The sequence below is a fragment of the Perissodus microlepis genome, chromosome 18, assembly GCF_051167445.1.
Source record: "Perissodus microlepis isolate ML-2025 ecotype Zambia chromosome 18, ASM5116744v1, whole genome shotgun sequence".
NCBI classification, from domain to species: domain Eukaryota; kingdom Metazoa; phylum Chordata; class Actinopteri; order Cichliformes; family Cichlidae; genus Perissodus; species Perissodus microlepis.
Genome location: NC_140478.1, coordinates 7,841,565 through 7,963,460, shown reverse-complemented (window position 1 = coordinate 7,963,460; position 121,896 = coordinate 7,841,565). Strand labels below are relative to the sequence as shown.

The 121,896-nt window shown below is 40.8% G+C and overlaps 10 protein-coding genes across 16 annotated transcripts in view; 4 read left to right on the top strand and 6 right to left on the bottom strand.

Moving 5' to 3' along the window:
• Positions 1–1,197: 1,197 nt before the first annotated feature.
• On the bottom strand, positions 1,198–10,813 carry slc22a13a (solute carrier family 22 member 13a). The gene is made up of 10 exons (XM_084912521.1): positions 7,689–10,813; positions 7,504–7,607; positions 7,195–7,349; positions 5,000–5,168; positions 4,795–4,915; positions 4,379–4,473; positions 4,062–4,276; positions 3,094–3,202; positions 2,792–2,998; positions 1,198–2,710 (listed from the first exon to the last, which is right to left on the bottom strand). Exons 1-10 carry the CDS (start codon positions 8,061–8,063, stop codon positions 2,641–2,643), a joined length of 1,620 nt encoding a protein of 539 aa, XP_084768647.1. The 5' UTR covers positions 8,064–10,813; the 3' UTR covers positions 1,198–2,640.
• Positions 10,814–10,911: 98 nt separating this feature from the next.
• On the bottom strand, positions 10,912–21,728 carry LOC146367151 (serine/threonine-protein kinase OSR1-like). Its single transcript, XM_084912520.1, has 17 exons — positions 21,507–21,728; positions 20,518–20,630; positions 19,428–19,536; positions 18,419–18,560; positions 17,631–17,686; positions 17,419–17,528; positions 17,192–17,293; positions 16,869–17,002; positions 16,684–16,732; positions 16,514–16,579; positions 16,203–16,325; positions 15,659–15,694; positions 15,368–15,517; positions 14,929–15,031; positions 14,764–14,832; positions 14,041–14,105; positions 10,912–13,880 (listed from the first exon to the last, which is right to left on the bottom strand). The coding sequence occupies exons 1-17, from the start codon at positions 21,574–21,576 to the stop codon at positions 13,806–13,808; spliced, it is 1,572 nt and encodes a 523-aa protein (XP_084768646.1). The 5' UTR covers positions 21,577–21,728; the 3' UTR covers positions 10,912–13,805.
• A 3,140-nt stretch (positions 21,729–24,868) lies between these two features.
• Positions 24,869–35,692, top strand: LOC146367150 (1-phosphatidylinositol 4,5-bisphosphate phosphodiesterase delta-1-like). 2 transcript variants are annotated; one of them, XM_084911712.1, is made up of 15 exons: positions 24,869–25,492; positions 27,219–27,377; positions 27,931–28,159; positions 28,812–28,941; positions 29,206–29,434; positions 30,839–31,040; positions 31,906–32,050; positions 32,157–32,309; positions 32,430–32,573; positions 32,654–32,807; positions 32,898–33,014; positions 33,108–33,286; positions 33,378–33,510; positions 33,591–33,740; positions 33,972–35,692. In XM_084911712.1, the coding sequence occupies exons 1-15, from the start codon at positions 25,459–25,461 to the stop codon at positions 34,061–34,063; spliced, it is 2,250 nt and encodes a 749-aa protein (XP_084767838.1). In that variant the 5' UTR covers positions 24,869–25,458; the 3' UTR covers positions 34,064–35,692. The 2 variants fall into 2 exon arrangements, with proteins under 2 accessions (XP_084767838.1, XP_084767837.1); XM_084911711.1 differs by lacking the exon at positions 24,869–25,492 and adding an exon at positions 26,832–27,004.
• On the bottom strand, positions 35,308–50,541 carry ctdsplb (CTD (carboxy-terminal domain, RNA polymerase II, polypeptide A) small phosphatase-like b). 4 transcript variants are annotated; one of them, XM_084911716.1, is made up of 9 exons: positions 49,626–50,541; positions 43,832–43,989; positions 43,588–43,620; positions 41,800–41,901; positions 41,082–41,138; positions 40,525–40,617; positions 39,836–40,021; positions 38,518–38,639; positions 35,308–38,434 (listed from the first exon to the last, which is right to left on the bottom strand). In XM_084911716.1, exons 1-9 carry the CDS (start codon positions 49,699–49,701, stop codon positions 38,410–38,412), a joined length of 852 nt encoding a protein of 283 aa, XP_084767842.1. In that variant the 5' UTR covers positions 49,702–50,541; the 3' UTR covers positions 35,308–38,409. The 4 variants fall into 4 exon arrangements, with proteins under 4 accessions (XP_084767842.1, XP_084767845.1, XP_084767843.1 ...); XM_084911719.1 differs by lacking the exon at positions 43,588–43,620 and having other exon boundaries at positions 49,626–50,379; XM_084911717.1 differs by having other exon boundaries at positions 35,308–38,639; positions 49,626–50,376.
• A 689-nt stretch (positions 50,542–51,230) lies between these two features.
• On the top strand, positions 51,231–59,829 carry hhatla (hedgehog acyltransferase like, a). Of its 3 annotated transcripts, XM_084911713.1 has the most exons (13): positions 51,231–51,444; positions 52,438–52,565; positions 54,012–54,079; positions 54,178–54,291; positions 54,730–54,750; positions 54,989–55,183; positions 56,036–56,245; positions 56,702–56,873; positions 57,169–57,313; positions 57,415–57,450; positions 57,542–57,743; positions 58,231–58,372; positions 58,631–59,829. In XM_084911713.1, the coding sequence occupies exons 2-13, from the start codon at positions 52,460–52,462 to the stop codon at positions 58,771–58,773; spliced, it is 1,554 nt and encodes a 517-aa protein (XP_084767839.1). In that variant the 5' UTR covers positions 51,231–51,444; positions 52,438–52,459; the 3' UTR covers positions 58,774–59,829. The 3 variants fall into 3 exon arrangements, with proteins under 3 accessions (XP_084767839.1, XP_084767840.1, XP_084767841.1); XM_084911714.1 differs by lacking the exon at positions 54,730–54,750; XM_084911715.1 differs by lacking the exons at positions 51,231–51,444; positions 52,438–52,565; positions 54,012–54,079; positions 54,178–54,291 and having other exon boundaries at positions 54,330–54,745.
• A 2,622-nt stretch (positions 59,830–62,451) lies between these two features.
• On the top strand, positions 62,452–67,548 carry klhl40a (kelch-like family member 40a). The gene is made up of 6 exons (XM_084912643.1): positions 62,452–63,674; positions 63,821–63,981; positions 64,275–64,382; positions 64,807–64,992; positions 65,243–65,392; positions 67,048–67,548. Exons 1-6 carry the CDS (start codon positions 62,553–62,555, stop codon positions 67,157–67,159), a joined length of 1,839 nt encoding a protein of 612 aa, XP_084768769.1. The 5' UTR covers positions 62,452–62,552; the 3' UTR covers positions 67,160–67,548.
• LOC146367146 (vasoactive intestinal polypeptide receptor-like) lies at positions 67,542–88,325 on the bottom strand. Its single transcript, XM_084912644.1, has 13 exons — positions 88,110–88,325; positions 86,742–86,835; positions 85,658–85,771; positions 78,246–78,352; positions 78,073–78,170; positions 76,818–76,944; positions 72,951–73,104; positions 71,709–71,769; positions 71,174–71,240; positions 71,001–71,092; positions 70,650–70,779; positions 70,053–70,094; positions 67,542–69,936 (listed from the first exon to the last, which is right to left on the bottom strand). The coding sequence occupies exons 1-13, from the start codon at positions 88,167–88,169 to the stop codon at positions 69,745–69,747; spliced, it is 1,338 nt and encodes a 445-aa protein (XP_084768770.1). The 5' UTR covers positions 88,170–88,325; the 3' UTR covers positions 67,542–69,744.
• Positions 88,326–99,391: 11,066 nt separating this feature from the next.
• mul3 (mitochondrial E3 ubiquitin protein ligase 3) lies at positions 99,392–102,093 on the top strand. Its single transcript, XM_084912694.1, has 5 exons — positions 99,392–99,482; positions 99,893–100,017; positions 100,093–100,180; positions 100,268–100,388; positions 100,466–102,093. The coding sequence occupies exons 2-5, from the start codon at positions 99,901–99,903 to the stop codon at positions 100,956–100,958; spliced, it is 819 nt and encodes a 272-aa protein (XP_084768820.1). The 5' UTR covers positions 99,392–99,482; positions 99,893–99,900; the 3' UTR covers positions 100,959–102,093.
• On the bottom strand, positions 102,092–116,506 carry eif2b5 (eukaryotic translation initiation factor 2B, subunit 5 epsilon). The gene is made up of 16 exons (XM_084912692.1): positions 116,285–116,506; positions 115,936–116,060; positions 115,667–115,852; positions 115,402–115,579; positions 115,234–115,314; positions 115,072–115,149; positions 114,668–114,980; positions 114,422–114,567; positions 113,562–113,703; positions 113,385–113,486; positions 113,195–113,296; positions 104,185–104,275; positions 103,963–104,086; positions 103,724–103,849; positions 103,487–103,597; positions 102,092–102,346 (listed from the first exon to the last, which is right to left on the bottom strand). The coding sequence occupies exons 1-16, from the start codon at positions 116,441–116,443 to the stop codon at positions 102,284–102,286; spliced, it is 2,127 nt and encodes a 708-aa protein (XP_084768818.1). The 5' UTR covers positions 116,444–116,506; the 3' UTR covers positions 102,092–102,283.
• A 3,262-nt stretch (positions 116,507–119,768) lies between these two features.
• LOC146367143 (crystallin J1A-like) overlaps positions 119,769–121,896 on the bottom strand; it is a 4,304-nt gene continuing 2,176 nt past the window's right edge. The window contains exons 4-10 of the mRNA XM_084913393.1: positions 121,698–121,796; positions 121,532–121,624; positions 121,295–121,451; positions 120,994–121,109; positions 120,697–120,774; positions 120,409–120,548; positions 119,769–120,325 (exon numbers count right to left, since the gene is read on the bottom strand). Coding sequence (XP_084769519.1) covers positions 120,224–120,325; positions 120,409–120,548; positions 120,697–120,774; positions 120,994–121,109; positions 121,295–121,451; positions 121,532–121,624; positions 121,698–121,796 — 785 coding nt within the window. The 3' untranslated portion in view covers positions 119,769–120,223. The remainder of the gene's footprint in view (positions 120,326–120,408; positions 120,549–120,696; positions 120,775–120,993; positions 121,110–121,294; positions 121,452–121,531; positions 121,625–121,697; positions 121,797–121,896) is intronic.

Here is a 121,896-nt window from a genome sequence, read left to right as displayed (position 1 = left end):
TCTGTCTGTAGTACTCACCCTTGTATGTGAAATATGTGGAATGAACACAGTTCCAAGAGCAAACAAACTTGGTCAGTGCTGAGAGTGGTCCTGTTGCTGAGGTTGGGGTCATCCTGTAATCTCTTACGAACTACCGGCCTAGTCTATCCCAACCCCACCCTGTGACCACCTGGACCACTTTGAACTTAAAATGCTGGTGAGCCAGATACCACCGCGTGATCCCAGCGTTGGCATCCATGCGGTTGAGCCATTGCAGCAAGGCATGATCCGAAAAGAGGATGAAAGGGCAAGAGGTAATAACAAAGATAGTTGACTGACAGTGGATGGCCAGGCCTTCCTTCTCTACAGTGCTGTACCTGCCCCCCGGCTCTGACAGGTTTCATGCTGATGTGCACCACTGGAACAAAACGCCCCCCAGCCCTGTGTTTGGGGCATCAGTCTGAAGAATAAAAAAAGAGGGATAAGTTAGGCATCTGGGTTACCCACAGAGACCCTCCTTCCCCTGCGCAAACGCCACCTGGCACTACTTCGTCCACTGGGGCACCCTTCCAGGTGAGGTCGGTTAAGGGGCCGGTCAGCTCCACAAAGCCTTTATGGTGAAATAATGTTCGTTCCACTTCAGGATTATGGCTCCAACAGTGCAAATTCTTCTGTAACCTATGCCATCAGTATATTTTGCAGCAATAAGGTTGCAAATATCTTGAGGGACCTTATTGGTTTTACGCATCAAGAGACATCTTGGTAATGAGACACCTTTTTATATCAGTTGGGACTGAACCAGCTGATATAAATGTGCACTAAGTGGCAGGGTTACTTTCTAATTTCTAATAGATTTCAGCTGGTGTCATGCCTTTTCCCATCTCCCTTTCTTTGTGTGTTCAATACTTTTTTCCCGTGTGATTTCTCATTATTAAACATAACTTAGTTTATGGATATCTGTGGTTTGATTTCTTTACTTGTGTGGATTGGATGGGTCTTACCAACATCTGGTGAGAATGTCATGTCAATGGCACCTTAAGAAATATGTTTACTTAAAAAAATTGTGGCATGTTCAATACTTATTTTACCCACTGTATCTTTTGATAACAGCTTGCACCAATGACCCAATCACTCTTCATTACTATTCAGAATTAACCTCAAACATCACTCTGAAAAGTTTGAATGAATATACATTTATTTGTATATCTCTTTGTCTCTTTATTTAATCAACTTGTTACTATTCAACATAAAAGCATTTGAGAATGAAATAAACAATTCAGTCTAAAGTAGAAGATATAAAGTTATTGCTTAATTGCTTATTCAATTAATAATTAAGTAAAAACATAGGACATCTGAACAAACCACAAAGCTTCTAAAACAATGTCCTTTGGACAGGTGAGACCAAAGTGGAGATGTTTGACTGTAATGCTCAGCACCATGTTTTGTGAAAATCAAACACAGCATATCAGCACTGTGACGGAGTTACACCGTCCCGGGCCGCAGACAGCTGATCTGGGCGCATACACGCACCACCACCATTAGTTTCTACAATTACCGTGGCTGCGCGTCTTTTCGTTCGACCGGGCAGATAAACAAAAAGGGGTGAGAGGTATACTTTGAGCAGCGCAGAGGGTGGCCAACATATTTTCCCACTTACCTTTAATAAAGCCGGTCGCGGAGACTCGCTGTGATCGCCGATTATACGGGGGTTATGCAAAGCCGATGGTATGGTGTTCCGGGGTTTAAATAATGGGTTCGCGCGCGCTTGAAAGGTCACGTGAACTGCATTATTTTTTGGTTTGTTTGTTGTTATTGTGAAACACTGTAGGCTGCCTGGAATTGACCATAAATGTCTGTATATACATATATGTATTGTAGGAATACAGCTGGAAATAAGCTGAGGGGGAAAGATTGTTTGGTAAAAGAAATAATAAAAAGATGACTATTACGCCTAGTGGGAGGGGCTATGGGGTATAAAAGAAGGCGGTCAGGGCCTACCTGGCTTCTTTTTCCCAGTGAGATGTTACAGAGAGGGTAACATGCAGACTGTGTTTTGTATATAGATGTTTGTTTTGTGTTGACTTAAGTTAGTTTCCTATTTTCTTTGTAAATAATCTTTTGTGCACCTGGGAGGCCGGCAGAATAAATTTTCCACACTGAATGCTTTCTGACTACGCCTGCATTTGTTCGGGAGAAGTTTAGGAGAGGACCCCGCGACAAGCACAAATACCTCATACCAGTTTTCAGCCATGTTGGTGGAGGGGTGATGATTTGGGCTTGATTTGCAAATTTGTAGGAACTTGCCTTGAGTCTCTTCTATACTAAAATATTCTAGAGTCAAATGTGAGGCCGTCTGTCTGACAGCAAAACCTTGTCTAAAGTTGGGTCTCACAATCAAGTCAAAGTTTAAACTTGAACTTGACAGAAATGCTGTTCTGGCCTATGAAGCAATGATGTTAAGAAGAGTGGGCATACATAATAAAACCATACAGAAAATGATTACTTCAAGTTATTGCTGCTAAGGTATATGAGAAAAACAGTAACACTATCAAGAGAGACTAAAACTTTACCCTTTTAAAATCAAGTTTTCAATCAAGTGTTTGCCAGCTTGTGTGTTTGTTGTGTGCTGCAACAAAACAGGAAGCAACTGGAATATTCAGATTACAGCTTAGTTGATTTGCTTTGTGGAGGTAAGTTTGATCCACTTTGGTTCCTCTCCATAGTCTTCGTCCTGCAGGGAAAAGGAAAACAGAGAGGTTAAAACTATAGAAATTGTTCGACGATTTTGCCGCCTCGCTTGCAGCTTAATTACCCATTGGCTTCAGCTTCATTGGTTGAGTCTGGAAGCTCTTTTCTTCTGGTCTCAGGAAGCAAGAAGGCAAGAGCTCCACTGATGAGTGTAAGGCTGCTGTAGACTATGATTGGTATGGACCAGTGGTAGACGGCCAACATGTTGACTGGTGGAGATATCAGACCACCAGTTCGATACACAATGGAGCCCAAACCAGAAGCTGTTTGTCTGAAACAAGAATGTATATTTTAAGGACTAGAGAGTTTGAGAGCCACACTAACATTATGGCTGCAATGACATGGAGAGAGAGAGACTCAGCTCACCGAAAAGATGTTGGAAACAGTTCCTGAACATACACATTGCATACGGAGCCTGCCCAGTTAGTGAGAAAACGTCCACAGGTTGCTAACGCAGTAACAGCAACAGCATAACCTGAAACAGACTGACAGATTAAGTTTACTGCTTTCAGAAGAAGCTAATTCATATTTCCTTCATCATTCACATAATAATTTTAGAGAAATTTAAGAACCCACAGGTCTGTCTGTAAATCAGCAAAAAGGGTCCAGGCCCATTTCTTGGAATCTGTGACTTAGAAATTCACTTGTCCCCCATCTCTTTCACAGTTTTGTAACTGTATTGGGTTTCCACAGCTGTAAGTTTGTACTCAATGATCTTCCAAAGATTTCAGGATGGAGCTCATGATAGCTGCTTCATTATTTCCATTTTATCAGGTCTGTGTGTTGCTGCAGGAGTTTCACCCCCCTCAGCAGATTTTAGTTTAGGCTTTACTACAGAGACCCACTTATGGTTTAACAGATGACTTTTGTTACTTGCAAAATTACACCTGTATTTTGTCATGACGGTTAGAAGCCCTTTAGTGTTTAGTATCGTGAGATGACTGAATGGCACTGCCATCTAAAAACAGACAATATCAGAGGAAAACAAATAAACAAATACATATAGCTTGGACCATGTATTGATGGGCCAGCATTATTAGCTATGAGCCAATTTATAGATATCAGCATTTATAACAGCCAGTGAGTGAAAATTAAACAAGTAAAGAAGAGACACAAGAAACACCCTTCTGCCATGTTGTGGTTTAGAGGTATTTGCGGGGAATATTGACATTTCATAGACTGTCCACCAGAGAGCAACCTGCAACTTCCTTTTTGGCAACACAGGTGCTTTGTAAGCAACTAACACAACAACCAGCTGATCTGAGCAGAGTCGGGACAGACCAAACAAACCAACAAAACAACAGTCCTGAGTGAATACATCTGAGGAGCTCTACCTTGAGGAACCGCTAGCATTAAGAGACACAACAATCCTCCAATTAGAAGTGTTGCCATGAGAGATGGTTTTCTTCCCACTGCTTCCAGCAGCCAGATGCTCAGAATATGAGCTGGTATTTCAGACAGGCCAAATATTGCCTGAGTCACGAAAATGTTCAAGCCAAGTTTTCCCACACTGAATGAAAGGCAGACGTAGGCAACATTCAGCGAGAACCTGGGGAAAGACAGAGATGGATTTCAAATACAAATTGCACAACTTGATCTTACACTTAAAGGCTCAGTAGAGCAGATAGGTGTATTGTAAAATACAACTTACCATGCCAATGTTATGGTAAAGAAATATTTCCTAAGCACAGCTGATTGGATAAGAGTTTTTATGCCTCCCTTTTTCTCAGGGTCTTTCACAATAATCTGTAATGCACAGGGGTGAGCACAACATCATGCTAACATTGCTCATGTTAGCAATCATTTAATCCTACAGCCTTACAAATGTAAGTCTGACTTACTGCATCACAGTCCATTAAATTATTATCCTTCTAATGCAACTTTGGCCTCAGAAGTTGACATGGTGTCCTTGTGGTTCTAGTAGGCTTACTTTATTAGAGTCCATCATTACCCATCATTTGCTCATTATACTGCTAATATTTTATTACATAGCAGCTTTTATTATTGCTGCATGTAATATTCCTTTCAAGCCTGGATACAAAGGGAAGTGAATGTTGTGAAGGGTACCTGGTCCAGCAGATAGTTTGGAACTGTGCGCTTGTTGATGGCTGCAGCTTTTTTGATTAGCTGTTTAGCCTCCATTGTCCTTCCAGTGCCCAGCAACCACCTGGCTGACTCCGGGATAAACCTGTCCAAAACAGGCCAGTGGCACTTAATAAATTCAAATGTACCAGTCATAAGGGCTGGCATAATAGAGAGAGTTAATGCACACCATATGTAAATAGCAACCAATGCAAGTGGAGCTGCCGTGATCAGCTGAGCCAGTCTCCAGTTTCGTACAAAGTAGATCATTCCAGCGAGGAGGCACTGTCCAACTGCACCACATAGCTGAGTCACACATGCCCCCCATGAACGATTGGACACCCCGATCCATTCAGTGGCTATAACATTTTTTTATTTTATTTTTTTTAAAAAAGGTCAAAAGACAATGTTGACAGGAATTACAGAGCCCTGAGTGTAGACAAAAGGTAAAATGCTGTCAAATAATGTTTTAAAAAATCATTAATTGAAAAAATAATGAATTACAAATTATTACCAGTACTATAGAACTCAAGTCAGAAAACAACTTTCAAACCGATAAAAAGGGACCATATAAGAAACATACACTGATTGTGTAAGCCTTAAAATCATTTGCTTGATGTTTAAATGCTATAGATAATAGACGACACTACTCCATCCGAAGGTTAAGGGCTATACTAAAACTTTGATATTTTATGCTGATGTTAGCATTGGTGAGATGGAAATCTACTGCAGTTGTCATGGTACTTGGTCTTTGACCCTGTTTTTGAGTTTTCTTATAGATGTATTTATTTCTTTAAAAGTATAAGATAATTAGGTTGTAATTCCTACCTATGTTATTTTCCAATGCCTCTCAGTTTGTTATTTATAGTTCTGTTCTTGTTTGCCCTTTGTTTTGCTATCCTTCCTGTCTGGTCTGTCTGGTTTCTATGTGTTCCGTCTCCATAGCTGGCTGTGTTCCCTGTAATGTGTAGTTATACAATTGTAGCCTTATGTTCCTTATGTTTTCTCTCTTCCTTTGCCTTTGTCTCCCCAGTCTGTCATGTCTGTTCATCTCCAGTCCTAATGTCAAGTTCACGTCTTAGTCTGAATCTAGCTGTGTGTCTAGGTCTCACTTCCTGTTTTATTATGATAGTCTCCCATCTCATGTGTGTTATACTCAGTTTTGCTTCCCCTGTCTCGTCAGTCAGATTTTGTTCAGCTGTGTTACCCAGGCGTGTCCAATCTGCATATATATATATATATATATATATATATATATACATATATATACATATATATAAAAGTAAAAGTAAAAGTAAGTCATGTAATGTTGTATTGGAAAAAAATGTTTTAAAGGGCTAAAAAAAGTACTTATCAAGATTCAAGATTTACCTATTGTCATTTAGCACTACCTCAAAGATGCAATGCAGAACAAAATTACGTTGCAAGCTCACATAAAGATGTATAAAAAACATCAGTACAGTTTAAAAAGAGGGAAGTCTAATATATTAATAAATATAAAGTCAGTGATACATTTTTTTAAACAATAAAAACCATTAAATTATTGCACAAGAGAAATGTTGACTGCACTTATGTTCCCCAATGACTAATATATTACTTGAAAGTTTGGAGATGATCAAATGGAAGCTGAAGCTTTTTCCTAATGTGTATGACCCTGACCTTTGACCTATGACCTTGAAGCATTACATACTAAAATGGTGTATTTTATTATCTTCATCAGTTATATAGAGCCAATTCACAACAATAGTCACTTCAAGGTGCTGTATCATTAGGAGAAGAACTGACTGAAACATATGGTTTCTACAGGCTGTAAAAACTTGAGATTTTAATACATATTCCTGCAGTATGGGATTTTTGTAAACTGGCATCATTGTGACGTTGTTGGGTGCTATATTGAAAAAATAAAAAGAGTGGTGTACAACTCTCTCTATGCCCTTTCATATCATCTATTACTCAATATGGTTTATTTTATTTTCTTTCAAGGTCAACTTTCACCGTGCGCAGTAACAATGAAGACCTCCCCAAAATTAATCAGAAGTCAGCAAATTTTCTGTTTCAATTTTTAGCGAGGAAAAATGTTTTTTATCTGTTATCGTATACTACTTTTATAATACGCACCGATAACAACGTTTAATTTAGACATATTTAAGACAATTACAAATGCAAATTGCTTCCAAACCTGGTGCTTTGCAACCAGGGAGCTTCTCAACTACCTGTTATGACATAACCTTTTCATACTGAATATAAGTATTATAAATATTTTTTTTCTTAAACATGTATTGCTATCAAACAACAGCTAAGATATAAGTCTGTGAGTTTCAATATAAATTCAGACTTATATACCTGTTTGACACAAAGTACGATAAGAAAGGGATAATACTTTACCCAGGATAACGCCATTAAGTCGATATCCCCCATAGCAAACTCCCGCCATGAACTGGGATGCCAGATAAAAGTAGAAGTTAGGAGATAATCCAGTTGTGACAGTAAATATCACCATTACAACAGCTGGGATTTGACATGCTCTTTTTCGACCAAACCTGGAACAGATAAGATCCCTTAAGTCACTTTGTCTCCTCTGGACAAATTAAATATTTAGTTGATGTTTCACATTAAGTGACAAAAATATAACAAATGCACCAAAATAAAAAAAATAAAAAAATCCAAATGTTAACACTACAAGTATTTACTTACGACTCTGCAAAAGGTCCAAATAAGAGACAGCCAACAAGGATGCCAGCCATTAGGACAGTTTGTGCTGTCTCCAACAAACTAGCCCAGTCACAGACTAGATCAAACTGGGGAGAAAAATAACCCATATTACTGACATTCATTCATAAAAGTTCACATTATTTACATTAAAAAAGACCAAGACCTACATCAGTGACTATGGTGGCTTCATACAGCATGTTCCCATACACCCATCCACTCTGGCACCTTGTAGTCTCATTGAGCCCATACTCCCTGATGGCACCGATGTCCCAGTCCACTGGGACGAACATCCAACATCTGCTGAAGGTCCCATCGTCTTCCCGAGGCACGGTCAGGTTAAGCTGCTCCTCTGTGGTCAGGTTAGGAGCAGCATTGAGTATCCAGTCTGTGTTGCAGCGTCTGTCTGGATCTGACTGGATAAAAAGTACACTGGCAAAGTGGAAAGGCAGAATAACATTAGGGAAGCTGAGAGCAAAAAGGGTGATCTTCTGAAATAACCCAAACTCCCCGATACTCCGCAGAATCTCCCCGAAATCAGCCATTTTCAGGGCGCCTTCTTTCACTTTAGAGATGCTGGCCGACAACGACCTTTAAACAGTGCCTATTAATGTTTAAACCCCGGATCATGTATTTCAGGAAGGATGAGACAGCATTTCACCAGACATTTCATTTTATAGAGAAAACTCCTCTCACTGATCGAGATGATAGTTTAACCTGACATGAGCCTTTTGTTCATTTCACTTTGTTTAATTAGTTTCCTCTGAGTGTGGTCACCAAAAACCTTCAGCAATTACAAGAGCTTTGGCAATGTTTCAATAACAGACCCAATCCCGACGCCTTAATTCAGTTTAATTTGCTATTTCCAACAATCCAATTCAATTCCATTCAAATTTATTTATATAGAGCCAATTCACAACAATAGTCACTTCAAGGTGCTGTATGTTGTAGGGAAAGACCCTGCGAGTTAGAAACATAAGTGACAGTGCAGTATATAACTTACAGTAAGACACCTTGTAGACAGCTTAATAGATCATCCGCTAAGTTTTATAATATTCCTTCTTATAAAATCTGACCCAGTGCTCTTACATAACAAAACAAGCAGATGTGTTATGTAAGGTGGAGATGCTGTAAAAGTTATTGTACACTCGATAATAAAATGGTCTTATCATGCCGTGGTCTGCAGAAACATTCAAAAGATCACATTGAACAATAAAAGTTTCTATATGCTTCCCTTTCTTCTTTTTAAAATGCATTTTTTGTCTTTTTCAGTCTCATCTCCATCTCTTTTGGCTGTCCTTCCTTTTAATTTGATGTAGAAAACAACGGAAGAAGCTAAAGATACAGAAACAGATCCAGTCTAAACATGGGTCAAGGTATACCAAGGCACACAACACAGACGTAAAAGATAAAAGACCAGTCATATAGATAACAGATCAATGCATGCATGACTACAGTATATATATGTGACTGTCTGGTTTTTATTGAGGGATACATACACGTACGGTAAATCAAAAACCTGCCATTTTTATGTGAACCTGTAAAAAATCAATCTTTTTAAATCTAAAACTATTTAAAAAGTTATGACATGTACAAAAAGGAGGACCTTGCAGTGTTGTTGGCAATTAAATGCAAACATATTTAGGGGCACTAATCTATACAACAGATCACACTTCCTTTGAAGTGCTGTTTGAGGAACACACAGATGGATCAGTTCAAATAAATCAAACTTCAGCCATTGTTCCAAACCCTGGGAAGAATCTAGGACACACTTCCTTTATAGAAAGGATAACGCTGGCTGTTAGCTAGCTCTTCCACAGGAAAAAAAATATGCATCTAACTGCACATTTAAAACACAGAGATAACTGCTGAATATAAAACTCAGCAGACTACATCAGTCCACATGTAAATGTGTAACTTCCATGGTAAATATAGCAGTGACAGCCCATTCAAAGTATTATTGGCTTGTTTACCACCTGATAAGAAGCTGTCAAAGGGCTCCTGGAGGTAACAACTCACATTTCTAAAACTGAAAATATTTTCAGTAGGAAAACTCATTAAATGCAGACATTGTTGATGATTTTTAAAGGAACATTTGTTCTACACTTGCTTTGGGTATCACACTTTTGCATAAAGAAATGAACGGATAAAGAAAAGTTGGGATAACACCTACTGAACACATTTATCTGTCTTTGACTGGCATCCCTCTGAGCCACTTATCTACCAACACTCATTTTTTACTATTAGGAAATGGACAGGACAGCAGCACACTGGTACTGATTGTAGTTTCTCTGGGTAATGTATGATGTTTATTCGTTTCTTCACGAGACCAGTTTCTAGAAACACCTGCAGTCAGGAAACAATTACTCAAAGAATCATTTATGAAACTCTTAAGTGTTCAAATTTTTCTAGTTCCAAGTTAGAAACGACAAAAACACCTAAAAACAAAAACAACAACAAAACAGCATTTTAACGAGTTTGGGTTTTTTTTGTTTTCAGTCATACTCCTGTGACAAATATGTAATGATAATAATAATAATCATTATTATCACTAATGGTCTCTTTATATGATTAAAACATGGGAATCAGAAAAACACACTAAATTCATTGTTTTGTTATTAATTTTTTTTTAATGTGGATCACCTAATAATTACTTTCTACATATATTTTTTTAATTTAGCAGTGTTTAATATTTTTGTTTCATTTCTATTTATCGTGTCTAAAGGTTTTGAACTGTGACAAGCTGCTGCATGAAGGAAATGCACCAAAGAGATAATAAAATATGAAAACGACAGAACACCTGCTGAAGGTCCCATCCTCACATCGAGCTGCTCCTCTGTGGTCAGGTTACGACCCGCACTCAGGATCCAGTCTGTGCTGCAGTGACTCTGGATCTGAAAACTACAATACAAAACTTCATGTAACCAAAAAGAGTAAGCGTTTGAAAGAAACCAGCTTTCACATTTAAAAAATTGAAGAAAACAAAACAAAAAGCTGGAAAGAAAATTTCATTTTACTTGAAAAAAATAAAAATAAAAAAAATAAATAAAAAATGCTGGGAGCTTTTCCAATCAGAATTAGGTGTCTGATGGCACGATTGTGCCAATCTCATTTTGCTTTTCCAAGACATGCTCTATACATCTCTATAGGCTCTTGTTCATGTGTTTATCTGTTTATTTAATCATTCCTATTAGTGTTGTTTCAGTCATTACATTATATGAAACATAGTATAACATGGCAATGTCTAAGTTGGTGTGTGAAACAGGGGTGTAGGAACTCATCCCCTCCCCCCACTCATTGTTAACAGTTCTATTTTGGTGGGTGTGAGTGTATGAAAACCCAGTGCTACTAAAAGACAGGACACTTTAAATAAAAGCATCAACACTCATTGAATACCATCATGTAACTTTATTCAACAACTAAAATTAAAAAAAACAAAAAACAATCAGCTTGCATGTGCTGAAATTTACTGACAATGTATCAAACTGGTAAATCACCATTGCATCTCATCACAAATACTCTTCAAACTAAGCATGGGTGGATGTACACATTTTATGATTAAGCGTATATTTTTTTAAAAATATAGGTACTGATCTGTAAAACAAAGTTCATACATACTTGCCAATCAATTGATTAAAAATAATACTAATCACTGAGTGCCCTCATAGGAGGCAGAATGACTTTTTAAAAGTAAACGATAAGGAAGATGTTTAGAAAGTCTTTGATAAGCAACCATTTAATGACCAAATCACACATACACACAGAGGGTAGGGTAACCTGTGCCACTCATCGTCTAGTTAAAATTATCTATCAATCAGCCTGTAACTGGCTTCCGTGAGGAAACACTACATATCATGACATCAAAGCAGAGTGTGACTTCAAGCCCAATGTAATTAAAAAAAAATCTGCATGTTAACATATGAACCAACTGAATAATCCACACGATTAGTGATGCTCCGGCAAAGGCCAACAGTGGAAAACACTACAAAACAAACTGAATTCTGCGTGCTGAACATGAGTCTCAATCTGTTTGCCTTTAATCAATATTTACAAGTAATGTGTTCCTAATCTGACATGTACACTTCAACAGTCAATGCAATGACATCATTACATACAAACCTCATGTTTGTGCGACAGTGCGTGGAGTTGCCATCATATGTACAGTTACAACATGTTAACATACACCATTTACATCAGTCCTTGAACTAAGAGCTGTGTCACAGCCCTCTGCACATGGTACAAAACCACCACAGAGCTACACTGGGAGTGATGAGTGACTTGGTGTTCATAAAGCAAAGACACTACAGTACTGAAACAACTTGCCCAGTGACGACAAAAGCTTCCAATGATTTTTAAAAGGTTGCTAGCTTTAAAGAAATTTGTGGGGGGAAAAAAACAAAACAAAAACAAACCAAGATAATGCTGTCATTGATTTATTGTGTTTTGGCAAATGAGTAAGACTCAAAATACGAGTGTAGGGAAGTAGAAAGAATCTGCAAAATAACTGAGCAAAGCTGCAATTATTTACATCACAAGTGTGTATTATTAAAACATTTTTAACATCGTCATTACCAGGATTATGGTGACACCTTTACCGCACATTCTAACATGTTTTTAACAAGTGTATCGACCATGCTCACCTTCTCAGTGTGTTTGTGATGAGTGTTCGTGTTAAAACATTAAGTACCAGACAAACTGAAAGTTGGACCAGATAGTGAAACAAGAGGAAAAGACTGGGAGCAAAGCGGACAAGGAGTCCTTAATACCTGTGCCAAATTTAGTGACAATCCAATGTATAGTGGTCTGAGATCATTTAAACAAAACAAGAATGCCAAGCAGCTGCTTTGTAAACTCTCGTGCCAATCGAGGTGATGCCAAAACATTTGACCAAGAAAATAAAAACTTTGAGGACCACGAGTGTGCACAGAATATATAAGTATATACATGTAGTAAATTTCATGCCAGCCACTGATGAAGCAGCAATGCCATCAATCAGTGCTTGAAAGCAGAATCCCATTCATCTCCATTGTACTGGGGTGGAGGCAAATAAGCCAATAGCTATCTGCATAGCTAGCTGTCTTCTCCTTCTAAGCTTCATATGAGTATGCGCACCTTTACAGAAGTTCATCAGCACTCAAAACCAGCATCTGGGAATTGTAAGAGCTGTTAAATCAGCTATTGCGAGATTCGATGACAACTTAAAGGGGAATAATAAAAAAAAAAAAGAAGCAGTCATTACCCGTGTCTGTGGATATGAATGTTAAATCTTACAATGGGCTCTTAGCGATGTCAGTTTGGCTGGTTGACTCGTTATGAACTCCTTATGAGGTACGAAAAAAAGAAAGAAAATGTATCCAACACAAAGGAAATGATTAGTAACCAGTGACCACATGCTGTGAAAAGAAAACAGCTATTGCATAGTACAAGAAGATCAGGCATTCCCTCAACCTGTGAAAATAATGTGTCTTTAATACCTTGGGATAAATGCCAACTGACCAAGTGTGGCACTGTGAGTGTTGGTGTGGGACAGAGGGGCTACAGTTGATTTAAGCAGTGCAGTTAGAGCTTAAAATCCTTGGTTATGTTTTGACAAAGCCACCACAGATACTGCGGAGGAGAGAACTGATCACACTGCCTCGGGCTGGATCCTTTTTGACATAATAGGTAAAAGTTCATCGGAATTTATGGACTTTCATAAAAAACAAAAACAAAAAACCTATGCTACGACATATCTGTATCGATATTACGGGGATTTTCTTAGGCGTACATGTGAAATACACAGAGTACACAAACTACCACCAGTTACACTGGTAAAGTCTAAAGTAACTAAGGCTGAACTTGCTTTTTAATTTCAATGTATCATAAAGTGCCACACAAAGGTGGCACGACACTTCAGAGTTTTGTGGCACAGTTAATTGTTTGCTTTTTTTATAAAACAATAAAAGGCAATCGTTTCCAGTACTGGCAGGAGACGGCTTGGATTGTGCTTGTGTATGAAGACAAAGAATGGAAACCGAAAGAAAATAGGAACTGATATCTGATTGCATCTCTTCCCCCTCGTATAAGCGCACTGTAAACTTTTCAAGAGTGACTCCTGTGATGAACTGAACCCCCTCAATGTGGTCCTCGTGCATGCTGCAGTAGTGTTACACTCCTACCAGGCTTATGCCTCCTTCTCTTCATCATTTCCTCCTCCTCCCTTTGGCAGAAGTGGTTTTTGGAATTGACTACAATGCAGCTGTGCCATACCATTTATTTCTGTCCTTTGTATCTGGCTCTGGTTGGACTTAACTGATACTGAGCTGCGCAAATCCAATGAGTTTAATATCATCGGGAATTTCAGACTCTTCCACTCCAGACGCCTGGAAAAAGAAAAAAAAAAAATCCCTAACTGTTGTTACTAAATATTTGAGAAGAAATACTGACCCATACATACAAACTGTGATAATCAATGAATATGCGACATATCTGTACCAGAAAGTCACAGCATTACTTCATAAATAACTCGGTTTGTGTGCTCACCAGTTTAAAGGTCACATTTTTGTTACTGTGTGGATCGTCAACAATCTTTTGCAAATTGGCAGCAACTGTAAAGACAGGAAAGTTAGAAAGCTGTGAGCAGACTAAGGCTACATTCACACTGCAGACCTCAGTGCTCAATTCTGATTTATTGCTCAGCTCAGATTTTCCTTAAGGATGTGGCTAATGTCCTTTACCCACGTGTGCAAAGGAACAGCAAAGACATCATACAGATCATTCTGCTGCATCGAAGGAAACACACGTGGGTCGCCGGAAGCAGCTTTCACAATTTAATTTGGATGTGTAATAGAAGCCTATGAAGTTGTGAGAAGATGACAACGATGACGAGCATAAAGACAGACACCCTACAAATGTTAACGGCGTTTGTGATTAATGGAAGTAGTTAGATTGTTTCCTAAATGCTGATTTTATTGAAAAGACCCAAAAGGATGCGAGCAACCGATCTGGAACAATATGAAAAAACTCAACAGATTTGCATTCTGCACTGTGAACTTTGCATCCAGCTGCTGTGATGCACTAAACCTAACCTGAGAACTCTGATCACTGAGGCTGCAAGAAGATGAGCATTAAAACGCTTTCGGTTAATTGCAAGATTTGATACAATGTTTAAAGAAAGAATTGAAAGCAAAACAATCAGAAATATTGACATATTATCTTAGCAATAGCAATAATATCACAACATGCAGGGCTCTCTGTCGTACTCACCGATGACTAAGTCCCTTCCATCAACCAGACCAGCTGACACCAACTCCTGAGAAACTCCATCAGCAGAGTCTGAGGACACGAGTGAAAAAATAAACCACAAACAGAGTTAAGAGACTGGAGTGGAAGAGCATGAGAGAGAAGAAAGAGCTTTGGGAATATTTCTACCTCTGCCAGGCATGAACTCAAATCTGATGTCATTGAGCTCCTTCTTGGAATTCCTCAATCTCAGGACGAGACTGATGGGAACGCTGGATGAGGCAGCTGGATCCTATCGAAGGAAAATAGTAAAGGACTTATGTTTGGGAACACGTGTCTTTGTTCTCGAGTTATCGCATTCACAAGCTTGGGTGTCCACATCGCTCGCACAGCAGGGTGACTACAATTCCCCATCCCAAAACAAGATACCAGTGAAAATATCAAAAACAGCAGGGGTGAGTTGGGGGAAACAAAACAACCTATGCTTCTAACAGGGAACTTATTCTTGAGAATTTAAGTGTAATTACTTCATGAACGAGTACTGTTGTGGATGCCTTCCCCACAAATACGCCACCAAAAATTAATTTGTCCCAAAAGCTCTGTGTGTAACTTTTTAGGTAACTGTTACCTGAACAGCAGGCCCGTGTGAAGGGCTCGCTGTCTGAGCGGGAGCCTGTGGTGCCACGTCTTCTCCTGTTGGACCTGCATTCGCAGATCTCTCATGTGCCACGCCAGGTGGCTGCAGATGTGCACTGGAGCCATCTGCTGGTGGGAAAAGCTACGAGATACCAATTTCAAAATTAATTATTATCAGTAGTCAGTTTTACATAAATGCAAATCAAATGGGGGGGGCATAAGACAGTCATGCAGATTGCTCTATAAAATCTTTGCAGGTCATGTCCACTACAAGAGGACTTACCTCCATATTCTGGGGCCCGTCCTTCACTCTTGGTGACTGCAGAATGGACATGACAGATTATCAGGATTAAACACATGCAATTCTCCAAAAATGCCCCATGGACACATGCCATTTAGCATGAATTGTGATATGCGAATTATAATTCCAGCTCCTTTTATTTTTATTTTTTTTAATTTGTCATTTTGGGGGGTAAAAATCAGAATCAGTAATTAGATTTAAAAAAAAACAAAAAACAACACAAACTACAGTTCTACACACTAATTGCATCTTTACTTGCTGAAAGTTGGAACACTATGGACTAAGAAACCCCCGCTATTCTTAGGTCGAATCAAGTTCTGAAATCTGGAGTTTCTGAGCTCTAATCTCAACATGAATTAAATAAGCAGAGGAGCTCACTAGTACTGCATTCCTGCTTGGCTAAACATATGCTCAAACTAACAGTACAGCAGCACCATCTGCTGGCCAAAGGACGCTGTGCACTGAGAAATAGCAGCCGTATAAAATAACCTGGACTATCAGATGGCGCAGGCATGCAGGGCCTTACCCGCAGAGCTGCTACAGCAGCTTTGCCCTCCTCGCTCTCCTCATCCAGCTCGTCATCACTCCACTCCCAGCCACCATCCTCCGTTTTGTGGAGACGGCCGCTTGAGCCAGGTACACGACGCACCTACACAGCGCAGTGAAGAGAAGCAACAGTGACTCATTCGTCCTCTCTAGGAATTTCCCAGCAATCATTAGGCAGAGCGTTAGGAAAACTGGGACACGCCCTGGACGAGACAGCACACCTTGTCTTGATAAGAGCAATGCACAGAAATACTGGTGAGCGTGGATTCAGTGCATGAGTAAATTATGTACCTTTTTAGATCGCTCTGTTATTGTTGGACCCTTATACAGGAGCTTCTCATGTAGGAACTCATTGTTCTGGAACACAAAGGCAACCATTTCTTACAGGATCTATAAATACTCTCTTTGAAACCTACAACAATATTTTCAGCTTATTTTTATATCCGTGATGCATGGCTCACCTTGGCTTTCGTGAAGAATTTGTGCTTCAGCAACTCGGCAGCAGTTGGCCTAAATAGGAAAGAAACACAAGGCTTTTCATTATATTTGTTCAGCAACTGGGGAATCTAATAAGCAGAAAAATTTGCACAAATTGGGTCTGGAAGTTTGCTCAAAAAAAAGAAAGAAAAAGGTTTTGCAGAATAACCTTTTTTCAGGATCTTTCTGTAAACACAGACACAGCATCTTCCTGAACGATTTTCCGTACTTCTTCACCATTTCCTTATCTGTAATACCCGTCTCCAGGCAGGGAGGGTCGTTTTGCAAGGTCAGCATCAACACCTACAGACAGGCAGAGATCAGCCTGAGCTGGTGAACAGACTAAAAAGTGAAGATATCCTTACAATGGTGATGTTAAATGCAGTTTACACAGAATCAAACCTCCCCACACTATAAATGGTCTGAGCTTTGAGCTTTTTACCGTGGAACAAAGAAGCTGTTTGGATCACTTTAAACTCTGCACATATTTACCTTCATTGGTGGGTATTTGTGATATGGTGCTGCCCCAGTGGCCAGTTCAATAGCAGTTATCCCAAAACTCCAGATGTCAGCTTTGAAGTCATAGCCACGGACCTGCAGATTGAAAACAGAGCCAAGTGAACAAAGCGCTCGAGTTGTCCTTTTATATCCAAGCTTGAAGCACTGCAGAGAAACTGGAGAGAGGGAAAGAAGATGGATAAAGCAAGCGAGGCTTATACCTGCTCCATGACTTCTGGGGCCATCCAGCACGGCGTCCCCACAAACGTCTTCCGAACCTTGTTCCTCGTCATGTCTCCACCTGTTGCTAGAAAGGCACTCACACCAAAGTCTGGTGTTTTGAATGCATGAAACACAACAAATAGGAGATGATGAAAAACTGCCTCAAGTGCCACAAACCACAGTAAATGCAGACAAAGCAGAAACACTTTACCAGCTATCTGCACAGAGCCATCATCCCCGAGAAGAATATTTCCAGCCTTTAGATCACTGTGCATGAAGCAAAGGAGGATTAAACCACAGACTACAATTAGAAGGCCACAAAGAGTGGCTGTGCTCCGACACAGATGTGGCTCGGCTCCAGAAATGAACAACACTCCGAATATTTTACTATTCCACAGAAACACGATAAAGCTTCACCTTTGATCAGTTTCATTTTAATCCACCTGTTTTCTGTTTGTATGCTTTACACCGAGTGGAAATATGCGCAAACAACTTGAATGGGTCACCTGAGCCCAGCCTCTCCGCTGCCATTCTTTTGTCTACTCACAGAAATCATTAATGACTGAATAATCATTCACTCTTAAAATATCAGAAAATCTCTCATGATTATTATTATTAGATTTATCTAATTAAATACATAATAGATTGCTGGAAATGCTCCTTTGACATTATTTTTTTTGTGAATGGGACTGTTAATTTACAACAAGTACAGTTGTCACACAACCAGGATATAGAGGCCTTTCTTTCCACTGGTGGTCCACAGTGTTCCTGGGAGGAACTTTTATGTAAAACAAACCTCCTCAATTATGCAGCTTCACTGTATTAAATATTGAAGGAGTGAGGTCTAGTTCAAACCGCACACTCATATGCAGAGAATTAAGGCCCAGAGCCTGACTGAGTTGAGATGGCAGTGTACGATGGGACATGTGAGCTACTGAGAGTGCAAACACTGTGTACAGTAATCACTAAGCTGCTGCGCGATAAATCAGCACAACCTACCGATGAATCTGCCCGTTTTTGTGGAGGTACTCGAGCCCCTCCAAGACTTCTTTCAGAATGGTGGCAATGCAGGCCTCATCCAACACACCGGTCTTATGCTCACCGCGAGAGATGATGTGCTTGATGATGTCCAGCACCGAGCCTGAGAAAGAGCGAGTGAGCAAGCGAGGAAGAGGGAAAGACAGGCAGAGGCTTGTCACAAGACATGCTCGCAGCACATGGAGAGAGTTTCCAAGATGGCAGTTGGTTAAAAGAACATCAAGTGGAATTCAACCGAGGCTTATACTGTAAACAAACCCCGCAGCTGTGCCCTGTTCCCAAACTAAACAAAATACAACCTGCCAGAACCCTGCAGAGTACAGCAGCAACATGCACAACCACCAGTGGAATAAAGTAGTGGCAAATTTGTTGCCACTTGGTGGAATAGATGTGCAAACATTTACATATGCAAAAGACAACAGTGGCAAAAACTGTAGACAGTAAATTCCCTGACAACATAGTGCAATATGAAATTATGAACTTGTACAAAAGAGGGCGTAACCTCGATGGGTAAACCATCAATCAGTCGGTTAAAGCTGGTTTTAGACTCCACACAGAAGCACATATTTTAGCAAAAATATGAGCAAAATAAGACCGACAGCCGGTCTGCACACAGACTTACTCACCATTACTATCAACACAGTGTGGTATAACATTGCTACAATCTCCCTCTCTATGCTAAATGATGGAGCATGTGTTCTGCAGAAAAGATGCAGAACACATTAAGGTTTAAACAGAGAGTGTTAAATCAGTAAAATCAGTAGTGGATATATCACATAAGTGTGATCTCACAGAAATGATCGTGAAATTAAAGAAGCCCATAAAATAAATTTCAAGAACTGGTTTTGTGGGAAGTTAATCTCAATATTCATTCCAAGTTCAAACTTGAGCTTAATAGTAATACAAGAAGACAGGTTAGCCAAGAGCAGGTCAAATTAGGAACAGGTTTCATCAATGTAACAACACTTACCACCACTGAGCAGTTTCATCACCAGCCACAGCTCATCCTTCACCACAAAGGAGGTATAATAAGACACAATGTTTGGATGGTGGCACTGGCTCATGGCCTGAATCTCTTTCTGCACACAGAAGAAAAATGTGGGATAAAAGGTCACCCAGGAAGCATCAACTGTGGCCTATCAAGCCAAGCACAAACTGAATCTTTATGTTAAACTTAAAAAGACAAACTCGATCTCAGTCACAGGATTTGATCTTTTTGAATATTTAATAAGAGCTGGCTCGAGTGAGATGGAAATGCAACAGCTTAATGTGTGCTCTTCCTCAAAGACAAAATCTCCCCTATTAAAAAAAAGGAAAACCTGAAAACTTCAGCTTCAACATTATTACAAAACCACCAAGCAAAGACATTTTTAACCCAGCATTTAGAGATAAGAGGATTCAGGAGCTTGACATTATATAAGAACTGAGTAGGAAGATAGTGAAATCAAATCAAATATTTACAGCAGACAGCATACACTGCTATGATGGTCCTTAAGAAGAAATAATCAACTGGGGATAAAAATGAAAAGACTGCGGCAGAGCCAAGTAATCTCTGGTGTTTTACTCCAACATCTCATGATTATGATCTTTAAGTTCAACAAAATAAATGCTCTAAAATACTTTAAAGTGGTTGACAAAGGTCCTAAGATGTATAATGTGTGACAGATCCAGCTGATAAAATGTTGAGAGTCTATTTAAGATCCTGGATGAATTCTTACTTTCAGGTAAGTGATTAATCCAACAAGCAAACCTGTTACATGGCACTAACAGCTTTTACTGGAGTTTGCACTACTGCTATTGATTCAGTAAATATAAATCAATAGCAATAGTGAGGTATTGACTTATGATGTATTAAACTAAAGCTAACTTTCACTGATTATTTTTGTCTATTATTCCTCCTCTCAAAGGAATGTTATTATATACATCTACATATTATTACCTTTTTTCCAAATTTTTCTCAGCTAACTGCTTAATCAATCTCTTGTGCGGATTGTATGGAAAACATTCTCAGCAAAACACAAACATGAATTTCTGCACCACCTTCCGCTGTAGTTTCTTACCAGAAGCTCATCCATGCTAGTTTGACACTTTTCCAGGTTGATTCGTTTGATGGCCACCTTCTCCTTTCTCGGCTTGCAGTAAGCTGCCTGGACAACTGCAGTGGCTCCACTTCCTGAAGAGACCAATAAAAAATAGTCCAGCTATCCCACTGTGGAGCGGTCTCTGATACTCAGTCAGCATATGACCGCTGTACTGGGTCTTACAAGTACAGAGTAAAGACATGTTTCTCACACTGGAGACTAGTCTCTCTCTGTAGACTGTAGTCCTTGTTGCTCTTTAAAAAAAGTAATGGACATAAGAAAGCTACATTCAGTGCACACGTTTTTGGAAACTTTTAATAATTTTCTTAGTTATACTTAATTCTCACTGTAAATATGTTTCTTCATCTTTGTTTTTTTGTTTTTTTTTGCATATATTGATCTTTGTGTTCTTATTCATGTTCTTAACCGGGACCTGAGTGCAAATTTAGTTTCACCTCATGTGAATACATGCCAATAAAAGCCTTGAATAAAGTCATTAACTGTAAGAAGCAGGATCAAGCCAAATTCAACAGCGTTGTGAAAATGACCCTAACTCTCTAACTCTTCTGATCAAAGTCATGTTCCAGTTATTTGAACTTGTGTAAAGTATGACTGGTTCACTACATGCCATATCACACCTTGGGCAAAAGAGCACCACCCATTCTAACAACGGACGAATCTGGACGTACTTAAAGCTAAACTGCTTTAGCTAACCGTTTAGCTTCGTGCCGGATAGCAGGAATACAACCTTACTTTATGTCTCCTGCTAGCAGAGACAGTTAATCAGTTTGCCCTTCTACGGGAAAACTTCTGAGCTGTTAGCGTTACTGCAGTGTAGCTATGGGTCGTAATTGTACTTCTGCTAGCTGCAGACATAAAATGCTACTTGGCTAATAGCAGCTGACAGCCGACGACAGTGTAAGCCAGGGAAGGCTACAATGCTAACATTAGCAAGCTAAGCTTCTCACCTATCACCTCATTGAGTTCATAGTCATCCTTGTCGATGGACCAGGGCTGAGAGGACTGGTCATCTGCCATGGTCGTGGTCTAAATGGTATAAACAGCGCTTCTGAATTTAAAAAGAGACGCCTGTTTGATGTTAGCTTTGTGATTACTCCATTCGATGAAGCTTGCTACTGCTCCGCTGACAACTCCTGCTGCCGCTCCTGTCAACACAACTTTACGCGCGACTGACGAATGGCGTGACGTATGAAGCGAGAGGAGGGATGAAGAAGGCGCCATCTTGAGTGGGGCAAACTATAAAACTTTAAGGACGTTTAGTTAAACAAAGGCAAAGGGTATAGTTTTCTTTAATAGCTTTTAAGTAAAAATGGGTTTAGTATGCTTACGGATATTATAGTTCTTTCATTCAATTTTACCCGCACGTTCAGAATAGTTTTCAGTTATGGGCGGCAGGGGGTGCTAATGAGGGGAATGTGACTCACTCCCATTGTCGTGATGAAGTCGCGATAAATAGCAGAACGTAGGGTGTGTTTTTGTTTTGTTTTGTTTTTTAGGTTACTTGAGTAACTTATGTTACTTCAGTGAAATACGGTGCAGTAAAAAGTGTTTTTTTACTTTAAAAAGTTGTATCAAGTTGTTCCACCAAACTGTGCTAATAACTCCTAAAGAAATGACCGTGTTTTTTCCTAAAACGCTGAACTGACTCTGCAAAAAGCCATTAAATAAACCCGCCAAAACACAATAACATCACAAATGACTCAAATAAATTTAAGCTGTTACTTGTGGAACGACTTTACATATCTTCTTTAAGTAAATTAAAAAGAATTTAGCATGCCACTGAACCTTGGTGAGAAGATAATCCCATCTCATAATTTATACAAAAGCACCATTCTGTTAATGACAACAGTATGTGCTGTTTCCATTTCTATAACTTGCCTTATTTTGAATTTTCAATAACAGCTCACAGTTAAAGTATTACACAACTGGAAAGGGAAAAAATTATTTATATAAGCCGTGTAAATTCAGATTATTATTGTATTAACTTTTTACAAATGTCTATTTGTGTATTGCCAACCTAGGATTATAATGCCTTTTTTAACTTCAGTTCACAGAAATCCTAAACAGGGAGGAGACAATGAGTTCCTCTGGCTCATCTCTCTAGCAGTAAATTAATACTAATATGATTTATTCCATTTTATTGGCTACATCTTTGTTTTTAATTTGACCTGCATCGAACAACACAGTAAGAGCACACTGGGTTGAAGTAAGACGCACATTTTGTAGTCCATTGTCTCGATATTGTAGTCTAAACAAAGCACACATTCAAGTCAAGTTAAGTCAGCTTTATTTGTATAGCACGTTTACAGAGGCACAATGTAATCAAATAAAAGAAAAATTAAGATAAATGAGGTAAAAAAAAAAAAAAAAAAACATTACAAAACATCCATATGTATACACACAAGCAAACTCTTATATACACATGTCTATACAAGTATATATGTATATACATATACATGCATATATGTATATGCAAACACACACACACAGGACATGAATACATGTATACATATACACATCATCAAATGAGATAAAAGACCAAAATAACTAAGACCGAATAAACGCGGTTTCAAAGAGATCCAAAGGCCTTTGAAAATAGGTTGGTCTTCAAATTTGATTTGAAGGTTTCCAAAGAAGAAGAGAATTTTATAAATGAGGGAAGACTGTTTGACATTCAGAGTTAGATTTTCTCTTACAGAGGTCTCCTTTCCTAAGTCCTTATTAATTCCCCTTCAAACCCTTCCTTGACCTTGTGATGTTTTCAACCAAGCTCAAGTCAAAGTGATTAAAAAAAGGATGCAGGCATTTTAGATACTTTATCACGTGTTGGGTTTCAGTGACATTCCACAGTCATGTTTTTGTAAATGCCACAAGTAAATAATGATGTAGTGAGTGGCCAGGTGGCATTAATTTAAAGTGATTTGCAAAAAGCAGGGTTGTTCAGTTGACATCAATGGGTTATCTTTGTAAACTCCTACATGTTAAATGTTGATTAAAAAATGTATAATTTTGGTCTAAAACCTTCTTGGAATAAAGTTGAAGTAAAATACTTTAAATTAATTACAGTTCTTATGTAGCTGTATAATCTAATGGCCAATACCGAACCCCAAAAATACCATAGACTGGGTTTAAAAGACAACCTGTTTGAGGTATTTAGCAGTTTATAACATTCATATGTTGAAACACTGCAGCGATAATGAGAACCAGGTGTACTGTGTGCTGTGCCGTGGAAGTGTAAACAGATAAAGGTGACTTTTAAACTATGCACTGCAGGTAAAACATTAGACAAACATCTCTTTCTGTAGTTCTGTCATTCTTTCTTTCATACAAAATGTTTCCTGTCTGGATTCCTGCTGCTGACTATGTCCTCTGGTAACACCAGGCATTGCATGGTCTGTGAGTAAAGCAGCACCCGTACTGCACAGGGGGTGTTTTGGGGAAAAGCAAAACTATGGATGGTATCAATGGTATGTAAGGAAACAGCTGGGCCTGTTCCTGCTTGTTTTGCATGCACAGACACTAAGCAGAGACAGCTTGTACCACTGAAAGAAGCCTCATGATATCTGCTTCGTTTGTTTTCGCTGGGTTTTGTTTTTTGTTGATTTTCATTATCTGGTTAAAGTGATTTTCTTGGAAAGTTTCACTTTGCTTGGTTTCACACTTGGTACTTTATCGCCCACCTTTGATGCAATGACTTAAGTTAAATATTAAAGTAAATGCTAAAGAACTCACTGTCTTGTCTTTTACAGTAATAGCAGTGTGGAGTTCATTAGTAACCATAAATCTGGACCTCTGCAAATCTAGTCACGGTTATTTATTTAATTTTTATTTTTAATCTTGTCTCCCCTCCCCACACCGCCTGTTTTCCCGACCCCCGCTCCCTGCGTAGATTTCGGAGGTGTCATCCCCTCCCCTTGTGATGGTGCATGAAAGCTCACTCATCCTAATGCTGACAGTGCGTTGAGTCTAAGCCAGGCCTGAAAGGGAAGTGCTGAGAGCCACAAGAGCCCCAGCACACCAGTGATTGCAGGGCTTTTATCTCTCCAAAGGAAAGCTGTGCATGAACAGAAAAGGGCGAAAACTTTATCTGCCCCATTCAGTGCAACGAATATGCTCAAAGTCACAGTTAAAAAAAAAAAAGGAAAAGAAAGAAAAGAAAACTAGGCTATGCGTAGTGGCAGTTAGCCAAATTTGCTATTCAGCCCCTTGGTGGAGTTTCAAAAGAGGAACAGGTGTCCATAAAAAAGAAAGAAAAAAAACACTGCCAAGGGCTTTAGCAGAAGTTGATTGTATTTCCACGGGTTATCTAAGCTTGCATGCTTCTCAAATGAACCACCCCTCCCTGTTTATTCACATGCAGAATTACCTTTTGGTGAGGAATAGACTCCGAGGCTCAGGGAGTGGTAGCTTAAGTCTTGTGTACATACAACAGAATTAGAAAAGGTATGCGGGATTGTTTCCCCCAATTTTTGGCTGCAGGTGCGCGGAAACCTTTCAGCTAATAACGACGTAAGCTCTGCATGCTGGCTACAAGGTCACGCTAACCAGTCCCATCGATGCAGGATGGCAGAAGCTCACCTAAAGGTCTAACCTGCTGTGACATCAGCACCGCGGCTTGAATGGCAGGCTCGTCAAACCGGTGTTGAAGCCCGCGGGAGTCACTGACACCGTTCAGACTGCAAGGAGAACCCCACGCGTGTGCCCGCGTTCGCTCGCCTTGTACCCAAACTTGGCGGAAGCCTCCTTATAAAAAACAAAAACAAACCAACAGCAGCAACAAAAACAAAAACAGGTTTCCGTTCAGTGTATATGGAAGAAAGAAGCGGCAACTTTTCACGAGAAGCTGCATGAAGTGAGTGGAATATTGGGCTGCGTAAAGTGGAGTGAACTCAAGACGGGATGGAAACGAACGGGCTCGAAAATAAACTTAAAGGTAGGATGCATTTTGGATTAAGTCACCATGTTAAAATATACTGTGCCTTTCTTGGATTTGGCCAACTTCCACTGTTTTCCAAATCCGATAACCCCTAAGACAAAGATTACATGTCAGCAAAGGGTTTTTTTATACCTTACATTTAAAAAATCTAATTTTCTGCGTTGAAATATATCGGTCCTATGTATATTTATTTTTACTCTTATTGTTATTTGTTTTTTGCCGCTTAATCTAGTGAAAAATTCCAAGACAATCAACTGTGTGCATTTAAACACTCAAAAAGGTGTGGCACCTTTCATTCAGCTCGGTTTCACCTTGCTGCAAGCTCAAGGAAATGTTACCAAACTAAGGCGGTGGACGTACTGCTTGTAGAGTCAAATCAGCCTTTCACATCCCACTATAGAGGCTAGGCACGAGGAAATATTACAGGAAAACTGCTTGTTGTCCTGTAATCGCACGCCTGTTTGCTTGTTTTATTTTATTTTTAATAATGAGAAGTTTAGTAATGTGGCGTTAAATCACGGCGCTTAGCAGTACCGCCCTGTCACCACTAGATGGAGCCCATAAGATAACTAATGCAGAAGTCAACACTAGGCAGGCTCCAGTGCAGGTATCAAACCTGTGTTTGTAGTAATGATAATGATGATGTTATATTCTAGGACTCTGATATTACAAGCCTCCTATTAGTTCAGCTTAAAATAAATAAATAAATAAATAAATAAATAAAAATCTCAGCCTATTTACAGCTTCCCAGCAGCAAGCCACTGACCACCTCAGGGAGAAGCAATAATAGCGCTGCAATTTCACAAGAAATATGCATCACATACAGTCCCATTTGAGCCTCGGGTGGTTCTGACCAACACCAAACAAAATTTTCCTTTTAATTGTATGGAAGTACTTCAACCCCTCCAACAGCACCATAAAATGAAAGGTGGTGTGTATTATTGAAAAACACCAGTCATTAATGATGTCACTGCAGTTGTCACATTTTGCAAAGCCATCACGGTGGCCGGATTGAGGGCCGGAGCCGCATGTTTGACACCACTCCTCTGCTCAAAGTCAAATCTTTTGTAAACTAACGTATGCGAGGCATTTGACGCTAATTATGCCCTGTGGCTGCTTTTATTTGCTAGCAGGTAATTTACGCTAATTAAAACGTCTGAAGTTAACAGTGAGTATGGGAATGCTGATCAAATCCTGAAAAATGAACACAGGAGCAATATTCAAACAGACGAGTATGGAGTCGCTTCCTTTTCCGTGGTAGTGTTCCTGCACGAGCAAGCTGTCAGCTGACTGTAAACTCAAGGGGACGTGACGGAGCTGAGTGAACTTTGAGTGGGAATGGTACACGCCCTTCTCCTCCACACAGCGTCTTGTGAACACAGACAGTGTTGGCAGCTCCGGGCGGCACCATGTCGTGCATACGAAAAGAACCCGAGAAAAGCAGGTCTGAGGAGTTACTCCAGTATGCCAGGGGCCAGAAGGTGATACAAATGAACGTAAAGCTCCTAGGTAGGCTGCGCTGCCAAGCGGACGAAACCAAACTGTTATCCAGGGTCAGGCTGCTGCTACGTTGTTGTCACAGCGTAAAACCTTTTGTGTGCGCGTGTGTTTGCAAAGCCATGAACTTTTATGACTCTCTAATGATGGCCTGCTTGTGATTTCTGAGCGTTTGCACTTTTCCTGCAGTTTCTCTAAAGTGGTCTTCTGTTCCCTGCTTCCTCAGGTTTGGAGGGTGATCCCGACCTCCAGTTTCTCCTGAAGGGGGGAGACCTCCTGAAGGTCCTCTCCCCAAGCTGGAAGAAGACTCGTTACTTCAGGCTCCAGGAGGACTGCAAGACAATGTGGCGCGAATCCAAGAAGACCTTCAAGAAAAATGATACCTGTGAGTGCTGCCCTGTCTTCCCAGCAGAATATGTGTGACGAAAACCCACACATGTGCAAACCCCTGGCACACATCTGTCTAATCTCACACTGTCTCTTTACTTTACACTTTTTATTACTTTGCATTAGCAAACACTTTTGGAGTTGCACTCCCGCCTTTGTGGATTATAAAAGGATCGGATTGATCACAAAGCTACACAAAGTCCTTGGTATTATCATACACATCTGGGTTGCTCCTGGTAGCGGTGTGGGTGTGTTTGTAGAGATAGTGATTTATTTTATAGTGTGTTGTGGAGTGGGAGTGGTTAGAAATAACTCTTATTGTATTTTCTGCTTGGATGACACCCAGAAACTGCTGTCACATAGTCATGTACATCCAACGTCTCCGCTCATTACTGACTTCAGTGGGAGGCAGGGGAAATTGCAAACATCAGGCTTGTACGTGTGCTTGAAAATAAAGTGTTGCTTTTCAGCAGTGTGCTACATGTTTGAATGACAGGAAGTGGATTTTTAAAAAATAAATGAATGTTGAATAAAATTCGTTCTGTCTTCAGTTTCGCTTGATGACATCTCGGTGGTGCAAATGGGCCGTCAGTCAGAGGGCTTGAAGAAGAACACGGAGGAGCAGGTGGAGGACCGCTGCTTCTCCATCATTTTCAAGAGCCGCCGCAAGAACCTGGACCTCATCTCCAGCTCGGAGGAGGAGGGAAAGCAGTGGGTTAAAAGCCTGCAGAAAGTGGTCTCCAACCTAAACAACCTGAGTCGAAAGCAGAAGACAGAGCAGTATCCTTTTACACGACAGTGGAAGCTGTACTGTGAGCAAGCTGAAGCTGAGCTCAAACAGGTGGCTGTTTGTTAATAACCTGTTATTAAGACTTCATTGGTCATCACCTATCGCATAAGATGTTCCTGCACCTTATTTTCACCTTTTGGCTCCACTAGAATGACTTTGCCTTATTGATAGTTTAATTTATTTATTATTTATTTATTTTGTGCTGGGCCGTGGTGCGTGTAAGTTTGAAGCCGTTTTAGCGCCGCTCCCTTTAAGGCCACCTTCCATGTTTGCCGTCTTTTTTCTTCTTGTTTGGCTGTCCAACAGAGCCATGGGAAAACAAATTTTCAGAAACTGAGTGTTTAGAGTGCTCAGAGATTATTTCACATATATATATATATATATATATATATATATATATATATATATATATATTCGTACATATTCATTATTTTAAACTGTGACCATGTGTAATATGAGCATCTCATCCACCACTATAACAGTATATATGACAGAAAAAAGGACAAAAGCACTCCAGGTCCTCTTTAATCTATCCTGAGCTTAGCTAAGCAAAGGTGGTATAAGTAAATAAGTCACATTCAGTTGGACAGCGCTGAGTGACAGGTACCTGTTTATCTCCACCTTGAATCACAAACCTTCCAGCTGGATCTTCAGCTGCTTGAGGAAAGCAGACAAGAACAAAGATGATAACCTGAGCCCGTCAGAGGTCAAGAGTTTCATGCATCTGATCAACATCGAAGTGGATGATGAATACGTGGAAATGCTTTTCAAGGTTGTTTCCTCAGAGCTTCTTAATGTTTTCTAATGGCAGAAGCTGTTTTAATGCATATTCTTGGAGCCTTCCTAGCTAAGCTCTAGTAATCCATTGAAACTCTAATGAAATGCTCCGAGAGGAAATCAGTGCTAACTTGATATTTTAGCCCACATATTTTTTTTCTTTATTGTTAATAGCAAATCCAGCTTTTAATAGTTTTATAGTGCATTATTTTCAACTTAAAATGTTGACTAATCTTTGTGTTACTTTCCCCCAATGCAGAAATGTGATAGGTCCCAGTCTGGAACCCTGGCAGGAGAGGAGATCAAACACTTTTATGATCTGTTGACCCAACGGGATGAAATTGATGTTATCTATGGGGAGTACGCCAAAACCACTGGCTTTATGAGCGCTCAGAACCTGGTGGATTTCCTGCTGAAAGAACAGAGGGAGAAAGCAACGCTGGCTGATGCGCACAGAATCATCGAGACGTATGAGCCAGATGAAAACGGTCAGTACACAGCCCTCTTTCAGGTCTTCTCAGGACCGCAGCTCTGCTGGTTTTCGTCCTTTAAAAATCAGTGAGCTGTATCCGTGAATGTTCTAACTGCATGTGGTTACCAGGGTTAAAAACCACTGTTTTCAAGCTCGTGGTTTCCAGCTGTGTATTATTTTGCATTCTGATCCTCTGGAATTGCAGTCTATGGCAGCCCGAGTCTAAGGCTCCAACACACTGCGACCTTTTGGTAATCTTGTAAGTTCATTCATGTCAGGTCCATGTGGCTTCCAATCTAATAAACTTGGAATATGCACAAACTTTGATGTACAAAGACTGAACATGGATAGTGGCTGTTGAAAGAGATGCTACGATGTATGTTCCTCTGCTTCTCTCAAAGCTTTGTCTTCCTTGGTATGTTCCCCACAGCTGGAGGACTAGAATTTCTTCTTTGTTGGAATTTCAAACATTTCATTTTTGCTATCTGGGTTTGTTTTGTCTTTTTCATGAGTGTCAGTGTATCACTGCTTCGTACCTTCATATCTGCATTCCCAGTAGATGTAGATGTAGCTGCAATCATGCTGTGAGATGGCAATCATAAATTTCAGACTTTGGTCACATGACTACTACTACGTAGTAATTGTACAGATTTTGGATTTCCAGAGGTTTTCTTCTGCAAAGCTGGTTTAGGAACAGGAAGTGTGAATATGCATCTAAGCAACAGTTTCATGTAATGTCAAACCTGGATTGTAGCCACAATATAAGCAGAAGTAACCTTCATTCAGTTGATTAGTCTGTATTCTTCTCAATAAGGTAGTCTTACCTTCGACCTCAGTATGAAATATTAACAAGGGAAATATAATTTTCTTAAGCTGGTCTCACACCTGCAGGAACATCCTGAAACAAGTGTGCCAAACATAAGGTCCGGGAGCCTGAATTGGCCCAGTAAAGACACCATTCCAGCCCAGTGGATGGCTTTGGAAAATGTGAACTGTATTTTGTTGTTAGTATAGTTTCTCCTAATGATAAAGACCTCAACCAGTCATGCTGTAGTAAATTAATTAACCAATCCACAAACAATGAAGCAACAGAAATCTTGTCGTTTTTTGACTCCACTGTGGAACAGTCTGGCCGATGTGCTACCAGAACTTATTTTTTGATTTTACGGTTATTTCTTACAGTTAAAGAGTCCTGCTGACAAATGTGTTTCTTTTTTTTTACAACAGCATTTCTTTATCATGTAGAAAAACTCAGATCTATTATTGAAATTGCGCTTCTTTCTGTCCAAGATGTCTCTGGGATTAAGAGTCTCATGGAGTTTGTCCACAGATAAATTACTGACCTCTTGTTGTTGTTGTTTTTTTAAATGCACTGTAGACTGATCTGCTGCATTTGGTGTGTGTATGTGTGTCTTTTCAGCCAAGGAGAAGAAGCTGCTGTCCAAAGATGGCTTCCTCATGTACCTGAATCACCCAGATGCCATGATTCTGAATCCAGACCACAAGGATGTATACCAGGATATGAGCCAGCCCCTCAACCACTACTTCATCTCCTCCTCTCACAACACCTACCTAATGGAGGATCAGCTCAAAGGCCCCAGCAGCACAGAGGCGTACATTAGGTAACACTTTCCATCCTGAGATTCAGTAATTTGTCCTTGATGAAAGTTTTTGGCTAGTTATTTATCCAAACTTGATCTTTAGTCATCTTCCTATCGGTGTGCAAAGGAACCACAGAGATGTAATCTCATTTTTCAACCCCAGATCAGCTAAAAATAACTGTTGGAAGCACTCAGCTGCACCATCAAAACAAACAACCCAAAACAACTCACAGTGCAGTCACTAACATGAAATAGGCATGAAAAGACAGCAGCACTGTTTTTGTCAGTAGGAAGTCCATCACTTTTACTGACTTTAAATAGGACCTTTCATACTTGTTCTCGTTTTTTTAGTTCTATAGTTGTTATTACAATGATGGAAGCTCAGCATTAAACATGGCCAACACTTAAAATAACGAGAACAAAGGTCAGACATCAGATTTCTCTGATCTGTTGATATATATCTGTCTTAGAGAAGGGGTCTTCCAAATACCCCACCCATCTGTTCAAATCCTGCATTTGTGAGGGGCAGCCAATCAGAATAAATTTACCTTAAACGGAAGGGAACTAAAATGGCTTGTTTCATTTATGACAAAAAAAGCTCATTTTGAACTGCAAGTCATGCGAAGTTAGTCTACTAGAGTCAAAGACTAAAAATGATGATGTCCTTTAACGTCTTGGTTAATTGTGCTAAGCAGGCAGTGAGGGTAGTATGTGTTTATGTGTCATATAATCTGTCAGTTCTTGAATCACTGAGACCAATTCATTACAACTTGGATTTTTAAATAGTTTCTTGTAACCATCTCTCGCCACGTTGCGCCGTTTCACTGATTGAACTGTTAGTTTAAACAGCATATTTGGTCACTAATGCTCACTCCAACACTCTCAGGGCTCTGCAGAAAGGCTGCCGCTGTGTGGAGCTGGACTGCTGGGATGGATCGGATAATGAGCCCGTGATCTACCACGGCTACACTCTCACCTCCAAGATCCTCTTTAAAGATGTGATCAAAGCCATCAGTGAGCATGCCTTCAAGGTATGTTTAGCATCTGTTGGTATCCAGCATGTCTTCACTCAACATCCAGCAACACACTTATTTATATATGTGTTTGTTTTTGGGGGGGTTGCCTGCTTTTCCTCAGACATCCCAATATCCAGTGATTCTCTCCTTGGAGAACCACTGCAGCGTGGAACAGCAGGAAGTCATGGCCCGCCACATGAGCTCCATCCTTGGCAGTGCACTCATCACCTCTCCTCTGGGTGATGGCATGCCCACAAATTTCCCATCTCCTGAGGTTAGCATCCGTTTCACTAGTTTCATCAGGAGTATTATCAAGGCTGAACCGATCATAGGAGATAAATGGTATGTGTGTGTGTGTGTGTGTGTGTGTGTGTGTGCTTGTACTGTCCCTCAGGAGCTAAAGGGGAAGTTCCTGATCAAAGGGAAACGTTTAAACAAACTGGAAGACACTTTTGCTGAGGCAGCTGCAGATGACAACGATGTGACGGAGGAGGAAGAGTCGAATGATGAGGATGCGCAAAAGGAGAAGAATACAAAGGTAGTTGAGCCCATGAAAATAAGCACATTACCACACATGTGATGTTTACGCACCCTTAAATTCTGCGCAATATTTCAAAGAAAAAGCTGAAGCTAGCGAAGGAGCTGTCCGACATGGTCATCTACTTTAAGAGCGTCCACTTCCACGGCTTCGAAGATGCCCAAAAAAACCTGAGCTTTTATGAAATGGCATCCTTCAAGGAGGGGAAGGCCATGAAGCTGGCAGAGGAGTCGGGTAAAGGAAGAGAAACCATGAGGAACTCACAAACTTTGATTAAGCACTGTCAATAAATCTTGTGTCCTCCCCCCCCCCCCCCCCCCACAGCAAACGCCTACGTGCGCCATAATGTGGAAAAGTTTAGTCGCATCTATCCAGCTGGCTCCAGGACCGACTCCTCAAACTACAACCCAGTGCCTCTGTGGAACGCTGGCTGCCAAATTGGTAATGGCTAACAGAGGAATAACAAACACTGATAATTATACAGCAATGGCCAAGAGCTCATGTTCACTTTATTCTCTTTTTGTTATTTTTAAGTGGCCTTAAACTTCCAGACTCCCTGTACAGACATGGATATGAACCAGAGCAGATTCCTGGTTAATGGCAAAAGCGGCTACATCCTGAAACCAGCCTTCATGAGGGACGTAGCCACAGAGTTTGACCCCATCACCCTGACCCGAGGAGACTGGCTGAAGCACCAGACCCTGCATGTCATGGTGAGGTCTTCATTGTGCAGACACACACTGGAGTTATTTGATTTCCTTTGAGTCCCGTTTAAAGTTGAGATCATTCTTCACCTGCCAATAGGTCATATCAGCCCAGCAGCTTCCCAAAGTGAACCAGAAGAAGTCCTCCATAGTAGACCCGCTGGTTAAAGTGGAAATCTATGGAGTGCCAGCTGATGTCGCAGAGAAAGAGACCAAACCTTTTGATAACAATGGTACCTCACATTCACATCCTTTGTTTTATTTTAATGTGTCCGCGATGAATCAAGACAATACAAAATTTTCTGTTTTGAAGGCTTTAACCCTTCCTGGAATGAGAACTTCCAGTTTGACGTGTATGTGCCGGAACTAGCATTGGTCCGCTTCAGCATCGAAGACTATGACTCCAGTTCTGATAATGACTTTGTCGGGCAGTACACGCTTCCCTTCAACAGCTTGAAAATGGGTGAGTTTTGCTGTATTTGTCAAGTCCTTTTTTTTTCTCCTTACTATAATCCAGTGATGTGAAACCACTGATAGTCAGTCAGTTTTTCATTTATGAAGTGTGAAAACAGAGATGGGGAAGTGTCCCTTCTCTGTGGTGTGACATAGAGAACCCAATTCATCCGCTCCACAAGGAGCACTTCATGTTGTCCTGTGCCATCACTGACCGCAGCCCCTTTGTGCTCCCACACAGGATACAGACATGTGCCGCTGTTCAATAAGAACGGAGACCTACTCCCGTCAGCCGGACTTTTTGTACACATTATGGTCCTGGATGCCGAATAAGAAGTCTCCAACTCTAGGACCTCCTTTCTACAGCCATGTTTTAAAATTTTATCTTTCGTTTTGGCTTCACAGTTTTAGCTCATGATTAACTTATTGCTTTAATTCTAGTCAAAGTCGAATTGCGACTTTTCTCTCTTCAGTCTAGAGATTCTGATTTGCAGCTGGATGTTTGTTGTATTGGGAGGTGGGTACACACGCACACACTAGGGCTCCCTAGACTTTATAACACTCCATGTATATATGACACTTCACTTTTACAAATTGGGTTAATTTGTACAAGCAGCACTCACTACATACTAATTTCAGTTTGCATTAGGATGAAACTTTTTAAACTGCTTTTGTCCCTTATTTTTAGTCTGTTCAATGTCCTTTTTTTTTTTTTTTTTTTTTTTTTTTAACCTTTTCATCCAAATGACAATTTTGACTTTTAGAGAAGCACAGGCCAATGTGAAAGCTATGGTCTTTGTTTTCATCAGTAATTTTAGTCATCCATTATGATTATTTCTCATGTAACATCTTGACTTTGCCTCTTTTTGTAAATCAATATGAACACATAAAAATGTTAAACACAATCATCATCAAGCACTGTATTCATCCATGACTTAACGGTCCTCATCCAGTGGAGCCACAGTGAATGATGCAGCATTATAGTGCTTATAAACCTCCCCAATCTCCCGACTCTGTGATAGCGACGATACCTGTCTCCAGCTGAAATATCTTCATGAACTATTTAATTTTATGCAAACAATACTATAAACCAGTTTGCAGTGAGCCACATCTGCCTTTCCCTAGAAGGAAATTACCTTGTGAACTTTGGATACACCCTATGTAAACAGTCACAGCAACGATGTACACAAACAGAGAGCTGTTGAATGAAAACCTTTAGGAGTTATTTTACATCTTAATTATGTAAAGTTGCTCAAAAATAGTTTGTACAAAAATGCATCGCAGGACTTCTTCCAACAGACAGCTATCCTTTCCACCGTCATCAGCTTCACAAGAGCGTTTGGTTGTTGCCAGACTGGCAGTTTTGTTAGTCAAAGCTCTAAATATCCACCGTACACTACCAAACAAACAGAGTTAACCATGTAGTACCTAAACAAGGTTAGCAGAGCCCAAAGGTTAATCACGCCATTGCCATTTTTCAGCTTGTTATAAGAAAACATGAACCCACCGCTGCCAGCTCACTAAGACAAAACAGAAACAGATGGTGTTAGTCTGATGACAGAAGACAGGCAACAATCCTCCAAAAATGTGCTTTTATTGTGACATGTCTGAAAGGAACGGTAAAAATAAATCAGGTCGACTGTAAAAGACAGAAAACGGTGACATTCTCTCTCAACTTTGAGTAAACATACCATATGAGGTACATCAGAGACGGTGGAAACCGCAGTCACGCCAGACTGAAGTGAGGATCTTTGGCCTTAATTCATGAACCATATCAGATGTGTGACGGTGGGCAGAGGAAGAAAGGAAAAAAAAAAAAAGACATGACAAAATTGTTTCAATGAAGCCATTTATTAAAGAAAATAAAGAGGGAGAAGGTGATGCTCAGAATGACATGCTGCCAAAGTAGGAAAAAAAACAAAACAAAGTGAGGAAATTGATTTTAAAAAAAAATAAAATAAACTCAAGTGTTTTAGAACTTTGGTGTTAACTTAATACAAAATGAAGAATGTGTGATTATGAGTGAAGTGACAAAAGGAAAAGTGAAAGGCAGCACACATGAACGAACATACACACACATGCTCACAATTGTCCCGATAGGTGGGACGAGACCTGACTTATTTTTCTTACCAAAGGCAAGAGAGCAGGACAATACCGATCTGAAAGGATATAGGAACAAAAAGCTGGATATAATGGGTAATATGCAACTTTTCAAACCCAAATACTGACAACATGTAGGTAGAAAAATATATCACAATGATACAAACAACATTTTCAGAGAAAGGTCATCATTGAGAGGTTGAGAAGACCAAACGCTCCTTATTTTAAAACAAAAACATTGCACTGAAACCATCGTGAGCTGCACACTCGCAACACAAATGCTTATGCGAAGAGAATGAAAATGTCTGAAGGAGCAGCAGCCTTTTAACTGGGGGCGTAAAGTTGGAAATTATTAGTGTCTCTTAAATATAAACCCCATGACCCACAAACCAAGCAGTAAAGGTTTGTTGGAGGCAAACAATCCCTAGATGGCACCATAGAGCTTTTCACATGCTCCATTTTACTGTTACACAACCCACCAGAGCCAAATATGCTCTACATATATGGCTGATCACTTTTCGCACTCCATAAGAAAATACTAGAGAGATGATGCTAAAACATGGAGGTGCAACCTTGGAAATAATGAAGAAACATTGCTTTGTGCCTCCACAGGCAGTAAGGCATTAATGCCATGATGAGGTTGTTCACAGTCCGAAGCAGTGCCCCAGTAGTGTTTCATTTAGAGCTGGACCCAAACATTGTTTTTGGAGGAGGGGGCTGTCTGGATGGGCCCGGACTGAGCACCCATCTGCAGGCTTGGAAGGCGTCCTTTTGCTCCACAACAGGGGTTTCTTACTATAGAGACACAGGTAACCACATGTTTGGCTACTGTTTCTGAGATAAACCAATCAAAATTCAAGTTGTTTCAGCACTGCAACACTTACATGTCACCAGACCAAAAAACAAATTAGTAGATCTAAATATTATATGGATGTCCGGTTTCTGGATCCACTCATGTGGACAGTGAATGTTACAGTGGTATTACTTTAACAAACCCTCACTGGTTAATTTATTCAAGTGCTCTAACCCAAGTGCCCAAACCACCCTCCCCCTCCAAAATAAAAGCAGTTATTGCCATGGAAGCTAATGTTGCAGCATTCGGTTTGCTGGGCTACTCTCATATGTAGGCACTGAGGTGAAGAGCAGTTTAAAAAGGGAAGGGGAAAAAAGGAGTCTGGGAAAATAAACGCCACAGGTGGCATTTCCATTAGATTTTTTTTAAATTACGAGGGCTGGACAAGGGCAGGCCACCACTGTACATCAGGGGAATGGTGTGATTTAAACACTGTCCAGACTCTGACACTCAACTCTATTCTGTAAAGACACTGATGACATGGAAAAACTGAAAACATGGCACTCGACCTATTTGCTGTAAGATCCTGGACCAGTTTAAAAACACTAAAGAACACCTTTGCAAATGTGTACAATTTCAGAGGAAGTTCTGCCCTCTAAGGGTGAAGCTGCACCACTTGTGTGCATGCACACACACAAAAATTGTTTTTGTTTTTTTTAAAGTGATTAAAAGCTAGCCATCTGATCTTGTAATATTAAAACAAACAAATTTGACATCTATTTGTCAAAATAATAAAACCTATCATGTTATTCTTACAACTAACAGACTAACAGTTGTAGCTCAACCCTGGTACGGATATGAAGCCTGTTTAAAAAAAAAAGAAAAAAGAAAAGAAAGAAAAGTTCCTTATTTGGCAAATTATTAAAAAAAAAAAAAAAAAAAAAAAAAAGACAAGGAAATGGCACATTTTTAGCCGAGCTTTCAGAAGAAATTATCAAGCGCAAAGAACTACTGGACTTGCTGCAGGTGGGGCGTGAATGTCGCAACTGCATACATCCTCCGTTTCCTAAAACAAAATCAACCATTTCTACTTATAATGAAAGCTGAAAGAAACAAAGTCACATCTATATAATGGCACAAGCTTACTGGGAAAACAGAAGAACACTATGAGACAACTGCCCAGCGTTTGATGACCAAAAAAACAAAATAGTGAATTCAAACTTTCATATAAAGATATTTGTGTGTCCACTTTAAAGCATATCTGTATGTGAAAAGACCAGAGTACTCTGGAAATATGCCATGTAGAAAATATCTCCCCATATAAACAACAGTCACACAAGGCACTTCATTAAGTATGAAAAGAGAATCACAGTCCTTTCTACTACCAGAAATTGCCTGCATAGCAACAATATGAGGACAAAATCTTTTCAGACTTTTGTGTGGTACCACAAAAGAAGTCTCAGACAAAAAGTTGTTTTTGTTGTCGTTTTTTTTTTTTTCTTTTTTCCTTGCGTTTAAAATAAGCACTTCACCAAATAGTAAAACTTGGTTGATTTGAAAATAAAGATTAAAGTTCGTTCCTCTTAGTATTTTGTCCCCGATATTATCAGCTTAGGACACTACATACTTTCTGGTGTGGTTTTTATTATTTTTGTGAGACACAGTGCTCCTGGGATTTTGAATGTTTTTGTTTTTCTGATGGCACTCAGAAGGCAGCCGGTCGCCAGGAGATGAGATCAGAGACAGGGTTATGATGTTTTCCACAGTGAGACTCCAAGGCGTCCCCTTAGCGTGGGAGGATCTGCCCAAGTCTGAGAGATACGGTCGTAGAAAGGAACAGAGATCAATACAGGAGACTGGTGGGCACAGGCGGTAGTGTGGGCTGTCCTGCTACCTGCTCCTTAGATTCTGCAGGACTCCGTAAACCTCTTCTTCTTTGCTGAGTCCCTCAAAGAAAGGCAGCAGGTCCAGGAGTTCTGTGTCATTCATATCGTCAAACCAGGACTGAACTGGGACCTGAGGAGAGGCACAAACCACTGAAAGTTAGCCTTAAGATGTAGAGCTGAATGACTACTGTGCTCAAACATGACATCAGATCAACAGGAAAAGTTAGAATAGATCTTAGACTAGTAAACTAAACTCAAAAACTACAATTACAGCATAAAAATGCAGACACGTTAAGCAAATTAGGAAAAGTACACTACTGGAGAAAATGAATTCTAGTGCTCTTAATAAATTATTCTGATCCTGATTGATAAATACCACAAGAAACCAAAGAAATTATGTAACCGCTCAATAACATGATTATTTTAAAGACGAGAAGCAAGTACTTTAAAACAGAAACTAATCACTGACACACAAGTCAGAAACACAAAACTAAGTTGTATAATAAAAAACAAAACAAAAACAAAGTATGAACATTGTTATAAAATGATCTATGAGCACAAGAACTTTCTTAGTGTCCGCCCTGCCTCACAGCCAGGGGAAATGTGATGGTGAGACAAAGCTGGAAAATGGTGTGGAAGATCAGTGACCAACTCAGCATGAGTCCAAAACACAGCTGCTGCAGAAATCAGGAGGAACACAAAGACTCATAGTGCTGTTAAGAAAGGCTGCAGAGGCCATCCTCCTAAAATGATGCCACAGGCAGTGAAATACCTACAGATACAGGTATTTTGCATAATGTCACACTCTATGGAAGGGCTTCGGGAAGAAAATAAAACCAAAAGGCTTAGGACTGTCACGTCTGGCTCAGTGAAATCTGAGTGTAAAAATGGCCAGGATCACCAGAGACAGTGAAAACCAGAGGTGGGAGTGTGATGATGTGAAGCAGCATGAGAGCAAAAGGTGTTGGGCAGACAAAGACACAAATGACATTTAATAGGCGGCACTGTGAATGCCTGAGGCTACACCAAAATACTAACTGCAGATGTTTGACAAAAGAGAGGATTATTCCAGCCAGGTGACGTTTCAAAGCACACTGCTAAAATTACACGAGATTCTAAAGAGAAAAAAAAAAAGAAAAAAACTTTGTCCTGTACAAGTATGAGGCTTATTTAAATCCAAAAGATCACTGCTGGGATATTTTCAAGAACCCCAGAGCAACTCAGCTTCTGCAGCAAAGAGCAGCTGAAGGAACCTGCCTTTTTCCCCCCGAGTCTAACAGATGTAGTGCTGAATGTAACAAATATATTGGAGGATTGGGAACTTACAGCATTTTCTGGATGGAAAATATAAGAAGCAGGTGAATTATCAACAATGATAACATTGCGGAGCTCTCGCCCCAGCCGGCTGAGATCTTTGACATAGTTGCCTCGGTGAAAAACACAGGATTCTCTGAAGAGCCGCGCTTGAAACACGCCCCACTGGTCTAGCAGGTCTGCCACAGGGTCTGCATACTGTCCAAGCAAAACAAACAGAGGAAAAGCAAACTGTTTTTAAAACAAGGAATATAATAAGACTAATATGACTTGTGAATGTTGGGACGATATACATCACATCTTTATGATCACATGTTTCAACTAGAAACAAAAACAACTCACAAAAGCTAAATGCTACACTAGGTTTCCAAAAGGAAGCAAAGCATGGTGTCCCTTATAACAGCACTTGATTAACAGGGAAGGTGCCACTATGCCATAACACAGAAAAGCGCATTCTAGCTTTTAAGGAATATCTGTTTCTAGAGAGGAATTATTCCCACAGCACAGTTTCTTTTGCCTCATTCATTACACTTACCCATGCATTACTGGCTAACATGACGGAGTGACAGATGCAGAGCATAATAACGGAGATGTAAAATTCAGAAAGCAGAAAATTAACGATGTTCACAGTTCCACAGGTACCACTGGCTTGTAACCAAAACACACGTCAAAACAGAAAACATGTCCACATTTGAACATACCTTGGCAAGACTGGCTGTGAAGAGCACACATTCAAATAGTTCTCCCATCTTTTGAAGAAACTCATCCACGTGTGGTCTTTTCAGCACATACACCTGCAAGATAGATCATCGCTTTTAAGACCAGGTTTAAAAACAAAAACAACAACAACAACAAAACAAACCGTGGTGTGACAGGAGTGTCAAACACTACAAATACATTATCTGTACTGAGGACACTTTAGGTGAACAGTGTCATTTATAAGACAATATATGAGAAAACTTCAGGATTGGTACAAAATAATTCCTGTTACTCATTTCTGTAATTATTCAAAATGATCAGACTGTTTACCATGTCACATAACTTTAGATGCCCCCCACATCCCCTTCGCACAGTGGCTGCCACCCAGTACAAGTAATCACGAATAGGCCATCCAGGATACACACAGCCTATCCTGGATTACTTGAACTGGATAACAGCCTTTTCTTCAGGATCTTCACATCAGAACCAAATGGAATCCCCCCTATTAAAGAGACAAACTTCAATACAATTTATTAGTTTTTAAAGAAATCTACAATACCTGATGAACTGTACCATCGATCTCTACTGGGACAATGAAATCAGCATTGCTGATAGGCTGTGGGAAGAAAATACAATTACTTTTGTTGTACTACCCCAACTGACCCCCAGAGGTCGTACTATTAACACAAACTCAATTTGCAGACTGTCTAATCTCTGAGGGCAAAAAAAACAGTATGTTTTGCTAAAACAACCTTTATCATCACTGCCCTCCTTTAACGTCTGTAGTAATTTAAGACAGCAGACAGAGCATTTGACCTCAGGCAGAAGTGGACAGCTTGAAGATTAAATAAAAAAAAAAAAAAAAAAAAAAAAAGAGAATAAGGTGCACAGAAATTATTCTTCAGTGCACAAAAAAAAAAAAAAAATGTTGTATCGAATGGAGATGATTGCCAACACAACCTGGTTGTCTGCATTTTCCTGTTACAATCATGTACCCATTAGAAGCCACAATCAGTACTGTAATATTACGCTCGCTCACATCCTCTGCCACCTGCTCATCTCGTTCTTTTGTGTACACAGTGATGTTATGGATTCAGACAGCTTCAACTTCCTGTGTATCATTAGCGGAACTTTGGAAATAATGACAATGTATAGACATAAACTAAACAATGGTTTGCAGAAATATAGGCAAACCTAATATTGGCTTTTAGTTACACCTGGTAGTAAAAGTGCTCATGCTGTGCAGAATTTCAACAGTAGTTTTAGCCCCTTCTTACCTTAAATGAACTGTGGACAAGCGTTTCATCCAAGTCAATCACCACACACTTTTTGCCATAGTCAGATATTTTCATCTCTGGTAGGAGGTATTTGGCTGGCGGCTATAGGGAGGACAAGTCAGATAATGTCAGAGAGCAGTACATGAGAGAGAAGGACAGGCAGAGCCAAAGAGAGAACATGAATGCTGTACACTTTGCATTAAGTAAGGTTTAAGCCAACAAAAAGCCAAAACCATGTTAGAGGAGATAGTTTTTTGAAAAACCAACTGAGTTCAGTGACACTACAGAATTCAAGCCAAAACAAACAAACAAAAAACCCTTTCATCTCTTTACATCTTTATTAGGTCAAGTTAGATTTCACAAATCTGTATCATGCATAAAGCTGTCTGCTGCTGTTAAGCCATCCTAATTTTGCTGGGATCAATCAAACTTAACTGTGTTAAGTTTGGAAATGCCAGTACACTATATGAGAGTGTGAAGTGAAGTGAGAACTATGGCTCAGTGCTGGAATTGACTGGATGCTCTTTTAGAATGAAATTATATCAAATCACTGTTGGTTATTCTCACCAACTTTTCCTTGGATGGGTCGCAGATCACCGAATAACATCTCAGTCCTTCCTCGAGTGTAGGGCTGTGCGATATGACCCAAATCTCATATCCCGATATAAGAATTCTATCATCCCGATAACGATATAAATCACAAAAATGTAACATTTTCTGTAAATTCTGTGAATCTCGGGCAGCTCGACTTGCGGGAAGTGTTTCCAGCTGCACGTCATGTAGCTGGAGTCGAGTGTTTTAACCGATGCATGAAACGATACATTTTTAGACATAAGTTGTAACGGCCGCCGTTTTCTTTGTGAGTATTTATTACACAGCGTGCTGCGGGGAAAAGCCTGTTCTAACGTTTGAGTCTAAGGTTTATTTTTTAGCACCTGGCGGCTCTTTTTTACCTCTCATCCGTAAATAATCTGCTCTTTCACGTGATTCCGTTTATTTTGAAAAGTCTCAACAGGATCTTGAGCTTTATTGTGAAAGGTTTATGTGGAACATAAACAAGCGGACACGCGATGGTGTTACCGTCATTGTTGCTAACCACAATGCATAAAAACAGGCGCTTGTCCGTCCGTGGTGTGGTTATATAAAATATAAGAGAAAGAGAGAACTTTAAGAAATTAATATAGCCACTACAGTGACCATCAAAATGATGAAAAAATATTGCCGTAAACAGTTTATTTTGCGACACCACGAAACAAACAATAGCGTAAAATGAAACGATAGGCGTTTTTATATCGTCATCCGATATATATATCATTATATCGAACAGCCCTACTTGAGTGACAGGATTAATTACTCTAAGTCTGTAGCTGAGTAGCCAAACTGAAAGACTAGGAGCTAATGTTAATTCTCACTCTCAAAATTACTAAACTGCATAGATAAGTGGTTAATGCCTAAATAAATGGTTTAATGAATGCGTAGAAGCTCCGGAGGCAATTAACAGAAACAGGTTTGCACTTAAAAATGTTAGCTGGTTAGTGTTACAGTGTTTCTGAGAGCATACAAACCACAAAATGTCACTAATGCAGATGAAGCACTGAGACATTAAAACCCAAAGGTGCTCGTACACCTTCTACACAGCCAGACAGTGCTACGATCGGCTGAGAGTGAACTGCGGTACGGTAGCAGAGCTAGAGCTCTCTGAGGAGCAGTGGAGCCCACACAGACAGGATGTGCCACCAGCCCACTCACCCTGCATGCAAAGGAAAAGAAAAAAAAGGCAATACATACACTAGGGACAGGGATGACCTCGACCTGGTCACACTACAACACATACAAAAACAGGGTGAGGGGTAGGAAGTAAAACAAAGGAGAATCCCCCAAAAAACAATGACACATTGACAGAGATAGCACAAAGAGAAAATACTACTCACAAAAACAGACAGTTTACAACAGATGGAAAAGACTTGCAAACTGATATTTCTAGAGTCCTCAGCAGGACAACAAGCAACAGTTTAGTGGTGGAACAGCTCACCTTGGGAGGCGATCCGTTCTCCTCAACTGGTGGAGGCGGGGAGCTGGCGTTGGTGTTGGTGGCTGGAGAGTCCACATTGTAGTTGCGGAAGCAGCAGAAAAACGTGCTGAAGATGCCTCGGCTCCTCTGCTTCTTTAGGCTGCTGCTTGACTGGGACGCTGGCAAAAATAACAGGAAGGGGGTGGAAGAATAGAGGATGAACAAGCGGATATGCAAACTGACGTTCTACGATAAAAACGCAGCAGGATGAAACTGTGCACCCTTTACATCTGAATATTTGCATGCCAGGGTGTAGATCCTGTTTTAATAAAACGGCCATGTGTTAGCCACAAATTTTCCTAAGTGGCCACAGTGGTGTGAGCCATGCTGAATGACAACAATAGGTGAGACCTTTACAGTCTGATTAAATGGCATTAGGTTTTGTTTTGTGCGCTCGCCCTGGCTGAACCACTAATCAGAAAATAACTTAGCTGGCCGGGTGACCTCATCAGTCACACTCAGTGACAGTTCAGAGCATGCTCTGCTCCGATTCCAAATCGCCTCTCATTCCTGAACCACGAAGCGGGGCCTAAATGAGACACTGAGCTTTTATTAATAGTGACAACTCGGAGGGTGTACACACTTCATTCTTTTGTTCTCTCTCTCCTTTATTTTTTCGTATTTGCTTTTGTGGCTACCACCATTTTGAAAACTTGACTTGATTCCCTCCAACATTTCAACTGGCAGGTGAGTGACTGAAGCAGCCCGATCATGCACAAGAGAAGCAGAGAAGGAGGAGGTGAAAGGTGGGAGGCCCTCAGACCCCTCAGAGCCTATACAAGGCTGCATTCCTCTCCACCCATTCCCCCTGCCCAGCCCACCAGAATGCTTTTGCAACTGAAGACTGTGAAGAGTGAATAGCATTATGTCATGTCTTTTGGTATCTTGATATTGTGCCACTTTGTACTACGGACCTTAAACAAATGTGTAAATGTCTAAAAAAAAAACAACAACAAAAAAAACAACACACAACAACACATTCGGAGCAAAATATTTCTGCAACTTGCCATCTCTGTTTAGTGCTTTATTATAAAACAGTTTTGTGCATCACAGGATCTTGAGGCCACAAAAGCAACAACAATCTCTTAACATGTTAGGATGTGGAGCAAGCACATAATGCATTTCAACAGATTAATAGCTCGCTCTTACAGTAAAGCTATCAGAAGCTGACTGACTAACAGCATGTCACAGCTACATTAAACACTTTCGGCACTCCCGAGCTTCTCTGTCATTTCCCTCTGTCACTGTCTTCCAGTAATGTTAATTACAGCCTTCCAAGCAAGAGCATGTTTTACTGGGTATCTAAGTTGTATCTTATCAGTGCCATAAGCTCTTCCAAGTCGAGTGGACTATAATCTGCAGCCATCGACAAGAAACAACAACAACAACAGATTTATTGCGTCTTCTAAGAAAGCCGAAGCATGTGGATATCTTGCTACTACCCAATGTTTCAATCCAGAGAGACCCAAACCAGCAAAAACAACATTGTAACAACCACGAAATACCAAGGCAGCAAACACATTTAGAAATTTGTTTGGAAAATTACCAGCTTGAAAATGAAGAATGTTTTCTTCAGAAGTTTTCAAATTACTCTGAATCAACATTGCCCACATTGTTCTCTGTGTTTTACAGGCTTAAGTTAAAAATACTCAAAGTGGCTACACTGAGCTCAGTTTTTATCTGGCCATAATCAGCAGCACAAAACTGTTTTGTTTTGTTTTTGCTTAAACAGGGCTTTATGTTTTCATTTCAGCTCTGTAAAAGTGGGACAGAGAGGCAGTTGTCAGCTCCCTGTGACTCATCACTACAACCAGCCGTGGTACTGATTCCTGCACAAAGACCCTTAGCAAATTCACAGGACTACTGAGTCAGGCACAGAGCACAACTGTGTCTCAAATATATCACTCACCTGGCATAAAAGCAGAGCTGTAGTTCACTAATGAGGTGGTGAACTTCACAAGCACAAGTACCTTTACTCACAACACATTCCAGAAAAACATGCATGGGTGCATGTATACAACATTCAAGAGACAGCACCACGCACTGAATGCTCCAAATTATTAACTGCATTATTCCCCACACTGACACAATGTGACATCACATGGACATTATACTAGGGGGCTGCAGGTTAAATACTGCCTAATGTCCCATCTGACTAATGTGGTAATTTTCTTCCATACATGCATCTCAGCTGAGTGATGAAAAAAAAGGTCAGCCATCCAGCGCACATGTGACAAAATCTACCGACTCCTGGGTGGGTTTGTGACTGTTGACACAGTCTACAGATTTGACTAAGGATTAGTCAAAGAGAAGCTTAACCAATTCCACACCACCTCCTGTAAGCAGTGCAATCTCCAAGTTTCCACGGCAAGAGACGTTTTTCTAAACAACACCTTTCAACTCTTTCAGTACTGAGTAGCGTGGATACCTTTTTTTCTGCTCCGTTTCTGTGTTTTTAGACTGTTTTTAGATACAAGTAATAAAACTGTTGCATTGACTGTGAAAACCTATGCAGAACTGTTTTTTGGCCAGGCAGAAAACTGATCAGTAACCCATGAGAGAACCGATAGTCAGACTTCTGACCAGAACTGATAGTGCCATTAAGACTTTATTGATAGCCAACCCCAGTCCTGTGCTGTTTTTTGTTGTTGTTGCTTTTTTTTTCCTTTATTGAACTTTTCTTAGCGCGGAAAGGGGTCTTCTTTTAGTAGATTCCCTAAATGAAGTCTTTTAGTAGCTTAAGTGAGGATATGTGGATACTCCACTGCCGTGAGTTTGCTATCACTCTTTTGTAATGTGCAGCCCACTTTAAAGCAAACAAAAAGATCCTGGCATTGGCAACTGATAAGCTTGTAGGCTTATAAATCCCATGGATTGGAAAATGTGGAACTGGCTGAGAACTAAATGGGACCAAAAGAATTAAGACAGTATTTTAAACTACAACTAAAAAATATATTCCTGCAATTTTTCCACTAAATTTTGATTCCATTAGTAACCACAGAAAAACAAAAACTTATTAAAAGTTGAATACATAGTACAAAATATAAGTAATTTCCAATAGATACATATATTTTGGTGCTTTTCTAAAATATTAATATTAATCTTGACAAGTTTAATGCTTGGGAAATATTTCTATCCTATTTTGCTAATCGAGGACTTAATTAAAGCTAAATCTGTAGCATATTTGAATGTATTTAGTGCTTCCTTCTTTTTATTTAAATTCAATGTGTTCATGAGGTTAAACAAATATAGACAGGAAACCCCAGAACGTAATAGCAGAAGAGGCTAGAAGAGGGCTCAGTCAAGGTCACCCTATATGAATCAATCTTCTTAGACATCTTCCAACACTATTAGCAAGGAATTTATCATAACAGTAAATGGATCATGTGTAACACTCCATCCATCTCACAGACGTATTAAATAATAAGATCTCATTGCAACAATCTCAGCAGAGTGGCAAGTTTAAATTGTTGAAATCAACAAGACCCACAGAAATCACTGCTCTGATGGCCTCTGTTTGGAAATGAAGAGCTGTTTTGTTTTTTCCCCCTTTCAAAGTATGTCTGTGACAACACAGAAAATGATCACTGTCATCTTACAAGTAGTTACACTTGGCTCTGGGGTTAGTGCCCTTCCCAGCAAGACTGTAGGTCTATATATAGGCTGCTGCTGCTTGGGAGCCAAACCAGTGTGAGAGGCAGGCACATGTTGTAAGACAGCCAGCAGAGGAACATTAAGAGCAAAGGTGGTCAGTTTTTGCCCAGACAGTTTGGCGCCTGTTCAGGCTATTGGAAGACTACCTATTTAATTCCTTTAAGACAGATGGCCGCATGGGCTACATGTTAGGTGATCTCCAATAGACAGATGACAATCTGACTTTGTATTTACATCAGAAAATGTGTATAGAAATAATGCTGTTAAATATTTATAGACTTTAAATTATGTAATTATAAACTTCCACCAAGTGCCAAATGTGGACAGTTTTGTTTGGCAAAATAAATCTCTGAATTCTATTCACAAAACTGGCTGCTAATTAGGAAAGAAAAAAGAAGAGAGACTGAAATAAAAACAAAAAAACAAGTGCTGTTACCACATGTTTGTTGTAATTTATATGCACAGTCCTTCTGTCCTGCCATCTGTTTTGCCCCACCTGTATCTTGTGAAGACCCACCTGCACCCTGCACATCTGACATTTTTTTTTGGCAGATTCTGAAATTGAATTGCCATTTTTTTCCAGATTAAGAACAAAGGGAAGAAAGGACAAAGACTTATACAATCTTTATACTGATTATATTATTTGTTGTGAGAAGCGAGCATCCACGTCACTGCTCCATTTCATCCTGTAATTCAACTGTGTCTTGTTACACGCACACTCTCGCACCTAGTCTTATGTTATTTCATGCAGCAACCCAACACGCAAACAATGAATTCTAGCAGAGTGAATGCTTGTACTCGACCGCCTCTGTTGGCAAACACACTGAAATCATACTAAAATACTACCTGGGTGCAGTAAAGTGCATGTCTTCAGAAGCAGACCAACTATCTGTAACAGGCTTGCTAAACATGGTATATGCTTACCGATCTAGCAAGCTGTCTTAACACTCTTATATCACCATAGTGGCATATGATTAGTTTAATTGCCATATAACTCCACCTTAAGTGTTAAACTCCAGCACACATGCAAGAATAACCTCCCAAGACACCCACGTATATTCAAGTGACACTGAATCCACAGCAGTTACTCTGGGTCACTTTTATAGCTTACAGGCAAATGCATTGTTGTGCTTTAAAGACTCAAGTTCTCACATTACTGATGGTCTGAGAAGAGAAGTTTGAGATGTGATATTGATACACACCCTATGCACCAGGGTGACCCGGTGCATAGGTAAAGTGTCAAAGGGCGCCAGGAATGAGCATCACTGGATATTAGGAGCTATGGGCTTGTGGAGGAGTCATTCACGTTGAAGTAGCACTTAAAAAAAACAAAAAAACCCAAACCCATCTATTACAGAGGAGAGAATATTGTTTAGAAGTGATACATATAGGAAAAGACCTCAAACTGGAGGTTAATTTCACTGCATAACACACAAACCTCACGAGAAACAATAAGCGCGGATAAAACAGTTTCACTGTTTACATCTCAGACAAACCGAATAACTTTCCCATAAGCTGCACAGATAGCTTTGCTACGTGCATGAAGTAAAACTGAATCGATACACAACACCAGCAGCACAGTTCTCTTTAGTCCGCGTATTAGCTTCGTCCTTAGGAACTTCTTGCTAACCTCAATCCAAACCACCGAGAACTCGATCCATACATGAATCAACTGTCAGAGCTGTCAGATCATATGGTCCAGTTATATAGTCCAAACGCATAAAGAGAAGTGTACTATCCAGATGTATTATTGCAAATACTTTTACATAATGTGCGTTAATTTGATGCAGACATTGAATTTTCGTAAATGTTAAAGGGAAAGAAACGCGCTGGAGCGCTCTTCATTTTGAAAACGCAATGAACAAACGTTATCCTAGTTGGAGAACTTACCCGGGCAAGGCCCCACTGACAAACTTGTTGCGTAGTTGAGTTTTTTTTTTCTTTTTCAACAAAAGACGTGTTTCCATCTTTTCACACAAAGGCAACTGAGGTCTTTAACAACTACAACAGCTAGCAAGTGCGAATAAAAGCTAACGTCAACAGAGAAAAGTAGTCAGCCAGCTAGCATTAGTTATGTACCGTAAATTGACTTTTTCCTTACCTTTTTCCTGGTTAAATGATATTATTTCCTCCTCCTTGGGGTTAGAAACTTGGGTTATTATGGACATGTGGTCCATTTAGACGATTGGTTATTCCTGTTTTAGTTCCCACAATGTCAATAGTACAAGCGCGCTTGCTTCCTTTGCTAGCTACTGTTAGCTAGCTGTTTAAGATGAAGGTAACCAGCTAGCCCACGAAGCCAGGAAAGCGTCCGAGGCGAAGGGGTTGTGGCAGCGGTGGTAGCCAGCCAGCTAGCACAGTGGTGAATGGAAGCCAGATAATGTCTGTCATTTATGGCTTTCCGAAAACTACCATCGCTACAAACAACTATGTTTGTGGGCAACACGAGGAGCGTGCGTGACTATAAAAAACAAATAAATAGAAAAGACGCTGAAATTGCTAACTAACTGAAGTTAGCAAGTAGCTTAGGTTAGCGAGTTAGCCGCAAACCTCCGATTATCCAAAACGCGAGGCCGTGTCTGGAGCACCGCTGAAAATACTTGGAAGCCCAGATGGTTGTTCTAGTTCAAAAAAAACATGCAACGACCGCAGGTTGTTCGGCGTTAAAGTTACCAGACACTTTTAGGCAGTCGGTTCATGTGTGCTGGCCCTACATTCCCTGTGCAACATGGAGGCTTTATGTATTTTGAGTTGCATCTGAAGCGGGGGCACCGTGAGTGGGAGGGGGCGGTTTGTTTCTGTGATGGATTCTCTCAGGCAGGCAGCACAAACTCGCCGCACTACATTGCTCAAACCATGCAGCTGGCTGGACGCGGCTTTCTTGGGCTGTAATTACTGCTGTCCGCAGGCAACAGACTGTGGCTCTTTACTATTAGCATTTTGGGGGAAAAACTCTCCCAAACAGAATATGCTTAATGGGGCCGTTTATAGTGACACTAAGCTATAGATTTAACACCGCTCCCAGGCAAACAACAAACCGAGCAAATACTTGACGTTGATCCAAAAACCCCTGGTATTCAGGCACCCTTGTCATTTTTAATAAACCGGGAGCGACACCTAGTGTCTAAATGACAACAATGCTGCCTTAGTAACTATGAAACAGCGCCTGCATGCATTCAATCCTATTAGTCGCAGTGTGATTTGGAGTGGGTGGTTTCTTGACAAATGACATTTTATGTTGTGAGTGATTAAAAATAGAAAGACGCAGATGTGATGTGTGTGTGCTGAAACGGGAAAGCATTGACTAATATATGAAAATTCCCCAAATTCCTTAGGCATTTAATGCGTTTTATAATATGGCGGTCGCGACGATATCACAGAGTACAGAAAATTATTTTTAAAAACAGAAAAAAAAACAATTTCTTTCAAATTGTAGAAACACTGCCTTTGTTGCATCTAACCGGAAAACGTGAAACACTTGGGTCTGTAACAGTAAGTGCAATCATATTTCACTGCACTTTTAACATCCGCATATAATTTATCAAGTCAGATCCATTCTATCTTTGATTGGCTCTCAATTAGGCTAATTGCTACTGATTGACTTTCTTTTTTCGTCGTTATAAACCATGTTTGTGAGTAAGATCCGATGGACACGGTGTGGACCACCCCTCATTGCGGTGCAGTAGTGGTGGATAAATATATCCCCCCTCCTCCTCCTCCTCTTCCTCCTCCTTTCGTTGGGTCCGCAACATCCTGACTGCCAGAGGCTGGTGATCAGAGGCAGCGGCAAAGCCCCCGCAAGACGAATGAAATGAAATCTGCTTTTGCCGCCACCTGCTTTCCCCCAATTTCTTTGGTCTATTGAAGAACTGGCTGTAAACACTGCTGCCCTCATCCTGACACTGTAAAGCGGATATAAGGTTAGTAAAACAAGTCTTGTATTAATGCAAAGTGATAAATATGACGGAAACCACCAGGGGGGGAACAATCAGAACAAACAGCCGGTGTGTTGTCGACTCTGTGCGCACGGAGCATTGAAAAAGTAAGCCTCAATTTATATGCATGCCGCTTTGCGGGGGATCTGCATAGCCATGGTTACATCTTGGCACTGGCATGCCACACTTGTTCGTCCAACTCCTTTAAGTTCAACTCAAAGTGCGCCACATGAGCATGAAACACACGCACTAACACAGCCAGGAACCCGGGCTGTCCACCTGAAAACTAACGGTTTTCCCACTCCAGTGCGCCATTCTTGGCCATTCCAGTTAGGGCTAATTATTCTGTGAAGTGAGTCCCCAGCGCCTCTCAGATCACATAGCACTGCAGCTGCCCTGCTATACAGCAAACCAACTGCAAGACAGTACTATAATAGGAAGGAGAGGTAGGGTTGCGCAGCTGACGGTGCTGATTCCGAGGAGCCAGAGCTCTGAAGTCCTATTTAAGTCACTGGGCTGTCGATCCTGGAAGCTTATTAGTAAAATACCACCTCGGTGAAACACCCCGGTCTGTCTCAGACCAGTCAGGAACTTGTGTTATTACTGTGCTGACCCGTTTTTGTGGGTGTATAGTTTCTATAGGCACAGGCTGATTTCCACTGGGTAACACTGCCATGGACATCTACCATAAAAATAAACTGTACTGGGTTTCTCCTCATGTTTTGTCCGGTTAATCCTGCGGAGCATTTTATTTATCGAGGAACCTGTCAAAGTGCATGCTTTCATACTGACATGTCACAGCAAACTACAATGTAACAATTTCCAAAGAATAACCTGGTTCAGTAAAATAAACTTTTTAACCCTGCTATCGCATTTCTCTCAGAGTTTTCCTTTTTTTGTTTTGTTTTCTGTTCATTTATACTGGGTCCATTCACTTAGGTCTAACATTATGTGGCTGATTGCTTTTCAACCCATTAGGCTTCAAGTGTGCAGATTCACCATGGGGATCAAGACTGCCCTCCCTAGATATGAGCTGTATCTCTACACAGCTGTACTTGCTGTGGCCTTGATATGGGCAGGCAGTTGGATATTTGAAGCTTCAAGTGGTGAGTGCACAACGTGTCAAGAGATGTCCGGAGTGCATGCGCGCGCGCACACACACACACACACACACACACACACACACACACACACACACACACACACACACACACACACACACACACACAGGCTGTCAGTGTAACTGAGAAAGTCCAAAAAAAAAAAAATCAATATCACAGTGCTTTAACATTTATAGAGGGTAATTGAAATCCACTAATATTCCCTAAAGTCGGAGTGAATGGACACTTTTATGCACCTACTATCAGCTTTAGGAGCACAATTTTCACTCATGATCTGATAAATGTCACTGAAAGCCAAGTGACAATGCAATTCAATTCCAATGCAATTTAAAAACTGCCTCAAAAAGCACCGTCCTACATCCTACAACAGTGCTCCATTTAACCTAAAACAGGGCAGAACAAAGTTCATTTAGTAGATGAAAAGAGACTGCTTCCCCCCAAGGAACTCCTGCGTGTTCTTATTATGTGAAGACAATTTGAAAAAATGGTCCACTTACTCTCTAATTATTTCCCAGATGGAGATAGTTCTGACTAAGTTACACTGAGCCAACTAACTCCAAACCCTTCATCCTGAAATAACACCAAATGTTTGCATGTATTCAGACTATGACATGCTTCGACCAGCCTCTTCACAAACTGATCTGAGTGGACTGAGTGCAATCGGGTGACTGGTGCTGTCTGTCACCGTTTGTGCTGTCATACAGTCTAGGTGTCAATCATCATTTTAGTCCAGATATTTTTTCTCCTTCAGTCTCTGTCTCTTAAAATGGTCATTTGTAATACTCAGGTCTGCATGCTACAGTAGCGCTGTATACTGGCAATAGTAGTTTGGCTGTGTTCCCAGAAGTAAGAGGCTTTCCCCGAATGACCCTTACATTTTGAGGCTTCTCCAGCTTTGGCTGGAAAAACCTACTCCCCACTGTGGTGGTGGTGGTGTAGGTTGATCACATTTGTTGCTACACTGATTGCTTCAACTTTGGTCACCACTGCGATTGTTTTTGGTGTTGTGTTTGTCATTTATGTGTTAGCGCTTTGTTCAGGTTATATAGAAAACTACTCTCCCTGCAACAAGATTATGTCTACATGAGACTAGATGTCAGCCTCAGAATAGAAAGCTCTGCAGTGAGTGTATTATGTAATATTTGGTGTTATAAAATAGACCAGAAGTGCTCTCAGGCCCTTAAATTTGCAATAATCCAATGAACACACCAAAGCTATTCAAGCTGTGACTACCTGCACGACTGTTTTCTTACAGAGGAATAACCAGCTCATATAAAAATGCCCAAAACAAAGCTGCTCAAAGCCTGGATTCCCCAACACAGAGGCTTTACAGTGTCCTGCCATTACTTAAAGCTGTTTTGCATTATTAATAAAACACCTCAGCATGCACAAATGGAGGTTATCGTTTTTTTTGTTTGTTCGTTTTTTCAGAAAATGCAAACAGAAAGTCCTTCAAAGAAAGCGTCAAACCAGGATGGCATTATTTTGGCAGGAAAATGGTAAGTCCCTCTTCTTCATGTATTCTCTATACGGCTGCACAGCGCCATGTTAAGCGAGCGGTTGTTATTTGATCCTAATGCATTTTTCCTTGCTGTAGGATGCTGCGGACTTCGAATGGGTGATGTGGTTCACGACATTCCGCAATCATATCCTTTTTGCTCTCGTTGGTCATGTGATCTTTGCCAAGATATTTTCCCTGGTGGCTCCAAAGGTGCGCGGGTGTGAATGCTCACGAGATACTCCTAGGTTTTGAATAAATACATGTGCAGGCTCATGGTGCTTTTCTCTGTAAATATGTATGAAATACATATTTGTGTGTGCATGTGTGCTCAAGTGTGAAGAAAGATATTACAGTAAATGCAAAGCTGCATTCTGCTGATGTGAACAGAAGGCCTTGAAGTGATTAATTAAATGTAGTTTTATTCTATTTTTATTCAATGAGATGTTTTTCTGTTCCAGAGCAAAAATGTTTCTCGTGGCTTTTATTTGAACCTCAAGGCCTGACAGATTGACTCAACACAGCATGAGCTGCTTTCTTTGATACCAAGTTCCCATCTGTTGAGTCTCTGCTGTGAATATCTGGACATATTTAAAACAGTTCATCATGTTTTAAACATGTTTTCTGTCTTGTTTCATGTTTACAATGAAGATTGGTATAAATGGATGTAAGGTAACATTAAAAGATCTTAGAATTTCACAACATTTGCCATGCATTTCATTTAAATTGTGCATATGTGGACTGTAGATTTGTTTTCATTGCCCTGTAATTTAATCTTCCCATCCTTAGGTATTTTCATTTTTTGCAGTTTCATGAGTGTTATTATACTAACACCACTCTTCATGTGTGTTCCTGAATTCTGAACTATATCCTGATATCTTGACTAATTTTGGCTCCTTCTTATCCACAGCACAGATCCTTGGTCTTTGGGGTGTATGGAGGTTTGGCAGTCCTGGTTACGATGGGCTGGACTTTCTTGGCTCTGGTTCTTTCTCATTGCATCATACTATACAGCGTGGCTATATTCAAAAGTAAATGGATGTGCTTCGCTGCAGGCTTGTGTACGCTGGCCTCCATCAAGCTGGAGCCCTTTAACTCCTGGCAGGTGAGGGAATGGTAGCAAAGTAGAAGTTTAACAACTTCACCTACTTCCAAAGTCCAGCAACGCATGTAATAAATACTACAACATTTGTGCTCGACCACCACATTTCTTCCTAATGATCCTAATGGAAGTTCTTTCTGCCCGTCCCTGAGCCTGGTTCTGCTGGAGGTTGCTTCCTGTTAAAAGGGAGTTTTTCCTTCCCACTTTCTCTCAGTGCTTGCTCATGAGGGGTCATTTGATTGCTTGGGTTGTCTCTGTATTATTGTAGGGTCTTTACCTTACAATATAAAACGCCTTAAGACAACTTCATTTGTGATTTGGTGCTATATAAATAAAACTGAACTGCAACTTTTCTGGAGTTTAGCTGAGTTTGTAGGGGTGTTTCCAGGATTTTCCAAAATGTGGTGATTTAGACTCAGAAGCAGTTATTGAAGCCCACTAGAAATAAGTGAGGTTTATTGGAAAGAAACAACCAATAAAACCATTTGAAAATTGGTTGAATTTAAATGCAGACAGACCTCCAGCCTCCCTAAACATGCACTAGAAAATGTGAATGCCCTGTAGCATCATAGTGTTCACATTGCTACACACAGTTGTTGTTGGCCCCCCTTTATCCACACCCCTGTGAAAGGTTTCAGCTGTAGGTGATCTTATAAGCGTTACCAAACCGGAGAACGATCCCAAAACACTATAGATAACATTACAAATTATAGTATTTGGTCTAATATGTAATGTATGGGCACATGATTACAGTACTGACAGCATACAGCTTCTGCCAGATTGTTATTGTCGTCCTTATGCAGACTGCTGTTTGAGGCTCAGAATAACTTTTATCCTCCCACTGCCCCACAACAGGAAGCCTTGGTAACTGGTTCCTTCAACCTCCAAGATATCCTGTTCTATGGCGGTTGTGGCTTCAGCATTATGCGCCTTATGAGTTTTGCTTTAGAGAACTGCGAGAAGAAGGAAGGCAACTACACGTTCTCAGACCTGGTGAAATACAACTTCTACCTCCCATTCTTCTTCTTTGGACCGATAATGACATTCGACCGGTTTCATGCCCAGGTGAGGATTGAAATCAAACGGAATATAAAGATAAACTGGTGTTTTTTTTAAAAAAGAAACCCTAATATTTCTTTTAATCAACAGTAGGTACATCTATTCTTTAATTAACTATTTTATTAATGTGAATAATTAATTGGTCCAAAAATAGTTACAAATCTGTAACTCTGCTATTCTGAATGGTGTAATCATCAAATATTCAAGTTTCTATGGAGTATGGCAGGGATAGCTCAGTAGTCGCCCCGTGATCGGAAAGTCAGGGGTTCGAATCCCCTAAACGGCTACCTGAGCAAGACAGTGTCCCTACACACTGCTCCCCCGGTGCGCCTGCTTAGTGGCTTCCCTCTCTCAAATGCAGAGAGAGTCATTTCCCCACGGGGATCAATAAAGTATACATTATTCTATAATTCCAACAACAGCATGTGATATGTGGGTTTAGTGGAAGCTTTTGTTCTGCAGGCAAATAACACTCAGCTGATCCGTAAAGAGAGGGAGATGTGGAACATCACCACCAAGGCCTTGTTGCACCTGGGAGGTATTCTCGTGGTGGATGTCTTCTTCCACTACCTTTACATTCTGACGATACCCAGTGACATGAAGCTGGTCGCTAAGCTTTCTGACTGGTCTCTGGGTGAGTAATTAAATCCAAAGCTTTTTCCTTTCTTTCGCACTTGCACTGAAGTTTTCTTGCTTCAGTCATTTGATTTTTTGTGGTTTGAAATAACATTGTTATTCCCTAAAATCATACTATTTCCAAGGAAAATCAGTGAAAAAATGAATAATCTAAAATTGTAATGAGACATCATTTCAAGTTAATCTGCTACTGGAGGTTTTCTCAGAGGCAGGACTTTAAATAAATGCCTGAAAAGACTGTGGGATATATTCTAATTAGGAAAGATTCAGATTTGTTTTTATGTGATTTACAGCTGGACTGGCTTATTCCAACTTGGTGTATGACTGGGTGAAAGCGGCTGTAATGTTCGGCGTCATCAACACCGTGGCAATGCTGGATCACCTGGACCCTCCTCAGCCTCCCAAGTGTATCACCATGCTTTACGTCTTCGCTGAGACGTACGTGCGACTTGCATCAGCAGTGTGAAAGCACAGTGTAGTTTTTTGGTTCGCTCTGCAAAGTGTATTCAAGTATTCATGAAACTTTGTGTCTTTTGTAGGCACTTTGACAGAGGCATCAATGACTGGCTGTGCAAGTGAGTGCATGGATGATTTAAATTCATGGGCATAAAGAACCGAACACGGTATAGACAAGATGATTTTGACTCATCGTTGTGTCGCGTGCAGGTATGTTTACGACTACATTGGTGGAAATCACAATCAAATCTTCAAAGAACTTCTTGCAACCATCTGCACTTTTGCCGTCACCACCCTGTGGCTGGGCCCATGTGAACTGGTTTATATCTGGTCCTTTTTCAACTGCTTTGGTCTCAACTTTGAGCTGTGGGTTGCCAAGTTCTTCTCCCTTCCACCACTTTCTACCATAGAGGTGAGAAACGATAAGGCAAATAGTAAGGCCCCTAGGCATGTTTGAACATGGATGGAAATTCTTGCCTTGAATAACAATTTGTGTCTGATACATTTAAAGAAAAAATTAAATTACTTGGTAAAAAAAATTCTTTAGAATCTTGACACAAACACAGGAATCTATCAACATTTTGTCATCACATTTAGCCACTGGATAGACCTTAATACAGTACTGACCTGAGAGCAACAGGATCAAAAGTAAGCTGAGCGACACGATTTTGAGGTGTGGAACTATTTTTATTCATTTAAAAAGCCATTATTAAAAGAAGTGGATCTACTATATTTGCCCCAAAAATATAATAGACAAGAGAAAAGCAAAACAGATCCTAATTTAAAGATGGACTAAGCATCTATCAAACATATCACAGGTCTGCAGGATGGCAGCAGAATTACATTTTTTCTTTTTCTATGTTAGTTGTAATTTTGTGCTCTGTTGTGTCTTCTGTTAGAGTGCCATGGGTGAAGCCATGTCACGCAGGATCCGCGGTTTGTTCAATGCGGCCAACTTCTGGGCTATCGTCCTCTACAATGTTCTCTCCCTGAACAGTTTGGAGTTTGCCAAAATGGTGGGAAGGAGACTGATTTTTAAAGGTGGGGAACAACATCAGTATGAGGGTTTTTTCTCAGTTCCAAAAGCACAGAAAAACAAGAAAAGAAAAAACTTGAGGGGCTTAATGCTCCACAGATCATTTGACTTCAGCATCGCTTCTGTTTTCTTCATAGCATTAAACATTCTGTGACACAACTCTGACAGGGCTTGTTCACTGGATTATCTGCAGTATTTCCTTTAAAGTTGTGCTTTAATGTTCTCATCCCCCCCTTCCTCCTTCTTCTTTGTCCTATTGTTAGGTTTTCCTCTGTCAACCCTCTCTGTGTTACTCGTGACCTACTGTGGTGTGCAGCTGGTGAAGGAACGAGAGAGACAACAAGCCTTGCTGGAAGATCCAGAGCCAGTGAAGCCAGTAGATGGTGGCAAAGAAAAAGCAGAATAACCTGGCAGAGAAACAGTTTCACAGACTTAATGGTCAATGGGCGCTCACGTGGTTCTATCCTCGGCCTTGCAAGCTGTAACAGAACCATGCTGGTTAACAGCCATTCACCACCTATATTGTTCACAAGCCGGTGTTTTTCCTTTTGTTTGTCGGAAGCGAGGCAATGATTCGAACTGTGAAAAATCCGCAAGTGCACTTGCTGTTGATAATCAACACGTACTTTGGCACAAACCCACCGACAGTGCATTTAGTATTTGTATCAATCTGGACTAAAGATTGTTTAAAATATATATCTATGCATATATATCTATATCTATATAGATATATATATATATATACTAACTAAAACTATGTTTAAAAGTACTTAAGGACATATAGTATTGTAAAGGAAGAATTACTTTTGGTCTGTGTGGTTCTGTTCTCCTTCACTTTTATTTCTTCTTCCTTTTTTTATCACCATCTTTGTTTTTTATTTCATTGAGATAGTTGAGATCCAATCTTATTGATCTGTAATCAAGCTAAAAGGGTAAAACTTGAAGAAAACTTGAAATCAGGGCGTCATAAATGGAGTGCAATAAAGAAAATAAAAAGGGTGCTATGGAGGTCCGCCACATAGCTTGCAGCTGATTGTAATGTACAGTATAATTGTTTTACTCTTACTAAGAAAAATATATATTACGGTAAAGCACTGGTATTTTAGTTTGATTATGTATCAGATCTCCTGTGATACTGAGTACTGAATGTAGCTAAGTCACTGGAAACCATTCAAAGAATGACTGCCTTACTCTACTACTGTCCACAGGAGATTACTGTAGGTGTGGCATTTTGGTCCATCTCTCCTCGGCCCTCACTCACATAATAAAGACCCCCACTTGAAATGCCAGAAGCCCAGCAGGGGACATGGGTCAGTGTTTTGCTGCCTGTCAACAAAACCTGCTGTGTGTCTTCAGTGCAGCAGTCAGAGAGAGAGAGAAAAAAACTTGATGCAATGCTTTTTCCCACTTAGATGTTCATTTCAAATGTTTGACTTGTAATAAAGTCGTGTTTCGTCCAGAAGGGACACTCCTGCTGTGAGTTTGTTTGGTTGCTATTTGCAGTGAGATTGCTGTGTGTACATGTATGCACCTATGAGCTGTTCAGGACGGTCTGCATTAAAACGTTTGAACAAATTCATTCTCTTTGAATGGACGAAAAAGGCTTTCCTGCTGATTTGTGAGACACTGCCATTCATCACCACCAGATGGCCCAGTTTGTCCAAAGTTAATTTCTGCTATTTCCTTTGTGGTTACAGCATGGATGATTAAAAACATCCAATGTTTGCTAAACTTTTCTTTTGGCCTGTCCGACAGTGTAGCAATTGTTGTCTGAAGGCCAAAAAATGCCACACAGATTTACTTTCCCACGTGGACCATTACCGTATTTGCTATAATGGTCCACTTGATAGTTATGTTTCATTAGAATTTTATCAGGATTTTTAATTTTGAGTTATTATAATCACAATGGACAAGAAAACAAAGAAAGAGAAGATGGGAAGAAAGAAAGAGGGAGAGAAAGGGACAGAGAAAAAAAAACATCAACAACAGAAGTGGGACAAAACCACTTCTTTGCCAACAGGCTACACTACATGTCAGGATGGTTAAAACATACCCTCTTAGAAAAGCCCGGGCCAAATTAAGTAATTCACTTGTATTTGTTGATGAGTGTCCCTTTTATGAAACCAGTTTGGCCAGGCAGTATTATGATGTGGTTTATCTTCTCTAATCTTTTAGAGTTTTGTGACGTCAGTAACCAATACAGTGTGACACCCAAAAAGCATTGTTGGCTTCATGTTGAGGTTTACTGGCACAGAGCACAGAGAATTATTTAACACGATTACTTAAACTTTTGGTATTTTTTTTAATGCTGCTGGCAACCCAAAACGTCCGCTATGCTGAAGCTTTATGCAGCTACAATGTGTCGTCTTAGTTTATTTGTATAGTGACAAAAAAAGAAGAAGCTTGGCAAAGAATAAGGCTATGTGAGATTTTAAACTTTGAACTGTTTTGAGTTTGAGGTTCATAAATCAGACGCTGATGCTATAGTGGTGTAAATCTTTATATGGCCCATGCATGTCAAACCTCTTTTATCTTGTGGGCCCAGAGAGCGCACTTTGAGCTTGGACCAGTGAAACTCCCCTTTCTATCATTCAATTACACGTTTATTCCCTGGGAAGGATTAATGTGAGCGGAAAAGGTGCATTTACGACAGTATTTCTTAGTTTTTCAACATGATAAATGGATTATATTACATAAAAGTTTAGGTTCATTGCCTAGACAAATGTTTTAGTGCATATCTGTATGGTAGGTGGTGAAAAACAGGAATCTTGTTTTTGTATGGTATGGGCCGTCATGTGGGAGGTCTTTAACAATAAGAAAAACTGTAAAAGCTGTGAAATTATAGATAAAACTTTTATATCCTCCTTCACATTTTCCAAAGCCTTTCAGACCGTAGTCTTTGATGGGCTGATTCTGGTACCCGGGGCTTTTGTTAGACATCCCTGATCATGACTTTTTATTCTATACCAGGGTTAGGCCACTCCAGGCCTCGAGGGCCAGTGTCCTGCAGATTTGAAATCTCACCCTGGGTCAACACACCTGAATCAGATGATTAGTTCATTATCAGGCCTCTGGAGAACTTCAAGAGATGTTGAGGAGGTCATTTAGCCATTTGAATCAGCTGTATTGGATCAAGGACACATCTAAAACCCGCAGGACACCGACACCGACATTGCCCACCCCTGTTCTATACCTTCTACATATATGTGATGCGCTGGTCACATTTTTCAGACTCGCTTTCAACCACTAGATGCCAGTACTGTTTGTCACTTAGTATACATCATTGTTGCAAATCACTTAATGTTGGCACATGTATACATACATACATGTGGAATAAGTAAAATGTGGGATATCAGATAATAATAATAATCCTCATTTATACCAGATGTATAAAATATTAAAATTTTGCTTGTTTTTTGTAATTGTGGCTGGAACAGGTTGAAAACATTTTAATCACAATGTGCTGGAACTAACCCCGGCACTGTTTTTATACACCAACTGTGAAGATTTCAGTTGAAGGAGCAACTACAGACTGATGATCTGGAAGGGATCTGTCAGAGCGAGAATTAGGAAAACACAGTACAGGTATTACGATAAAAAAGAGAACACAAAGCAGTTGACCCACAGTCCATCAAAGCCTCATCAGGCGAGTCGTATTAATTTTTTAAACTAACAAATATTAAAACTTCGGATATTTCCTCCCTCTGTATATATTTGTTTTATGATATGAGTTGGCACTACTCATATACCTCTATTAATATACTTACAATATGATAAACTGACTCTGTGTGAGGCCAGTGTGATCACAAATTAAATCAATATTTGATTACGTGTGTGTGTGAAAGTGTCGCTGTGATCAGACCCAGCGAAGCTGCTCGATGAGTTGTTCTTCTGGATTTAACAGCCCCTGTCATTCAGCTGTTTGTGGGGGTCTGTGTGGTGCAGCAGAGGATAGGTCCCCCTGTCCACCAAGTTGGATGCCTCAGCTTTGTGAGGGTCCTGTCTATAAATACCCCTGACTTGCGTAGTGGCTGACAGCCACAGACAGCTGCAGCCACAAGCCATCCAACTACGCGAGACTATTCAGGGCAAACTGAGCCACCCTGTGCACTGAAAGTCCCGCTCTGTTGTGGGGAGCAAGTAGGGAGCCCACGAAACCCAACCCGGACACGGCAACAGAACAAAATGTCTGCCATGACTATAGATCCAGTGGAGCAACCTCGGATGTACCAGCAGACCCTGCTTCAGGATGGACTGTGTGACCTCTTAGAAAATGACAGATTTGTGGATTGTGTCCTCAAAATCCAGGACAAGGAGTTCCCCTGCCACCGCTTGGTTCTGGCAGCTAGCAGCCCCTTCTTCAAGGCTATGTTCCTGTCTGACTTGGAGGAGAGCAAAAAGAAGGAGGTTGTCCTCAAAAATGTGGAGCCTGGGGTTATGGAGATGATCCTGCGGTACTTGTATACATCTGACATTAATCTGACAGAACAGAATGTCCAAGATATATTCATGGTCGCCAACATGTACCAGATCCCCTCCATCTTCTCTGTGTGTGTGTCCTATCTCCAAGAAAAGTTGGTGCTCGGGAATTGCTTGGCTATCTTCAGACTGGGGCTGCTTCTGGATAGTCCCAAGCTTGCTCTTGCCGCGAGAGACTTCATCTGCGAGCGCTACCAGGTTGTTGTCAGGGACCAAGACTTTCTGCAGCTAGCTCCCAGCGAGGTGGCCATCATCATCACCTCAGACGCCCTTAATGTTGAGCGGGAGGAGCAGGTGTTTGAATCCCTGATGGACTGGGTCAAGCATGACGAGACCAATCGGGTCAAAGATCTGCCCGAGCTGTTGCACTGTGTTCGCTTCAGACTCATACCTTTGGATTACTTCAAAGAAAAAGTGGAGCGTCACCAGTACATCCGCTTCAGCCAGGACATCAAGAAGGAGCTGGATCTCGTCAAGGATGCTCACAGAGGGCTGCTCCCTAAGCCGAAGAAGCCTGCAACAGATGGGGCAAAGGGGGGTGAAGGCAGTGAGGATGAGGAAGATGATGAGGACGGTTACCTGCCAGGCATACTCAACAACAATCCTCGTTTTGGGATGTTTGAAATGAACCTCATACTTATGATCAGCGACACAGGGACTGTGGCCTATGACCCGGCAGGAAACGAGTGCTTTGTTGTGTCAGAATCCACTGAAATTCCCAAGAATCACTGCAGCCTGGTGACAAGAGAGAACCAAGTATTTGTTGTGGGAGGACTTCTCTACAATGAAGAGGACAAAGATGAACCATTCAGCTCCTACTTCCTGCAGGTAGTGTGTAATTTATGAAAACCATTTGTAGCTCTTTACAACCTGAACTCTGACGATGGCTCCTTTTCAAATCTTAAGCTATTTTAAAAATATTTCTGGATTCTTTTGTATTTAATTCCTCTCACATCACTTTTATTTATCCCCAGTTTGATCCAGTCAGTTCAGACTGGTTAGGGATGCCTCCACAACCCAACCCACGCTGTCTGTTTGGCCTGACTGAAGCTGAAAACTCAATCTTTGTTGTTGGAGGAAAGGAACTGAAGGACGGCGAGCACGCACTAAGCTCAGTCATGATCTATGACAGACAGTAAGTTTAATATGCTCTAGTGCAATGGAAAATGCACATCTTATCTAAATTATGGCCATCTCTCTTGGAAATATAATTGCATACAATAGTAAATACAATTTGTTTAAACTTTGACCTTAAAATTCAAAATCATCAAGTCCGGAAATGTGTGTTTTCCTTATAAAAGGAACAAAACAGCAACTCCCAAGCCTCGTTTCTTCTTAGAATCACAGTTTGCATGAGTCACTCACTTTATCATCTGCAGAGTCCGTTCATGATGGTACATGTTCTTCTTCATTTGCACATCTGCACAGGTCTTTCAAATGGGGAGAATCTGATCCCCTGCCTTATGAGGTGTATGGCCATGGAACTGTATCACACAAAGGGCTCGTCTACGTCATTGGAGGAAAGTCTGAAAGCAGGTAAGTGCACTACAGGCTTTAAAAGCCCACATTTTTATGATAATGTCGGTAGGAAAAAAAAGAAAAATCATTATTAAACCTCATTCATCAGTCTCATAGTTTTATTTTATTATTATTTAATTATTTTGTGTTCTGCAGATTTTGTAACTCAGTGTATAACTTTGGCTAAACAGAACTTTTAAAGTCTGTGGTGGCTGAGCACAATTTTTCATTTTTTATTTTAATGGGGATCAGACCAAAAACCAACCAACTTAAAAAAACAAATAAATAAACAGCCCTGGCTCCTGCAAATTCAAAAACATCAGAAATGAACAGGATTAGAACATATATGACGAAACTTATGCATGAACTCAAATAATCAGTTTAAAAAAGCATATTTTGTCTGTTTGTTTGCACATGCGTGTTTGCGCACGTGTGTGTGTAGGAAGTGCATGAGAAGAGTGTGTGTCTACAATCCCACTAAGTTTGAATGGAAGGACCTGGCCCCTCTGAAAACAGCCCGCTCTCTGTTTGGTATCGCCGTCCACAACGACCAGATCTTTGTGGTAACAGGAGTCACAGACTCAGGCCTCACCAGCTCTGTGGAGGTCTACGACATTGCCAGCAACAAGTGAGACAATGTTTTATTATATATATATGACTCGCTTTATTACATATATATAACCCGCTTTATCTACTCGTAACAAAGGGAAGCATCTGTCCGCATTAGTGAAATGACTCACTGAGCACAAACAAGACATCATTAGATCATAAAACTCCACTCGTGGTACTGGTACGGGTGTCATTCAGTATTATTGAAGCTTGTTTAACACCATCACGTCCCCGTGTGTGTTTGTGTCCTTATTGTCCTGTTATTCCAGGTGGTCTGAGTTCACAGAGTTCCCTCAGGAGCGCAGTTCCCTTAATCTGATCTCAATGGGGGGGTTCCTGTACGCTGTGGGCGGCTTTGCCATGATGCCCAGTGAAACCAGTGAGGAGCCCGTCCCAACAGAGATGACAGACATTTGGAGGTGAGAGCCTACTAGACATAACAACTGAATGTAAGGTCACAGAAAAACAAAAAAGGAGGAGAATCGCTTTATACACACAAATTATCATTTAGGTGATGAAGGGATTTTAGTGAGCGAATTTTATCCAACAGTAAAGTTTTATTCAGACTCCTTGTAAGAGTTTCAGAGTGAAAGACTGTCTTTAAAGTTTATAAAGTCTGCTGTTACAAAGGCTTATATTAAACATGTCCAAAGTATAAATAATGAAGTCATGTACAAACAATCCTTATGAGCCAAAACTAGGGATTCAGGCTGCTCTAAACACTCAAATCCAATTGTTGGTGTTTTGTTTTTTCCTTTTCACTCTGCACGATGATGAGAGACGCACAGCCTGATCAGTTTCAATCAACCTGATTGGTTGTAAGCACAGAGGCCCCACTGTCCTGCTGTTCAAAACCTCTGCTTAGGAGGGGCAGCTGATGTCAGACAGGGGAAAGGACACTGAAGGAGCTTGTTTTACATAGTGGATGAACTGACAGGTGACACCAAGGTCCACTATGGGATAAATAAGACCTATACAAATACAACGATTCTGAACAATGCAAAGTTAAAATACAAGAATAATATTCTGGAGTTGTGAATGAGCACAATAGGTTTACGTTAAATTCTTATGGTAGTCTGAGAAGCCCGCTGCTGTTACAGGGTCCCAGTGCTCCTGTTTTTCTGTATTTTCAGTAGCATTAACAGACACTTCAGTTAATAGTAAAATGGACATTTCAGTTTATGTTACCATTAGCAGGCATTTCCTTTCACTGTAACTCATTAAATTAACCTCTTTATGTCTTTAAGCATACATGTCTATGCAATTACAACTTATCTGGTATTTGCTCAAAGATTCTTCATCTTTTTTATAATCTGTACTTATTACCAGGACATTTAATTGCTGGTACGTATCGGCAACTGCTTGCTCACAGGGGGTCGACTGATTGTTGAGGTTTTCTCTGTGTCATTATAGAGTCTTTATAATATAAAGCACCTTAAAGTAACTGTTTTGATTTGGTGCTAAATGAACAAAACTGAATTGAAAGCAATTTTCATCCAACACTTCACAGTGAAGATTATTATTTTAGTGATGTAGGAGAAATCTAAACATACTCCATATTCATGGATTATTTTCCAGGGAATTTTGGTAAATTATACCAAAGAAATTAATTTTACAATATTTGGACCATTTTATATGTTTTTAAACATTTCTTGAGGTAAGGTTTCAGCAACAAACCACAATCTGAGGCCACACATCAAATAAGAGCAGAATAGCAGGAAAATCACTGAATAATTAGTAACCTTCATTTATGTTAAAAATAAAAACATTTGACCTAAACTACAATTTTGACATGTTTTAAAGATTTGCATCTAAAGCTGAAGGACTTGGACTTGCTAATGGTACATAGGCATTGATTAGGATCTTTTCAAAACATTTGTTGTGAGGTATAATAATGGCTGCTGTCTACGGTGCTGTTAATAATAGCTTCATTTGATACACAGCTGTCAGGAATTCCTTTTGTGCCTAATCATTCTGTCTAGATGAAAAATACTGAGATTGCATTTGTTATTACTGTATGCTTTCCTAAGATGCTATGAGGGGAACTCAGCTGACTTATTTATCTTCTCTACAGACATGATGAGTCGGACAAGTGCTGGACTGGGATACTGCGTGAGATTAGCTATGCGGAGGGATCCACTATTCTTTCAGTGCGTCTCAACACTCTGCGACTCACCAAGTTATAACTGTACCAAACTGTTGGCGCCATGAGGTGAATCGTAACTTTAGCGCTGTGTTAAACGGATGCACTGATTAGCTGAGGGTCAGAGAATGTTTCAGGGTAAGGAGTGAACGTGGTGCCCGGGGATGGAAAAGAGTGTTATGAAATAAGCATCAAAAGAGTTTTATCTCTCTTTTGCAGTAGGGGGAGACATATACATGCTGTAGCAGGACACGAGTTAGAACATCGCACAAAAATGTATTTTCTAAAATGCTACAGTGTTCCTTTGTACATGTTTTTGTAATATCATTTCTTGATGTTTATTATCTGTAATGCTTCATTTTAATGGTAATAAAATATCAGATTGTTATCTTGCTTTCAGTGCATGAACAATGCTGGAGCCGTCCTCACAGTGCAAATGATTTTATTCAACTTCATTAAACATTTTGTTCAATAACGTCTTTACATGGCAACACAAGAGAGACACTGTCAACTTTACACTGACAGTAAGCAAATATCACGAGTAAGGAATTACTTTCAAATGTAAACACTTATTTCCAGTTGACACCTGAGCACTAAAGAGCATCACCGTAAAACTCACAAGAAACCAACTCTTTATCCACATCACTAGCTCCCTGTCTGAGGTACTTTTAGGTTAGCTTTACCTCAGTTTTAGTTTACAACACACACACACACACCACAAAAACCAAGAACTGGAACTAAAATAAGCACCAGCATGACTCTGACGGAATCTGACGGCGAACATGTAAGCGTACAAAACTATTCTGCAGAAAATGCATTGCATTGTTAACGTGACGCCAACAATTGTGATGTCTTTTAGCTTTATAAATTGTCAGTAAGCTCCAAAGTCAGGCAGGCGGTGCTCAGTGCTAGCATTTATGTAAACGTGCTCCCCGTAACAGCAGGTGAAATGTTTACCGTGTTAGTCTCACATCTCTCAATTAGCACTAAACAGAAACGACAGCTGAAGCTATAAGTGTTGCCTATATTTGGCCACAAATTAACTAATTTGGCAAAATAAATACTTTGACCTGATTATGAAGAACGTTGAGTAATCATGTTGTTACAACCTGAGGGAAACGTGAATGTCTCAACTAATTTTGATGTACAAGGGGTGATTTTGTTTTTCTAAAATTCCTCACTCATTTACATTGTATTAATCTCTGTTTTAATACATTATTAGGACCGTAGTCAGCTGAGTGGCAGGTCGGTGCCAACAAACTCTCTGCCAGGCCTCACCTCAGCTCATTCAAGTCACTGAAGTGGACGTCTACACCGTGTCTGTGCTGTTGCACAAAGTTCTAACAGACAGTCCAAGAAGTTTCGGTGTATGATATCCTGTTATTATATTTGTATGCCTAACATTCATTTTTATGCATCTCTCTGTGTTATGCATCCACGTGTTTTACAAATGCAACTTGCTAGCAAAGCTTGCTTGCATTAGGTAATAATCTTTGTGTAAATATGGTCACTTCTAGCTTCAAAAACCTAACATTGCAACAGCCACAGTTAAAGTTGACACTTCAGAACAGGAGTTCACCACACAGGCGATGTCACGGTGGCCCCCTCCATCTTTTATATACAGACTATTGTGTGGGACCAGTGGGAAAAGTCTGGGATCCGTGAGCATGCCAATTCATGTTGTAAGTAACAAGATATTTTACAGCTAATGAAAACTTTGAGCTGCTTGTCTCACTAGAGAAATAAAATAGATGAATACATTTAAAATAAATGCAGCGGAATAAACTATCCATGCAATCCAGTTAATGGAAGTAAGTTGTTGTTACTGCGTATTTATTTACAGTCTTGTAAGTTGTGGATTAATAGAATACAGCTGGTCCATCTGGTATCTGACTGCGCACTCAGACAAAAACTAAAAGCCTCTGTAATCTGAACTTAATTTCATAAGCAGGAGGTTCAGTCTCTCCTCTGGAATGTTAGCTGGCAGTAATTCAGCAGAGTATCCCCTGAATAAAACTGTCATAGGCAGCATTAGGAACCTCCACTGCCTGTGCTTTAGATTCACAGCAGCCTGACACAGTCAATAAAGCTGCTTCCATTGTTCCCTTAAGCAACAGGGGCCATTAGTGGTTGGAGACCTCTTCTGTCACACACCCTTTTGATAAACATCTTGCAGCTTGTCTCTGGTGTTATTGGTCAGAGGACATTGAATTCACTTCAGTGTCCATGAGGGTTAAGAAGAGCTTTCTCTCTGCACGTTACTGTCATTATTGTTACACTGAGGACCGACTTTTTATAACTTGCCTGTAGACTTTTCCAGTTCCAGATATCAACAAAGCACTAATATGCAGTATGAGCCCATCTGTACATATTTCCACATGACATTGGCTTTCATACAAATATCAGAAACCAGATTGTTGGTGCAGACCTCCCTGACCAAAGGCCTCTCATTACAGAGGTTTTACCTTTCAATTCTGGCAAGAAAAATTCAGTCTCGCTCAATTTTTGACAAGCAATTGCTAAAAATACTCAGTAACCAATATCGATCCTGTGGCAACAGCGTATGCGAGCCACACATTCAGTGCCTAAGGATTTAAACCAAAGAGCGACAGTAACTTTAACTGGATATCAGATGGACGAGAGGCGCTCCTGACACGCAGATGTCCGGCGTGTTGTGGGGCTGCATTTGGTCATCATGGTGATCTGGGTGCTGAAGTTGTTGCCGTTGCTGCCCATGGAGGGCTGCTGGTACTTAGTATCAGCACCCAGAAACCTCTGCAGCATCCACCTGCGCCACTTACGCTTAATCTCCGACTGCACCTGCAGGACAAGCAGAGAGGTAGACAAACAGAACGAGGAGCATCGTTAAGCAGGCATGAAACACAGGATTTAGCTAATTTATCTTAGAGAGCTTTGTTTTGTTAGAATTTACTCACCTCTCCATTTAGAAAGCAGTACAAGACAGCAACCACAAAACCCTGTTGAAGAGATGGGAAAACACACACACACACACACACCGCCCTGTAAGAGCTGTTGTTGCACATAAATATAAGTATGATCGCACAGCTGGGGAAACACTCAAAATACTTGCGTATGAATAATGATGGTAAAATGACGTCCAACTTCAGGCTCAGACAGCAAGTTTATCATCCAGATCCCCTGGGAAATGTTCCCAGGAGATATCACTTTGAACTACAACGGTTATAAATTGAGAATACTTTCCATTGCACAGCTTCCATCACTGCACTTTGCTCTCAGAGTTTACTTTCAATTTAATGCTCAGCAAACGAGCAAACTCATTATTCAAGCATACAAAGTTAAACATGTCAGCAAAACCAACCATTCATTTGCTCCATCTGACAAACTATCTTCATAAAACTTTGCAATCAAATGAAAGGATGTCCACTTGCGGCAGCAGTTCCGTCTAAAACGCAATATTTCAAGCATAAAGTCCACACATTCATCTATAAGTAGTGCTGCCTGCTTCTGTGCACCATTTGGAAAGTGTTGCAGACTTAATGCAGAGACGTTACCTGAAATGACCCGAGAATAAGATCGAACACCATCCTCACTTGTGGGTGAATGTCATCGGGGATGAAAGCAAAAATGATGTAGTTTATGCCAAAGAGAGGAATCAACAACAGAGTTGATTTAGCCAGTCTCCTAAAAACATGAGATGGGAGGAAAAAGAAGTAAAGAGAAAGCTCGTGTTCAGCCGTGTTAACATCCACAAAGGCCAGAGTCGAGTATCTGTCACTGTGCAAGAGCTTAGTCAAAATAAAAACCTAACAGCAGCAAAATTAATTAAATTAGCATCACCTGATAAGAAATGACTGCAACCTGCACTATGATCAAGATGCTGACATTTTGCACTGAATACCTACGAGTATTGATTGGACTCCTTTCTTCCAATGTCTGGGCAATTCATCTTCTGCCGTAAAATCCGGATGATACAAATGAAGAGGAAAAAGTTCACCTGCCACGAAAGTAGCAGACTGGTTAATTTTGCATTAAGCTGAGATTGGAATGTTACTCACAAAGAGCTGCACTGACTCACAAGTATGGTGATTAAAATGGGGGTTTTGATGATCCACCAAGGGCCGTCATCAATTGTCTCCCAGCATCTGACAGGAAAAAAGGAAATGCAAACAAGAAGTTCTCAATAAGAGATCATAAAAAAAAATCACTGGACTGTAAATAGAGGCAGCAAAATTGCTCCGAAGACCAGCTGTTAATCTTTGTAATGGATGAAAGAAGAGGAGCTTTGACGGTCCCTTTACTTTTCATCAAGACTACTTAAAGAAATTACATGAAAGCTGACTAAGAGTTTGTTCATACCAAATATTGAAAATCATTACAATGATACAAACTCTGGTTTCTTCTTATATTTCCATGTATGTATGCACGCTTCAAAAATTCGCTGCACTTATTTTCAGAGCAAAATCTAAAGTAATAAGGCGTGGCTCAAGACTTTTGCACAGAACTGTAATTCTAATATCTGCATCAGTATTGGCTAAGACTTTCACAATCAGTGCATCCTAAATGATAACTTCACTTTAATCAACAAGAAAACATGATGAAGATGAACTCACCCAGGGTGATCTAAAAATGCCTTCGTTATCGCCCACACTGAGATAAAGATGGTCGGAGCCCCTGCAGACAAATTACAACACAAACAGAATTACCTCTAAGTTATTTCAACATTAAAATGATCTCTGTTTCTCAGAGAGAAATGATCAGCTCTGTGATTTATTTTATAGATTATTTTATATACTTATTTATTTATCTGTACCACATTTGGGCATGAGCACACTGTTAATCTTATGAATGGGTTTACAGCTGAAGCAATATTGCTTTTTAGCTATGCTTATCATTCTTAACACGACTCATGTGTGCTCTGTGCCAATACTGATTCATCCTGGGTATCTGTGGGAAAGGCTTGTTTCCATTTTCCTGCTTGCAGACACAACATTTCAAGCCTATTTCTAGATTTATTTCACTGTGAAGGGAAAATAAATATTGTTGAATATATACGTCAAAGGCAACTGAAGGATCAAAAGGTAAAATATTTTCAGATTTTAACTGAAATTAAGATGAAACTCCTCAAAGGTTCCACCTAGCACCTTTTTATGAATATATGAATTTTGATGAAAGCAGGGACCAAATTGCTGTTGAAATTGAAATATAGCAGTTCAGGTCTACTTGTTTGATCTCTAAGTTCGGCAAAGAATTTAATTTATTTATATGTTACGTTTGCCATACATATATAAAGCTATTTGCCTTCCAAAAGCATTGCGGGACTCTTTGACTGAATTATAACAATGAGGACGGGTGCCAGCCACCTGCTGCTGCTAAACTAAGGAAAACTCATTCATGTGCAGATTGAAAGTTCAGTATTTCTCTGAAGCAGCTGCATGTATTAAACCTCTTTTACATAAAATAATATATACTCCAGTTCCCTCCCATAGTCCCATGATATGCATGTTAGGGTAACTGATGAGTCTAAGTTGGCTGCAAGTATGAAAGTGTGAATGATTTCTGTCTTGGCCCTGTGAAGGCCCAACCACCAGTCCAGGAAGTATCCAGCCTCTCGTAGCCTTATGCCAGCTGCAATAGGCTTCAGTGTCCCGTATATCTCTCCATGATAAAGCAGATATAAGTAATGGATGGACGGATCCAGTGGTTGTAGTAAAGACTAATGAAGGCATTCAGGTTGCCTGATGGCTGCACTGACACTACAGACAAATGGACACATCCGATCCCCTTGCAAATGAGATTCTGAGAGCGACCTGTAAGCCTACTCATCAATAACTGGCATGAGAGCTAACACTTACCCCACCCAATGAGGATGTACCACCAGAAGTACTTTCTCTCAGAGAAGAAGGACACAGCTAACAAAGCATGAAGATAGAGGCCCTCCACAAGCAGCCAGAAGTAACTGGCCATGACCCCGTAGTGGAACAAAACCATCACTGCCTTGCATCCCACCTAAAAAACATTAACATGTTATTGGCTTTACCAGAAATGTGCAAATGAATGTAGATACATATATAAATCTATTTACATTTAAATGATTCAAAAGGTTACTTGAGGATGTTTTTAGCAAACTAATCCCAAGGGACAAAAAATAACAATTAAAGGTCAATACACATGTGCTATCTTGTAGTTGGGCTGATTATACTGACAGAGTATTTGACCATTTAATTCAATTCAATTCAATTCAATTTTATTTATATAGCGCCAAATCACAACAAAAGTCGCCTCAAGGCGCTTCATAGATACAGAGAAAAACCCAACAATCATATGACCCCCTATGAGCAAGCACTTTGGCGACAGTGGGAAGGAAAAACTCCCTTTTAACAGGAAGAAACCTCCGGCAGAACCAGGCTCAGGGAGGGGCGGCCATCTGCTGCGACCGGTTGGGGTGAGAGAAGGAAGACAGGATAAAAGACATGCTGTGGAAGAGAGACAGAGGTTAATAACAGATATGATTCAATGCAGAGAGGTCTATAAATACATAGTGAGTGAGAAAGGTGACTGGAAAGGAAAAACTCAATGCATCATGGGAATCCCCCGGCAGTCTACGTCTATTGCAGCATAACTAAGGGAGGATTCAGGGTCACCTGGTCCAGCCCTAACTATATGCTTTAGCAAAAAGGAAAGTTTTAAGCCTAATCTTAAAAGTAGAGATAGTGTCTGTCTCCCGAATCCAAACTGGAAGCTGGTTCCACAGAAGAGGGGCCTGAAAACTGAAGGCTCTGCCTCCCATTCTACTTTTAAATACTCTAGGAACAACAAGTAGGCCTGCAGAGCGAGAGCGAAGTGCTCTAATAGGGTGACTTCGCTCTAAAATAAAATTTTAAAATAAATCCTTTTTACTGTGGAATTTGCCTTATTGTACAGCAGCAACATATGGTTCAATTCTGATGGCATTATTTACTTAACTTGTCGTTCATATCACGTTAAACACGGCTGCAGAGATTTTTTACCTAAAACATTCACACTCTAAAGGTATATCCAGAGGAAATGCATTGACCTTTAAAAAGATGAGGACAACATAACAGACTAGACATTTTAAACTAGCCAGGCCAGTTTTAGTCCCCGTGGGCCAAGCTAAAAAATTATAGGATTTGTTTTCTTGTTCAGAACAATGTGAATATTTAACATATTTAACAGACAAAGTACTGTCAGTGTAAAACATTACACAGAACCAGCCTCTCTAACGCTGTCAGGGAGCTTCTGTTCCACTAACATCAGGTTCATTCTCGCTTATCTAAGATAAACAATCACACTTGATACACATTAAATGCATATGTTTGCAACTTAGTTTTATTTCAGTGTTATCAAACAATACTGTTGTTCTATTATTTTTCCATCTTCTTCATTGTTATCAAATGAAACATTGCTTGGTACTCTCTGTCCTGCTGGGTTGACGTTATTGGCCCACTCTTCTGTACAACATTGCTTCAGTTCATTGAAGTTTGCAGGCATTCATTTATGCACAGCTCTCTTAAGGTCCCAGTAGTGCTGTCAGGGTCCTTATACACTGGTAGGATCACAAGAGGATGGGGATTAGTAATCTTTGGTTTCATCCTGGTTTATGACCACTAGTGTTTCGGTTTCTGTTTTGCATTTGTAGCTCTCTAGTTCTTCTGGGTTTGTGATTTCTGGTTCTTAGATTTAGTTCTGCCCTCGGGTTTATTCTCTTGTTCCCCAGTCAGTCATGTGTCTGAGTGTACGTGTTGTATTTCCTGTTTTATTTTCATAGTCTGTGTCCTATGTCAGTGTATCTAGTTTTGCCTTCCCTCGTCTCATTATGTCTGATTTGCCCCAGCTGTGTTTTTTTCCTGCTCCTCATCCTCTTGTGATCTCCTGTGTATTTTAGTCCTCAGTCTTCCCCTGCTTGTTGTCACGTCGTTAACCTTCACACACCTCCTCAGTGCTGTGCGTTTCCTCTGTGTTCCTAGTCTCCGTAGCTCCTGATTTCTAGTTTAGATTTCTTGTTTTCCAGTTCCTTGAGTCCTGAGTTTGTTAGCTCCAGTTATTATGCTTCGCTTTTTGTTTTCTGTATTCAAGATTTTTCCCAGGAATAAAGCTGCGCTTTAAGTTTAACCCTCCGTCTGTGAGTCCTGCATTTGGGTTCTCCTTCCTGCCTGCCCCACAGCACTAACCATGACAAGTGCATTTCAGTCAGGTTGAGATCTGGACTGTAATTATTGAAACCTTTTCTTTTTCTGCAATTCTGTTGTAGATTTGTTGCTCTGCTTGGGATCATCATCCTGTTACATGGTCCAGTTTCAGCCAGGCTTCAGCTGTTGGCCTCACATCTGAGTCTAGAATACTTTGGCATACAGAGGAGTTCATGGTTGACTCATAGGTCCTGTGGCTGCAAAGCGAGCCGAAATCATAATGCTTCCTCCACCGTGCTTGACAGTTGGTTTTTAAAAGAAAGAGGCTTTGTCCTGACAATACTTACAAACCCTGGTTCAGTCCTTTTCTAAATATACTGTCATGAACTTTAACATTTAAAACACTAACTGAGGTGTATTGAGTTTAAAATGTAGCCCTTGGATTTTTTGCAGTTTCTGAGCATTGAACAGTCTACCTATCCATATAATTGCTTCCTTGATTGGAAGCAGTAAGGGTGTAGTTAATTTTCACACACTGCATCTTGCATTTTGGTTTAAATTGTATTTAATATGTCATGTTTCATATTTCTTCTTAGGTTGTATTTTAAGACCTTCTAAAGACCAGGTTTTTATAATGTCCTGAAATGACATTATTATTAAACAGGACATATTTTCATTTTATCAGGTCTATAGTTATTTTGTTATCCACATAAATGAAGTGGTGACACAACATTTGATTTGTTTCCAGGGTTAGATTAAAACTAGGAATGTGTGTTCTTGCAACTCTCTGTGTTATTTTGCACGAGGTTTTCCGCTTTCACCCCAACTGTATTTTTACAAGCTAAGTAGTGTGCCTTACACCAAGTAAACAAAAGTTTACTCCTTTTGTTTTTGCTTTTTCACTAAGGAGTTTAGAAATCTGTGAGATATTTAGCAGCTGTGTTTAGGTCAGGACAGCCGGTGTACCCTGAAGGAGAAATGTCTAAACTCAGCCATTAAGCAACAGCACTTAGTGATATAGTAAAGCGGGTGATTTACAGCAAGTTGATCCAGTCCTCTCTGGTAATAAAGTGGCAAGAAAACAACACTAACGTTGGTGACTTGATCAATCACATAAAGTAGCCTTATTACAGGGAGCAATGCCACATCTAGGAGCTTATCTAAATACTTAACTTATCAGTTATGACGTTGTGGCATGTTGTGGTAATAAAGTCAATACAGCACTCTGAATGTGATTTATTGACAAAGCTGTCTGTAGTTCAGGCTTAATGTTCAAGTTCAGGCTTAATGTTTGGCAAACAGGAACTCTCACAACATCCTGGTGCACAGATGAAAAGGGAAACATAATTTTAAGAGCAGAAGTGCCTCGGCAAACACTGCTACACCCAGAACGCTGAGTAAACTTTGAGACAAAGCATTAAAGTCAGAGTGGGAAAGCGGCTGCTGAGCAACGATGCCGAACTCCAGTTAGGCAGAGAGGGAAATCAATTCGCGCAACCAGTTCAATAATAGAAAAATCATCCTGCAGAGCTTTCAGCAGCAAAGAGAAAGGACAGTGAACGGCGTACTCACAGATGCTTGGCAATCTGTCTCGCCGACTTCGTACAGAACCACGTCCTTGATGAAAACAGTCACAGCTTTCAGTATGAAAGACACAAACAGATGCATGTGGATGTAGTTTCTTGTGCACTGCAGCTTCCTGAAGAAGAATACAAATACACAGAAAATGAACAGGCAAAGTACTCCTAATGCATCCCGACTGGTTACAATGAATGAGCTCCTCATGTGTCTCGGAAATCATCAGAAAAAAAGCGTGTATCAAGAGAATATGCACTAGAAACTTCACTGACTTAGTTCAGATGAGCACAGAACAGATGTGCTTTTCAGCTCAGGACAGCAGCCATTCTAAGCACTTAGTGTACATGATTATCGCCTTGTAATTTCCTACCACCGTGCTCTGCTGTGCTGCTATCTAAATGTCACAATTCATTTAAACCCTGCAATTGTCATGAAAGGCTTTCTGCATGTCTCCCACTTTGGATGTAGCTTTTTCAGGGACATAATATTTATCAGGGATGCGGAGCAAGGAAACAAACAAGAACAAATCGGTGTGTAGGGGGAGAGACGCAGGGGGTGCTGAGAAAATGTCACTAATGTAAATTCTCTCTTTTGCCTGCTTTCAAACAAATACCTTCCCCGTGACACGATGACCTGGGGTGAGTTGCGTAAACGCAGCAGGACAGTTGAGCTGAGATGAAGTATCGCTCAGCTGCATGAATGCCGCATCTGCACCCCGACATAAACAGCAGGCGCTGCCAACATCCTGCGTCTCCGCTCCAGAATGCAAACCCGATCGCATGTCAAAAAACCCAAAGAGTAAACACAGCGCTTGCTGTTTAGTCTGCGACACACAAACAGCCTGAAATGCAAGCACAGCCAGCTGATGTTTATTAGACGCTACACACACTTGCCACTTAAACCTGTTCTAATGATCCACGCCAACAATCCACGCCAACAATCACTCACATGCGTTTTTCTCCACGACCTTGTGACCTTAAGGTCAGGACAGAGCATACAGTGAATAACAGATGCTCATCTAAGTGATCCGACTTCACGGTTTGACTTGGTGACTGCTTGCACCCAACCACATTTGGACGACTTCTCCCACTTAATCCAGTTACATTGCTGTGTGAAAAGACTGTAAGACCTCAATAAAATGCAGGAAGCATGGTAGGAAATGAGAGATCGACGGGGTTTTCTTGCTTTAATAGGTGTTTGATTGTCTTTATGTGGGAACATTAAGCAGTGTTACGATGGATCACCTTACCGGAAGAGACACAATATGACGATAGCGACTGTCAGAGAGATGAGCGACACGCTGTGACCGATGGTGTATCCCACTTTGATGGCGTGGAAGAATGCCTCCTGTAACAATACGTTTCAGTACACAGTTAATCAGGTGTGGGACATTTCACTTAAAGTTCCAGTTGCCACACTTACTTCATGGCTATCCATGGTGGTGTTGGGATTATATCCACAGTCTGCTATGTAGGAGTCCATGCTGACTGAGGCCCAACCATCCGCGGTGCAGGTCTTTGACAGGTTACCTAATGAGCAAAGGGACAGAGGAACAACACTGGAAATTATTCGTATTACTTTACGCCGCTCTTCCTGCTATCCTTTAACAGTACAATAAAGTGCTTGTTGAGATGGGAGTTGTAAGAGCTGCAGGGCAGACATAGCACTGCATTTAATTAAAACATGCTGAGACTCATGTCTCCCTGGAATACACCCAAATAATCAAAGGAAACAGAATGAATGACTGAAGGGGCTCAGCCCCCCAACTGGCTCAGAGATGCTGAGGCAATTCCCATGTGCACTTGCTTCCATCTGTTTCTTAATTATGTGAAGGCTGTACACACAAACACCAGGTGGCCATCAGTCAAGCAGGGATATTTTGGTCTGTTCTGCCCACAGAGGGCAGAGGTGAAAGGTGCATTTAGACTGACAATTAAGAAACTGCATGACCAAAATACAGTGTTGCAGATTTGGGGTAACAAAAGATAGAACTTTTTAAAATTAAGTGTAGAGTCAAACTTGCGAGAACAATGAAGTAAATGAAATTACAGCAAGATAAAGTAAAGCTTTTTGGGTTAAAGCTGAGTCCAGTAGTTGTCCGGAGTAGCGTACAGCAGGCCAGAGATTTTCTGTATTGGAAGTGCTGAAGATTAGATATGTCTGTAGATCTTTAATCTTGAGTAAAGTGCTGTTCAGCAGAGTCCTGCTCTACAGCAGAATGGAGCTTAGCTTCGTCACTGCGAGCCTCCAAACATCAAACCGATTTGAGCCTAAACAGAAACACATGAAAGGCAGTCCTGCTTGTGTATTAATCACCAGGAGATGTGGTATAAAACAGATGAAAGAGGCAAAAGTGTGGGCCATAGTCAGGGGTTAAAGTGGGCCTGCATTTTTATTTATTTTTTTATTATTATTATTATTTTTCTTTTTTGGCACAACACTGGAACAACTGCAGGTGTCCATAAGTTATGTTTGTGGTACTTCAGCATCTAGCTAGCCCCACAGAAGTGATCTTTTTTAATTCTCAGGTAATTTCAAATCCAGCGCTTCTATCAGTTCAACAAACATCAGCAAACACATAAACTGTTTGTGTGCAGTTTGTCTCACAGTGTGTTGCTAGCTAAAGGTCCAGTATTCCTGTGCTGTATTTTACAGGGAGAGAAAAGAAAGAGCTAACTTCACTCAGAGATGGAGAAAGATAAGAAAGACAGAACAGGAAAGGAAGAAGAGGGGTTAAAGATAAGGACTGATCAGTGGTGTTTGATAAACTGGAAATGTAAAGCTTACATGTAAGTTCTCACATTTATAAATCAGATATCTGGTCTGTACACATGACATTATGTTTTTTCATATTGTGAAACCTGCTGCTAAAAAAACGGAGGTACACTCGCTGTGTTATTTAAAGGTTGCATGAAAATCCTCTGCAGAATAAACAGGTTAGTTTGCTGTGAGGGGTTTAAAGTAAAGAACAGTGTGTGACTGGTGCACAGTGGCTGTGGTTTCATGGTCAGAGTTAGGTTACATAAAGTGTAGCAGAGATGAATCTGAAGTTAAGCTGATGATGCTGAGATTCATTCAGCGAATTTCACCTTCATACCAATTTTATACCTTCTAGAAAAAAGACAGAATACACACTGTACTGTCAGTGTGGAGGATGGAAATCAGCCAAGACAACTCATAAAACATCTGCTGACATCTGGTTGAATTAAGTTGTGTACATCCACAAAGAGCAGCAGGTCAGCTGATCACAGCCTGTACACTAAGAAAATCTACTGGAGCTCCCAATAGAAATTATTGTGATTTATGATTCTTTTCCCCACACTGAGCCAACTGATTTCAGGGTTCCCCACATGCTGAATCCTCGAACTTAACCTCTTTCATGTTTAGAGGCAACGTCACCCTGTACAATGTAAGAAACACAAAATAGAGCTGATTTTCATTTTCTTTCTTTTTCTCTGCTCATGTTCTACTTACCTGATTCAAGCTTTATTAGAATTCAAATTTAGACTGGAATAAAGTTTATATTCACATCTACTAATATTATTTTATTTTTACAATGATAGAGCACAAGGTTCAGATAGTGTTGCACAAAAATAGGTGGTAGAAATGTTCTTCAAGGAGCTACTTTTCACTTTCTTACTTTGAGTACATTTAAGAGCCTTTCTGGAGTATTTTAACACTAGTATCTGTACTTCTACGTAAGTATAGAATGTCTATACTTTTGCAAATCTGCTTAGCTGAGTGCAGGACCCTGCACAGATAAGTGGAGCTCTGTACAGTACAGGTCAGACCTCAGTGCCAGGCAGATTACAGCAGAAAGTTTCTATTTCCAAAGTTTTGTGGAAAAACAAAAGCAAAAACAATTGAAAAGGCCTCTTTTTAGGTCCTATTTACGTCCTCTACACTTGTTGCATATGTAATGGAAAGGCAGAATATGTGGCATATGATACAGAGAGGATTTAGATTTTTACAGTGTGACGAAAGCTAGAAATGGATCCATGAACTAATTAGACCTGAAAACTCATGTCCCTCCCTTCATGAGCGTCTAATCTTGAAGCATGGATTGACTGCTCTGTGCTTTTTGTTCAGTCTCTTATTGTGTCATACTTCTTTCCTCATCTCCCCTCCTACCAGTAAAGAATGGAAGCTCCGTGATCTAGTGACAAATTAATCCACGTCCTGAATGCTGCTGTGGAAATCAAAATGTAGGACATTCCACACATTGCGTAATCGTATCACTCCGCAGCCGCTATCAAATCAGCACCGAGTTGGGAAATGACCAACAAGCCAAAGTCTTAGAATGTATTTGGCACCAAAATTTGGTTTGCTCACAAATACCTGAGGAGCGTAACGCAGAGAAGACGGAGGCTTAGCTTCCTCAAACAACATGACAAGACACAAAAGCGAAGCTAAGCCCCTGCTGTTTCAGCCCATGCCACCACTGGATTTAGCCTGTTTGAGGGATTGCCAGAAGAATGCTTTCATCATTCCCCAAAACATGACTGCAAGGATTTTCAGTGTTCAAGTTCATCACCCCATAATCATTTTTATTTTCTTTTTACTTCTTGGCTTTTCCCGCCAGTATTGTACAGTCAAAGCCTTATCCCATCTAAGTATATCCAAATGTTTGATCCATAGTATTATTATAAATCAACTTCATGTCAAATTCACATTGCAGCATGTAAGTGAACCTGTTGACAGCTGGGCACTCTGTCATTCTCAGCCTGTAGAGAGGGTGAGCGCTACTAAAAGAGATGAATGGCTGCATGTTTGTGTTAGATCTGCTAGGTAAAGAGTTCATGAGAATGGCAACTCTGTCTCAACTAAATTTATGACCCTGAATCTCTATGGCGCCATGTTTCGCAATGCTTGTTTTTGTGTGTGAGGCTTATAAAATGAATAGCCCGGGATGTGTCAATACCATCAGTCTTTTGCAACGATTCTCAGGAGTGAGGTTAAATTAGACTTCATGACATTCTGTGAAACACGCTTAAAAAGAAGAATGTATGCATGGTGTGTCTGTAACCTGCCAAGGCCTTAAAGAGCTTTCGACAACTAAATAACAGGAAAAATACACAGTGGTTCAATGACTTAAACTTTTTTTTTTCCTGCTTTCTTGCACAGATATCCGGACCGTTCATCATCACTTCATTAGTCCTTCTTTCATGACCTGAATGTAGACCAGGTTTAACCTGTGCTGATAAGGTGATTTGCTGCATAATTGATATGGTCCACATCAATGCAGCACAACACTGCACAGAGGGGGCTGTTGATCCTGTAAACCTCCTGATATGTCTGTGAAATATGCCTCCTCTGACTTCAACCCCACAGATCCAGTGATTCTTCATCTGCCCCGTCTTTTCCCTGGAGTGCTATCCGCTCTCATATCATACTATCTCCCATCTGGGCCACATAACAGCTTCCCACACAACCTTTCTTCCCCTTACTGAGTGTTCATGTAGCTGATATTTACTCGATGGTATAAAATGTTCTAATGTACCCTGCATAATCCGCAAGTACTGGCTAGATTACGGCTATAGGACCTCCTTTCCAGGTTCAGTATATGATACAAGCAGTGTTTTCATTAACAAGTACGAGTGCAGGTGCGCTACACCTGTGGCAGTTCATTTATTTTGCTCTCCACCTTTTTTAAATGTCAGGTGTTATATATATATATTTACAGTATATGCAGCTGCTGACAGGGTAAGACTTTTGGCACACCCATCAAATATTAGCAAACATACCTCAACGTCTGTTCCAGACTGTTGGACAACATTTCAGGAAACCTGCAATTCAACCCGGAGATGGTAGCAAGACATCGCACGCCATTATCCGGTTATAGAACCGGATAATGGCTCTGGGGTTAAATGTGGGCGTAGAAAATATGCTGTACTGAAAAGTGTCCTGTACATTCCCAAAGACAAGCAGTGCACATAGAACAGAGCTCAGACTATGTACTATGAAAGTGGGTAATACATGGGTGGATTCATATGTGTTGTTCAATCTTGATTTTCATTATTTGATCCCGTTGACCAAAACAATTCACTTTTATGATATTATTATTACAGCTATACATCTATCTATACAAAATATCCAAAAGTGCTATTAGTCAAATTCATCTTTAATTAACGACTGAAGTGCACTCGGAGCAGGGGAGTCAGGATATTATGGGTAGTACTAACATGATATCAAATTTGAATTTTCAAATATTATGTTTACTGGTGTAGACTGACCATACATAACATTATAAGTCCTGCCATCCATGTGGATGTTACTTTGACACGTACTACCTATCAAACCATTGTTGGAGACCATGTGCACCCTTTCATGGAAACTGTATCCCCTGATAGCTGTGGCTGAAAGCAAAAATGGTTCAGGAACGGTTTGATGAGCACAACATGTTTGAGGTGTTGACTTGGCCAGATCTCAATCCAAACTACCATCTTTGGGATGCGCTGGACAAACAAGTCTGATCCATGGAGGCTCCAGCTCACAACTTACAGGACTTAAAGGATCTGTTGCTAACGTCGATGATTCAGGGTTGTTTTGGCAGCATAAGGGGGACCAACACAATACTAGACCGGTGGTCATAATGTTATGTCTGATCGGTGTATAGCGTCTCCTTTAGTGCTACAACTTGGCCACTATGTTCAAAATATAGAAGGGAGAGGTTTATTCATATGTTTTCACTGTCTTATCAGCAGCAGGAGCTGAGCTAACGGACCAACTGCAACTTTACAAACACGAATGAATCAAGAAAATATTATTTTTGAAAACAAACAGCTCAAACATGCAGCTTTGTTGTCACCGCCAATAAATATTACACAAAGTGTGGTAAATTTAGCCACTGCAAACTTCTTCTTTTTTTATGATTAGCATAGCTTTATAAAGAGCCACACCTGGGATTTTACAGCTATGGCTGTTTGTTCCTGTTACATTTCTCAAGGCTCCAATTTTAAATTAAAGCCCCTTTGCCAGTCAACTACAAATAAACATCTCCATCAACTCTTACGTCATGATTAACTGAGGAGACGCTACGTGGCAATTATTGACAAATGGAGATGTTGAGGAAACTCGAAGGGGTACATTCCCAGGAACTACTGTACAGACATGGTGCAATTCAGCCAGAAAATTCCCAGGATAGTGTTTTCCTTTACAGATAATTAGCACAACTTCCCTGTTAGGCTTTCACCAAATAAAGAACAAATAACCATGTGGCTCTTTAATGAGTGTATGGCGTCTACATGGGAAGTTGTTATCTTGTTTCCTGCTACTGTTTTGAATTTTATTGTATTATTTACGATATTCAAGATGTGGTGGTAGAAAAGATAAGAGATTGTAGGGCCAAAATAGCATCATGAGTATGAGCCACTAGGACACTCCATAATTTCTATTTCTGGTCTCAGATATGGAGCGTGATGATACTGGCACAGGCTCAATAGCAGGGATATTTGGAACAATAACAACAAAATGGAAGTTAAGGAGGGATCGAGATGAGCAGCACGCCAGCATCTCTCTGATTCATTTTAATATCCCATGCTTAACTCATGTTTCCATGAATACGCATTTAATTTCAGGTTAATCTCAGACTCAGGGATACAGACATAAAAAAGAAAAATGGCATTACGAGGCTTAGTAATCATGTGATGTACTATTTATAGGCTGTTTAAGACTGAAATTGTTTTTATTATCTTGAATGTGGCATGTTTGCCAAACTACATTAAAATTCTCAGATAGATTCGTTATTTTTTAGAGACTTTAAGGCATCTTAGCAACTAAGTGACTACTCACAGGCCACTTTATTAGATACACCTTGCTAGTACCAGGCCGGACCCCCTTTTCCCTTCAGAACTGCTTTAATTGTCAGTGGCACAAGCTGAACAAGATGCTGGAAACATTCCTCAGCGATTTTGGTCCACATTGACACCATAGCTGCTCATGCATGACATGAATCTTCTGTTCACCTACATTACCTACTATTGGATTGACATGTAGCAATGGTGGAGGGCATTTTAATACAGTGAATTCACTGTCATGTTCAAGAAAACAGTTTGAAATGATCCTAGCTTTGTGACGAGCCAAGAAAATGTCCTCCATGCAATAAAGATCATTGACATATTACTACGTTATACACAAAGTTAGCGAATGTTAGCAAACCACTGCATTCTGCAGATACTGAGTTCTGTTTCCGTCTGCATGACGAAAGTAAAACCAATATTTTCTGTCCTCTGAGCTTGATTTTGGTCTCCTGCAATTCTGGGGGAATTTTCCTCAGACTATTTCTACGTTCTGCTACTGGGGACTGAATGGATGATAAATCTGTGCATTCATTTGCTACAGGTAACGTTTTTTACTTTTATGACTTGATATTAGATTTGTTGTTTATATCAAAAGATGACTTAGGCCAGCTTTAACTCTGCTTGTAAATATCGCTTATAAAAGTCACACATATATTTAAGAAATCACTGAGGTGCATGTTCAGTGTTGTCCGTCTGTCTGTCTGCAAGATTACTCATCCTTGAAGCTTGATGGAAAGGTGAAGCAAGTATAAAGAAACTGCCCTTTAATTTAGTGCTCATGCTGATACCTTTGCAAAAATGGGCATTTTGAGACCTTCTATAATTTCTCTATGTATTTACCAATAGGTGTCAGTGACTTTCCACCACAAATGTATGGATTCTACCATGTGCTTTCACTTTTTCCAGTCCAATAGCTAAATACTAACTTAATGCTGTAACCTTCTAAGAGTAAAATTAACTAATATGCTTTTTCTCTTCTAACTCTCTTTAAAACACACACCTATATGCAACGTATATTGCAAGCTTGATTCTTACGTTCACGATCATCCTCGGAGAGAAAGAAGAGAAATTTGGGGCAAAGGATGGTTACCACCTCTCCCACATCAGCACTGGGCCAGCAGGTGATTTTGTCCCAAATCCTACTGCAACCTAGAGAGAGACAAAGAAGGAGAGGGACCAAAAACAAGTATGTTACCTAAACTCACATGCCCAAAGATAGAGAGAAACTTAATTTTGCTCACATTTTGCTCAGTGTTTCACACATGAATCCCCTCAAGTGGGAAACAGCAGCCTGTTTAAGGTGAAGGCGGAGCACTGGCGTTCCCATGGCAGCCAAAACGTGTGAGTTTAGGTCAGCTGGCATTACAGCCATGCTGGGCCCATAACAGCAGATGACCTGAGTTAACATGCTGTCACGATGACTAATAAAAAAGCTCTGTGCCCTTCGTTACACGCTGTTATTTGAATTCAACAGATCTCCGTGTCTTTCCACAGTGTGTATCCTCCCGGGATGCACAATCGGCTCACGCCACTTTCACAGCGCACCTGCTCAACAGTTTGTCGCAATGAAAAATCTCCATACCAGGGTACATTTGCACGATTACCCTGAGGATCTGACAACATTTAAACTTATTGCAAATTTAAATTAAAAACATAATGAGAGTTTAATTACTTTTGCATTGCGTGGAAACAAACAGAGTCCCATAATGCCTCCAACAGTGTTTCAGTCACTCACAGAGGCTCTATGAAACACAATTATCTTCATGTACACAGTCTATAATATGCTGCAAAAAAACAAAAGCATAAAAAAACTACAGATGAGGTGAGCTTCACTGTTGCACTGTAAAAGCATTTGTTAATAGCATTTCTTATAAATGAAAAACGGGATCAGTTTTCTCTGTAACTGAATCTGCACATGTGACAAGGGGCTGACATTAGGTGGAAAACAGTGTTCAATCATGCAAGGTGTAATCTAAAGCCAGACGGGAGGCTTGGACAGCTTTTGTTGTCTTTGGAGTTCACTGTGTCACTTCAATCAGAGCTCACTTGTATCATTAGTGAATTAAGATGAGACAGAATAAGTAGCTCATGGTAAACACATACGAAGCATCTGACATACCTGTTGTTCTGTTTTCAATCTGAGCCTCGCATATGATCCTCTCCTTATCGATTTCATTCATCATGTCGCACATCTGTGTGGCCACTGCAAACACCTGTGAAGAGAGTATTTGCATGTATTTTACGTACTTCTCTTTGGCCAGTGGTCGCCTTTTAAAAAGTGTTAGCAGCACTGAAAGGGTGCAGGTGCATGCAAAAAAACTTCGGCACCATTTGACAAATTGTTAATCTTAAATGTTGTTGCAAAAGATTTTTTTATGAACTTCAAAAAGTGAATCTTTAACTTTGACGCGTGAGATGACCCGTTCCATTATATCCCTCATTCCTCATGATGTACTGGGAATTATGAAGTGATTCGGTGTGAAATATGAGGATTTACCATTGGGACGTATACAGACCATCTGCAGGAGCAGAAGATTTACTGCTCTTACTTGGATATATGAGTCTCCTCTCTATCGCATTAATCAGTCAGTATTCTGTGGCTATTGTTAGCCATGAAATGAGCCCATAGGACTCCAGTTTCTCTCCATACAGAAGATGACTTCCTCATTTAGATTATGATTTATCTTGCACCTGCAGGCTCTGCAGCATCACTTCACCCATGATGATGGCCAGACAACAGGTTGTCATTAACCAATCAGTGCAGCCTTAAGCAAGTTGGAGAGGGGGAAACTTTCACCAGCCTAATCATAGTTCTTATTATCAAACTCATGTGCTAAAGAGCCCAACAGTCTGTGAGTTTGCACAGATGATGATGTGCTGGCGTTCTATTGTAGGGGTTTTTATCTAAATTCCAGTATGATTCATACATGCTTCTCTACATTAGACAGTTTGAAGAGAATCATGGTGAGGACCAGAGAGGCTGCAGAGGCAGACAAATGGGGCCGTTACCATGGTGTCCTGAAGGGAAACCAAGTTCATTGTTTCGCCTGGTAATGCATCTTAACCTTGGTCATAAAAGGACAATGAATGTCCCTGAATAACGATCCCAGTCAAGGACCACAGTTTTGTTTGCTGCTCAAGAGAAACCTGGAGCGAAGAACTATCTGAACTTGAACTTCGTTCCATAAATTTAGGTTTAAAAAGAAAGAAAAAAAATAAACCCTTAAAAAAAACACCCAAATTAGTCCCGTCATCCACACATGCTAAACGGAATTAAGTTGCACACGGGGGCACAGCGGTGCGCCCTGCATCCACACCTCTGGAGGACCGCATGCGTATCAGCCCTGAACCCGTTTGCTGGCTTATCGCAGTGACCTGCGTGGTCAAGCTTACGCTGCTAAATCAGGCAAGCAGCTGTGGCACTCTTGACAGCGAGCCCAAGATCAGGTCATGAGAAAAGTCAAGTTTTTAAGCGGAGTGTACTCACGGGTTCCAGCAACACGCAGGAGAACAGGAGGAAAATGCCATTTGAAAATCCGACCAACATATCCAGTGAAATATATAAACCATTAAAAAATAGTTTTAGGAAGAAAAAAAAATTGGTGACAGTACAATGATAATCCGTCCCAGGACTGCAAGAGTGCACCGGCTGACTTTGTGCGGTCTTGCGCTCTGAGCGGCGTGAACTGCTCCGCTCCTGAAGTCTCCCTCCTCCTCCACCCCCTCCCACACAGGATTTACCTTGAACAGCCAACGAGTAACCAATGAAACATCACCTGTGAACGTCAGTACACGAGGGCGTTGACGCCTACAAAGAAAAAAGATTAAATTTACTGTATTTGTCGATTCAAATGAAGAAAACAATAAAAGTACTTTTAAACTGTGGCTGAACTCTCAATGCTACCGTAAAAACGGGATATGACAGAAAGAGCTTTATCCCACTTAAGAACTGTAGACTTTTGAGAGACTTGTACTTTAGTTGTATTTATATTTTTGTTTTGTCTTTTAGACTATGTCATACAGATTGGGGGCAGTCAGGGGCTGTCATTATTTAGCAGGAAGATTTTGTCAGAGGTGGGGATCCCATAGAAACTGCATCCATGGAGAAGTTAAAATACAGCAGCTTGCATAGTACTGAATGTTTTCCTTCTGCTCTCATGATTTTTTTTTTTTTTGCATAAACTAACTAACCTGACCTTTAGGGCATCGCCAGCTGGAGGGATGGCAAAGAACTGGTAGAACTACTGTAGCAGGTGAATCCAGGCAATTTGAAACTCATATATTTTCCACATTGCACAAGTCACAGTGACAGAGCTGCACAAAAGGATCTGTAAGGACCAATAAACAAGACTCACCAGCCTGTAATCTAACTCTGACCAAACTTAACAGCAGTTAAAATTGTGTTGCATGCTTGTAGCTTTCAAAGTGTTTCCTCTGACTTTAGTAAAGTAAGAGAGCTGCATGCAATTACCCATGTTGCATGGTTGCAGTTACTTCATTAATTATTAATGACCATTAATTATTCCCAGCATGAAGACAAAAATTAGCATATCAAAAACCAGTGCCTCCATACTTTGTTGTCATGTTTGAAAGCAGGTTTCCAACCACAACCAGCATCTTCCATTAACTTGTTTTTAACTCGATGGAGTTTGGTTGTGGTAGTTTTGAGAAAGTAAAGGATAGTAACTGATAGTCCATCAAAAATGAATAGTAAAATTATTGTCATTAAGGTGACCAACAACACTTTGACACAGTCATAGAATGGGTCACTAGTTTCACTGCATTAGGACGTCACATCTGTAGCCCAACTAAGGACATGCTAGAGTCATCCACCCATCCATCCAATCATCCATCCATTCACCCATCCATCCAATCATCCATCCATCCACCCATCCATCCAATCATCCATCCATCCACCCATCCATCCATCCATCCATCCATCCATCCATCCATCCATCCATCCATCCATCCATTCACCCATCCATCCAATCATCCATCCATCCATCCATCCATCCATCCATCCAATCATCCATCCATCCATCCATCCATCCATCCATCCAATCATCCATCCATCTTCTCCTGTTTATCCAATTCAGGGACCTGAAGCTTGTCCCATGGGACGAGTGGAAGGGGCAATTCTGCACTGTCACCGCTCTATCATAGGTCATTTTAGGACCATCCATGCATGTTTTCTTAAAAAAACAAACAGAAGAGCATAAAGACATTCACATGACCTTTTTATTTACACACATAAAAATGATTTTGTTAGTTCCTGGAAATGAAGCCTGTCATAGCCGGCACACTGTTCCTAGATAAGATTCAGTAAACAGTCAAAGAATAGAGCTCATATGCATGTGAATGTGATTACAGCATGTTGTATTGAATGTCCTCAAAGGATTGCAGATGAACGGTGCAGACTGAAAACATGAAGAATACTCACTGCTGGTATCAAAACCGAGACCAAGGTCTTACTTTAAATGTGAAGACTCTTCCAGTGGCACCACGTGCTTTACTGTGTTTTTTAGTGTGTCCTTTACTTGTCTGGTTTTACTATCAGGAGGTGACTCACAAAAGCTTATGAAAGCTTTGATTGATGCCAGAATAACCTTCCTCTGGAAGAAAAGCAACATTTTGGGGCTTTTGAGTTCTGATAGGTAAGGCCTGTGGAATTTTAGAGACGATAGAAAGCTTTTTTGATTTTGAGCCTTTGGTGTTTATCAGGTTTGGGCTACATCAGAAGCTGTGTACAGTCATGTTGCTAAACAGAAAGCTTTTCAGATAGCTCATTTGTCAGAAATGTGATGAATTATTAATACCTCTCTCATCGTAGTGACAAGTGGTTTCATTAGAGCAGTCATTTTGCCACTTTCCTGAACATGCTGACAGCAGTCGTCTTTCGTTGCTATTGTCTTGCAAATTAAAAGCACTTTTTGTCATAAGCCCCGATTCTCTGTTTCTTTTTGTTGGCTCACAGTAAAATAAGAGCCATCATACAGGTTTGTGCTATCAAGCAGTCCAACAGCATCTTGTGCAAAACCTAAACGTGATGTCAGGGTGAAATATGATGACAATCAGAATCCTCATTTGCTGCCATGAAAGCAACAACTGCTCAAAATTAAAGTGGGAGTTGCTTACTGCAGATAATTGCTATGTAAACTGCTGGCTTTAACACACAAGCTGAAACATAACTCCTCACAAGCAGCCTGTGAGGTTCATTTAATACTGATACAGACTTAAGCTGTCAGTTAACACCTTGAATATTTAACCCAGTCAGTGATGGTAATTATAAAGATACACCAGAGTCATTAGGTTGAAATTATGATTGGCAGCAGGGAAACTAAAAGCAATGTAAATCTGTTTATGAGTGCACTATGAATGAACTTTATTAATTAATCATCAGAAAGTGTGAGCACCTCTATGAAAGAAGTTTTGGCAATTAGTTGATCGGGAGCATTCAGGTGTATGTTAACACAGTGCCAAGGAAGAAAGACGTTAGCAATGATCCCAGAGAAGCAACCTCGGAAGGATTATAAAGCCACTTCCAAACAATCTAAAGTCCCTAATTCTACAGTGAACAGAGTATTCACATGTGAAAACAGACAGCTGTTAATCTACCCAAGAACCTCACAGCAAATTCACACCAAGGTCAGAGAAATGTCAAAAAACCCAAGAGCTCCATCTCAGACTCTCTAAATGGCAAATGGCCTGTATTTGTATAGTGCTTTACTAGTCTCTAAGGACCTCAAAGTGCTTTACACATTCAGTCATCCACCCATTCACACACTGGTGATGACAAGCTACATTGTAGCCACAGCCACCCTGGGGTGCACTGAGAGAGGCAAGGCTGCCGGACACTGGCGCCACCGGGCCACCACCAGTAGGTAACGGGTGAAGTGTCTTGCCCAAGGACACAACGACCGAGACTGTCCAAGCCGGGGCTCGAAACCGGCAACCTTCCGATTACAAGGCGAACTCCCAACTCTTGAGCCACGATTGCCCCACACTCTAGGCCTCAGTTAGTAGCTTAAATGTTAAATTTCATGACAGCACAATTACAAAAAGACTGAAAGAGTGTGGCTTGTTTGGGATGGTTGCCAGGACAAAGTCTCATCTCTCTAAAAAGATAACACAGTGGTGGAAAGGTGATGATTGACCTTGAGGGAACCTTGCAGTTCTTGAGCTGACCATCAACTCATCTCTGTACCAAAGTATTCTAGAGTCAAATGTGAGGACATCTGCACAAGAGCTAAAGCTTGGCTGAAATTGGATCATGAAACATGACAAAGATCTCAAGCACAGCAGCAAGTCTACAAGAGACTGGCTGAAAGAGAAAACAATCAAGGTGCTGCAATGGCTATAGTCAAAGACCAGACCTCAATCTGACTGAAATGCTTGGAGAGCTGTGTATAAATCAAATCCTGTAAAATTCTGCAAACTGAAGCCGAGAAGTGGGCCAAATTTCCTTCATCATGATGTGAGAGTCATGTTATTTCTGCTAAAAGTGTCTCTACAAGCCACTGAAGCAATGTGTAAAAAACTAAGGACAGTTTTTTACACATTGCTTCAGATTTGTTTTCATTAAGGTCAAAGAGTTTGATCTTTGTTTTATTAGTTATTTTGTTTCTCATGGTTTGAGAGTCCTTCAGGTGCCTTTTGACAACCTCAGGAGGACTGTTATGTGCCTTTTACTGAGCAGTGACTTCTGTCTGGCCACTGTACCATGGTCGTCCTTGGTCGACCTTCTGGAAGGTGTTCCTCTGTCCAGAGAACAATGCTGGAGCTCTGTCAGAGAGACCATCAAGTTCTTGGTCACTTCCCTGACAAAGGTCCTTCTCTCCAATCACTCAGATTGGCCCGACGGCCAGCTCTAGGAAGAGACCTGGTGACTCCTAACTTCCTCCATTAACAGATGATAGAGGCCACTGTGCTCATTGAGAAGTCTGTAATAATCTTGTTTTGTCTAATGAATTCTGAAAGTTCCAAAGCTACGTCCATCAAAAATCCAGCTGAAGGCCTAACAAGGGCATTGTGAGCAACACTGACATCAGCATGCAACTGAAAGCATCACCAAGACATACAACAGCTTTGCAGAGCTCTTGCATGATTGGAAATTTTTATCACTACAAAACTGATATCACATAATTTCTGGTTATTTTAAGCAGAAATATTATAAATAGTAACAGCAGGAAATAAACAACCACACCGGCTGCCATGAAACAGTGTGTCTTCTACCAGTTCTCACTTTCCAGTGAAAGGAAAAGCCAAAGGGTGTGTGCAACTTTAAAACAAATATTAGAGGATTTAGTGATATGAAAGTAAGATAGCAGAATTCTGGAACACTTTCTGCTCTTTAAATAAGAACTGCAACTAATCGTTAGCCAAAGACGAGATTATGTCTGACTTTTTATTTTGACCGGACTGCACCATTCCTTTTTTTTAAACGTCTTCATTCCCACAGAGCCAAAGCAGTTCAGGTTCACAGTTTTCATCCAGTTTCGTAACTTAATCAGTTATCTGTGCCCACTGCTTCCATGAGAGCGGTGCGGCGGTGCCACTACATCTGTTTGATTGGTGTTCCAACAATGTGAAAATTGACGTCACTACTGCGAGATGAATGCCATTTTTCTGCTTTCAGTGGGCAGTCAAGGACAGAAATACTGAAGAGGAAGCAACACCTGAATCAGGATGAGTATTAAGTACACAAATAAAGACACAAAAGAAGCTTTAAATTCTTCCGCTGTATGTCATCTCTCGCCTCTCCTTGCTCTCTTTCCTCTAGCTTTTTCTGCACTGCTCTCTCCCTATCTCTATGTGTGTGAAACTGAATGCAGAGAAAATACTTCTGTCTCGAGGAGACACATTTTCAGTTCTCTTTTCATTAACCGAAAAATAGTCTGGACACAATGCAGGAACATGAGAAACAAATGGCATGAGAAAGTATGAGTGTGCATTTAAAACAGGCATGTATTCAGAGACAAATGTTGTTTACCAAAAGAGTATGTAGTGTTGTAATTAGCATTATGCAAAAGTGGAGAAAAAGGAAGCTGGCTCTTCGGCTGATAATTCATTAGTGGATTGGAGTGTGAATGAAGCACAGTCAGAGGCTTATCTGCTGCAGACAGGTGACCTGGCCCTCTCCAGGAAATACAAGATAAATCTGAGATCATTGACAGGTTAGAAAAGAACATGACCAAGAGAGAACAAGAGTGACTTTTCCCACCCAGAACACAGAATAGACCGTTAATAAACAACAGTAAGGAAACTTGTGTTTGTCTGGTTGATTCTTTCTTTGTTGTAACAACGCTTCTTGGCAATAAATCTTATACCATTGCAAAGCCTGTTTATTTCCTCTTAAATGGTTGCAGATTGGTAAGGAAAATGCATTTGAGTTGAGCAGCAGAATTGAATATATGGTTTGTGCCCTGCTATAGTGGTCAGTGGGTGCCACATTTAACTGATCTGGATAGTACCCTGTGGCACAGGATAAAGCCTAGAGCAGAGGGGTCTCGAACTCCAGTCCTTGAGAGCTACTGCGCTGCAGCTTTTAGCTACAGCCCAACTCGAACACAGCTGAATCAAATGGCTGAATTATCTCTTCAGTGTGCCATCAAGTTTGGTAAAGGCCTGGTAAGAAGCCATTCATTTCATTCAGGTTTGTTGGAACAAGGATGCATCTGAAAGCTGCCAGACAGTAGCTCTCGAGGACCGAAATTGGAGACCTGGCATAGAGCCATCTTCAAACTGAAGGCCAACAGGGGGTGACAGAAACAGGCTGCAAAGTGGGCATCCCAAGAAAAAGTCACCACAAGAAGTTTCCTCACCCTGTCAGCCCTTGGGAATTTTAGGCAGTTGTCTATAGATTTGCAGTCAAGGTTTGCAGGATGATATGGCTCTCTATCCAGACAATCTCTGGTCTCACAGGCCCATCAGGTGTCAACAACATGAGCACTGGAACCTGATGGGCCAGATTCTGCCTATGGTGTTAGAACCGTAGGGTCAAAGTGTGGAGAAGACGTGGAGAATGCTTTTCTGATGGATACACTGATAGAGCACAGACTTGTCACAAACAAGGCTTGTCATCATTGGAGGCAATCTAAATCCAGAGGATTATCGAAAACGAGATTCTGCAACTAGCGGTAATCCCACATCTCCACAGTCTGTGTCTGAACTCTATCCTTCAAGATGAAAATGCTTGCCCCCACAGACTGGGGTTTATCAGAGACTACTTCCAGAATTTGGGAGTGGGGAGGATGTTAATGACCTAAACCATGCTGAACAGTGGTTGGATCAGCTTGGGCGTGCTGTTTCTACCAGATTAACCAACACAAACACAGAAAGAAGCCATCTATGTTCACTGTGAACGATCATCTTTGAATAGACGGAGTGGTTTACGACACCAACTCTCTGCCACTTACAATCCAGGTTTGAGATCCCTTCCCAGGCGCCTTAATGCCCACTCATATCTTACATCAGTTGATCTCAATGGATCACATGGTAGGGTGAGGCAAGGTCTCACAATGGTTTCACCCCAAACCTCTGCTGATAATGACCCACACCCTCTTTCACACCTTGGCTCATGTGATGAGGCACGTGATCAACAGTGGGGCAACGACCCTATTAAGGGACAACTTCCACCAGGGTTAAAATCTGGGACTTTCGTCCTAGAACTGAAGAAGCTTCTGAGATGAGAAGTCAAACGTCTCCAAGAAACTTAAAAAAGTCAGGTTGCTTTTCTTTCCAACCTGCTTATATAAGCATGATCTGGATAACTGAGAACTCACGCAGACATAGTGACCAAACACAAACTTTATTCATTTTTCTACCACGTTTATGAATATGCAACCAGTAATGAGAAGAGGTACAGTGTTTCAGCCTCCCAAATCCATCATGGCTCATGACTGTAAATCACCAGGCATGACTGCATCATTGAGATTGGCAGCATTAATCAGTATAACACCACAACAACAAGCAGTAGTAAACATTTGAAGTTGTGTGAAGGACAAGCTGTCTTCTCAGAGAACAAGGCATGAAAAAACACACAGCAGGGCTTTTACAGGAAATGTAACTGATAAAAATCCAGTAAAAGTAGTGGGATGCACGGGAACAAGTTGTAAATTTTGAATTTGCAGTTAAAGGGGATTTTTGTCTTTATGTTTGATTTTAACCCAGAACAAGTAGGTCCAAGCTGTCATCCACAAAGTCAAAATTTGTCTTATTTCTTGTCTGTTGATTATCTTGACCTCTCCTAGTCCTGCTGCAAGTCTGTAAAACCCACTGACAGACTCTGTGTCCATCAGTATTTGGTCATATAAATAAACCTGACTTTACATGACTAATTATGGGCATTTCATTATCCATCAACAGATTTGAGTTAATGTCACTATATAGTAGAATTATTATCAGTACTAATTGGACACTTTATTAGGTACACCTTACTAGCACTAGATTGAACCGCATTTTGCCTTCAAAACTGCCTTAATTCTTAATAGAAAAAAAGATCGAACAAGAAGCTTTGAACATAGAAACATAATGACAACAGAAGGATTCTTCTTCTAATTTGTTGGGGGCGTAGTTTTAATGTTTTATTCTGTGTGTGTATTCTGCATGGCAAGGGAGTTGGACCCAGTAAGGCCTTTCCCAGCAAGCTATAACCGATGAAAAAAGTGATTTGTGTGATGGTTGGTGCTAGGGCATCTATTTCAAGACTGCTGCACCTGCACCTGAGCATGTGATATATAAGTGGGACTTGTAGCCTGGGTTTAGTTTTTAGCTTTTAAAATCCCCTGGGATTGTCTTATTGTAAATAAATGATGTTATTTGCTAGTCTTGACTCATTGCCTACCACCGCCCTTTGATTTTTTCTAAACTTCTATCAGCCCGATGGAAAAGGACCTCCCTTTTCTTTCTCCTTTTCCTTGATTACATATCCAGTCCATATTTACATGACAGAATCAATCACACAATTTCTGCAGATTTATCAGCTGTGTATAATCTGAATCTCCTGTTCCACCACATCCCAAAGATGCTCGATTGGATTGAGATCTGGTGACAGTGGAGCCGCTGTCATGTTCAAGAAACCAGCTTGAGATCATGTGATATGGTATGTTATCCTATTTATCCTACCTATCAAAAGATGGGTACACTGTGGTCAAAAAGAGATGAACATGACCAGCAACAATACTCAGGTAGGCTGTGTGCTCTCTTGGTAATTAGGGGCCCAAAGTGTGCCAAGAAAATATCTCTCACACCATTGCACCACAACCAGCAGCCTAAACCACTGATTCAAAGCAGGATGGATCTGCCTTTTCATGTCGTTTACTCCAAATTCTGACCCTACCATCCAAATGTCATCAGGCAACATTTTTCCAATCCCATGTGAACTGCAGCCTCCGTTTCCTGAGTGGTGCCTGATGTGGTCTTCTGCTGCTGTACCTCATCGGCTTCATGGTTCAACAAGTGGGTTCAGAGATGCTTTTCTTCATACCTTATACTTGGTAAAAGTACAGACATTCTGTACTTAAGTTGAAGTGCAAATACTACTGTTAAAAAATACTCCAGTAAAATTTGAAATATTGATCCATATTCTTTAGTCAAGTAAAAATAAAAAAGTACTGGCATCATTTTAGAAATGAGCTTCCTCCGAAGGGTGGCTGGTGTCTCCCTTAGAGATAGGGTGAGAGGTTCAGCCATCCGGGAGGGGCTCAGAGTAGAGCAGCTGCTCCTCCACATCAAAAGGAGCCAGCTGAGGTGGTTCGGGCATCTGACAAGGATGCCTCCTGGGTGAGGTGTTCCGGGCATGTCCCACCGGGAGGAGGTCCCGGGGCAGACCCAGGACACGCTGGAGAGATTATATTTCTCGGCTGGCCTAAGAACGCCTTGGTGTTCCCCCGGATAAGCTGGAGGAGGTGGCTGAGGAGAGGGAGGTCTGGGCTTCTCTGCTTGGGCTGCTGCCCCCGCAACCCGGTCCCGGATAAAGCAGAAGAAGATGGATGGATCATTTTAGAGGAGAGGGTGACTTTGCCTATAAACATAAAAGTATGTACATTCACGGGTTAAAGAGGGGCTTTATCAGGTGGGGAACCTTAAAATCGGTTGTAATGGCTCCGTGTGGGAAAAGAATCATATGTCACAATAATTTCTACTGAGAGCTCCAGTAGATTTTCTTAGTTTACAGGCTGTGATGAGCTGACCTACCGCTCTCTGTGCATGTACACAACTTAATTCAGCCAGATGTGAGCAGATGCTTCATGTGTTGTCCTGGCTGATTTCCATCCTCTACACTGACAGTACACCGTTTATGTTGGGTTTTTTCTAGAACATATAAAGTTGGTATGAAGATGGAATTCAGTCAATGGATCTAAGCATCATCAGCTAAAATCTATATGAATCTCTGCTACAGTTCATGTAACCTAACTCTGTTCTTTACGTTAAACCCATCACAGTACAGCAAACTAACCTTTTTATACTGCACTAACCTCCTGAGGATTTTCATGCAGCCTTTAGATAACACATCAGTCTACCTCAGTTTGTTTTGCAGCAGATTTCACAACATAAAAAACAGACCCAATCTTGATTTATAAACATGAGGACTTAGAGCTTACTTAGTGCCTTACTCATGTAAGCTTAGCTTAAATTTTCTAGTTAATCAAACACCACTGATCAGTCCTTATCTTTAAATTTAACCTCTCCTCTTCCTCTCCTGCCCCCTTTCTTATCTTTCTCCATCTCTGACTGAAGTTAGTTCTCTGTCTTTTCTCTCCCTGTGAAATACAGCAGCTGGAACTTGAGCTAGCAACACACTGAGACAAACCACACACAGTTTATGTGTTTTCTGATGTTTGTTGATTTCTATGTTGCACATAGAATTGTAACATTTGAAATTACACTTGAAACAAGTAATCAGAAAAAACACTACTCAAGTACAGATACCTGAAAACTGCACTTAAGATCAGTAAGTATTTGTAATTCATTACTTCCCACCTCTGTTCCTTGGTTGGTTACAAGTGGTTATTTGAGTTACTATTTCCTTCTTGTCAACTCAAAGCAGTCTGGCCATTCTCCACTGAGGGTCTTTTTCCAGTACTTAAAACACCTCTCCTCCCCACTCTGATGCTTGGTATCAACTTCAGCAGGTGATCTTAACCATGTCTGCACACCTAAATCCATTGGGTTGCTGCTATGTGTTTGGCTGATGTTAATGAGCACTTGTACAACTGTGAATAGCAAAATGTAGTTTTAATGACACAGGAGAGCTTTGATAGGTGCATCTGATTTTCTTTTTTTCAAAGCTCTCAACAATAACGATGTAGAACAAAATATGAATCCTACAAGCAACAGTACAAATTCTCAGAAGGTACATAAGTAATAAGTAAATAAAAACTATATAATAAACATTTCACTCGGAGGTGAAGCAGTTACATGTATCTGTGTACAGCTTTAACACTGCAAGGTTTTTTGGACCCCAGGAAGAACAATGCTGAGTTTAACTAATATGATTACATGTACATTTTCCACGAAGGTTTGAAAAACGTTAAATTTAATGGAATCTGGTCAAATGAAATTGACCTGATTGGTAAGTTTATACCAAGCATACCAATCCTTTGATTTTCTATATTTCAGGTTTTTGGGGGGTTTTTTGTTTTGTTTTGTTTTTTTTAGCCTAATAAACTAACCACGTATGCCGTGCTGCCACGAAGTGGTCAAACGGCATGATTGCAAAAAAAATCCGCTCACATTCTATTGGTTAATTAAACGTGACGTAACCCGGTAAAAACGGAAGTGTAGACGAAGTAACTGATAGCTTTTGTTTTCTGTTCCTTCAGTAGGCAAGTGTGGCTCTTTTACTTGGTAGTTTTAACAGGTAAGCTTTGTGTTACTTCTCCGCAATTTTATGTAATGACAGTGCAGCATTACAAGATATTTATAGGCACACTGCGAAGGCAGAGACGTCATAAAAGAGAGACATGACAGTCAACCAGCACTGAACTGAACTCTATGGAGTAATCCTGTAGCAGTAAAGATGCTGATAAAATGATATCTCGCAGCGGGGCTTTAAAACCAAAGTCACCGAACATTTTCAGAGGTTTTGACAGGTGGTTCTGTACGTGCTGTTTATTTTTTCTGTGTTGACGAACTTTACAACCTCGAAATAACTTCCTGGACCCGTTTCGTTAAGGTCGGGGTTGCCAGGTGCAACAGTGACACTGCTCGTCACTGGTTCACTGGAACCTGTTTCCTTTCCACTCAGCCTTGTGCGATTTCTCCTCACAGCTACAGATATGAGCGACCTTCCCGTGAACCCTCTGGTTCTGATTGGTATCGGGTCCAGCTTTGCCTTCTCCGGCCTGTTTTATCACCTGTACAAAGAGAAGAAGAGAGAGTTGAAAGCGCTAAAGGCAAGTGACATGTCTGCTGTAAACCTTACATACAGTCTGACCTTTATCATTCAAGTCAATCTTCTCCATTTTTAGGAAATCCCTGTTTTCAGACCAGATGAAGATTTGGTCAGGGTGCTGAATGCCACTCCCCACAGGCGGCTCCAGTATGTTGCTGTTGAAGGTAGAAATATGTCAACACACTGAATGAGCTCAGTCCTGGAGAGATAGTTTTAAGAAGACTAGTGATTTCCTACATATCTGGTTTAAGGTCAGGTCCAGGCAGATGGGGAGCCTCTGACCAGCCAGTTCATCCCACGATGCTACGGTGTGATTCAGAAGATTGTTACAGTGGAGCATTGGAAATACTGGGACTCCAGTGCTGCGAAATGGTGAATACCACTAAATAATACACCACAAATGTCTGTTTATTAATCTTCTGCTCTACTGAGAACGCATTCTCTCACAGGAACTCCCGGACAGGGTACAAAAAAGAGAGCAACAACTCTGTGCCCTTCAGTCTGATCAGCCCAGACGCCTACATCTCTGATGCAAGTGTGAGGGTGCACAACCCTTTAGAGGCCTCCGGCTGCTTTCTGGAAAGGGTTTATTACAAAATGAGAAATGTTGAGGAGGACCTTGTGAACTCATTGCTGCAAACCGTGGGTGGGGAGAAACCAGTGTCGAAGGAGGAGACGGAGGAAATGCTGCGCGTGGGGACCACCATGACGGGGTTCGGCGAGGTGGTGCTGGAGCGAGGCCAGGTGATGAGGCTACAGGCCCCGAGGGGTGGCCGCAAATACATTCTGGTGCCCACTGACCACAATAGCTTTTTGGACAGCCACAGGTCGTCAGCCACCATGTGGAAGGTGCTGTCTGCCTTTACTGGGATAACTGGAACTGCAGTTCTAGCCTGTGTCATTCGTAGCTTGATGGATAAGCGAGACGAACGATCAAATTAGGGCAGAAGACGAAGGGTTTGGTGCAGGTTTTACTGGTTGCTAAAGTTGTGTCACAGCCTTTTCAGTGCCTTTGGTGTTCTTTCATAGATTCTTTAACAAACTCTAAGTGCTGACATAATTCTCTTGCATATTTTGAGTAGTTACAACGCTCACGGGCAGTTTCCTGTCTTGTTCCAAGGCAAGCTTAGGGATTTCCAATCATGACCATGGGGGTGAAAAATTAGAAACACTGGTGCGAATTAAACTTTTCTTAATACACATAAACAAAACTGTAAATGTAACATCAGTAAAACAAAAAAAGAAGCCAAATTCTTAAGTTCTGCATTTTAAAATGCATTGGTTTTATATTTTGAAGTATTTTGTCCCTCTCAGCCACCGTACTGAGCTGAATACTTCACAGATCTGCTAAATGAAAATTGTAATAAGTGTTCTCTAAGTTAATTAGATAAAGATTCAGTTCAGAAGCGTGTAAACATGCTTAAAGAGGAGTTAAAGACTGGTTTGGTTTGTTACAGGCAGGCTGAAACCTGTGCGCTACTGTGATTTTTCTTTTTTTGTTTTGTTTTTTTGTGACGTTTCATGTAACATTATCTTAATCAAAACTGATGTTTTATTTTTGTCATAAAATTGTATTTTTCTAATTAACTGAGATTAAAGTAAGTGTAATTTTACTCTTGGGTTGTTAACACACACTGTACATTCAAGCTGTTATTTATGATTTGTAATGATTGCAGTTTATGCTTTACTTTTACTGTTGGTGCATTCCTTATGCAAACTCTGTCCTCTGCTGACCATGAACTCATTCCACCTCCACCATAAAGAGGCTTTAAGTATCTTTAATACAGCTTATGGTCAAAAGTAAAGAGGTGTATCCTTCCATGCGCCTTCTACATCCTTGCATAGAGTAGCCAAGATGGAAGGAAGCAAGGAAGCATGTTCCCATAAAGAGAAGCGTTCTCTCAATCTGCCCAGAGAATTAATGAAATGTTGTTTCATTTTCGTCAAATGTTATTAAGCTGAGACAGGAAGGCTTGAAATCTTATTATACTACAATCTCCTACCTCTTGGATACTTTCCTTCTGTTCTGTTTTTAAAGTGAACAATCAGTTTCATTAAATAATAAAATGACACAGTTGTCTGTTAAAACTTTTATTCCAAGCAGACCACAGGTCCTTTATTTGGATATTGACATTCACACCAGCCTTTACACGGCGTGGCATAATGTGATTAAAATATGTCCACTTCAGCTACACAGAGCACGTCCAGATGGTAACTAGATGCAGAAGCGTAAGAGTTCACCTTGTCATAACTTAAACTGCTCGTCATTACTCTCCATCCTCCTCTGAAGACTCCTCAGCCTCTTCCAACCACTGGATGAACTTCTGCAGCTGTTGGAGATAAATAGATAAATTGTTGTTAGAAAGCATTAAACTGCTGCAAAGGCCGTGAATGTAAAGCTATACTCAGGCTCAGGTGTGAGTAAATGAGGAAAGAATATATCTAGCAGTTTATAGGCTGTTTTCTCAAACATACATACAGCACCCTTTGTTCTGTTTTCTATCAAGATGATCCCACACTGCTTCAATAATGTTAGATCTGGGCTCTGGGGAGGCCAGTCCATGATAATGATAGTGTTTCACTACATGTCTTTGTATCCAGGTGTGGATACAGCATTGTCACAGGTGTGTTTTTACTGCTTTGGTAGTGTATTTGGGATCATTATCATGGTGAAAGATGAAGTTGTTGCCAATCAGATGCTACTATATTAGGAATCAAAATCTGAGAGTACCAATTTTGACAAGATCCCCAACACCACTGGGAGCAATGCATCTCCAAACCACGAATGAGCCTCCACACTGTAATACAAATGGCTGCAGACACTGTTGTACCTCCATACATACTGTCACCAACGTGAACCAGAAAGTTTAAAATTTGCATTCATCAGTCTGTAAGATCTGTCACCAATAATTTTCAGAGCACTTATTGTGTAATTTGGCAAACCTCAGACTTGTCTCCCTGTTTCACTTCCTCTACTGACACAGTTTCTTATGAGGCTTCATGAACAGTAGATTGATCGACTAAAGGTTCTCTCAGTCACATCTTTGCAGGATATATAAATTTAAAATTGGTTCTTTGGTCTGCTATGTGTAAACAGCACTGGTTTGTAGTTAGATGCCTTCATAGGTCATAAGTTGGTGTGAAGTGGCTTAACAGACAAAACAGATTCCTCTGAAAAAGATCAGTTACAAGGACTGGACTACAAGTGAGTGAAAAATCAGCCAATGTCTGAAGAAAAACTGAAAGAGTTTCAGAAAGCCTGGAGAATTAAAATATTACAGGAATGTCTGGGCCTCTTAGAAACAAAATATTAAAAAAATGGGGGGTAGCTCAACTGTACATTTGCACAGTACTGTAATTCCTTTCTTTACATATACATACATTTACACTAAACTTGTTCATAACGTGAATACTGAGCTTAAACTTTGTTGCTGCTCTGTGCTGTCTCCTGTAGTTCACACTGTACTTACCCCTTGGTTTTTGCGGAGCTGTCTGCTTTTGTCACTGGTGGCTCCCTGAGAGAACCAGCGCAGTATCATTTCCTCCTCCAAGATTTCCAGCTCGTACATATTCATGAGGACCTGAGTTACAAACAAAGCAGCATATTCATCCTCATCCTAACAGGCTGGATAAAGACACAGCAAACAATTCAAACCATTGATTTTAACAATGCAGTTTTGCACGTATCAGTGCTCCTTGTTCCTGACCTTGACCATAGCAGCCCAGTGGCTCTCCTGCTCCAGGAAGTGTTCCTCAAAGGCAGACAGGCAGTCTAGATGGTCCTGTGCTCTCTTCACATAATTCTTAAACACTGGCGCCCATTTCTTCAATAGCTGACAGCAGCACAAATAAAAAAAGAAATGGAAAATAATTAAGAGTTTTTTTGTTTTTTTTTCTGAGCTTCTGTTTTGTCATATTAAAAGTAATAGACTTGTATCTTATTCACCGGCAGAAGCAGAGTAACATATTGTGAAGGGGTGAGATGTGGGCCCTGCTGCTGGAAAGGGTACTCCAGTACCACTCGGGTTAAAATCTGCATCACCTCTTTCAGACTGATATTGTAGGCATACCTGGAAAAGGGGGGGTTGGAGGGGGGATGGGAAATGTCAAACTAAGCAACAATCAGTGCAAAGACGAGCAACACAGGTGTGAGTCAGTTCCCCCTTACTTTAGAGAGTTGATCTCAAGTACGAGGTTGTCACAGCTGATGTTCTCCTCCAAACCTCTCTGCAGGGTCCCGAGCACCTCCATGTGGAAGACTACATAAGGGAAAAAAAACATGTATTAGTATCTGTAGGAGCCATAATTGAATGTATTGAATTTTGATGATCACTGGGTTTTTATTTGTTTGGTTGTTATGGGAGTCACGTGGGTGCTAGCGGTGACATAAATGGGCGTTGTCAGTCTGTCATTCACTGGTTTTGATTTTGACAGAGAGGAGGGCTGGGTAGCCGTAGTTTTTGTTGACCGCTGCACAACATGTTTCGCCTTGTTAGAGCCTGTGACGTTGTAAGAGTCTGAATCAGGAGCCGATGACATTACTCTGTAAACTCTCAAAGCACTTTAATAAACAAGCAAACAATTCCACCTCTCGCATTATTGCGTAAAGTTGACAGCGCGTCAGGCAAATAGGCAGGCTCCATCCCCGGCCTCTAGCGACTGTGGAAGTCGCCTCATCTTTAGTCAACAAAAAACGGCATTCTGGAGAAGCCAGCTGCAAGCAGGATCAAAGAAATCAGATCAAGGAACCTGAAAGACGCCAAGTAAGTGCAGCGCATCTGAATGAGTGAGCCAGCAGCACCGACACACCTGACGCAATTCTGAGGAGTGCAGGTAAGAATACCTGTGCATGTCTGGTTGTGGAAAAGGAAGCCACATTGCATTAGCGCTGAGATGTTTCAAGAGGAGACACTGAATGGAATGAATGTTGGTTAAATGTGCAACGTTTTTGGCTGCGCTCTTGGATTGATGTCTGCGCTGCGTCTTATTAATTATGCTGCTTGGATGACGTTCAAATGGACAATTAAAGTGCCGTTACGTTGAATTTTATGGTCAAAGTCTATTGTGGCTTCCAGTGGATATATGTTTTAATGGATGATCACTGAAGATTAAAATAAATAAATAAATAAAAAAAATTGAACAAACAAACGGGAAAATCACGAGTCAAACAGGTGGTGATGATTGTTCCTCTAATGATTTGGGGGAAAGAGAGAAAGAAAAATGACTGGAAATGCATTGTTGAATAAAATCGAAAAATTACAAAATGAATGCAAAATATATGTCAATAAAATGAAAGGACTAATACAAAAAATGAAAGCGCTCATGCAACACAATGAAAACCTTTCTCAAATTAAGCAGTATTTGGTGGATTTAAAGGCACTGTGTGAAAAGGCTTCAAGCTCACATGTTGAGGTGTTGCCTTTGGTGCCAGAGGAAGAAGTAATAAAACAAGAGGAATGGTTTTCAAGTATCATGAAATACACCAATGTGTTTTTAAATGAAATTCAAAACTGGATAAATCAAAGAGAATAAAACCCTGCTGTTTGTCCAAAGCAAATCAATTTACTGGAAAACAATGTTGCATCAAATACTGAGACAGAAGTGGAGGATGATATCAAGCCAAGTGATAGTGTTTCAAATGTTGAAAGCCACAAAACTTCTTCATCAAGATCTTCAACTTCATCTGTTCGTATGAAAGCTGAGGCAGAGTTGGCAGCTTTAATGATAAAGCAGAAATTATTGAATGAGAAACATGTACTGGAAGAAGAGGAGGAACGTCTTCGTAAAAGAAAGGAAAGGCTTCTCAAAATAAGCATCCTCGACAATATTCAGTTATTCCTTCAAACCCATCTGATGCAAATGGACAAAATGACTGTCATACAAATGGTATGGTGGAACTGGAACCACAAAATGATGTTATTGGAATAATGACTAAACAAAATGAAATAACAACACTCTTAATCCAACAACAAAGCCTCTTTTCTTTACCAAAGAGAGAAATACCTCATTTTGATGGAGATCCACTTCAATATTATTCATTTATTAAAGCATTTGAGAATGCAGTTGAGTGCAATACGAAAAATAACAGTGATCGTTTATATTTTTTGGAACAGTACACAAGAGGCCATGCAAAGGAATTGGTGAGAAGCTGTCAACAAATGAACTCAGATCGTGGTTATCGCAAGGCAAAATCACTGTTAAAGGAGCACTATGGCGATGAACAGAAGGTCGCAGCTGCATATCTGGACAAGGCACTTTCATGGCCATCGATTAAAACAGAGGAAGTAAAAGCTCTTCAGAACTACAGTTTGTTCCTCAGGGGATGCTGTAATGCAATGGAGGAGGTGCAGCATCTGAGTGATTTGGACATGCCTTCTAATATGGTGAACATTATTAAAAAATTGCCGTATAAATTTAGGGACAGATGGAGAAGCCATGTTTGTGACCTGCAAGAAGGGCATAAAAGAAGAGCCAAATTTATGGATATTGCAGACTTTTTGGAGAAGCAAATAAGAATATTAACTGATCCTGTATTCGGTAATATTCAAGATTCTCCGCTTTCTTTACCAACTAAAGGAATGAGTAAAGCCAAGCATCAAGGCAGACCTGGAAATAAAGGAACAAGCTTTGCCACCACTATGCAAGTTGTGGAGAGTACACCTAAGCCTGCGGAAATGGAAATGAAAAATAATCAGGTTGGAAGGAACGTCTGTATTTGTTGTGGAGGAAGACACATGTTGGACGTCTGTGCACAGTTGGGAAAAATGGCTCATGAGAAGAAGATAACCTTCTTAAAGGAAAATGGCATCTGTTTTGGCTGCTTGTGTATAGGACACATCAGTAAAGATTGCCGTAAGAGGATTTCCTGTTCCAAATGCAGCCGGAAACATCCCACCATCCTGCACAAAGAAAGTTCACCTTCTGAAAAGACCGACAGGAACATGCAGCCGCATGTGAGCACATTGGTGTCGAGTGGTCTTACAGGGGCTGGAGACCAGGACTGTAAACTGCCCATTGTGCCTGTCCAAGTAAAGTCAAAGAAAGGAAGCAACATTATTACAACATGTGCTTTTTTGGACCAAGGGAGCACAGCAGTTTTCTGCACTGAGAGTCTGATGCGCAGACTACACCCTTGAGGGAAGGAAAGGAAACATCCTCCTCAGAACCATGGGCCAGGAAAGAATTGTGAGCAGCAACACTTTATCAGGACTGGAGGTTGCCGCTCTTTGTGGTGACGAATTTCTGGAGCTGCCAAAAGTGTACACACAGGAGTCCATGCCTGTACATAAAGGAAATATTACAACACCAGGAGATATTGAAGGATGGACACATTTAAAACACATAACCTTGCCTCAAATAAATGCAGGAATCGAACTTCTGATTGGAACAAACATTCCCAAAGCCTTGGAACCTCTGGAAGTGGTGTGTAGTGTTGATGGAGGACCGTATGCCGTAAGGACAAGGCTTGGCTGGACCATCAATGGACCACTTTCAGGAAACTGTGAAGCTACAGGTGATCAGAAGCATCCACAAGTTACAGTCAACAGAATTTCTGTTGTCATGCTGGAGGAGCTTTGGCAGCAACAGTTCAAGAATGACTTTCCTGAGAGCAAAGTTGATGAGCAGGTTGGATTGTCAAGAGAGGATCAGAGATTTCTGGAAATAGTGACTAACTCTGCCAAATATGTGGGTGGTCATATCCAGATAGCATTACCTTTTCGGAATGCCAGTATCAGTATGCCAAACAATAAGAAAGTTGTTCAACAACGTCTGCGCTTTCTAAAAAAGAGATTTGAGAGAGACAAAGTGTTTCATACTGAGTACAAAGTCTTCATGAATGAGCTTCTGGCTAAAGGTTATGCTGAAAAGGTTCCGGAAGAGGAGATCAATCGCAATGATGGCAAGCTGTGGTATATACCACACCATGGTGTTTACCATCCGACCAAGAAGAAACTCAGAGTTGTGTTTGACTGTGGAGTGAGTTATCATGGAACATCTTTAAACTCCCAACTCTTACAAGGACCTCATCTTACAAGCTCTTTAATAGGAGTGATTACAAGATTCAGGAAGGAGCCAGTTGTAATTATGGGAGATCAGGGCTCTAGAGTGCGACCAATTTGGTCGTAAATGCGACCAAATTTTTCAGTGGTGCGACTAAAAAAAAATATTTGGTTGCACCTGTGCGACCAACTGTTTGGGTAGCAAAAAAAAAAAAAAAAAAAATCTGCAACCTTCCCTGTGGTCAACAGCAGACACACATTATGCCCCTATCGTGGACTAAACCAATCAGAGATAGTAAGGGGCGGGACCTCTCTGATTGGCCATGGTCCAGTTGAAAGTGGGAGGTGAGTAGCTTGAATAAAGCGATATCAATTCATTAAATCCTGAATCGACTTTTAAATATAACTGTGTTTTGCCAGAAACGCCAGATTCTCAGATTAAAGCTCACAAAACCATTTCAACAACAACCAAACAGCAGATGAGAGCAGGTACACGGATTCCACACAAAGACGTAAACACAGAACGGACCTGACGCATCAGAATCAACTTTGTCTTTCTCGGCTTTCTCACCCGACGGCCCGTAGACGGACACGCTGTCGGAGCTTAGCGATTCTGATGCGTCCGGTCCGCGCTGTGATTACGTCTTTTTGCGCTGATTCTGAGCTGCAGGTTTTGTCTCTCTCCAACCAAAATTCACCGAGCCAGCAGCAAAAGAAGCAGCAACCTGCGCTTCACATTTGATCAATGTCGTCATGAATTTTGCTGTTTTGCTTCCACGACTATTAAAATCACACTTCATGCACAGCTAGCTCTCTCTCTATCTCTCTCTGTACTTCAAGAACAGTTTCCCGTCTCCAATCTCTGTTTTCTGTATTATTCATTCGCTTATTACCCACCAGTCTACCGTTATTTACAGCGCTGTCGGCTGCTGTCTTTTTCTTTTTTTTCTTTTTTTCACTTAAATGACCTCGGACAAGAAAGACTATTTTTTCTGTTGTTCAATACTGAAGAAATTTAAACTTTATATGCAGAACATTGTAGAATATTTTTAAGGTTATCTGCTATAAAAAGCGAGACCAGGAAAATCTCCTTCATGTTTTTCTGTGTTTTATTCTCAGTTACTTTCACACAAAGGCATCTGCTGTGATGTTCACAATTCAGATGGAGTCAGTACTGATAAATGATCAGAATTATAATATTTCTGACTGTCTGAGGCTAAGTTGAAAACCGGAATCGAATGGATTATAGAAATCAGTGATGATACCCAGCCCTAGTGAGCAGCCTAGGCATGACAGAAGTGGATGTAGCTGTAATAGGAAAAGAACTATTGCTAACTTTTCTGTTAAGTTAAGGCCTGATCCTTCTGAAATTCATAGCCAGTGCTCTGACACGGTGTCGTCAATCTTTGAAAGCTGAAAAAGCACAGTGTATCCAGAAAAACACATTATATTATATAAATTATTATAAAATTTGTGTGCGCCTAACTTTTGTGCCGGTACGCCTAACTTTTTAAAGTTAGGCGTACCGGTACGCCCATGGCAAAAAGTTAGTCTAGAGCCCTGGAGATATTGAATCCATGTTCCATCAAGTCATGGTTCCAGCTGAAGATAAAGATCTATTGAGATTTCTCTGGTGGCCTAAAGGTGATCTGGAACAACCAACATCTGAATACAGGATGAATGTACATCTCTTCGGGGCAACTTCATCACCAAGTTGTGCCAACTTTGCACTCAGAAAGTGTGCAGATGACTTTGGACATCTCTACAGTGAGGAAGCTGTGAAGAAGTTGTTGCACTGTTTTTATGTGGACGATTGTCTTGTGTCCGTTGAAACTGATGAGGAAGCAGTGTTAATGTACCAAGAGTTGGTTTCTTTGTGTGCCAAAGGAGGATTTCTGCTCAAAAAGTGGATCACCAACAAGCCTGGAGTGCTGGAATCCATTCCTGAAAGTCACAGAGCCACAGGAATGAAAGAGTTGAACATGAAATTGGATTCCTCAATGATCGAGCGAGTTTTGGGTGTGGAGTGGTGCATAAAATCAGACTCCTTTAAGTTCAAGATTGTGCTCAAGGACAGACCGCTCACCAGAAGAGGAATCCTTTCAATTGTCAGTTCTATCTATGATCCTCTTGGAATGCTAAGTCCTGTGGTCTTAACTGCTAAGAAAATCCTAAGAGATCTATGCCAGGAAGGAATCGGCTGGGACGATAATGTACCAGAGCTGTTTTCCAAAAGATGGTTAACATGGCTCCAGCACCTCCAGCTATTGAGCAAGTTTGAAGTGAGTCGTTGTCTGAAACCTGATGGATTTGGAGAAATCACGAGAGCTCAGTTGCACCATTTCTGTGATGCCAGTGAGGCTGGGTATGGAACAGTGACCTATCTGCTGATTGAAAACATCTGTTCAGAACGACACTGTGCGTTTGTTATGGGAAAGGCTCGTGTTGCTCCTCTTAAATCCTTTACCATCCCGAGAATGGAGCTCATTGCAGCAACCATGGCCAGTCGATTGGATGTACTCTGGAGGAAAGAGCTGCAGATGGAACTTCTGGATTCTGTGTTTTGGACAGACAGTGCTTCTGTTCTTAAATACATCAGGAGTGAGACTTCAAGATTCAAGGTTTTTGTGGCCAACAGAGTTTCACAAATCTTAAGAGTTTCATCTTCCTCACAATGGAGATATGTGGACACTGCCAGTAATCCAGCAGATATGGCCTCAAGAGGAGTGAAAGTCAATGTTTTTATGAAGAATACAAAATGGTTGTCTGGGCCTCAGTATCTTCTACAATCTAGGAGTGAATGGCCTGTCTACCTAGATGACATCAGTCTGCTTGCATCTGATGATCCTGAGGTAAAAACAGTTGCCACAGTGAGTGTTGAGCAAGCTGGAGAAAATTCTGTTACTCGCTTGTTTAAACATTTTTCCACCTGGACACGTCTTAAGAAGTCAGTGGCATGGCTGTTAAAATTTAAGGACTTGCTTCTGTCCTTTGTGAAGAAAAGGAGAGAATTTTGTTCAAGCTTACCCCAGTCAGAGGTCACCAAAGAGCAACAGAAATCATTTGTGGAAGAAAAGCTGAGGAACTTTAAGAGGACATCTGTGATTAAGAATCTTACAGTGGAAGATCTGGACAAAGCTGAGGTTGTCATTATCAAGTTCTGTCAGAGGAGGAGATTTTCCTTGGAGCTTGTGAGTCTGGAGAAGGGACAACCCATTATAAAATCAAGTCCTCTAAGAAGACTCTGCCCACAGCTGCAAGATGGAATTCTCAGAGTGGGTAGGAGACTCAGTAGATCATCGATGCCGGTTGAGGTGAAACATCCCATAATACTAGCAAATGATCAACACATCTCCGAGCTCTTGCTTAGACATATACATCAGGAAGTTGGACATGGTGGTCGTAACCACATGCTGTCTAAGCTAAGAGAAAAGTACTGGTTGATTGGAGCTAGTACAGCAATAAGAAAAGTGTTATCTAAATGTGTCATCTGTCGACGTCTTAATGCTCCACCAGTGAATCAACAGATGGCGGATTTGCCCAATGAAAGAATCATTCCAGATGAACCTCCATTCACGCGGGTGGGAGTGGATTACTTCGGACCCTTCAGTGTAAAAAGTAGGAGGAGCGTGGTGAAGAGATACGGTGTTATATTCACCTGCCTTGCTATCCGTGCTGTTCACATTGAGGTTGCTCCATCACTGGATACTGACTCTTTCATTAATGCATTCAGACGTTTCAATGCAAGAAGAGGTCAGGTTCGAGAACTGCGTTCTGACAACGGAACTAATTTTGTAGGTGCTGAACGTGAACTTAGAACTGCCATTGAACATTGGAACCAGGTGAAAATCAATGACGTCTTTCTGCAAAAGGGAGTTAAATGGACCTTTAATCCACCTGGAGGTTCACATCACGGAGGAACCTGGGAGCGACTGATAAGACTGGTTCGCAAAGTACTTAATTCCATAATGAAAGTACAAAACCTGGATGAAGAAGGTCTTCATACAGTACTTTGTGAGGTTGAAGCCATCATTAACAGCCACCCAATTACCAAAGCCTCAATGGATCCTAACGACCTGGAAGCTTTGACCCCTAATCATCTTCTTCTGTTAAAGACCTCACCGATATTACCACCAGGATTATTCCATTCCACTGATATGTACACACACAGAAGATGGAAACAAGTCCAATACATGTCTGACTTGTTTTGGAAAAGATGGGTGAAGGAATACCTACTACAGCAACAGGAACGTCAGCGATGGATTGGAGTAAAAAGGAAACTCATCGTGGGAGATCTGGTTCTCATCATGGACAGTTCGGCACCTCGAAACTCTTGGCCAATGGGACGTGTGATAAAGACTTTTCCTGACCGAAGAGGATTTGTTCGTCAAGTTCGGATTAAAACTCAGACTAGTTGCCTGGATCAACCTATTACCAAACTGTGTCTACTGCTGGAGGCAGATCACAGTTAAAGACTTCTGGGTCCAATTATCAGACTTTGATTGTATTTGGACATAAAATGTCTCTCATTTTTCTTTAAAGATAGACTTTAAGATTACCTATAGGATTCCTGTGGGTAATATTGAAATACAGTAAATGATTGACTTTTCTCTGCATGTTTTGTGTCTCCTACTTGGTTAATTATGGGTAATTATTAGAAGGGATTCTAATAATTAGGGGCTGGTGTGTAGGAGCCATAATTGAATGTATTGAATTTTGATGATCACTGGGTTTTTATTTGTTTGGTTGTTATGGGAGTCACGTGGGTGCTAGCGGTGACATAAATGGGCGTTGTCAGTCTGTCATTCACTGGTTTTGATTTTGACAGAGAGGAGGGCTGGGTAGCCGTAGTTTTTGTTGACCGCTGCACAACATGTTTTGCCTTGTTACATTAGAGCCTGTGACGTTGTAAGAGTCTGAATCAGGAGCCGATGACATTACTCTGTAAACTCTCAAAGCACTTTAATAAACAAGCAAACAATTCCACCTCTCGCATTATTGCGTAAAGTTGACAGCGCGTCAGGCAAATAGGCAGGCTCCATCCCCGGCCTCTAGCGACTGTGGAAGTCGCTACAGTATCATTATTCGTTTTGCAGTTTGTGTTGTCATTTTCGGGCCAGTAGGGGGCAGTATTATATTTCCACATGCAGGCTAGCTAAATGAGACATGCCCTCTCACCTTTGACATCATCCATCTCAGGGGAAGGAATCACCGGGTCATCGGGGTCATCAGTGTCGCTGTCTTCACTGTCACTCTCAGGGTCTGGGTTCAACACCAAGCCTGGGAACACACGAAAACAAGCATGCTGGGACTTCAGCTGAAGCATCATGGGAAATGCCAGTTCCATGACGATGAACTGCTGCTCTACCCCAGAGACACTGCGACAGCTCCTCTTCCTCTGTGTCATCCAGACTGCTGGCCTTCCAGATGTAGCCTTTTCCTTCTGCTCCAACTTCTGCAGGATTGAAAACTGGAAGACAGGAGAACATTCACATCAAGCAGCTTATTAACATATAAACTGATCTAATACAGACTTAATACACACCTTTCTGTTTGGTTTTGTCCGATCTTTGGCCAACCTCAGCGTCATCACTGAGGAATTCATCGTCATCCTCCTCTTCCTCCTCTGGATGGTGCATAGACACCACGGTGCCTTCTGGTAGAGAGATGTTTGGTCCAATTACCACCTGTAAAACAGTTCATAGAAACATTCAAATACGCAGATACTGCAAATCTGACTTTATATCTGATGACGTTTTACAAGACGATCACTGAATGCACGTCCCTGATTTCAAGCATTGAACTAAGCGCGTGTACAAATAGCTATATATTTGTACTACTACTGTGGGTAATTACTTAGCTTTTGCAGCAGGAAGGTGCAAAGGAGCAACAGCCAGCAGACTGTAAGCCAAATCTAATACCCTGTTTCCAGTTTGATTAAGACTAGTAAAATCATTCTCTTTTAGCGTAAATCAAAGCTACTTTTGGATATAAAAAAAGAACACAGAAGACTAAATATGAAGGACACGGGCAACCAACTGATTGGCTGAACTCTGCACAGACACTAAAACCAAAATTCTTCTATCAGTATTGCTCAATATCTGACATAGTGTGGCATTGCAGTGGACACTCCAGAGTGTCACAGCTACTACACTAAATCCAGTTAAGAACCAGATATTTGCTGTGGTTATATTTCTGCAATAACAAGCCATTTTAGATCCTTTTAAAGTTTTTGTCAAATCTGCTGATGTTTTCTCTAAAAAGGAGCAAAAAAAAATGTCAAGAAAAATGGAAAATTTGCCAGTCAAAATGCAATATCCTTAAACGCCTTTAAAATGCAACATCAATTTGCCACCAGACAGAGTTTGCTTTGCAATCGGATATAAAAGATGATGTGGAGCTTACATCATATGCTAGAACACACTGTTTCTTAAGAGTCACGCCCTCTTTGACCTCAGCCTTGTTGCAGATGACAGACTGGATGATCTCCACATTACTGGCAATGTGAACATGATTCCAGATGTAGGCATGATCCAGGACTACATTGTCACCTATTGCAGTGAACCAATAAAAAAAGAAAAATGTTAACTACACTTCTATAACTTAAAAATTGAAGCACTGAGTTTGAGTGGTGCTGGCCAGAGAGCTCACCTATGATGCAGTTGTCACCGATGACACTGTTCGAGATGTAACAGTTGGCACCAATGCTAGTATCACAGCCGATAAGAACGTTCTCCTCCATCTGGCTGCCATGGCCCAGGCTGACACCAGACGCCCTGTAGACATTGTGGCGAGAGTATGTGCAGCTATGTCCCTCCTGGTCTGTGAAGTTGGCCTCGGGGGTCAGGGGATAGACCCACCGCCGCACAAGGTCAGATGACACTGAGTCATACATTAGAAGGTTCGACACTCGGACACCATATCCGTCCTGTGTGACATGCACGTGGATCTGGTTGCCCAGAATCTAAACAAAGAAACAAAATGAACAAGGGTCAGAAATGCTCTCTTTTTTGTGGCATTATTCAAATTTCAACATAATAATGCTTCCATAGTACCTCTTCATTGACCAAAAGTCCTCTAACAAAGTCATCTCTAGTTTGGTAGTCAAAATTGTCAGTGAAAAGCTCAGCAACCTGAAAAAATGACATAAAAAACAAAAATGTTACTGCAGCCAACAATGACAGTTAAATATTTCCCCTGTGTGGACCAAAACCGACCTGCGGGGAGCAGATACTGATGTGGCTGTCCAGGAGGTCATGTCTGATTTCAAATTCCTCACTTCCACTGTGGAAAATATTCTGCAAGTACGACAAAGACTCAAAAAGTCAATCGAACTCCAAAATGCATCAAAGATATAACAGACTGCCAAAGATACAACCGTTTACCATTGGAAACTGTAGCTTCTTGAGCCCTTGTGTCTTCTGATAGTGTAAAATCTGCTGGCTCTTGCTGTCCACTGCCACAATGACATCGTCTTCCTCACAACGAGACCTGTGACCCGGCGACGATTCTTTAAAGATCATGGTCATCACTGAGATGTTCTTGTCCATCTTTCGGCGATTCCTTAAGTGCACAAAAACACAGCCTTGTGGAAACACTTAGATCAACACCATTTCTCATGTAGAAAAAGGCTGGCCGGTGGACTTTTACCTGTGCTCCTCCAGAGCCTGGCTGATATCAATATTGGATACCACATCTCCGTAAACCAATATAAAGTCTGAGCGCACCAGGGACTTTGCATCAACATCCCGTAGCACATCCCCAAGGGAGCGGTACAGGTCCGAAGTAATGATGTGGACTGTGTTTGGAGAACTGGGTCGACACCACTTTGATTTCCTGTCAGACACAATATTCATAAGTTTTAATACAATAAGCTTCAGAAAACAAAAGCTCACACACACAGTAGCAGGGAAACTCACTGCAAGTGCGCCTTGATTTTACTGGCCATCCAGCAGCAGAATACAAATGTTTCCTGCACTCCAGTAGAAGTGAGGAACTCCAAGGTGTAGTCGATCATGGCAACGTTACCCAGCGGCAGCAGCGCCTGTCATCAATGAAAATGTGACAGTTAAGTGGAGCTAAACAATCCCGAGACTCGCGTGATTCTCTCATTTTAGCAACTACTGTACAGACAGCAACAAGCACGAGTTCAAATTTTGTTTGATTAAATGCTTTCATCATCCGTGTGAGTGATGCCCTGTCACTGTTTACAGCATGGACACAAGCTAGCCTCCATTAGCATTTTGGTTAGCTTAGCTCACTGCCTACCCGCGGCTGGTCTTTGGTCACTGGGAAAAACCTCCGGTTGAAGCTGTCAGCGACTAAAACCGCCTGCAGCGGCTGTTCCTCTTCCTCCTGGTCTCCTGCACCTTTTCTACATGAAAGACCAGACGCCGACCGACTTTGTTTCCCCCCCTTACTAGCCATGTTTGACTCCCAGGTAGTAGGTACCAAACGCTTTCGTCAGACACAGCTACGGCAGCCGTAGCGGGACAATTCTATTGTCTTTGCGCTGGCACGCAAAGTGGTAGACGATCCCCGCGAGAGCGCGTGTGTGAAGAAAATTACAGTTTAATTTTCGTGGGTCACATGCACATGTGGCCGCACATGTATGAATAACGCATGTATGATAACAGTGCCAAACCGCAAAGTTGAAACAACACCACTTCCACATATATATATATGTTAGATTTAACGTGTGTGTGAAGTATATGTGAAATAAATATAGCACCGACATCACCACACCAGGGATATCAGCGCATTTCCTTACTGATTTCACTCAGGCCTGTCCACGGTGCTCACTGCTTCTCGCCCTAAGGTAGCAGAGTTCCGTTGATGGAACCAGATGTGCAGCCAGATGCACTAATGCACCCTCATAGACCTGATCGGAAAATCAGGTTTGTGAACTGAGTACTGATGTTTTCTTTTCCAAAAAGAACTTCGAAATCTCGATTAGTCTGACCACAAAACAGGTTTTTTTTTACTATGTCTCACTCAATTTCAAAGGAGCTGTGGCCGCAAGAAGATGATAGCATTTTCACCTGTGTTTGTGGAGTGAGCTGTGTTCACAGCAGTGTTGGGTAAGTTACTTTAAATTAGTAACTTAGTTACATTACTAGTTACTTCTATCAAAAGTAACTCAGTTACTTCAAGTTACTCGTTACTTTCAGAGTAACTAGTTACTAGGGAAAGTAACTTTGGTTTTACCCAGAATTCTCTTGTTAATGTGTTGCTTCCGTAACTGGATACCCAGCCAGACTGCCAGTCTTCTAGCTTGCTTACTTGCCACAAGTGCACTGTGCCACCTACCAATAGAAAGGAAAAAAATAATGCGCACACTTCCACGAGAGAAATCCCACGCCTGGACCGTCGTTGACCGCCGCATGATTCTAGCCTGCTTTTTACATCCAACACAAAAACTGCAGTCGTGGTGCTTTCGATTGTACTCAGAACTCGGAAATTCTGCCTTCTGAATAGGAAGATGTAGGTAACACCAGACTGCAGATGAGCTGCTTACAGGGCTGGACTGGGACAAAAAAAAATTGTCCCGGGGAATTTGACTAGAGACCGGCCCACCATTATAGGAAAAATCATAAAGCCTTTGAATGAAAACAAACGCTGTTGTGACAGTGATGTACACTGTTCTGATGGTATATATGTGTCAATCTATCAATCGTTTGTTGTAAGACTCAGATAATTATTTTTTTAAAAGCGAGACATTTTAAATGAGAATAAGAAAGAAAAGTATTTCCTTGTGCCCCCCTTTCCCTGTTAATGCCCTACCTGCCCCCCTGGCAACACTTTGCTAGACCCGCCCCTGCACAGTTACCAGCTGTCAGCTAAATAAAAAAAGGATCCTGGTGTTATTTGTCTCTCAGAAACCGTTCATAACTTCCCTTCAACTCATTCATGTCACCTAAAAGGTAAACCTGTTTCTCCATCACCTGTTCAGCTCTGATGATTCAGTAAGGACATCTCCTGGTTTCATCTTCATGTTTCCATCTCACCACATATCCAAACCGATATCATGACCAGCAGCTTTACAGCTGTGGCTCCAGCAAACATCAGCTGATAGTAGAAAGTAATATTAAATAAATTCTAACAACAGCTGATCAAGCTTTAACGTGCTGCTGTTGTTTAGCGCGACATCCGCTGGTTTCCTCTTTCTGGCGCAAAGTGGGCGATAAATAAACAAGAGAGAAAAGCCGATCAGCTGATCATTGATCAGTTTCATGATTGAAGTAGAAACAGGAGAGGGAGGGAGAGAGAATGAGAGGAGAAGAGGCAGCTGTGCAGCGTAAACACAGAATAACTCCAGCTTTGTGTCTTTTTCATTGTAGCTGAAGTCCGGGACAAAATGTTCCTTTTCACCTCAATACGAAACCCGTAATATTTTCTCTGAATACGAGACGATTCTGTTTTTTACGGGACAGTTGGCAACTCTAATAATTAACCGTATGAACAAAATAAAGTTCAACATCAGTAACATAGCTCCCACCCAGCTGTATAGAAACTCCGTCATGCTAGCTAGTAGGCAGTACGAAAAAGTCAGCATAACGAAAATAAACTCCAACTAAACTTGATTTATATGTGACTCAGATATACTGCAGGTCATAACTTCTTACCTGAAGTTCAGTTCACCTGACACTCTCGGACCGGCGGCTGCTTCGGGTCTCTCCTCTTGCCTCCCTTTTCCTTCATCCACCTGCTGGCTTCCACCACTTGCTAATGTTATTGAATCTGTGGAAGCTCCGCGATAGCCACCACACGAAGTAACGAATAACGAGCCTATTTAAATCCCAGTAACGAGTAACGCGTTCCTGGTTTTGGCATAATAACTAGTTACCGTGCTCGTTACCACAATAATAACGTAGTTACTGTAACGCGTTACTTAATAACGCGTTAGTCCCAACACTGGTTCACAGTGATTTCCATGACAGAATCATGCCTGTTTTTAATGCAGTGCCACTGGCTCAGAGTGCAGTCCCACAATTCTCTGTTTCTTGATATTATGTGTTGTAGAAGATTCAGAGCCATTGTGATGAAAATTATTATGAAACTGTTTCGCAATTTATAGTTTTTTTTACATAGTGGTGAACCTCTGCCCACCTTTACTTGAGAAGCTTTGCCCCTCTAAGATGCTCTTTTTATTTCCAGTCCTGTTAATGACCTGTTCCCAGCTAACTTAATTAGTTCCAAAATGTTCCTCTACCCGTTTCTTTTCAGTGCCACCTACTTTTCCATCTTTTGTTGTCCTCATGCCTACCCTTTTTTGAGACATGCTGCTGTCATCAAATTTAAAACCTTATTTTTGTCTTATAATGGCACATCCTCTCAGTTTAAACATTTCATATGTTCTTTGTGTTCTGTGAATAAAATGTGGGTTTATGCAGTTTTCAAATCAGTGCATTCTGTGTTTAATTACATCTCACACAGAGTCCTGTTTTATTAACTAATTTGGTGTGGTTATAGATTTTAAAAGAGATTACAAAATATTCATCTGGTGTAAATGAAATTCACGCTTGAGCTGCTGAAATTTTTTAAATTACATAAAAGAAAAATGTGACCTCCATGTGGAACATGGAATCTTAGTATACTCATACAATCAGCTCCGGTTAATGTTTTATTAATTTTATGATACTGGCATTGGAAGGCTAAGTACAGCAGTTTATTTCAGCTTCAAAGGAAATTTTCATTCAATACTAAAAGGAAAGACAGATGTGTGAGTTATAAAAGCACACTGTAAAATAAATAAAGGAAGGCATTATTTGTCTTTTTATTGATGGCCTTTACATCTCTAATGTGCTTCCTGCAGTTTATGGGCTCTTCATACAACTTGTGGCTTTACATAAATGCAGTATTGGATATTGGAAAAACATCATTTGCAAAAACTGTGGTGCATGGACTCTTTTTCTCTAAACTCCTATATTTTGTGTTGGACCACAAATCGCACTGTCAATATGAATAATGCTTAAATGACACATATATAGCCCAGAAATAGTAGTTTAAATAGTAATTCATTTTTATAATAATGATGATCTTTACCATATCTTCTCACAGAACATGTGAACCAACCTGTTTTACTTTAACAGAAACAAAAACATCTGGCTCCTGCCATCCAGACATTTAAACAGGAACCATCATTCGCTGTTCTGTCAAAGCTCGACAGTTTGTCACACCGTTCTCTCTAAGGCTTCTTAAAAGGCATTACGCCGACAGGTGTTTGGTTATCTTCTTGGTATGCTCCAACACCAAGTCGTATTGCAGGGTCTTCGACTTCCAGGACTCCGGGATTCCCTCAAGTCCGACCTAGAAAAATGAGAACAGAACATTTCATAAATCAAACTTAAAATATGTGCATGTGAATATATTAGATTAGCAGACAGCCCCACCTGAGCCCCAAGACAGGCTCCTATGAAGGATCCTCTGCTGCAGGTGCATCCCCCGCAACTCATGGTGTCTCTGACAGCCATCTCATAGCGAGTGGCTGTCAGGACTCCGTGCAGCGCGGCTTGGAACGCACCCGGCAAACCTGAAACATCAGAGGCAGATGTGAATGGCATGAAGGCATTTTTCCTGGTTTGTCTCACAGCTATCCAAATTATACATACTGCTTTTTTACCACATTACTGTTAAGGACTACACTGATTGCAGAGGTTGAAGGAGCTTATCAAAGATACCTCATGCATTTGTGAAGACAGAGGGGATCAGCTCTTGCGGAGTTTTGGATAAATTCTTCTTCACCTGGTGGATGTGTCCTGAAATCAGGCAGAGAGGGTGCAGTAGTGAGTCACACATAAGATGAGATGTTAACTAAAATACTAAACATAACTCTCTGCATATCTCTTTATCCTTTCATCGTTATGTCACATTGGAATTGAACCTTCAGAGAATAAGGTAAAATAAACTCTTTGATCACATGAGTCAGTCTCATGACTTTAACACAGGGAAGGAAATATGCTGCTGGCCTCACGTACCGATGACTGCTTTGTCTAAATCTTGAGGCTGCTTTCTGTTTGGGTCATTCAGCTGATTGAGCACCGCATCCAAGGCTTTTGGATCTGGACCATTCAGGATGAAATGTTCCAGAAACCTGGGAAAAGAAGTCAGTGTGGAGCATTTCCGTTTCATGTTTTTCTTTATACATCTTGTAGAACAGATCTAATAGTCTATTGTGGTTTCCAGGTTAAAAACAAAGTTTTATTATTAACCCTTAATTAGCCAATTCTAATCCAACGTGTAAATAAGGGAAACTGGTGTGCTGGAAGATGTCCTGACCTCGCTGCTGCTAGAGTCTCTGCCACACATTCATCATTGTTCTGGGTGACACGGATGGCCTGTTCCACCTTCTCCAGCATATCGGGCTGTCCTGCATAAAAAGCCACTATAGGAGCCAGTTTGGCTATTCCATCAATCTGACAGTCGTTCTCACAACCTGAAGGAAACCAGCACATATTTAGGTTAGAGATGTTTGTCTTCATAACATCAAACTGTGAATAAGTTCAGAAGCTTTACCCGTCTCCTCTTTGCCTGCATCCACATTCTTCAGGAAGCTCTTTAAACTTGCATGTCTCCACGGCCCATCGATGGGCAGCTGAGGTCTTGGCCCTGCAGAAGTCCAAATTGCATATTTTGTCAAAAAGGTAACGGACCTCAGGGATATCTCCAAGATTTCTCTTACCTCCCCTCTCTCTGTAAGGATCATTGACGGGCGTGTCATACTCTGATCCTGGCCCAAAAACTTTCAGTGTGCGCTGCTTCAGGTCATCAATGTTTAGACCTGGTCCGAGAGATCAGGCATCTTAGACAGTGTGTGAAAATTCCCTACACACTGCACGAACCGAGTCCCTGCATGCAGAATATGTGGATCTAGAGTAATG

Coding starts and splice junctions, on each gene's coding strand:
- klhl40a (XM_084912643.1), top strand. CDS start 62,553: ATGTCTGCCATGACTATAGATCCAGTGGAGCAACCTCGGATGTACCAG. Junction 64,993..65,242: donor TACGACATTGCCAGCAACAA/GTGAGACAATGT, acceptor CTGTTATTCCAG/GTGGTCTGAGTTCACAGAGT. Junction 65,393..67,047: donor GAGATGACAGACATTTGGAG/GTGAGAGCCTAC, acceptor TCTTCTCTACAG/ACATGATGAGTCGGACAAGT.
- LOC146367146 (XM_084912644.1), bottom strand. CDS start 88,169: ATGTTGGTCGGATTTTCAAATGGCATTTTCCTCCTGTTCTCCTGCGTG. Junction 70,095..70,649: donor TTATTCTCGGGTCATTTCAG/GTAACGTCTCTG, acceptor TCTCTTCAACAG/GGTTTTGTGGTTGCTGTCTT. Junction 69,937..70,052: donor ACTGCTTTCTAAATGGAGAG/GTGAGTAAATTC, acceptor CTTGTCCTGCAG/GTGCAGTCGGAGATTAAGCG.
- hhatla (XM_084911713.1), top strand. CDS start 52,460: ATGGGGATCAAGACTGCCCTCCCTAGATATGAGCTGTATCTCTACACA. Junction 55,184..56,035: donor AGCCCTTTAACTCCTGGCAG/GTGAGGGAATGG, acceptor GCCCCACAACAG/GAAGCCTTGGTAACTGGTTC. Junction 57,314..57,414: donor CTTTACGTCTTCGCTGAGAC/GTACGTGCGACT, acceptor TGTCTTTTGTAG/GCACTTTGACAGAGGCATCA.
- mul3 (XM_084912694.1), top strand. CDS start 99,901: ATGAGCGACCTTCCCGTGAACCCTCTGGTTCTGATTGGTATCGGGTCC. Junction 100,018..100,092: donor GAGAGTTGAAAGCGCTAAAG/GCAAGTGACATG, acceptor CTCCATTTTTAG/GAAATCCCTGTTTTCAGACC. Junction 100,181..100,267: donor CCAGTATGTTGCTGTTGAAG/GTAGAAATATGT, acceptor ATCTGGTTTAAG/GTCAGGTCCAGGCAGATGGG.
- ctdsplb (XM_084911716.1), bottom strand. CDS start 49,701: ATGGACCACATGTCCATAATAACCCAAGTTTCTAACCCCAAGGAGGAG. Junction 38,640..39,835: donor TTTTCCATCCAGAAAATGCT/GTAAGTTCCCAA, acceptor GCCTCTCCTCAG/GTCCCAGTTCAGTCCTGGTT. Junction 38,435..38,517: donor CTGCAGAATCTAAGGAGCAG/GTAGCAGGACAG, acceptor CGTATCTCTCAG/ACTTGGGCAGATCCTCCCAC.
- slc22a13a (XM_084912521.1), bottom strand. CDS start 8,063: ATGGCTGATTTCGGGGAGATTCTGCGGAGTATCGGGGAGTTTGGGTTA. Junction 4,277..4,378: donor TTTACCATAACATTGGCATG/GTAAGTTGTATT, acceptor GTCTTTCCCCAG/GTTCTCGCTGAATGTTGCCT. Junction 3,203..4,061: donor AATGCTAGCGGTTCCTCAAG/GTAGAGCTCCTC, acceptor AGTCTGTTTCAG/GTTATGCTGTTGCTGTTACT.
- eif2b5 (XM_084912692.1), bottom strand. CDS start 116,443: ATGGCTAGTAAGGGGGGGAAACAAAGTCGGTCGGCGTCTGGTCTTTCA. Junction 115,580..115,666: donor CAGGCTCTGGAGGAGCACAG/GTAAAAGTCCAC, acceptor TGTGCACTTAAG/GAATCGCCGAAAGATGGACA. Junction 102,347..103,486: donor AGCTCCGCAAAAACCAAGGG/GTAAGTACAGTG, acceptor TATCTCCAACAG/CTGCAGAAGTTCATCCAGTG.
- LOC146367150 (XM_084911711.1), top strand. CDS start 26,905: ATGTCGTGCATACGAAAAGAACCCGAGAAAAGCAGGTCTGAGGAGTTA. Junction 28,160..28,811: donor CGAAAGCAGAAGACAGAGCA/GTATCCTTTTAC, acceptor CAAACCTTCCAG/CTGGATCTTCAGCTGCTTGA. Junction 32,051..32,156: donor TCAGTGAGCATGCCTTCAAG/GTATGTTTAGCA, acceptor GCTTTTCCTCAG/ACATCCCAATATCCAGTGAT.
- LOC146367151 (XM_084912520.1), bottom strand. CDS start 21,576: ATGGCAGATGACCAGTCCTCTCAGCCCTGGTCCATCGACAAGGATGAC. Junction 17,687..18,418: donor AAAAACGGGCAGATTCATCG/GTAGGTTGTGCT, acceptor CTTCATGCACAG/TGATCTAAAGGCTGGAAATA. Junction 15,518..15,658: donor ACGGGCCCCAGAATATGGAG/GTAAGTCCTCTT, acceptor GGTATCTCGTAG/CTTTTCCCACCAGCAGATGG.